Genomic DNA, 113381 nt, shown 5'->3' with positions numbered 1-113381 from the left:
TGTTCTGACCTCGGAGACAGTTCGAGATGCCACTTTCATTGCCTTTTACCTTAACCGTGCAATTTGCTGCAGAGATGTTCACTCCTGGACATGAGCCACATGGATAAAAAACTGAGTTGGAAACCTGTGTGGGAATCGACGAGAAGAGACTCAATAAATTTTGTGAAATTCCATGGTGCTTTTTAGAAATGCAGTTTCTGTTCACCTCAATATAAAAGCCAGTTTCTGAACATAGTAACAGAAGTCACAAGGTAATTACCTCACCGCACACCCCACTCCAGAAGAGGTGCTAACTGCCCTTGAGTGCTTTTTGTTCTCGATGTGAAGAACTCTCACGCCTGAGTCACCTTCACGTCTCTGGCTGCTGAGTGAATCACAAAGAAGGAATTTCACTAGAGCTGCAACTGCCTCACTTCTCCACTCGCCCTCCCCGTTTACATTTTCCTGCTCGTCAGTGATTTAAAGAAAACTAAATGGATGCGATGTCATTCTGTCGCCTCTCTGTCGATTCCTCCGTTTCAGTTCCAACATGACTTAGATCTCGGGGCGGACCTTAATACTAGCGACGCTATGAATGCGCAAGTCGAAAGGTTCCTCTGAGAGTGGAATTTCTTTCATTGCTGTTGCTGATTGAATGAGCCACTAACGTGCGAATTGCTCCAAAACATGATTCAGGACATCTGGTGCCAATTCCCGCACGTCGAATAACGATTGACAGCTTCCAAATGAGGTCTTTCTGAGACGACCTTGGGGTACATTTGACAGACAGACAAGTTCAGGAATTCGTGGTGCGCTGTGACACCAAAGCATCTGCTTCTTTCCTGTCTTTGAACCGAGCCGCCTGCGCAAGGAATGCAAATGCGGTACTGCTTTTCGTGGAAGGATCAGAAGGCGGTAACTACACTCTCAAACAGAATGGCATATGATTAGAACCAGGTTGGAGAAAAACTTAACAACGCTTTGCACTGTAATTAAATGGAATTGCATTACATTTCACTACGAGAGTAGATTTGTTCAAGCAAATTCTAAGGCAGGTTTGCAGATGCGAAACCAAGCAAGAAAGCTCAGCTCTTGTCCATGAAAAAGGCTGCAGTTGAAGAACAAAGCAGTTTCTGCCCAGTTTCGAACTGGGGAACCGTTCGCGTGTTAGGCGAAAGTGATGACCACTACACTACAGAAACAAGCCGCAGCCGCCTGTGCGGCGGCTCCGTGGCGTCCAGCACTGGAAGTTGAATCCGTTCTACGTTTCACCTTTCTGTTTCCAATATCTCGTTGTTGTCCAGCGCAATTGACATCTTGAAAACGTAAAAAAAAGACACTTTAAATTGATGACAAAATATAGACAAAGATGTCGTCGATGTTTGTACCGTAGGGCGAGGTGGAATAGGTTGGGACGACTTTCCCTGCAGCGTAACAGCTGCGACATGACCTTATGGAAGGCTGGTAAACTGAGTATTTACGTGTTTTACCCAAGTTGGTGTGAGTTGAAAACTCGACAGCATAGCTTTAAGGTGAGTGGGCTGAAAGTGAGAAAGGACCTGAGGCACATTTCCCACAAAGAAGGTTGTGCGTGTTTGGAATGATCTACCAGAGGAAGTGGAGCAGGCTATTACACTCATAAAATTGCAAAAGTAATCGGGTGAGTTTCTGGATAAGATGCGTTTAGAGGGATTGGGGCCAAATGCTGGGGAACGGGACTTGTTTAATTTTGGCTATGGGGTGAGCATGGACGAGGTCCACCGAAGTATCTTTTTCCACGGTGTACCCCAATAACGTCGTGTTGCTTCCACCGGCTTTAAAGGATTACTTTTTAGCGGAGTTTGCCATCGCAGTCTGTGGCACAATCATTTAGTCTGTTCGACTGCTCACGGGAAAGGTAGTATTGTGAAACACTGCAGACACGAACGACTTCCTTACTTTAGCTCCGACTGACCGTACTTGGTGAAATTTTCCCAGATCCTCAGCTGAGGATTTTTGCTGCTGGAAGTTACCTCAGAAACCCTGTTAAATCGAAATGTATTGAGCGAATCGCAAAGCAGAAAGCATTTAACACGGAACACAAACAAAACTGGCATACCTCATTCATTTTCAGACACAGAGATGCATGAGTGCTAAATGTGATACAGTCCGAGGGCATGAGTCATAAAGTAATCTCACAACTAACAACAGGGCATTTCCAAACTACTCTTTCAAACATACTGCAGCCTTAGTGCACCACCACTTTCCAGACAATGCTGAAAAGAGAGAAAGAAAGAACATAATAAGAATTGGCCGTAAAAAGTGAATTTCACCAATCACAGTCTCGATTAGATTACCTTTCCCTTCCGATGTTTCCAGGACGGAAATGAAGGAAATGGGAGAAATTCAATAAGGTATGACATCGAAATTCATTGGAACGATTTTCCCATAAGCTAGAAACCCAAATAACATCGAGTAGAGTCACCGTAGGACTTCGTTTCACAACAGCGATGAAATAACAGTCTCCATTCGGTTCCAGTAAAAGCACAACTGGCCTGGGACAGCAGAACTGTTTGCGATTTTCCGCGCGGGAGGCGAACACGACCATGACAGCAGAGACATTTTGAAATATTTGGCAGTATCCCACACCACAGTTAATTCCCTGGGAAGCAAACCCATTTTACTTTTGTTTTCAACATCAATATACAGTGGGCCCAAAACAGCATGTTAACAAGCTGCAGCGTTGGAGTTGATTAACAGAAATGGCAGTGGTGGGATTCGAACCCACGCCCCTTTCGAGACTGGAACCTGGATCCAGCGCCTTAGACCGCTCGGCCACACTACCAGCCGGCCCGGCCGCCTCATTTTCTTGTATTTCCAATTGTGCTCGTGCATGAGCACAGATGCAAAGTCACATCAAAAGAGTTCCATGATTCCTCTCGAACTCGCACAGCTGCTGGGATGTGACCCGCTACAATGAAAATTTCGCAGCAAATATTGATAGCCCATCAATCCAGACAAAAATCAATGGTAAGCTGAGTCACTCTTCTCAGACTCTTTTCAGGTACAAATGTATCTGTGAGTGCGTGAGAATATGGGTTCGCTTATGATTTCGTCAAATAACCATGAGCTGCTTGACATTACTGGAATTTCCATTCTTGCTTTGCTAAATAATTTCACACATTGCTCGAAACAGGACGACTTTCACGTTTACACGGAACACGAAACACACCGGACTACAGGGAAAATGCACAAACCTGAGCAGGCCGTGTTCCACATCATACCGTGCAGCATAGTTTCAGTCACTGTGTCTGTTTTTTTTTCAGAATAAGAGTCCCAAAGAATGTTCTCCACCCTAAAACCGGAGGTAGCATTACAATCCGAGAACGACAGATCACATTGTGAGGATGTTCTGACCTCGGAGACAGTTCGAGATGCCACTTTCATTGCCTTTTACCTTAACCGTGCAATTTGCTGCAGAGATGTTCACTCCTGGACATGAGCCACATGGATAAAAAACTGAGTTGGAAACCTGTGTGGGAATCGACGAGAAGAGACTCAATAAATTTTGTGAAATTCCATGGTGCTTTTTAGAAATGCAGTTTCTGTTCACCTCAATATAAAAGCCAGTTTCTGAACATAGTAACAGAAGTCACAAGGTAATTACCTCACCGCACACCCCACTCCAGAAGAGGTGCTAACTGCCCTTGAGTGCTTTTTGTTCTCGATGTGAAGAACTCTCACGCCTGAGTCACCTTCACGTCTCTGGCTGCTGAGTGAATCACAAAGAAGGAATTTCACTAGAGCTGCAACTGCCTCACTTCTCCACTCGCCCTCCCCGTTTACATTTTCCTGCTCGTCAGTGATTTAAAGAAAACTAAATGGATGCGATGTCATTCTGTCGCCTCTCTGTCGATTCCTCCGTTTCAGTTCCAACATGACTTAGATCTCGGGGCGGACCTTAATACTAGCGACGCTATGAATGCGCAAGTCGAAAGGTTCCTCTGAGAGTGGAATTTCTTTCATTGCTGTTGCTGATTGAATGAGCCACTAACGTGCGAATTGCTCCAAAACATGATTCAGGACATCTGGTGCCAATTCCCGCACGTCGAATAACGATTGACAGCTTCCAAATGAGGTCTTTCTGAGACGACCTTGGGGTACATTTGACAGACAGACAAGTTCAGGAATTCGTGGTGCGCTGTGACACCAAAGCATCTGCTTCTTTCCTGTCTTTGAACCGAGCCGCCTGCGCAAGGAATGCAAATGCGGTACTGCTTTTCGTGGAAGGATCAGAAGGCGGTAACTACACTCTCAAACAGAATGGCATATGATTAGAACCAGGTTGGAGAAAAACTTAACAACGCTTTGCACTGTAATTAAATGGAATTGCATTACATTTCACTACGAGAGTAGATTTGTTCAAGCAAATTCTAAGGCAGGTTTGCAGATGCGAAACCAAGCAAGAAAGCTCAGCTCTTGTCCATGAAAAAGGCTGCAGTTGAAGAACAAAGCAGTTTCTGCCCAGTTTCGAACTGGGGAACCGTTCGCGTGTTAGGCGAAAGTGATGACCACTACACTACAGAAACAAGCCGCAGCCGCCTGTGCGGCGGCTCCGTGGCGTCCAGCACTGGAAGTTGAATCCGTTCTACGTTTCACCTTTCTGTTTCCAATATCTCGTTGTTGTCCAGCGCAATTGACATCTTGAAAACGTAAAAAAAAGACACTTTAAATTGATGACAAAATATAGACAAAGATGTCGTCGATGTTTGTACCGTAGGGCGAGGTGGAATAGGTTGGGACGACTTTCCCTGCAGCGTAACAGCTGCGACATGACCTTATGGAAGGCTGGTAAACTGAGTATTTACGTGTTTTACCCAAGTTGGTGTGAGTTGAAAACTCGACAGCATAGCTTTAAGGTGAGTGGGCTGAAAGTGAGAAAGGACCTGAGGCACATTTCCCACAAAGAAGGTTGTGCGTGTTTGGAATGATCTACCAGAGGAAGTGGAGCAGGCTATTACACTCATAAAATTGCAAAAGTAATCGGGTGAGTTTCTGGATAAGATGCGTTTAGAGGGATTGGGGCCAAATGCTGGGGAACGGGACTTGTTTAATTTTGGCTATGGGGTGAGCATGGACGAGGTCCACCGAAGTATCTTTTTCCACGGTGTACCCCAATAACGTCGTGTTGCTTCCACCGGCTTTAAAGGATTACTTTTTAGCGGAGTTTGCCATCGCAGTCTGTGGCACAATCATTTAGTCTGTTCGACTGCTCACGGGAAAGGTAGTATTGTGAAACACTGCAGACACGAACGACTTCCTTACTTTAGCTCCGACTGACCGTACTTGGTGAAATTTTCCCAGATCCTCAGCTGAGGATTTTTGCTGCTGGAAGTTACCTCAGAAACCCTGTTAAATCGAAATGTATTGAGCGAATCGCAAAGCAGAAAGCATTTAACACGGAACACAAACAAAACTGGCATACCTCATTCATTTTCAGACACAGAGATGCATGAGTGCTAAATGTGATACAGTCCGAGGGCATGAGTCATAAAGTAATCTCACAACTAACAACAGGGCATTTCCAAACTACTCTTTCAAACATACTGCAGCCTTAGTGCACCACCACTTTCCAGACAATGCTGAAAAGAGAGAAAGAAAGAACATAATAAGAATTGGCCGTAAAAAGTGAATTTCACCAATCACAGTCTCGATTAGATTACCTTTCCCTTCCGATGTTTCCAGGACGGAAATGAAGGAAATGGGAGAAATTCAATAAGGTATGACATCGAAATTCATTGGAACGATTTTCCCATAAGCTAGAAACCCAAATAACATCGAGTAGAGTCACCGTAGGACTTCGTTTCACAACAGCGATGAAATAACAGTCTCCATTCGGTTCCAGTAAAAGCACAACTGGCCTGGGACAGCAGAACTGTTTGCGATTTTCCGCGCGGGAGGCGAACACGACCATGACAGCAGAGACATTTTGAAATATTTGGCAGTATCCCACACCACAGTTAATTCCCTGGGAAGCAAACCCATTTTACTTTTGTTTTCAACATCAATATACAGTGGGCCCAAAACAGCATGTTAACAAGCTGCAGCGTTGGAGTTGATTAACAGAAATGGCAGTGGTGGGATTCGAACCCACGCCCCTTTCGAGACTGGAACCTGGATCCAGCGCCTTAGACCGCTCGGCCACACTACCAGCCGGCCCGGCCGCCTCATTTTCTTGTATTTCCAATTGTGCTCGTGCATGAGCACAGATGCAAAGTCACATCAAAAGAGTTCCATGATTCCTCTCGAACTCGCACAGCTGCTGGGATGTGACCCGCTACAATGAAAATTTCGCAGCAAATATTGATAGCCCATCAATCCAGACAAAAATCAATGGTAAGCTGAGTCACTCTTCTCAGACTCTTTTCAGGTACAAATGTATCTGTGAGTGCGTGAGAATATGGGTTCGCTTATGATTTCGTCAAATAACCATGAGCTGCTTGACATTACTGGAATTTCCATTCTTGCTTTGCTAAATAATTTCACACATTGCTCGAAACAGGACGACTTTCACGTTTACACGGAACACGAAACACACCGGACTACAGGGAAAATGCACAAACCTGAGCAGGCCGTGTTCCACATCATACCGTGCAGCATAGTTTCAGTCACTGTGTCTGTTTTTTTTTCAGAATAAGAGTCCCAAAGAATGTTCTCCACCCTAAAACCGGAGGTAGCATTACAATCCGAGAACGACAGATCACATTGTGAGGATGTTCTGACCTCGGAGACAGTTCGAGATGCCACTTTCATTGCCTTTTACCTTAACCGTGCAATTTGCTGCAGAGATGTTCACTCCTGGACATGAGCCACATGGATAAAAAACTGAGTTGGAAACCTGTGTGGGAATCGACGAGAAGAGACTCAATAAATTTTGTGAAATTCCATGGTGCTTTTTAGAAATGCAGTTTCTGTTCACCTCAATATAAAAGCCAGTTTCTGAACATAGTAACAGAAGTCACAAGGTAATTACCTCACCGCACACCCCACTCCAGAAGAGGTGCTAACTGCCCTTGAGTGCTTTTTGTTCTCGATGTGAAGAACTCTCACGCCTGAGTCACCTTCACGTCTCTGGCTGCTGAGTGAATCACAAAGAAGGAATTTCACTAGAGCTGCAACTGCCTCACTTCTCCACTCGCCCTCCCCGTTTACATTTTCCTGCTCGTCAGTGATTTAAAGAAAACTAAATGGATGCGATGTCATTCTGTCGCCTCTCTGTCGATTCCTCCGTTTCAGTTCCAACATGACTTAGATCTCGGGGCGGACCTTAATACTAGCGACGCTATGAATGCGCAAGTCGAAAGGTTCCTCTGAGAGTGGAATTTCTTTCATTGCTGTTGCTGATTGAATGAGCCACTAACGTGCGAATTGCTCCAAAACATGATTCAGGACATCTGGTGCCAATTCCCGCACGTCGAATAACGATTGACAGCTTCCAAATGAGGTCTTTCTGAGACGACCTTGGGGTACATTTGACAGACAGACAAGTTCAGGAATTCGTGGTGCGCTGTGACACCAAAGCATCTGCTTCTTTCCTGTCTTTGAACCGAGCCGCCTGCGCAAGGAATGCAAATGCGGTACTGCTTTTCGTGGAAGGATCAGAAGGCGGTAACTACACTCTCAAACAGAATGGCATATGATTAGAACCAGGTTGGAGAAAAACTTAACAACGCTTTGCACTGTAATTAAATGGAATTGCATTACATTTCACTACGAGAGTAGATTTGTTCAAGCAAATTCTAAGGCAGGTTTGCAGATGCGAAACCAAGCAAGAAAGCTCAGCTCTTGTCCATGAAAAAGGCTGCAGTTGAAGAACAAAGCAGTTTCTGCCCAGTTTCGAACTGGGGAACCGTTCGCGTGTTAGGCGAAAGTGATGACCACTACACTACAGAAACAAGCCGCAGCCGCCTGTGCGGCGGCTCCGTGGCGTCCAGCACTGGAAGTTGAATCCGTTCTACGTTTCACCTTTCTGTTTCCAATATCTCGTTGTTGTCCAGCGCAATTGACATCTTGAAAACGTAAAAAAAAGACACTTTAAATTGATGACAAAATATAGACAAAGATGTCGTCGATGTTTGTACCGTAGGGCGAGGTGGAATAGGTTGGGACGACTTTCCCTGCAGCGTAACAGCTGCGACATGACCTTATGGAAGGCTGGTAAACTGAGTATTTACGTGTTTTACCCAAGTTGGTGTGAGTTGAAAACTCGACAGCATAGCTTTAAGGTGAGTGGGCTGAAAGTGAGAAAGGACCTGAGGCACATTTCCCACAAAGAAGGTTGTGCGTGTTTGGAATGATCTACCAGAGGAAGTGGAGCAGGCTATTACACTCATAAAATTGCAAAAGTAATCGGGTGAGTTTCTGGATAAGATGCGTTTAGAGGGATTGGGGCCAAATGCTGGGGAACGGGACTTGTTTAATTTTGGCTATGGGGTGAGCATGGACGAGGTCCACCGAAGTATCTTTTTCCACGGTGTACCCCAATAACGTCGTGTTGCTTCCACCGGCTTTAAAGGATTACTTTTTAGCGGAGTTTGCCATCGCAGTCTGTGGCACAATCATTTAGTCTGTTCGACTGCTCACGGGAAAGGTAGTATTGTGAAACACTGCAGACACGAACGACTTCCTTACTTTAGCTCCGACTGACCGTACTTGGTGAAATTTTCCCAGATCCTCAGCTGAGGATTTTTGCTGCTGGAAGTTACCTCAGAAACCCTGTTAAATCGAAATGTATTGAGCGAATCGCAAAGCAGAAAGCATTTAACACGGAACACAAACAAAACTGGCATACCTCATTCATTTTCAGACACAGAGATGCATGAGTGCTAAATGTGATACAGTCCGAGGGCATGAGTCATAAAGTAATCTCACAACTAACAACAGGGCATTTCCAAACTACTCTTTCAAACATACTGCAGCCTTAGTGCACCACCACTTTCCAGACAATGCTGAAAAGAGAGAAAGAAAGAACATAATAAGAATTGGCCGTAAAAAGTGAATTTCACCAATCACAGTCTCGATTAGATTACCTTTCCCTTCCGATGTTTCCAGGACGGAAATGAAGGAAATGGGAGAAATTCAATAAGGTATGACATCGAAATTCATTGGAACGATTTTCCCATAAGCTAGAAACCCAAATAACATCGAGTAGAGTCACCGTAGGACTTCGTTTCACAACAGCGATGAAATAACAGTCTCCATTCGGTTCCAGTAAAAGCACAACTGGCCTGGGACAGCAGAACTGTTTGCGATTTTCCGCGCGGGAGGCGAACACGACCATGACAGCAGAGACATTTTGAAATATTTGGCAGTATCCCACACCACAGTTAATTCCCTGGGAAGCAAACCCATTTTACTTTTGTTTTCAACATCAATATACAGTGGGCCCAAAACAGAATGTTAACAACCTGCAGCGTTGGAGTTGATCAGCAGAAATGGCAGTGGTGGGATTCGAACCCACGCCCCTTTCGAGACTGGAACCTGGATGCAGCGCCTTAGACCGCTCGGCCACACTACCAGCCGGCCCTGCTGCCTCATTTTCTTGTATTTCCAATTGTGCTCGTGCATAAGCACAGATGCAAAGTCACATCAAAAGAGTTCCATGATTCCTCTCGAACTCGCACAGCTGCTGGGATGTGACCCGCTACAATGAAAATTTCGCAGCAGATATTGATAGCCCATCAATCCAGACAAAAATCAATGGTAAGCTGAGTCACTCTTCTCAGACTCTTTTCAGGTACAAATGTATCTGTGAGTGCGTGAGAATATGGGTTCGCTTATGATTTCGTCAAATAACCATGAGCTGCTTGACATTACTGGAATTTCCATTCTTGCTTTGCTAAATGATTTCACACATTGCTCGAAACAGGACGACTTTCACGTTTACACGGAACACGAAACACACCGGACTACAGGGAAAATGCACAAACCTGAGCAGGCCGTGTTCCACATCATACCGTGCAGCATATTTTCAGTCACTGTGTCTGTTTTTTTTTTCAGAATAAGAGTCCCAAAGAATGTTCTCCACCCTAAAACCGGAGGTAGCATTACAATCCGAGAACGACAGATCACATTGTGAGGATGTTCTGACCTCGGAGACAGTTCGAGATGCCACTTTCATTGCCTTTTACCTTAACCGTGCAATTTGCTGCAGAGATGTTCACTCCTGGACATGAGCCACATGGATAAAAAACTGAGTTGGAAACCTGTGTGGGAATCGACGAGAAGAGACTCAATAAATTTTGTGAAATTCCATGGTGCTTTTTAGAAATGCAGTTTCTGTTCACCTCAATATAAAAGCCAGTTTCTGAACATAGTCACAGAAGTCACAAGGTAATTACCTCACCGCACACCCCACTCCAGAAGAGGTGCTAACTGCCCTTGAGTGCTTTTTGTTCTCGATGTGAAGAACTCTCACGCCTGAGTCACCTTCACGTCTCTGGCTGCTGAGTGAATCACAAAGAAGGAATTTCACTAGAGCTGCAACTGCCTCACTTCTCCACTCGCCCTCCCCGTTTACATTTTCCTGCTCGTCAGTGATTTAAAGAAAACCAAATGGATGCGATGTCATTCTGTCGCCTCTCTGTCGATTCCTCCGTTTCAGTTCCAACATGACTTAGATCTCGGGGCGGACCTTAATACTAGCGACGCTATGAATGCGCAAGTCGAAAGGTTCCTCTGAGAGTGGAATTTCTTTCATTGCTGTTGCTGATTGAATGAGCCACTAACGTGCGAATTGCTCCAAAACATGATTCAGGACATCTGGTGCCAATTCCCGCACGTCGAATAACGATTGACAGCTTCCAAATGAGGTCTTTCTGAGACGACCTTGGGGTACATTTGACAGACAGACAAGTTCAGGAATTCGTGGTGCGCTGTGACACCAAAGCATCTGCTTCTTTCCTGTCTTTGAACCGAGCCGCCTGCGCAAGGAATGCAAATGCGGTACTGCTTTTCGTGGAAGGATCAGAAGGCGGTAACTACACTCTCAAACAGAATGGCATATGATTAGAACCAGGTTGGAGAAAAACTTAACAACGCTTTGCACTGTAATTAAATGGAATTGCATTACATTTCACTACGAGAGTAGATTTGTTCAAGCAAATTCTAAGGCAGGTTTGCAGATGCGAAACCAAGCAAGAAAGCTCAGCTCTTGTCCATGAAAAAGGCTGCAGTTGAAGAACAAAGCAGTTTCTGCCCAGTTTCGAACTGGGGAACCGTTCGCGTGTTAGGCGAAAGTGATGACCACTACACTACAGAAACAAGCCGCAGCCGCCTGTGCGGCGGCTCCGTGGCGTCCAGCACTGGAAGTTGAATCCGTTCTACGTTTCACCTTTCTGTTTCCAATATCTCGTTGTTGTCCAGCGCAATTGACATCTTGAAAACGTAAAAAAAAGACACTTTAAATTGATGACAAAATATAGACAAAGATGTCGTCGATGTTTGTACCGTAGGGCGAGGTGGAATAGGTTGGGACGACTTTCCCTGCAGCGTAACAGCTGCGACATGACCTTATGGAAGGCTGGTAAACTGAGTATTTACGTGTTTTACCCAAGTTGGTGTGAGTTGAAAACTCGACAGCATAGCTTTAAGGTGAGTGGGCTGAAAGTGAGAAAGGACCTGAGGCACATTTCCCACAAAGAAGGTTGTGCGTGTTTGGAATGATCTACCAGAGGAAGTGGAGCAGGCTATTACACTCATAAAATTGCAAAAGTAATCGGGTGAGTTTCTGGATAAGATGCGTTTAGAGGGATTGGGGCCAAATGCTGGGGAACGGGACTTGTTTAATTTTGGCTATGGGGTGAGCATGGACGAGGTCCACCGAAGTATCTTTTTCCACGGTGTACCCCAATAACGTCGTGTTGCTTCCACCGGCTTTAAAGGATTACTTTTTAGCGGAGTTTGCCATCGCAGTCTGTGGCACAATCATTTAGTCTGTTCGACTGCTCACGGGAAAGGTAGTATTGTGAAACACTGCAGACACGAACGACTTCCTTACTTTAGCTCCGACTGACCGTACTTGGTGAAATTTTCCCAGATCCTCAGCTGAGGATTTTTGCTGCTGGAAGTTACCTCAGAAACCCTGTTAAATCGAAATGTATTGAGCGAATCGCAAAGCAGAAAGCATTTAACACGGAACACAAACAAAACTGGCATACCTCATTCATTTTCAGACACAGAGATGCATGAGTGCTAAATGTGATACAGTCCGAGGGCATGAGTCATAAAGTAATCTCACAACTAACAACAGGGCATTTCCAAACTACTCTTTCAAACATACTGCAGCCTTAGTGCACCACCACTTTCCAGACAATGCTGAAAAGAGAGAAAGAAAGAACATAATAAGAATTGGCCGTAAAAAGTGAATTTCACCAATCACAGTCTCGATTAGATTACCTTTCCCTTCCGATGTTTCCAGGACGGAAATGAAGGAAATGGGAGAAATTCAATAAGGTATGACATCGAAATTCATTGGAACGATTTTCCCATAAGCTAGAAACCCAAATAACATCGAGTAGAGTCACCGTAGGACTTCGTTTCACAACAGCGATGAAATAACAGTCTCCATTCGGTTCCAGTAAAAGCACAACTGGCCTGGGACAGCAGAACTGTTTGCGATTTTCCGCGCGGGAGGCGAACACGACCATGACAGCAGAGACATTTTGAAATATTTGGCAGTATCCCACACCACAGTTAATTCCCTGGGAAGCAAACCCATTTTACTTTTGTTTTCAACATCAATATACAGTGGGCCCAAAACAGAATGTTAACAACCTGCAGCGTTGGAGTTGATCAGCAGAAATGGCAGTGGTGGGATTCGAACCCACGCCCCTTTCGAGACTGGAACCTGGATGCAGCGCCTTAGACCGCTCGGCCACACTACCAGCCGGCCCTGCTGCCTCATTTTCTTGTATTTCCAATTGTGCTCGTGCATAAGCACAGATGCAAAGTCACATCAAAAGAGTTCCATGATTCCTCTCGAACTCGCACAGCTGCTGGGATGTGACCCGCTACAATGAAAATTTCGCAGCAGATATTGATAGCCCATCAATCCAGACAAAAATCAATGGTAAGCTGAGTCACTCTTCTCAGACTCTTTTCAGGTACAAATGTATCTGTGAGTGCGTGAGAATATGGGTTCGCTTATGATTTCGTCAAATAACCATGAGCTGCTTGACATTACTGGAATTTCCATTCTTGCTTTGCTAAATGATTTCACACATTGCTCGAAACAGGACGACTTTCACGTTTACACGGAACACGAAACACACCGGACTACAGGGAAAATGCACAAACCTGAGCAGGCCGTGTTCCACATCATACCGTGCAGCATATTTTCAGTCACTGTGTCTGTTTTTTTTTTCAGAATAAGAGTCCCAAAGAATGTTCTCCACCCTAAAACCGGAGGTAGCATTACAATCCGAGAACGACAGATCACATTGTGAGGATGTTCTGACCTCGGAGACAGTTCGAGATGCCACTTTCATTGCCTTTTACCTTAACCGTGCAATTTGCTGCAGAGATGTTCACTCCTGGACATGAGCCACATGGATAAAAAACTGAGTTGGAAACCTGTGTGGGAATCGACGAGAAGAGACTCAATAAATTTTGTGAAATTCCATGGTGCTTTTTAGAAATGCAGTTTCTGTTCACCTCAATATAAAAGCCAGTTTCTGAACATAGTCACAGAAGTCACAAGGTAATTACCTCACCGCACACCCCACTCCAGAAGAGGTGCTAACTGCCCTTGAGTGCTTTTTGTTCTCGATGTGAAGAACTCTCACGCCTGAGTCACCTTCACGTCTCTGGCTGCTGAGTGAATCACAAAGAAGGAATTTCACTAGAGCTGCAACTGCCTCACTTCTCCACTCGCCCTCCCCGTTTACATTTTCCTGCTCGTCAGTGATTTAAAGAAAACCAAATGGATGCGATGTCATTCTGTCGCCTCTCTGTCGATTCCTCCGTTTCAGTTCCAACATGACTTAGATCTCGGGGCGGACCTTAATACTAGCGACGCTATGAATGCGCAAGTCGAAAGGTTCCTCTGAGAGTGGAATTTCTTTCATTGCTGTTGCTGATTGAATGAGCCACTAACGTGCGAATTGCTCCAAAACATGATTCAGGACATCTGGTGCCAATTCCCGCACGTCGAATAACGATTGACAGCTTCCAAATGAGGTCTTTCTGAGACGACCTTGGGGTACATTTGACAGACAGACAAGTTCAGGAATTCGTGGTGCGCTGTGACACCAAAGCATCTGCTTCTTTCCTGTCTTTGAACCGATCCGCCTGCGCAAGGAATGCAAATGCGGTACTGCTTTTCGTGGAAGGATCAGAAGGCGGTAACTACACTCTCAAACAGAATGGCATATGATTAGAACCAGGTTGGAGAAAAACTTAACAACGCTTTGCACTGTAATTAAATGGAATTGCATTACATTTCACTACGAGAGTAGATTTGTTCAAGCAAAATCTAAGGCAGGTTTGCAGATGCGAAACTAAGCAAGAAAGCTCAGCTCTTGTCCATGAAAAAGGCTGCAGTTGAAGAACAAAGCAGTTTCTGCCCAGTTTCGAACTGGGGAACCTTTCGCGTGTTAGGCGAACGTGATGACCACTACACTACAGAAACAAGCCGCAGCCGCCTATGCGGCGGCTCCGTGGCGTCCAGCACTGGAAGTTGAATCCGTTCTACGTTTCACCTTTCTGTTTCCAATATCTCGTTGTTGTCCAGCGCAATTGACATCTTGAAAACGTAAAAAAAGGACACTTTAAATTGATGACAAAATATAGACAAAGATGTCGTCGATGTTTGTACCGTAGGGCGAGGAGGAATAGGTTGGGACGACTTTCCCTGCAGCGTAACAGCTGCGACATGACCTTATGGAAGGCTGGTAAACTGAGTATTTACGTGTTTTACCCAAGTTGGTGTGAGTTGAAAACTCGACAGCATAGCTTTAAGGTGAGTGGGCTGAAAGTGAGAAAGGACCTGAGGCACATTTCCCACAAAGAAGGTTGTGCGTGTTTGGAATGATCTACCAGAGGAAGTGGAGCAGGCTATTACACTCAGAAAATTGCAAAGGTAATCGGGTGAGTTTCTGGATAAGATGCGTTTAGAGGGATTGGGGCCAAATGCTGGGGAACGGGACTTGTTTAATTTTGGCTATGGGGTGAGCATGGACGAGGTCCACCGAAGTATCTTTTTCCACGGTGTACCCCAATAACGTCGTGTTGCTTCCACCGGCTTTAAAGGATTACTTTTTAGCGGAGTTTGCCATCGCAGTCTGTGGCACAATCATTTAGTCTGTTCGACTGCTCACGGGAAAGGTAGTATTGTGAAACACTGCAGACACGAACGACTTCCTTACTTTAGCTCCGACTGACCGTACTTCGTGAAATTTTCCCAGATCCTCAGCTGAGGATTTTTGCTGCTGGAAGTTACCTCAGAAACCCTGTTAAATCGAAATGTATTGAGCGAATCGCAAAGCAGAAAGCATTTAACACGGAACACAAACAAAACTTTTGAAATATTTGGCAGTATCCCACACCACAGTTAATTCCCTGGGAAGCAAACCCATTTTACTTTTGTTTTCAACATCAATATACAGTGGGCCCAAAACAGCATGTTAACAAGCTGCAGCGTTGGAGTTGATCAGCAGAAATGGCAGTGGTGGGATTCGAACCCACGCCCCTTTCGAGACTGGAACCTGGATCCAGCGCCTTAGACCGCTCGGCCACACTACCAGCCGTCCCGGCCGCCTCATTTTCTTGTATTTCCAATTGTGCTCGTGCATAAGCACAGATGCAAAGTCACATCAAAAGAGTTCCATGATTCCTCTCGAACTCGCACAGCTGCTGGGATGTGACCCGCTACAATGAAAATTTCGCAGCAGATATTGATAGCCCATCAATCCAGACAAAAATCAATGGTAAGCTGAGTCACTCTTCTCAGACTCTTTTCAGGTACAAATGTATCTGTGAGTGCGTGAGAATATGGGTTCGCTTATGATTTCGTCAAATAACCATGAGCTGCTTGGCATTACTGGAATTTCCATTCTTGCTTTGCTAAATAATTTCACACATTGCTCGAAACAGGACGACTTTCACGTTTACACGGAACACGAAACACACCGGACTACAGGGAAAATGCACAAACCTGAGCAGGCCGTGTTCCACATCATACCGTGCAGCATAGTTTCAGTCACTGTGCCTGTTTTTTTTTTCAGAATAAGAGTCCCAAAGAATGTTCTCCACCCTAAAACCTTAACCGTGCAATTTGCTGCAGAGATGTTCACTCCTGGACATGAGCCACATGGATAAAAAACTGAGTTGGAAACCTGTGTGGGAATCGACGAGAAGCGACTCAATAAATTTTGCGAAATTCCATGGTGCTTTTTAGAAATGCAGTTTCTGTTCACCTCAATATAAAAGCCAGTTTCTGAATATAGTAACAGAAGTCACAAGGTAATTACCTCACCGCACCCCCCACTCCAGAAGAGGTGCTAACTGCCCTTGAGTGCTTTTTGTTCTCGATGTGAAGAGCTCTCACGCCTGAGTCACCTTCACGTCGCTGGCTGCTGAGTGAATCACAAAGAAGGAATTTCACTAGAGCTGCAACTGCCTCACTTCCCCACTCGCCCAGCCCGTGTACATTTTCCTGCTCGTCAGTGATTTAAAGAAAACCAAATGGATGCGATGTCATTCTGTAGCCTCTCTGTCGATTCCTCCGTTTCAGTTCCAACATGACTTAGATCTCGGGGCGGACCTTAATACTAGCGACGCTATGAATGCGCAAGTCGAAAGGTTCCTCTGAGAGTGTAATTTCTTTCATTGCTGTTGCTGATTGAATGAGCCACTAACGTGCGAATTGCTCCAAAACATGATTCAGGACATCTGGTGCCAATTCTCGCACGTCGAATAACGATTGACAGCTTCCAAATGAGGTCTTTCTGAGACGACCTTGGGGTACATTTGACAGACAGACAAGTTCAGGAATTCGTGGTGCGCTGTGACACCAAAGCATCTGCTTCATTCCTGTCTTTGAACCGAGCCGCCTGCGCAAGGAATGCAAATGCGGTACTGCTTTTCGTGAAAGGATCAGAAGGCGGTAACTACACTCTCAAACAGAATGGCATATGATCAGAACCAGGTTGGAGAAAAACTGAACACCGCTTTGCACTGTAATTAAATGGAATTGCATTACATTTCACTAAGAGAGCAGATTTGGTCAAGCAAATTCTACGGCAGGTTTGCAGATGGGAAAGCAAGCAAGAAAGCTCAGCTCTCGTCCATGAAAATGGCTGCAGTAGAAGAACAAAGCCGTTTCTGCCCAGTTTCGAACTGAGTACATTTCGCGTGTTAGGCGAACGTGATGACCACCACACTACAGAAACAAGCCGCAGCCGCCTGTGCGGCGGCTCAGTGGCGTCCAGCACTGAAAGTTGAATCCGTTCTACGTTTCACCTTTCTGTTTCCAATATCTCGTTGTTGTCCAGCGCAATTGACATCTTGAAAACGTAAAAAAGAAGACACTTTAAATTGATGACAAAATATAGTCAAAGATGTCGTCGATGTTTGTACCGTAGGGCGAGGTGGAATAGGCTGGGACGACTTTCCCTGCACCGAAAAAGCTGCGACATGACCTTATGGAAGGGTGGTAAACTGAGTATTTACGTGTTTTACCCAAGTTGGCGTGAGTTGAAAACTCGACAGCATAGCTTTAAGGTGAGTGCGCTGAAAGTGACAAAGGACCTGAGGCACATTTCCCACAAAGAAGGTTATGGTTGGAATGATCTACCAGAGGAAGTGGAGCAGGCTATTACACTCAAAAAATTGCAAAGGTAATCGGGTGAGTTTCTGGATAGGATGCGTTTAGAGGGATTGGGGCCAAATGCTGGGGATCGGGACTTGTTTAATTTTGGCTATGGGGTGAGCATGGACGAGGTCCACCGAAGTATCTTTTTCCACGGTGTACCCCAATAACGTCGTGTTGCTTACACCGGCTTTAAAGGATTACGTTTTAGCCGAGTTGGCCATCGCAGTCTGTGGCACAATCATTTAGTCTGTTCGACTGCTCACGGGAAAGGTAGTATTGTGAAACACTGCAGAAACGAACGACTTCCTTACTTTAGCTCCGACTGACCATACTCTGTGAAATTTTCCCAGATCCTCAGCTGAGGATTTTTGCTGCTGGAAGTTACCTCAGAAACCCTGTTAAATCGAAATGTATTGAGCGAATCGCAAAGCAGAAAGCATTTAACACGGAACACAAACAAAACTGGCATACCTCATTCATTTTCAGACACAGAGATGCATGAATGCTAAATGTGATACAGTCCGAGGGCATGAGTCATAAAGTAATCTCACAACTAACAACAGGGCATTTCCAAACTACTCTTTCAAGCATACTGCAGCCTTAGTGCACCACCACTTTCCAGACAATGCTGAAAAGAGAGAAAGAAAGAACATAATAAGAATTGGCCGTAAAAAGTGATTTTCACCAATCACAGTCTCGATTAGATGACCTTTCCCTTCCGATGTTTCCAGGACGGAAATGAAGGAAATGGGAGAAATTCCATAAGGTATGACATCGAAATTCATTGGAACGATTTTCCCATTAGCTAGAAACCCAAATAACATCGAGTAGAGTCACCGTAGGACTTCGTTTCACAACAGCGATGAAATAACAGTCTCCATTCGGTTCCAGTAAAAGAACAACTGGCCTGGGACGGCAGGACTGTTTGCGATTTTCCGCGCGGGAGGCGAACACGATCATGACAGCAGAGATATTTTGAAATATTTGGCAGTATCCCACACCACAGTTAATTCCCTGGGAAGCAAACCCATTTTACTTTTGTTTTCAACATCATGCTGTTTTGGGCCCAAAAAGCTGTTAAAAAGCCGCAGCGTTGGAGTTGATCAGCAGAAATGGCAGTGGTGGGATTCGAACCCACGCCCCTTTCGAGACTGGAACCTGGGTCGAGCGCCTTAGACCGCTCGCCCACACTACCAGCCGGCCGGGCCGTCTCATTTCCTTGTATTTCCAATTGTGCTCGTGCATAACCACAGATGCAAAGTCACATCAAAAGAGTTCCATGATTCCTCTCGAACTCGCACAGCTGCTGGGATGTGACCCGCTACAATGACAATTTCGCAGCAGATATTGATAGCCCATCAATCCAGATAAAAATCAATGGTAAGCTGAGTCACTCTTCTCAGACTCTTTTCAGGTACAAATATATCTGTGAGTGCGTGAGAATATGGGTTCGCTTATGATTTGGTCAAATAACCATGAGCTGCTTGACTTTACTGGAATTTCCATTCTTGCTTTGCTAAATGATTTCACACATTGCTCGAAACAGGACGACTTTCACGTTTACACGGAACACTAAACACACCGGACTACAGGGAAAATGCACAAACCTGAGCAGGCCGTGTTCCACATCATACCGTGCAGCATAGTTTCAGTCACTGTGTGTGTTTTTTTTTCAGAATATGAGTCCCAAAGAATGTTCTCCACCCTAAAACCGGAGGTAGCATTACAATCCGAGAACGACAGATCACATTGTGAGGATGCTCTGACCTCGGAGACAGTTCGAGATGCAACTTTCATTGCCTTTTACCTTAACCGTGCAATTTGCTGCAGAGATGTTCACTCCTGGACATGAGCCACATGGATAAAAAACTGAGTTGGAAACCTGTGTGGGAATCGACGAGAAGCGACTCAATAAATTTTGCGAAATTCCATGGTGCTTTTTAGAAATGCAGTTTCTGTTCACCTCAATATAAAAGCCAGTTTCTGAATATAGTAACAGAAGTCACAAGGTAATTACCTCACCGCACCCCCCACTCCAGAAGAGGTGCTAACTGCCCTTGAGTGCTTTTTGTTCTCGATGTGAAGAGCTCTCACGCCTGAGTCACCTTCACGTCGCTGGCTGCTGAGTGAATCACAAAGAAGGAATTTCACTAGAGCTGCAACTGCCTCACTTCCCCACTCGCCCAGCCCGTGTACATTTTCCTGCTCGTCAGTGATTGAAAGAAAACCAAATGGATGCGATGTCATTCTGTAGCCTCTCTGTCGATTCCTCCGTTTCAGTTCCAACATGACTTAGATCTCGGGGCGGACCTTAATACTAGCGACGCTATGAATGCGCAAGTCGAAAGGTTCCTCTGAGAGTGTAATTTCTTTCATTGCTGTTGCTGATTGAATGAGCCACTAACGTGCGAATTGCTCCAAAACATGATTCAGGACATCTGGTGCCAATTCTCGCACGTCGAATAACGATTGACAGCTTCCAAATGAGGTCTTTCTGAGACGACCTTGGGGTACATTTGACAGACAGACAAGTTCAGGAATTCGTGGTGCGCTGTGACACCAAAGCATCTGCTTCTTTCCTGTCTTTGAACCGAGCCGCCTGCGCAAGGAATGCAAATGCGGTACTGCTTTTCGTGAAAGGATCAGAAGGCGGTAACTACACTCTCAAACAGAATGGCATATGATCAGAACCAGGTTGGAGAAAAACTGAACAACGCTTTGCACTGTAATTAAATGGAATTGCATTACATTTCACTAAGAGAGCAGATTTGGTCAAGCAAATTCTACGGCAGGTTTGCAGATGGGAAAGCAAGCAAGAAAGCTCAGCTCTCGTCCATGAAAATGGCTGCAGTAGAAGAACAAAGCCGTTTCTGCCCAGTTTCGAACTGAGTACATTTCGCGTGTTAGGCGAACGTGATGACCACCACACTACAGAAACAAGCCGCAGCCGCCTGTGCGGCGGCTCAGTGGCGTCCAGCACTGAAAGTTGAATCCGTTCTACGTTTCACCTTTCTGTTTCCAATATCTCGTTGTTGTCCAGCGCAATTGACATCTTGAAAACGTAAAAAAGAAGACACTTTAAATTGATGACAAAATATAGACAAAGATGTCGTCGATGTTTGTACCGTAGGGCGAGGTGGAATAGGCGGGGACGACTTTCCCTGCACCGAAAAAGCTGCGACATGACCTTATGGAAGGGTGGTAAACTGAGTATTTACGTGTTTTACCCAAGTTGGCGTGAGTTGAAAACTCGACAGCATAGCTTTAAGGTGAGTGCGCTGAAAGTGACAAAGGACCTGAGGCACATTTCCCACAAAGAAGGTTATGGTTGGAATGATCTACCAGAGGAAGTGGAGCAGGCTATTACACTCAAAAAATTGCAAAGGTAATCGGGTGAGTTTCTGGATAGGATGCGTTTAGAGGGATTGGGGCCAAATGCTGGGGAACGGGACGTGTTTAATTTTGGCTATGGGGTGAGCATGGACGAGGTCCACCGAAGTATCATTATCCACGGTGTACCCCAATAACGTCGTGTTGCTTACACCGGCTTTAAAGGATTACTTTTAGCGGAGTTGGCCATCGCAGTCTGTGGCACAATCATTTAGTCTGTTCGACTGCTCACGGGAAAGGTAGTATTGTGAAACACTGCAGAAACGACTTCCTTACTTTAGCTCCGACTGACCATACTCTGTGAAATTTTCCCAGATCCTCAGCTGAGGATTATTGCTGCTGCAAGTTACCTCAGAAACCCTGTTAAATCGAAAAATATTGAGAGAATCGCAAAGCAGAAAGCATTTAACACGGAACACAAACAAAACTGGCATACCTCATTCATTTTCAGACACAGAGATGCATGAATGCTAAATGTGATACAGTCCGAGGGCATGAGCCATAAAGTAATCTCTCAACTAACAACAGGGCATTTCCAAAATACTCTTTCATGCATACTGCAGCCTTAGTGCACCACCACTTTCCAGACAATGCTGAAAAGAGAGAAAGAAAGAACATAATAAGAATTGGCCATAAAAAGTGAATTTCACCAATCACAGTCTCGATTAGATTACCTTTCCCTTCCGATGTTTCCAGGACGGAAATGAAGGAAATGGGAGAAATTCAATAAGGTATGACATCTAAATTCATTGGAACGATTTTCCCATTAGCTAGAAACCCAAATAACAACGAGTAGAGTCACCGTAGGACTTTGTTTCACAACAACGATGAAATAACAGTCTCCATTCGGTTTCGGGAAAATCTCAACTGGCCTGGGACTGCAGAACTGTTTGCGATTTTCCGCGCGGGAGGCGAACACGATTATGACAGTAGAGTCATTTTGAAATATTTGGCAGTATCCCACACCACAGTTAATTCCCTAGGAAGCAAACCCATTTTACTTTTGTTTTCAACATCAATATACAGTGAGCACCGAAACAGCATTTTACCAAGCAACAGCGTTGGATTTGATCAGCAGAAATGGCAGTGGTGGGATTCGAACCCTCGCCCCTTTCGAGACGGGAACCTGGACCCAGCGCCTTAGATCGCTCGGCCAAACTACCAGCCGGCCGTGCCGCCTCGTTTTCTTATATTTCCAATTGTGCTCCTGCATAACAGCAGATGCAAAGTCACATGAAAAGGGTTCCATGATTTCTCTCGGACTCGCACAGCTGCTGGGATGTGCCCGGCTACAATGTCAATTTCGCAGCAGATAATGATAGCCCATCAATCCAGACATAAATCAATGGTAAGCTGAGTCTATCTTCTCAGACTCTTTTCAGCTACAAATGTATCTGTGAGTGCGTGAGAATATGGGTTCGCTTATGATTTGGTCAAATAACCATGAGCTGCTTGACATTACTGGTATTTCCATTCTTGCTTTGCTTAGTGATTTCACCCATTGCTCGAAACAGGACGACTTTCACGTTTACACGGAACACGAAACACACCGGACTACAGTGAAAATGCACAAACCTGAGCAGGCCGTGTTCCACATCATACCGTGCAGCATAGTTTCAGTCACTGTGTCTGTTTGTTTTTTCTGAATAAGAGTCCCAAAGAATGTTCTCCACCCGAAAACCGGAGGTAGCAATACAATCCGAGAACGACAGATCACATTGTGAGAATGCTCTGACCTCGGAGCCAGTTCGAGATGCCACTTTCCTTGCCTTTTACCTTAACCGTGCAATTTGCTGCTGAGATGTTCACTCCTGGACATGAGCCACATGGATACCAACTGAGTTGGAAACCTGTGTGGGAATCGAGGAGAAGCGACTCAATAAATTTTGCTAAATTCTGTGGTGCTTTTTAGAAATGCAGTTTCTGCTCACCTCAATCTAAAAGCCAGTTTCTGAACATAGTAACAGAAGTCAAAAGGTAATTACCTCACCGCACCCCCCACTCCAGAAGAGGTGCTAACTGCCCTTGAGTGCTTTTTGTTCTCGATGTGAAGAGCTCTCACGCCTGAGTCACCTTCACGTCTCTGGCTGCTGAGTGAATCACAAAGAAGGAATTTCACTAGAGCTGCAACTGCCTCACTTCCCCACTCGCCCAGCCCGTGTACATTTTCCTGCTCGTCAGTGATTTAAAGAAAACCAAATGGATGCGATGTCATTCTGTAGCCTCTCTGTCGATTCCTCCGTTTCAGTTCCAACATGACTTAGATCTCGGGGCGGACCTTAATACTAGCGACGCTATGAATGCGCAAGTCGAAAGGTTCCTCTGAGAGTGTAATTTCTTTCATTGCTGTTGCTGATTGAATGAGCCACTAACGTGCGAATTGCTCCAAAATATGATTCAGGACATCTGGTGCCAATTCTCGCACGTCGAATAACGATTGACAGCTTCCAAATGATGTCTTTCTGAGACGACCTTGGGGTACATTTGACAGACAGACAAGTTCAGGAATTCGTGGTGCGCTGTGACACCAAAGCATCTGCTTCTTTCCTGTCTTTGAACCGAGCCGCCTGCGCAAGGAATGCAAATGCGGTACTGCTTTTCGTGGAAGGATCAGAAGGCAGTAACTACACTCGCAAACAGAATGGCATATGATCAGAACCAGGTTGGAGAAAAACTGAACAACGCTTTGCACTGTAATTAAATGGAATTGCATTACATTTCACTACGAGAGCAGATTTGGTCAAGCAAATTCTAAGGCAGGTTTGCAGATGGGAAAGCAAGCAAGAAAGCTCAGCTCTCGTCCATGAAAATGGCTGCAGTAGAAGAACAAAGCAGTTTCTGCCCAGTTTCGAACTGGGGACATTTCGCATGTTAGGCGAACGTGATGACCACCACACTACAGAAACAAGCCGCAGCCGCCTGTGCGGCGGCTCAGTGGCGTCCAGCACTGAAAGTTGAATCCGTTCTACGTTTCACCTTTCTGTTTCCAATATCTCGTTGTTGTCCAGCGCAATTGACATCTTGAAAACGTAAAAAAGAAGACACTTTAAATTGATGACAAAATATAGACAAAGATGTCGTCGATGTTTGTACCGTAGGGCGAGGTGGAATAGGCTGGGAGGATTATCCCTGCAGCGAAAAAGCTGCGACATGACCTTATGGAAGGGTGGTAAACTGAGTATTTACGTGTTTTACCCAAGTTGGCGTGAGTTGAAAATGGCTATTCCACTGGGGGCCTTTCGCGTGTGAGGCGAACGTGATGACCACTACACTACAGAAACAAGCCGCCTGCGCCCATGAAGTTCCGCTAAAAAGTAATCCTTTAAAGCCGGGTTAAGCAACACGACGTTATTGGGGCACACCGCGTGGAAACTGATACTTCGGTGTATCTCGTCCATGCTCACCCCATAGCCAAAATTAAACAAGTCCCGTTCCCCATCATTTGGCCCCAATCCCTCTAAACCCATCCTATCCAGAAATCATCCAATTACCTTTGCAATTTTCTGAGTGTAATAGCCTCCTCCACTTCCTCTGGTAACTCATTCCATACACGCACAACCTTCTGTGTGGGAAATGTGCCTCAGGTCCTTTGTCAATTTCAGCCCACTCAACTTAAACCTATGCTCTCGAGTTTTCAACTCACCCCAACTTGGGTAAAACACGTAAATACTCAGTTTACAACCCTTCCATAAGATCATGTCGCAGCCGTTACGCTGCAGGGAAAGTCGTCCCAGCCTATTCCACCTCGCCCTACGGTCCAAACATTGACGACATCCTTGTCTATATTTTGGCAACAATTTCACGTGTCTTTTTTTACCTTTTCAAGATGTCAATTACGCTGGACAACAACGAGCTTTTGGAAACAGAAAGGTCAAACGTGGAATGGCTTCATCTTTCAGTGCTGGATGCCACTGAGCAGCAGCATAGCCAGTTCCGGCTTGTTTCTGTAGTGTAGTGGTCATTGCGTTCGCCTAACTCGCATGAGGTCCCCAGTTCGAAGCTGGGCAGAAATTGGTTTGTTCTTCAACTGCAGCCTTTTACATGGACAAGAACGGAGCTTTCTTGCAACTTTCCCATCTGCAAACCTGCCTTCGAATTTACTTGAACAAATCTGCTCTCGTAGTGAAATGTAATGCCCTTCCATTTAATTACTGTGCAAAGCATTGTAAAGTTTTTCTCCAACCTGGTTCTGATCATATGCCATTCTGTTTGAGAGTGTAATTACCGCTTTCTGATCCTTCCATGAAAAGCAGTACCGCATTTGCATTCCTTGCAAATAATGGATTAAATCTAAACGTGAATCTCACTATACTTGTTCAAAATTCTTTTTTTATAAATAATTGTGCCAGTATTATAATGGCAGTGACTAGATAATTAATGCTATCTTTTGAAGAATTAAAATGATTCAATATTTCATAAGCACTCTGCTGTGATGTTGATTGGATATTTATTACGATCAGTAAACTGAGGAATAAAACATAGTACCTAGCTTTATGGATTGCTGAAAAATGATCCATTCAGTGATTATTGAGCTAAATTCTTCTTTTTTTAAGTTAAAAATGCATGTAGTACAAGAATTGTGAATTTCCATCCACCGGATTTCTTGTAGAGATATGTTACATCAATTTATATAATTAATATTATGATCAATGTTTAAAGATTTGTGTCAGAATTAGGAAGAGAATTAGTAGGTCATGAAAGTGAGCTTGAAACCGAACAAACAATGTAGTCAATGACATGTTGCACATAAGCCATTTTATTAATATTGTCATTATTGTACAATGATGAATAATGTTGGAATAGAAATGACAAAAAAAATCAACATGGTCAAAGCAGTTCTTTTCTTACAATGAAATGAAAACAATAATCATTTTGTAGCACGCATGATTTGAAATAGCATTTTTAAAATGTGACATATACAGTGAAGACTAACCCTTTTGCAAAAATGTAGGAATTTCACAAATTTAAAATGCAGTAATTGTTCAATTTGTAATAATAATGGTTACAATTTGAATTGTCTCTTGTATACACACAACAAAAAAGGATCTTAAATATTGTTTTTTGACAAAAATTTGCTTCCCAACATTATTGTAGTATAGTCAATATCTGTAATAAAGTACAATTATTGTTTTAAACAATATAAATTAACATTAACGACTGAACTGAAATATAGCACATCAATTGTATTAACTGCATAGAATAGTAAATAAATGCTTACTGTTGTCATTTGTCCCAGGAACAATAAGATACTTACTCAGGTTATTCCACTGAATAGTAATCAGCTGATGATGAATATCTTTGTGTCGCTTTATGTGCACTGTTTTGTGTGAACATTGATTTCAATAAATTTAGATATTTACATGAATTAGGAACAGACTGATAACTGGATGTGAAAGATCTTATTTAAGATTAGACAATTTTTAGTATTCACTGGGTTTGCTGAACAAAACACAGTTAAATCATTATGCAATAAGTGAGATTAGAGAGAAATATGCAAATTCAATTTTAAATGAATGCACTTGGATATTTTCACAGCATTTCAATCTTACATTCAATATAAATAGATGAGTGGAAAACTAAAAACAAATTTCAGACAACTCATAAACAGATCAATAACTAAAAATTGATATATAGTAGGAAGTGCATTTGTTTATTTAACTGAAGAAGAACTTGATTTTTTTCTCATATTTATACTTTTGAAGCATCAAGTTCTACGTGCAGTCTGAACTCAGCTCTTCAGAACGAAAGAAAATCAAGGAATATCTTTACTTTGCATATTTTCATCTTTGTGAGTGCAACATTATCAAATATTTTGCAAAGAATATTGATTGAGTGGAATTAAATACATTCTGTTATTAGCGGACTGAAGAAAATATATAGCAGATACTGTGTTTATTGGAATGAACAACAAATGAAAAAATATCTAATGTTGAATTGAAAGACAATTCATTCGATTCTTAGATATTTTCTTATCAATATTCAGAGCTGCACTGGCACAGCTCTGTGCAAGGTGGGAATTGAAATTGTACCCTCTGGTCTGGTAACAGAGACACGACCAGAATTGCACAAGATTCCTTCATAACATTCCCAACCAGGCTGGGCAGGGCTGAAAACTAATCAGATGTTTATTGTGATAATTGGATTGGATTTAAATGGTTGGATACTGTGTGTAATCTACTGAAAATTCAGTAGTAATTTACAATAATGATGGGAGTTAACAAATGTCTTAATTAAACATGATTTTTATGATCACTTGGGGAATGGCAACTTGACAGAATTGTGTGATTACTGTGCATTATAAATAAAAAATGAATTTAATTATTCTATATGTTCATAAGTTTCTCAATTTCTGAAATGCCAAATTAAAATGTTTTTGATCTACACATAAATTGGAACAGAATGATGGATTGGTCAATCAATGTGCCTATTCAGCTGAAGACAACTTTCATTCTTTCTGAAAATGTATGATTTCTAAGAAGTCACCATTTCCTTTGATTGTTTAATGAAATAAGATAGATGCCAACCCTTTTTTGTGTGTTCAAAAAATTCATGGGGATTTAAATGATTTTGCACAAAAATATTCCAGTACAAAAATATTCAATTGTTATTGTGATTAAAAACACAATAAATGTTAACATTGAAGTGATTTCCAATCAAATCAATTCCAAAGTATTTCCAAGTTTAAAATGAAAAGCAATATTCGGAATGATTGAGTGATTGTACATTGCAATGTCCTTGCATGAGTTATTATATGAAAACATAGTTCCACATGTACACCCCGTACCGAATTGAACATTTATTAGGTATTGGCAACAAATCGATTTGAAAACTTTTATTAATGAATTTAAGAATAATGAGGTATCTCCTCTTCCTATTCCACTGAGTAATGTTCAGAAATGAAGAGAAATATTGCAGTGCAAAGTAACTGATGTTCTCTGAATTTCAATGGCTGAGAAGACTGTGATGTTTCAAATGAGCAAAAGTCAGATATTTACAAATGATGGTGCAATGGCAATTATTGATCTTTTGTGGGTGTATTGGCCTTATCAAACAGGTTTTAATATTGTAGCACTCACACTAAGAAATATGGAAGATATCAAAAGCACATTGTGCTTGTTATAAAGCCTAAGTTAAAGTATTGCATAATTATTGTAGTTGATAATTGTTTCTAAAATCCTGATAGATAAATTGAATTAATATTTTGAATGCACTTTGCTGTGATGTCGATTGTATTAAGATTAATAAACTGAAAATTAAAATATAAGACGTGGCTTTCATAATTAAAAAAATCTTAGCAACAATTGAAGATAGTTCAAATTTTTTTGGTCGGTTCATGTCTATTTTATTAATGTAACTTTAATCATGATAAATGTTTAGAAAACTGTCAGAACTAGGAAGAAAATAATTAGGCCGGGAAAGTGAGTATTATTATGAACTAAATATCGAGTTAATGACATTTGGTACACGAAGTCATTTTGTAGCAAATGACTAATAATTGTGTGATTATTGTTCATTGACAACTAATGTTGGATGAAAATAAAACGATCTCAAAATGAAATTAAAATAAATATCATTTTGGAGGTCTCATGATTTGAAAAACGGAAATCGTCACTTAATGTGACATTGGAGCTGAAGAAACGTTCTTCCCCCCGCCACCCCCACGTGTAGTCTTTTCAATATTTTAAAATTTAGTATAAGTTGAACTAAATAACAAATGGATGTACCTACGTTGTTTTCTTGCACATAAAAAAAGTTTTAAAAAATTAACATGAAAATGATATCGCTCTGCAAGTAATAATTTCACAGATAATAAGTGTTCGTATTGAATTTAAATGTCACAATAGCCGTCGGAGTGATTTCCCCGGACAGGGAATGAAGATTGAGGAGATAGGCAGAGCTCAGACAAGTGGAAGATGTTTACTCATGCTGCAATCACTTAATGCAGGGATCATCCCCCGAGGCCAATCTAGGAAGGGAGGTCCATGACAGACTGTAACGTGTACAGAAAACAGCAGTATTTTTACACACTTTCTGTATTACAATGTCCACATGCAATGTGGTTACAGTCCTTCCCTCCTTATTCAGACACCCGTTCCTGTAGAACATCTAATTTTGGATGAACATCGCAATGGATAGCCCGAGTTCCTATTGATTCATTGTGTTTTACAGGTGCTATAATCTCCAGGCCTTGGGATCTCTCTGTGCAGTTTATTTCCTCAGATTACAAAATTAATTGCTGCAGTCCTTTGGGCCTCTCTCTCTGCCTTATTTACGATTCTCAAGAATATGTAATTTGAAACTTTTTAAATGTTCTGAGCAACTTTAAAATAGTAACTATTTCTGACAATCAAACCCTGTCTGATTCCCTGATAGCAGCTGTGGAAGTTAGCTCGGCTCTATCCTGCAGTTGGTGTTTATTCATTCATGGTACAATTATTCTTTCATTAATGAAAGTCGGGGTTGGTCATTTTTCTGTATGCTGGCATTCTCTTATCACTATCTGGAATAGCATGGCTTTGAGGTATGTAGAGAAGAGGTGTTGGAAATCCTGGAAAAGGTGAAAATAGATAAGTCCCCTGGGCCTGATGGCATTTATCCTAGGATTCTCTGGGAAGCAAGGGAGGAGATTGCAGAGCCATTGGACTTGATTTTTATGTCCTCTTTGTCTACAGGAGTAGTGCCAGAAGACTGGAGGATAGCAAATGTGGTTCCCTTGTTCAAAAAGGGGAGTAGGGATAACCCTAGTAACTATAGGCCGGTGAGTCTCACTTCTGTTGTGGGCAAAGTCTTAGAGAAAATTGTAAGGGATAGGATTTATGCACATCTGGATAGGAATAATGTGATCAAGGATAGTCAGCATGGTTTTGTGAAGGGCAGGTCGTGCCTCACAAACCTTATTGAATTCTTTGAAAAGGTGACGAAGGAGGTTGATGAGGGGAAAGCGGTAGATGTGGTATATATGGATTTTAGTAAGGCGTTTGATAAGGTTCCCCATGGTAGGCTACTGCAGAAAATACGGAGATATGGCATTGAAGGTGAGTTGGAGGTTTGGATTAGGAATTGGCTGGATGGAAGAAGACAGAGGGTAGTAGTTGATGGCAAAGATTCTTCATGGAGTGCCGTCACTAGCGGTGTTCCGCAAGGATCTGTTTTGGGACCATTGCTGTTTGTCATTTTTGTAAATGACTTGGAAGAGGGGTTAGAAGGTTGGGTGAGCAAGTTTGCAGATGATACGAAAGTCGGAGGAGTTGTTGACAGTGAGGAAGGATGTGGCAGGTTACAGCAGGATATAGAGAAGCTGCAGAGCTGGGCAGAAAGGTGGCAAATGGAATTCAATGTAGATAAGTGTGAGGTGATTCACTTTGGGAAGAATAACAAAAAGATGGGGTACTGGGCTAATGGTCGGATACTTGGTAGTGTGGATGAGCAGAGGGATCTTGGTGTCCATGTACACAGATCTCTGAAAGTTGCCACCCAGATAAATAGTGCGGTGAGGAAGGCATATGGCGTACTGGCTTTTATTGGTAGAGGAATTGAGTTCCGGAGTCCTGAGGTCATGATGCAGTTGTATAAGACTCTGGTGCGGCCGCATCTGGAATATTGTGTGCAGTTTTGGTCGCCATACAATAGGAAGGACGTGGAGGCACTGGAACGAGTGCAGAGGAGGTTTACCAGGATGTTGCCTGGTATGGAAGGAAGATCGTATGAGGAAAGACTGAGACACTTGGGGCTGTTTTCATTAGAGAAAAGACGGTTTAGGGGTGACTTGATTGAGGTGTACAAGATGATTAGGGTGTTAGATAGGGTTGACAGTGTGAACCTTTTCCCGCGTATGGAGTCGGGTATTACAAGGGGGCATAGCTTTAAATTAAGTGGGGGTAGATATAGGACTGAAGTTAGGGGTAGGTTCTTCACTCAGCGAGTCGTAAGTTCATGGAATGCCCTGCCAGTAGCAGTGGTGGACTCTCCCTCTTTATGGGCATTTAAGCGGGCATTGGATAGGTATATGGAGGATAGTGGGTTAGTATAGGTTAGGTGGGCTTGGATCGGCGCAACATCGAGGGCCAAAGGGCCTGTACTGCGCTGTATTCTTCTATGTTCTATGTTCTATCACTGTCTGGAATGGCATACTTATGGACTTGGAGTAGGATTGTAAAAAATGTTCTTTTTTTAACTTAAGACTGAAACAGACTGTTAGTCTTATTTATCTCCTTTCCACCATTTTGTGTTTTAATTTCAAGGCAGGCTGCTCGGGGCATCCCTACAGCAGCAAATCAACAAGGATTTCAGCACTAAAATAAAAATCAGCATTCGCTACCATGAGGAAACAATACCATGCAATATGCTTACGTCACTGAGACTTAATTCCACACTTAAAGCCGACTATACTGATTTGATCAATGATTAAATATGAGATATAAGTAACAATTAGTGTTAAAACTAGTCACTGTAAACTTAAAATGATTAGAAATGTCATATTACTATCCGTAACATGTAGAATTGAACATTAATTTTTGGAGTCTAAAACAATCAGACGTACCTTCATTTGTAAGGCCGAATATTAATCCAATGAATTCTGTGAACATTTAAATGAGAAGATATCAGATATTTCCTGTCAGTGTTGGATGAGGAATCATTGCTTGGTTTGTGGTTGTGTTGACCTGGAATAAAAGGTCTTTGTTTCTTTATAAAATTGGCACTAAGAAATAATGATTTAAATTGAAATGTGAATCTCACGATATTTGTTACAAAACCTAAATTGAATTACTGTGTGATTGTTGGACTAACAATGAATTGCTAATCTATTTTAGAACACTGACACATTAAGTGATTCAATATTTCCAAACGGGTTTGCTGTGATATTGATTACATAATAATTAGTATCAGTGAACTGAGAATTCGAATGCTGGCATGATGTTTTAGAAAATAATGATATGGAGTCATTATTGATCATTCAACATTCTCAGATACTCCTGCAATCTGTACTTGCTGTCTCAGCTTTTCTTCTGTAGAAATACAATATATAATCCATGCAACTTTTGATGTCATCAATATTCAGACATTTGTGTCAGCATTACAAAGAAAATAAATCGACAACGAACATGGGTACCATAGCAAAAAACAGTCAACAGCATTTATAGAGGAAATTTTTAAACATTGTCTCTGAGTGAATACATGAAAAAGTTAAATGGGTATCTGTTACAATGTATTGATCCGCATTTACATTTTTATCATGATGACTGGGGGGAACCTATCAGAAAACTCGCCTATATTTAGGAATTCCTTTATCTCAAAACATGTTACTATCAGCATCCTTAGTCGTAAATAATGAAGTCTATTTAATGGTGTGAGAAAGATGTGTGTAAATTATAAGAAGGCATCTCTTGCATATATTTGGGATGGTATGAAAGCGTGATGTTTGCTGTGGTTACTCATCTTGAGAACAATACAATACTGACAAAAGGTTTTGCACTAAACAGTAATTAGGTGTCCTTGAATACCATCGTGTGGCTTTATGTGCAGTGACTAATTTATTTCAAGAGCTTTGAGGTATTTTCCATGATTTGTAAAATGATTAATAATTGTTTGACAAACATCCACATGTGGTCATGAGCTGGGTTTAAAACCCTTCATTATTGACATTTCCAAGAGAGGTATATAATGCTCAGGCACTGGCTGGAAGTCAAGGTGTAAGAAAATCTTATTCATCCTGGAGCTGATTGATTCTAGCTGCTGTTTGATTGAGTTTGATTGATTTTGTATTTGTCCCGATTTCTCTGCCTGTAGGTGAATTTAGAACATCCAATTTCTGTCCAAGGGTCACTTCACATCACTGGAGAGTTAAAATATAATTCACATATTGTGATAACAATGAATGTTTAATTAAAGTTTGTGTTTTAACAAACAAAACGATTTGATGTTTTCCAGGAATTTACACTGACATTGATTAGATATTTATTAAGATAGATAAACTGAGAATTATAATCTAGTTGCAGGATTGTTGAATTGTTAAACCACAGACTTAAGAGTTTTATTTTTGGAATGGTTTGGAGGTGCCAGTGTTGGACTGGGCTGTACAAAGTTAAAAATCAAACACCAGCAGGTTATTAACCAACATGTTTATTTTGAAGAACTAGCTTTCAGAGCGCTGCTCGTTCATCAGGTGGTTGAAGGAGCAGCGCTCCGAAAGGCAGTGCTTCCAAATAAATATGTTGGTGTTGTGTGATTTTTAACTTTGTTTTTTGGAAGGAATGTTTTCTTTATTCAAATATTCAGGTTGTTCAAGAATTCTATCTCGCCTTTCATGATTTTCTTTTAGAGACCACTCATGTATAATTCATACAATTTTCACTGTAATCAGTATTTCAAATTTCCATCAGATCTAAGATGAAAATGAGGACCAATTAATGAGTACTTCCATGAATGGAAAGCACAATAAATTCACTTTACAGAGGCAAGATTCAAATTTGATCTGAATAAGCAAATAAACATTTTGAATGGAAAGATCTGAAAATGTTTATATTTAATTTTGAACGAAGTCAAATTACTTCTTTTTGAAATACATGGCCTGAAAACCTGTTTGAAAACATGAACAAGTCAGGACTATCAACATGTCTTGCTGTCAGTGTCCTCGGCCAATTGTCATAAAGAGTCAGTACCACTTTCAGCAACAAGTATCATGAGTCATTACTGAACTGAAAAGTAAGAGGATAGCTCTTGTATTTATTGGCAAGAATGATAACCAGATGGTTACTGTGGTTATTGCACTCAGTAACAATAAGATCAAGACCAATGGCTGTTAGAATCATTGGCCACTCGTAACGAAGAATAAACACTGCTTTGAGCAATAAGTATCATGGATAATTACTGAACAGAAATTTCAGAGGACACCCATTCTACTTATTGGAGGGAATGATGACCAGATGCTTAATGTGGTGATTAATCTCAGGAACAATAAGACAATTACTCAGATTATTTCCTGAACAGTAATTAGACGGTCATGAAGACCATTGTGTGGCTTTATGTGTTGTGCTTTGTGTGAGCATTGATTTCAATAACATTGTGATAGTATACAAGTGTGCAGCTGAGGTGAGTTGGCCATGCTAAATTGCCCATGATGCATGGATGTTTCAGGTTAGGTGCATTAGATTTTGTTCGAGTGGTGCTGGAAAAGCACAGCAGTTCAGGCAGCATCCGAGGAGCAGTGAAATCGACGTTTCGGGCAAAAGCCCTTCATTAAGAATACAGCCTGTATTACTGATGAAGGGCTTTTGCCCGAAACGTTGATTTTACTGCTCCTCGGATGCTGCCTGAACTGCTGTGCTTTTCCAGCACCATTCTAATCTAAACTCTGGTTTCCAGTATCTGCAGTCATTGTTTTTACCGAGGATAGGTGCATAAGTCAGGGGAATGTCGAGTAATAGAGCAAGGGAGTGTCTGGGTGGGTTACTCTTTGGATGGTCAGTGTGGACTGTTGGGCCAAATGGCCTGTTTCAACACTGTAGGTATTCTATGATAATATGATTTTGGATTAAATTGATAAGTGAGTGTTAAAGATACTACAAAAAAGTCAACAAAATCTTTTAAGTTTAGCAAGGTACATTGAAGCCATCATGCATGAAGTGAGATAAGTGAGAGAGAGAGAGAGAGAGTGAGAGAAATTAACGTTCAAATGAAAACACGCCAATAGTTTCACAGCATATCAATCTTACATTCAATATGAATAGGTGAATGGAAAATAAAAATAAATTCCTGACAATTCATGAATAAGTAATAATTAGAAGATAAATTTGATCAAAGCACATACCAGTATTTAGATGAATTGCAATATTTAGTTATAAATGTAGGTGATCAGCTGACCAATGAATAACATGAAGTTGCATTTGGTTATTTTGCTGAAGAGAAATTTCGACTGTTAATATTTTCATCTTTATAATACTGGAGAATAAGGATTTATGTGCTTGAAACGTTTGAACGAGGTTCCTTTAAACAGTAAAACAAATCATGATTACCATGTCTTAGACTCTCCCAACTTTAAGGTTGCAACATCGTCAACTATTTTACCAACGAATGTAGAACCAGCAGAATTAGATGCATCATTTTATTTGTGAACTGAAGAAAATAAATGGGAAATATGTTGATGATTGAAATGCAGAACGGATTGAAGAATATTTAATGATATTTTGAAAAGCAGTTCAATCTATACTCAGATATTTTCTAATGAAATTTCCGAGCTGCTTTGACACATCTCCGCTGAAGGTGGAAATTGAAATCATTCCTCCTGATCTTGTCGTAAATACACTGCCAGAGCTCCACAAGGAGCCGACATAATGTTACCATCCGGAAAGGGCAGGTGTACAGTCACATGCTCACGGCGGCAACTCAAATGAAAATTAATCAGATGTTTCTTGTAATTATTTGAATGGGAATTAATTGCGTATTTCCTGTGTGTAATGAACTGACAAAACGAATTAGTAATTTACATCAATAATGTAACAAAGCAATAATGACTTTAATTAAATATGTATCTCGTGATTATTCATGATAAGAAAAATCCTAATCATTTGATCAGTGTACACTGATGAACGAAACTCAATCAATCAAATAGTTCCATATGTCCAATGCTGTTTGTCACAGAATGAAAAGAAAATTAATATGCATTTGCAACATAAATGATTAGGAAAATAAATGAATTAGTCACTCAATGCGGCTATTCATCTGAAGACAACTTCCCTTCTTTCCAGAAATGTTCAACTTCCCAAAGTTTAAAATGTACTGTGACTATTTCATGAAACAATAAAGATGTTAGTTCTTTTTGATGTACTTCAAACAGTCATAAAAAATTAAATGATTTTATTCCATGAAAAGTGATTAACTTGTATAGTTTTTATAAATACAGTAAATGTTAACATTGAAGTTAAACATAATTAAGTCAATTCAACTGTTTCCACGGTTAAAATAAAAATTGATATTCACAATGCCCACTGCAAAATCTTTACATTATTTAATTTATAAGCCATAATTTCGTAGTCATACCCGGAACTATACTGAGCAATGATTAGATAATAGCAACAATTGAATAGTCAAAATTATATAATTTCATTTAAGAATACTGAGAAATCTCAGTTAATTGTTTCACTGAGCAATGTGGAGAAACGACCAGGAATTATTCTAATGAAAAGAAATTACAGTTCTCTGAATGCTTCAGGCTGAGATTACCGCGATCATTCAAATGAGCAATCATCAAATACTTGCAATGAGGCATCGAATGGGAAGTCATTGGTTCCATTATGGGATCGTTCACCTGAACAGTAAATTGATTTTTATATTGTAGTGTTCGTACTAATAAACAATTGATGCAATTAAAATGCGAATAGCACTATATTTGTTAGAAAGACTAACTCCAATAATTGTGCAATTATTGTCATGGCAGTGACTGGAAAATTACGTTGTAATGTAAAAAAATCTATATTTTAAAAGCACTTTATTGTGATGATGATTGGATATTCATTAAGATCGGTAAACTGAGATATATAATATGGTAGCTAGCTTTATGATTCACAAAAATGAGTCATTCAGTGATTATTCAGCAGAATTGCTTTTGGTTCAAAAATGCAGGATTACAAGAATTACATGTTTCCATCCATTGGTTTGCTTATTGAGATGTAGCTTTAATTTACAACTCTCTTTGTTCATGACCAATGTTTAGACATTCATGTCAGACGTTGGAAGTAAATAAGTAGATAGTGAAAGTGCATATTGCGGTGAACATAAGATACAGGGATCTTCCATAATTTTGTGATTATTGCACAAAGACAAATAACTCGGGAGTAAAAAATAATTAGAAATCAACATGCAAAGCAGGTTTTTTTTCTTATAGCAAATTGAAAGAAATCCTTATGTGTTGCACATGGTTTGAAAACACATCAGTCACAAAAACACCAGTCAGAAATAAAATCAAGGTCTTTAAAAGCATCTGTTTAAGACAATAAGACCCTTATGAAGAGTATTATGCTCAACAGTAATTAGAGGACCTTGAACATCTTCATGTCGTTCTTGCAAAGAAAACTCTTTAATTATTCATAAAGAGTTAATATCGTAAATATGTTGACATGTGTATCAGAACTAGGAAGAAAATGAGAAGCAATTCACATGATTGTTTTCGTGAAAGAAAGTCAAAATAAATTAAATTTACAGTGCCACCTTTCAGTATTTTCTCTGAATAAGCAGATAAAGGTTTTTAATGTGCAAAATTTTAGTTTGCGGATGATACAAACGTCGGTGGAGTTGTTGACAGTGAGGAAGGATGTGTCAGGTTACAGCGGGATATAGATAAGTTGCAGAGCTGGGCAGAAAGGTGGCAAATAGAGTTCAATGTAGGTAAGTGTGAGGTGATTCACTTTGGTAAGAGTAACAAAAAGATAGGGTACTGGGGTAATGGTTGGATACTTGGTAGTGTGGATGAGCAGAGGGATCTTGGTGCCCATGTACACAGATCTCTGAAAGTTGCCACCCAGGTAAATAGTGCGGTGAAGAAGGGCATATGGCGTACTGGCTTTTATTGGTAAGGAATTGAGTTCCGGAATCCTGAGGTCATGTTGCAGTTGTATAAGACTCTGGTGCGGCCGCAACTGGAGTATTGTGTGCAGTTTTGGTCGCCATATTACAGGAAGGATGTGGAGGCACTGGAACGGGTGCAGAGGAGGTTTACCAGGATGTTGCCTGGTAAGGTAGGAAGATCGTATGAGGAAAGGCTGAGGGACTTGGGGCTGTTTTCATTGGAGAAAAGTAGGTTTAGGGTTGACTTGATAGAGGTGTACAAGATGATTAGGGGTTTAGATAGGATTGACCATGAGAACCTTTTTCCACATATGGAGTCAGCTATTACGAGGGGGCATAGCTTTAAATTAAGGGGTGGTAGGTATAGGACAGATGTTAGGGCTAGATTCTTTACTCAGCGAGTCGTGAGTTCATGGAATGCCCTGCCAGTAGCAGTGGTGGACTCTCCCTCGTTATGGGCATTTAAACGGACATTGGATAGCCATATGGAGGATAGTGGGCTAGTGTAGGTTAGGTGGGCTTGGATCGGCGCAACATCGAGGGCCAAAATACTGCGCTGTATTTTTCTATGTTCTATGTTCTATGTTCTAAAATGAACATGTTTTCACCTACAGGTGTACTAAGCCGAAATTAAATTATTTTATTTTGCAATACTTCAACTGGAACCTTGATTGGCAAGCGACTACTTATGTTGATGTTAGCATCCTCGGTCATTTGTAATAAAGCATGGTTCTTGGTTTTAGCTAAATATTTTGTGTGCAGTTACTGAATTAAAATGTAAGAAATCAAATGCATTTATTGGATGGAACTGGTCACCAAATGTTTATTGTGGCTCTTGTTCTCAGGAACGATAAGATACTTCCTCCGGTTTTTCTCCTGAGCAGTAATTAGATGACCAGGAAGACATTTGTGTGGCTGTAAGTGCCCTATTGTGTGAGCATTGATTTCATTGACATTGAGATATTTTGCTTATGCAGGAAGGGATTAATAACCGCGTTAAAGTTCTTAATTAAAGTCATATTTACTTTTTAAAAATTATGAGAATTCCTTTGTGAAACAATGATTTAGAGATGCCGGAGTTGGAGTGGGGTGAGCAAAGTTAAAAATCACATGACACTAGGTTATAGTCCAACTGGTTTATTGGGAAGCACTAACTTTCAAGGTGCTGCTTCTTCATCAGGCGATCTTCATCTCTTCATCTGCTCGGCCAAGAGAATAAGGATTGGTGTACGTGAGGTGTTGAAATGCACAATAATGATGCGTTAAATGTTTATTGAAACTCTTCTGCAGAATTAAGTTCACAGAATAAACAATATTTGAACATTCTTGAGCTGACTGGAAGTAAAATCCTGTTGCCCACCATATGGATAACACTTGGATGTATTTTGATTAAATAAAAAGATTTCATTACTCAGATACTATTTCTGACACCAGTGGCTAAATATTGATTAGATTAAATGTCATATGAGTTATACATTAGTTTTCTCTCAAAGACCCATGCAGCACAGGAATTGGCCATTTGGCCCATAACGTTGTGCTGAACGTAATGCAAAAGAAACTCATCACGTCTGCCTACCCTTGGTCCATATCCTTCCAAATTATCAAAATGAACATTAAAGAGCCTTAATGTATCTGCTTCCACCACCAACCCTGGAAGTTCATTCCAGACACCTACCACTCCCTGTGTACACAACAAATTGCCCCTTACATGCCCCTTGAACTTACCCCCCTAACCTTAAACGCATGTCACATAGTTTTTGATACTTCAACTCTGGGAAAAACTTTATGACCATCAACCCCATCTATGTATCTCATGATTGTACAGACCTCCATCAAGTCTTTCCCCAGTCTCCGCCACTCCACAAAAAAGCAATCTGAGTTTTTCTCGCCTCTCCAAATCCAGGCAGCATACTGGTAAACGCCCTCTGTACCCTCTCCAAAGCCTCCATACCCTTCCTGGAACATGGTGAACAGAAGTGAATACAATACTTTAAGTATGCCTTTACCAAAGTCTTGTAAAGTTACAACATGACTTCCTGACTCTTGTAATCAGTTCCCTGACGAATAAAGGCAAGCATGCCATTTGCCTTCCTAACCACCTAATTACTTGCATGGTCACTTTCAGGGAGCCATGGTCTTGAACGCCAAGATCCCTTTGAATAATAAAGCTGTTAGGGTCCTGCCATTAACTATCTACCTTTCCTTAACAGTTGAGCTTCCAAAGTGAAACACTTCACACTTGTATGGATTAAAATTTCCCTTAATTACTCTGCCCATAGCTGCAATTTACCTTTTTCCTGCTGATTTATTTGACAACCCTCTACATTGTCCCCAACTGCACTGAACGTTATATCATCTGCAAATTTATTAACTCACCCAATTAGATTTTAATCTATGTCACTTCTATATAATTGTTTCCCAAACAGAAGGGTTCCAGTACAGATCCCTGTGGAAAAAAGACAGAAAATTAGGGAAATGCAGAATTCTTGAAGAAATGAGGTTTTTTCAATGACAGAACAATTCTGATGAATAATCTTCTAAAGTGTGATTTTTAAAAAATTAACCCAATATTTTAATTCTGAGTTTACTTATCTTAATGAATATCCAGTACAAACTGCTTTGAAAATATTGAATTATTTTAAGTGTTGCGTTCTCACATTAAGTATTATTTAATTGTTATTTCAATTATCACACCATCATGAGATTTACATTTTAGTTCAATCCATTATTTATTAGAGCCAGTATCATAATGAAATATTAACATTCTTTTCAGGTCAACACCTGCAATCAACCAAAGTTCTCTCACCCAACAATCATTCTAACTTTCTCATTTTCTTTCATTTGAATTCTTGTATTAATGGAAGGATCATTAATCAGTCTTATCGATTAAGAGATGGATAACTATTTTTCACATCAATATTTCAGCTTTTTCCAACATGATGTACAATTACATTACAATAAGAGTTTTCTCATCATTCTTAAATTTGTTATCAGCCATTTTAAAACTAATTATTACCAAAATCTAACCGGTAATCATTATTGAAATCCAATACCTCCAGCTGTAGATGTGGAACTATGTCTCAGTACATCAACTAATACAAACAATATTGCACTCTACAATCTCTTAATCTTAGCAAAAATAATTTTAAGTGTGGAATCTTAGCTGGATTGAATTGGTTGTGAGAAAAAGTGCAGTCTGAAGAAAGGTCACTGGGCCCAAGTATTAACACTGATTTCTCTCCAGAGAGGCTGCCAGACCTGCTGAGTTATTTTCCAGCAATTACTGATTTTGTTTGTGATTTCCAGCATCCACAGTTTTGTTTACATTCTTGTATTGATTGTATTTCACTTCAATTTTAACATTTCTACATTTCTAATTATTACAATAAGAGCTAAGTATTTTCCATGTTAAGCATTATTTAAATTTCACGTGTTCCTTGTGTAAATACACCAGAATTAACAAATGTTTGTTCCATGCTTTTACAATAGATATTGAATTCTTAGAAATGACAATATTTGAAAATGAGGGAAGTTGTCTTTCGCCGAGTAGTCACATTGAATCTCTAATGCTTTATTTCCAAATCATGTGCATTACAAAGCAGGTTAATTTTAATTTATGCAGATGAATAACTGCTTCAAACAAATTGACTTATTTGATTATCATGAGATTTATATTTATTTCAGACCATTGTTGCTTCGTTCCATCATTATTAGAAATTACTAATTCCTTTTATTGGTTCATTACACACTGGAACTGACTAATACAATCCTAGTCCAATTATAACAATAAATATCTGAGCAGTTTTCCCTGTGAATAAACACAGTAAGTATGTGATTATAGTCCTGCCCTTCCTGCATGGGAATATTATGGAGGCTCTGGTAATGAGTGTACTAGTAGACCAGGAGCCATGGGTTCAATTCCCACCTTCAAAAGAGATGTGTCAAAACACCTCAGAGTTGATTAGAAAATATCTAAGTGTCTATTGAATTGCTTTTCAACCAACATTGTCTCAACTTGTAACAGTTGTTCATTATAATGATCACAACATCTTGAATTTATTTGCTTCACATCACTGATTAAAGTATGAATGTTATTACGCTGCTTATAAATACCTCTCAACTTTTAATAACTTTGCAGTATTAAAGATTCTACGGTATAAATACTATTTAAGGTGAGGGGGAAAGATTTAATAGGGGTCTGAGGGGCAACTTTTCCACACTGTGTGTTTCACATATTGGGATGAGCTGTGAGATGAAGGGCTGTGGCTGGTACAATTACAAAATCTAAAAGACTTTTGGACAGTTTATTGGATAGAAAACGTCCAAAGGCGTATGGGACAAACACAGGGAAATGGGACTAGTTTAGTTTAGGAAACCTGGCCGGAATGCCAAGTTAGGCTGAATGGCTTGTTTCTGTGCTGTATCAGTCAAGCATTCTACAATTCAAACTTCACTGTGATTGATAAAGAAAAGAACAAACGGGTGTTAATTCTATTTTGTGTCCATAAAAAAGTGACATGAATTTTTAATAATTTTGTCACATGAAGTAGTTCGCTCTTATTGTGATTAGAAATACAATGAATGTGAGCATTGAAGTGAAACATAATGAAATCAATTCAATTATGTTTCCATAGTTAAAATAAAAATTGATATTCACAATCATTGTGAGTTTGTACATTGTAATATCTTCACATTACTTCATGTACTAAGCCATTATTACACATTTATACCCCCTACTGAACTGAACAATAATTAGATATTAGCAACACTTAGATTTTCGAAAATCTATCAGTACACTTAGAAGAAGGAGAAATTTAATTTTGCTACATGACTGTGCAATGCGCAGACATGAACAGGAATTGTTGCAGTGAAAAGTAGTTGTAGTTCTCTGAATTCATAAGGCTGAGATTACTGTGATCATTCAAATGAGCAAAAGTCAGTTTGCAAAGCGTGTTGGATGCAAAATGATTGGTTCCATTGTGGGATAGTTGACCTGAAAACAATAGCATTGCTGCAATGGATTAAATTAAAATATGGATTAAAATAATATATGGATCTGACGATATACGTTAGAAAGACAAACAAATTATTCTGCAATTATTATAAGGATAAGGAATTCCTAATAAATGTTGTATTCTGACCAAATAAATTGACTCAATATTTTAAAAAAACACTTTGCTCTGATGTTGATTAGACGTACATTAAGATCGGTAAACTGAAGACTGAAATATAATACTTAGATTGATGGATTGAGGGCAATAAATGAGCCATTCAAGTTATTGAAATTTTTTTTTTTTGTCAAAATGCAGACAATACAGAAGTAATGTATTTCAATTAATTAGTTTACTTGTAGAAACATGTGTTTTTAATTTATGTAATTTTATTCTGATCGATGTTCAAACATTTGTGTCTGAATTAGGAAGAAAATAAAAAGATAGTGAAAGTGAATATGAGAGTGACCACAAGATACAGTCCATGACATTTGATAGAAAAAGGAATTTGCATAATCTTATGACTATTTAATGTTAATAAATAATTAACTCCTCAGGTACTGAAGCAGTCCAAGTCCAAGTACAACAAGATCTGGGCAATATCCAGGCTTGGGCTTACAGGAGGCAAGTAACATACATGCCACACAAATGCAGGCTATCACGTATAAGAAATAACCTAACCAGCATCCCTTGACATTCGATGGTGTTACCATGACTGATCACCTACTATCAACATTATCCTGTGGATAATCATTGATCAGGAACTGAATTGGTCTCACCACATAAACACAGTGGCTACAAGAGTAATTCAACTCCTGGCTCCTGAAATCCTGTCCAAACGCTACCAGGCACAAGTCAGGAGTGTGATGGAATACTCCCCACTTGCCTGGATGAGTGCAGCCCTAACAACACTCAAGAAACTTGATACCATCTAGAATAAAGCAGCCCGCTTGATTGGCACTGATGCTACTGAGCATCAGTGGTGGTGAGGGTGGATGCCTGTGGATGTCCTAGCTGCAATCTCTGCCTCTTCTTATTAACAAAGATAAACGAATCTTACATTGCTCAACTTTCTCATCAAAACTGAGTACAGTATTCACCCCAGCCCTCTGTTATACCAACCAGCAGCATTTCCACCACCAATAGCATCTCCTCTTAAAATATTTTGTCAGTAACTTGTAATTAACTGGTTACTACAATTACAACTGAAAATGTGTTGCTAGAAAAGCGGAGCAGGTCAGGCAGCATCAAAGGAGCAGGAGAATCGACGTTTCGGGCATGAGCCCTTCTTCACGAAGGTCCTGAAGAAGCAGTGAACCAAATTTTGAAATGATATAGGTGTCTTACACAACTTGCTGCAAGGACACAGACAGTAGAATCTGAGGTGATCATGAGTATGTGGAAGTGAATGTGGGAGACAAGCTGGGACTTATTTGGATTAGTCATGGTGAGAGGGAACAAATGTTGGATGCAGTGTTTCAGCAGCTGGTGGACTGACGCTCAGGTGAGCCATCGGAAATTGAGCAAGTGACCACCATCTAATAGGGCAGAGAAACTGATCCATCAGCCTGAAACTGACTGACCACGTGGCTGTCAGTGACTCCAACACAAGTGAATGGAAACATTGCTCAGAAACTGTTTCTGTAACATTCAACACAACCAGGAAATGGAAAGTGAATAATTAGCTGAAAATAAGGCAACTGCTCTGTTAGAGTCAAAACCATTCAATGTTCAGTTATTGAACATTATTGACTCTCAGAATATTCTAACCTGCAGAATCACAGTAAAAGGGGAAAGTAAACAACATTCTTGGCAAAGACATAATGAACCAACTGCTTGTATAAAAACAGCTCAGCACAAAGGGGCTGAATCCTCCACAAACTGACAAACACAGATACCATCAGATTTATAGATAGAGATTGGAATTCTTCAGAAAAAAACTTTCCTGCGTATGGTGTGTGGTAGAAACCATTCTCAGAGTGAACTGCCACTTATTTCATTTGAAAAAAGTCTCTGTTTCCCCTCAGAAAAGCAGGTGTGTCGCGCACTTACAGACTGACTTACAGACAAAAGAAACCTGATCAGGGACTCGCAGGTTAATTAAGCTATTAGTGAAAGTCCATTGCACACAACAAGAGCTTAGATCACAACAGATTCTAGTGAAACCAACAGTGCAATAGAAAAGGTGAATTAGTCTTTATAATCATGCAGCCTCTCTCAATCAAATAATCCCAGCCAACTTCCAAACATTTAAAACTATTAATACCAATGTATACATATTTATTTCCTTTCCTAATTTCCTCTGATTATTCTCTTCCAAATATATTTTAAATGGTCAATTCATAATCACAATTCATTTCCAATTATTCTTAGTACAAAACAACTTGCAAACTAAAATAGTTTTCATGTTAATAATGACACTGGAAACTTTGTTATGTAGTTTAACCATATTTCCAAATATTGTTTTGGTTCATTATTGCAGTGAAGCTAAAATTAAAGTCTATTTATTTTCTCTGATATCCTTCCATTACTTTATTCCCTAATAACAACGCCCATGGTGTAATGGGTGACAAGCTTTAAATAAAATTGAATTTTCATTGCAAGAACTTGGACAAATAATCACATATTATTCAGTTCATTCATTGTCGTTGATTATCAGTTATTTTCACTGTATGATCATGTTAAATTCACTTAAATAATCACAGTAGAATTTTCACCTCTATAGATATGTAAAGTGAATGTCAAATTATTAATGTTTCAAGTCAAACCAAATTCACATTTTGCTCTGTTTTATTCCAGGAATGACAGGATGTGTTACATTATTATGGGAAATTAACCCACAGAGCGTGGGAAGGTAGGGAGAGATATACCTGGGACATCACATCAGGGAAATCAAATCAGCAAAGGAGGGGGACAATCCCAGTGGAACGAAAGACCATGATTTCAAAACTATCCACCCGCAAACCGTGAACGGGATAAGGCAAACTTTAGGATTGTTGAATTATTGGAGGACTTTTGTGGAGAATTACCCAGAAATGGCAGAACCATCACGAGCCCTGACAGAAGCACGGACATTAGCCAGGGGTCAGGGAGTCAGCATAGACACAGACAGACAGCATGTCTTTGGAAAAGTTCATGACCAAGTGATGGCCTGGGCTCGGTGAGGGTACATCACCTTGTCTGGGGGCCACATAGAGCATGAAGAACAGATCAGAGAGTTTGTGGAAGCAGCTAACTTTCCCAGTGAAGCAGCAATAATGAAGATTATAGCTCACAGGAAAGAAGAAACCTCACACCAGCAGGGCAGTGAGTATGTGGGTAAGGCAGGTGAATAGACAATAGGCGCAGGAGTAGGCCCTTCTGCCCTTCGAGCCAGTACTACCATTCATTATGATCATGGCTGATCATTCTCAATCAGTATCCTGCTCCTGCCTTATCCCCATAACCCTTGATCCCACTATCCTTAATAGCTCTATCCAACTCTTTCTTGAAAGTATCCAGAGACCTGGCCTCCACAGCCTTCTGGGGCAGTGCATTCCATGCACCCACCACTCTCTGGGGGAAGGAGTTTCTCCTCAACTCTGTTCTAAGTGGCCTCACCCATCAGCGGAAACATGCTTCCTGTCTCCAAAGTGTCCAATCCTTCAATAATATTATAAGTGAAATACTGACTGAAACAGTGCAGACATTTGAGGAGATGGCAATGGGCATAGCTACAGAAGTGAGAGAGGAGGTTTAAAGATATTCCCAGAAACAGTCCCACAACAGGAGAAACAGGAATGGGAAAAGGATGGGGCAGTAATAAGACACGACAGAGTCTGGATGATCCAGCAACATTATACAAGACTACATTATACAAGACAAACATTATTAAAAACATATCATGGACTGGCCCATATTGGGGAGGATAAAATGCAATATCAGATGATCCACTCCAATCCTTGCCTGGAACAGGGAGAAATACAGCAAGGTTTTGTCGAAGGTGTGTAGTCTGTTCACAGTGTGAGCCAGGGAAAGCAATCAGGATAAAATGGAGGCAGCAGCAGGGACCCAGGGGCCCATGGGAACAGTTACAGGTGGATTTTACACACACACCCATCCCAATCCCAGGGAAGGAAGCCCTACTGGGTTTTAATAAATAGGTTTACTCAGTGGGTGGAAGCATTCCCCTGCAGATTCTGACCAAGGGACAAATGTTACAGGGAACATAGCTAAAGAGCTATGTACCCTGTTTGGTACTGAACAGAAATCCCATCCCCAATACCACCCCCAGAACTCTGGGACAGTAGAAAGAATGACGCAGGCACTGAAAGCTAGTCTGACTAAGGCTCTCTCAGAGACAGGACAGCGATGGGTTAGGGTACTCCCCACCAGCTTAATGAAACTGAGGACAACCCCAGCAAAGGGGACGGGGCTGTCCCCCTTTGAATTAGTGACTGGATGGACTATGCAGATGCCACATGGTATGGTAGTGGGGGGGGGGGGGGGGGGGGGGGCAGAGACATGTGGTAGTGGCTGGCTGGAGATGTGCAATGACAAGGATAGGGTTAAACCATTTGTGAAAGAACTGGCAAAGCAGCTGCAAGAGCTGAGAGAATCCGAGAAAGGGAACACGGAAATATCCGAGCTGACATTCCAAACCCTGGAGTTCAGGTCAGGGGGAAAATATTACTGGAACATATGAAGTAAACACATCAAAATGCTGGACTTATCTGGGGGAGCCAGAGAGGGACCTCTCCCATCATGTATTAGTAAGGAGCTCTGAATAAACGTTGGCCATGCTGCTCAACACAGAACTCAAGGCTCCTCTTTGATATTTCTCCCAGCAACAGTTGTGCAGGGGCATGTTGCTGGCTGGAGGTCTATGGCTAATGCTGTTCCACAAGGATCAGAACTGGGACATCCGTTGTTTGTAATGTATATAAATGAAAAGTTTGAAAATGTAAACGATTTAATTAGCAAGTTTGTAGATGGCACAAACTGTTGGAGTTGTGAATCGTGAAGAATGATGACAAAGGATACAGCAAGAAAGAGATGAGTCAGAAAGTTTTGTGGAGAAATTGCAGATATATTTTAACTCAGACAAGTGTGAGGTGATGGGTTTTGGAAGACACATAGCAAGAGGAATGTATACAATAAACGGAAGGGCCCTGAGCAGCACTGATATACAGAGGGATCTTCAGTTGCAAGCTGAAAGGTCCCTGAAAGTGGTGAAGGAGGTGAATGGCAGGCTTGCCTTCTTCTGTCAGGGGAGTGAATATAAAACTATAATCACGCCACCTTTGGGGTATTGTGTGCCGTTTTGATCACCACATTATAGGTAGAATGTGAAGGCTTTTGGGAAGGTGGAAACAGGTTTGCCAGGATGTTGCCTGGATTGGGAGAGATTGGAAAATCTTGGATTGTTGTCTTTGGAAAGTCAATGGCTGTGGGGTGACCCAACTGGCACAGACAGAGTTTGTAAACCATGGTTTACTGCAGAAATTGCATCTCTTGTTAAGAAGAAGAAAGAGGCTTATGTGTTGATGAGGCAAAATGGTACAGCTGAAGCAATAGAGAGTTACAGATCAGCGAGGAAGGATTTAAAGAGAGTGTCAAGAAGAGCAAAGGGAGGACACGAGCAGCCTTTAGCAAACAGAATAAAGGATAAGCCTGAAATTTTCTATAGGTTTATGAAGAATAAAACGATGATTAGGGTAGGAATAGGGCTAATCAAAGACGCAAGTGGGAAGTTGAGTGTGGACCATGCAGAGATCGGAGAAGTGCTAAATGAACATTTCTCATCGGTGTTTACACAGGAAAAGGAGAATATTGTAGAGGACAAAAATGTGGTACGAGATATTAGACAAGAAAGGATTGAGGTTAGTTACGCACAGGTGTTGTCAATTCTAGAAGGAGTGAAAGTAGACATGTACCCAGGCCAGATGGGGTTCATCCGTGGATTCTCTGGGAAGCTAAGGAGGAGATAGCAGAGCCTTTGGCTTTGATATTTGAGTCATCATTGTCTATGGGTTTAGTACCCGAGGACTGGAGGATTGCAAATGTTCTGCCCTTGTTCAAGAAGGGCAGCAGAGATGACCCAGGTAATTATAGACCAGTGAGCCTTACTTCCATTGTAGGAAAGGTTTTCGAAAGGATTATAAGAGAAAATAGTTATAATCATCTAACAAGCAACAATTTGATTTCAGATAGTCAACATGGTTTCGTCAAGGGCAGGTCGTGTCTCACAAACCTCATTGAGTTTTTTGAGAAGGTGACCAAGCATTTAGATGAGACTAGGGCAGTTGATGTGGTATACATGGACTTCAGTAAAGCCTTTGATAAGGTTCCACATGGTAGGTTGATGGAGAAAATGCATGAGGCATGGAGTTGAGGGTGATTTAGCAGTTTGGATTAGGAACTGGCTTTCTGAGAGAAGGCAGCGAGTGGTGGTTGATGGAAAATATTCAGTCTGGAGCCCAATTACTTGTGGTGTTCTACAAAGATCTGTTTTGGGACCACTGCTGTTTGTCATTTTTATAAGTGACTAAGATGCAGGCATAAGTGGATGGATTAGTAAATTTGCAGATGACACTAAAGTCTGTGGAGTAGTAGACAGTTTGGAAGAATGTTACAGGTTGCAGCGGGATTTAGATAAACTGCAGAATTGGGCTGAGAGGTGCAAGTGGAGTTCAATGCAGCTAAATGTGAGGTGATGCACTTTGGGAAGAATAACAGGAAGGCAGAGTACTGGGTCAATGGAAAGATTCTTGGTAGTATGGATGTGCAGAGGGATGTCGGAATCCATGTACATAGATCCCTGAAAGTTGCCACCCAGGTGGATAGTGCTGTTAAGGCGGCATACGGCGTGTTAGGTTTCATTGTAGAGGGATTGAGTTCTGGAACCGCAATATCATGCTGCAACTATGCAAAATGCTGGTGCGGCCACAGTTTTAATATTGTGTACAGTTCTGGTCGCCCCATTACAAAAAGGATGCGGAAGCATTGGAAAAGGTGTAGAGGAGATTTATCAGGATGGTGCCTGGTCTGGAGGGAAGATCTTATGAGGAAAGGCTGAGAGACTTGGATCTGTTCTCATTGGAAAGAAGGCGGCTAAGGGGGGATTTGATAGAGACATACACGATGATTAGAGGATTAGATATGGTAGACAGTGAAAGTCTTTTTCTTAGGATGATGACGACAGCTTGTACGAGAGGGCACAACTTCAAATTGAGGGGTGATAGATTTAAGACAGATGTCAGAGGCAAATTCTTTACACAGAGAGAGTGGAAAGTGTGTGGAATGCTCTACCAGCTAAGCTAGTAAACTCAAGCACATTAGGGAGTTTTAAACAATCCTTAGATAAGCTCATGGATGATTTATGGGATAGTGTCGGGGGACGAGTTGAGAAAATTCCACAGGTTGGCGCAACATTGAGGGCCGAAGGGCCTGTTGTGCACTGTATTGTTATATGTTCTATGTTCTATAATCTGAATCTTTTTCCAAGGTAGAAATGACAAATTTTAGAGGCCATAGATTTCAGGCGACGGGGGGAAATTAAAGAAACTAAAAACCGAGAGAACAGCAGATGCTGTAAATCAGAAACAAAAACAGAAGCTTCTGGAAATGGTCAACAAGTCTGAAAGCATCTGTAAAGAGAAATCAGAGTTCACGTTTCTGAGGAAGGACCCGAAACATTAACGGATTTTTATTTTCACAGATGCTGCAAGACCTGCTGAGCATTTCCAACAACATGTGAAAGTTTAAAGGGAGTTATGTCAGGCAAGTTTCTTACGCAAAAGGTGGTAGATGACTGGAATGTACTCTCCTGGGAGGTGGTAAAAGCAGAAACAATCACAATGCTTAAGATGCATTTGGGCAGGCGCATACACTGGCAGGGTTTGGCAGGTATATGGATCATGACCAGGCAGGTGGAATTAGTTTGGGATGGCATCATGGTCCGCACAGACATGTTGGGCCAATTATTCAGGTGCTGCACTGTTCTGTTTTCCAGGGTGTAGAATTGTGGAGCGAGAGATAATATTTTGAGTGGAATATGTCTCTTTTTTAGAATACACAGTAAGTTGATGCATTTTGAGAGAGGCAACGTTGAAACGGAATATGTATTTGAATGTCACAGACACAGAGAGCAGGACAGCAAGAATGGGGGACAATGTGTACCAATCATTAAAAGAGAGAAGTGTTTTGAGTGTTTTGAGTAAAACATGAAGTGTTTTGAGTAAAACAAATGGGATGTTGGGCTTCATTAATGGGGGAATGATGACAAACTCACGGAAAAGATGCTGACCCTTGACAAAGCTCTAGTTAGGTCACAGTCAATCATTGCATTCAATTCTGGTCAACAGATTCCTGTTCAGAATGAGGAAGTTAAAATACCATAGAGGGACCAGTTCCATACCTTTTACTTCTCTTTCAGGACACCGTGGGGTCTCAAGGGTTAAACAGTCCCTTGCCAAAGGCCTTATTTCATCAACTGAAGGTCTGTACTCTTAGACTAGAGACAAAACACCTCAAAAGTGGGGAGGCTGACAGTATCCCAAAATAGAACCTCTTGCAGCCACACATGTGGATTGCCCGGTAACCCCAGACAGAGGAATTTGCCCTTTCCAGACAAGACTGAGTGCCCTGGGAAAAACCGTGTTAAACTGCCTCCCGCTCCGATTGTCTTACCTCCCCTCCATATGAGCATAGGTAAGTGAATCCCCCATTTACTGAAGGAAGAACCCTTCTGCCTTAATCTCTTCCCATCAATACATAAACATGAACATTACGATAATCAGTTAATGTAATCCATCACACGTTATCACAGGACAGCGCCATTCATCAAGCTTTGTAAGGTCATAATTACCTACTTTAAACTATGTAATGACAATCGCCCATGTGACTGATATGCCTTTGTCTAATTCCTATTAAATATACTGTCTCTGTGGGTAAGGCAGAGATTCATGAAGAAGAGTCTCTGCAAGTAGACACTCGGCTACTTTAGAGACGCTTTGAAACTCTCGCCGGCTGTCCAATAATAAAGCTACTGCTGTTGTGCAGAAAACTTGCATCGTCTGGATTTGTGGAACAAAATAGTCATCAACAATGAAGGATATGAGTGATCTTCAGAGTGTGGAGTACAGACTTACTGGAGTGGTTCACTGATGAAGAAAATGCAGTCACTGAATTGATCTGAAGAAATTGCGATTTTCTTTGAAGTGAAGAAGTTGGAAATATTTTTGATAGAGCTGTATAAGATTATAACACCTAGATATAGCAGACAAAAAATATCTGCATTTGATAGTTGATGGTACAAGAGTTAAGGTCAGATGTAAGGTTTTGAGACAGTGGGAGATGAGCAAGTGTTTTTGCTGACTGTATTGGCTGGAAATATGCAGAACATGTTGCCTATTATGGTGGTGCAAGTTGAGAAGATCAATGATTGAGAAAAACAATTAGATCAGTTCTGAGGGAAATAAACTTGCAGAGTTTGGGGTACGTAGAGGGAATGAGAATATTGGATTCTGCTGCAGTGATCCAGCTTGGATTTTATGGGCCTCGTTCTGTGCTATAGTGCATTTTATTTGGACTTGCTTAACTTGCTGTGGCCACCGATGAAGTTGTCATTTAGGTAAATCTGCTCAGTGTTCCTACTCAGACCAATACAGGCTGTCTCTCCACAGCAGGAGATAATGTTTACTGCTTTATACTGGGTTCTTGGGGGGATGGTGGAGAGGGGGGGGGGGGGGGGGGGGTGGGGGCGGACTAACGGTGTGTGTAACAGTCTGCTACCATTTATCTGAAATGGCAAAACACCAGTGCATCCAGACTAGGGACCGACTCTGGAAATGTAGAGAATGCCAGAAGAGAATTCTTTACCCATCACACCTGGAAACTGGCCAAACCAGTCAGACTGGGGAGAAGCTGTTCACCTGCTGTATGTGTGAATGTGTGGAGGGGGTGGGTGGGGGGGTGGGAAGGGACTCACTCAGGCATCCAACCTGCTGAGATACCAGTCAATTTACTGATAGCCACAGTTGAAGGATTTATTTTCTCTTTTTCACGCCCAAGTAATGAACAATGGTTTTGGCAGCTCATAAAGTTGTGCACACAGAGATCTTAGCTTTGGAAATGTTCACAACATTGTAGAACATGCACAGATTCACACTGGGTACAGACTTTTATTTTCCTTTATTCATTCACAGGATGAGGGTGACGCTGGCCCGGCAGCATTTACTGCCCATCCCTAATTGCCCAGAGGGCAGGTAAGAGTCAACCACATTGCTGTGGGTCTGATGTCACAATGTTGGCCAGACCAGGTAAGGATGGCAGCTTCTTTCCCGAAAGGGCATTAGTGAACCAGATGGGTTTTCTGACAATCGATTAATGGTCATCATTAGACTCTAAATTCACAAGTTTTTTTTAATGAATTCAAATTCCCCCATCTGCTGCAGCAGTCTTTGAACCCAGGTCTCGCGAACACTATCTGGGGTTTTAAATTAACTGTCTCGCGACAATACCACTCGGCCGATACTTCCCCACATCGCTGTCCATCTGCACAGAGTGAACAGTGATTTTCTGGTTCATCAGAACTGGGTAATCACACATACCTTTGCTCAATGATTGTAGGAGTTGGATGTTGATTGGCTATTGACATCCATCTCCGAACCATGTATTCTGGGCTTTGTTTCTGGTGATGATTGGAAGCACCATCAGTCTTGTTATCTTTTGGGGATAACAACAGTTTCAATTAGCTTTCTGTTAAATGCATGGCAATCAATTCTATCTCACAACTCTCAGGCAGATTAGTTTCTTTTGAAAGTCAGCAGAATGGGATCATTGTGATTTATTTGACATTTTTCCAGAATATTAAAGTCAAGTCCAATTTGCGAATTTATGAACATCATCCGACCTGAATTCCAAATGTCAGAATAAATTTATCAGAAAGTTACAGCACAGATTGAGGCCTCATGGCCCATCCTGCATGTGTTGGTTGTGATAGAACTACCCAGGCTTTACAGCGTTCTGTACTCACCGAGTGCAACAATTTCAGACTGTGAACTCTGCCCTCTATGTTGTTATAATCTGTTTTTATAACGTATTTCTTTTACAGCTGCACACCTTGTTACCTGGTTTCTTTCCCAGCCCTAACTCCATTCCCTGTGGCCTTGAGGGATTACCATTTCTGCTGTTTAATCTCTCCTGCCTTCCCTCGTGCGACAGACTGTCTTTTTGTCCTTGTCCCACCCCCACCTTGCTCACAACCTGTTACATTTCTGATTCCCAGACCTCTGTGACTGCACTGCGCCCCTTGGGTCAGTGGCACGAGTTTTGAATTCTCTTCCTCATGAGATAATCGGAAATCTTTCTGTCTGCAGCTTCCCATAGATTTTATTTTGAAAATAAAGAGGATTTGCGTCAGAGTCAAGTATTTTGAGCCTTCATCCACAATCCTGAGCACTTAGACATAATTTGAGACCCTCCCACAGATGTGCAGGTTTGATGGATTGGCGGTGCTAACTTGGCCTGTAGTTTGTAGGTTAGGTGGGTTGGGTTAGCCATGGTAAATGTGGGGTTACGGGGTAGGGTGGGATAGCAGGTCATTGCAGACTCGATGGACCGAATAGCCTGTTTGTGTGCCTAAGGGATGCTGTGATTCTAACTAATTGTGATTGTTGTCACATTTTCCTCATGCCAGTTTCATTCAGCTCAGGTACACATGCTGCGTTTTGTGTTTCTCTTGCTGCTCACTCAATCCTTTCCTTCAGTTTTACATCAATTTCACACTGTATGTGAGGGTGGGAATGAATTTGTAAATATAAATACTCCAACCGAAACCCCTCACAAGTCAGAAACTGTTTCTACTACTAGCATCACTCACAAGGAAGAGGAAAATAAAGGTTCCGTCACAAATCTGACAGAAAAGACATAATCACCAGGAAAGGCTTAACAGCTTAAAACTCTTTTCTTAAGAAAAGAGGAGGCTGAGAGACAACCTGGTACAAGTAGGATGCTTTGTGTCTGTGTTTTCAGAGATTTGAGGTTGAAATCATTGGGTTTGAAGCATGTTTCATTGCTCCAGGTTATCAAAGGTGCTATCGAAATGTGCATCTTTCTTTCTGCCTATCTGTCTGAGTTAACAATCAGATGGATAGGTCATTGTCTCAGTGTTTTCCCAAATCCCTGATTGAATCTGCCTCCCTCTACAATCTCAGGTGCCTCACCACTCACTGGGTCACGGAGAAACTCTGCTGTTATCATGAGAGCTTTCTTTGCTGTCACCTCTCTTAGTGTTTCTGCCTAATCCCCACTTCCCTTCATTAAATCCCAGCTGCCTACAGTCCACCCACATGGGCATGTTGAAGAGCATGACAGGAGAATGGATTGAAACTGACAGTTCAATAGCCAGAATGAAAGAGGAAGGAGGAAATAAACGGGGTTTGTGGATTCCGGGGATACAGACTCCAGGATTAGTCCTTGTGGGCATTCCCGCAGTGATACAAGACAGCATTCCATGATGAGAGTTAAACGCAGGTGGCTGGAGAGGGAGCCACTGAACATGAACAGGTTTAGTTCAAACACAGGAGGTTTGTTCAGTCAGTAACAGTGTGTTAGACATGGAGGTGAAGTGAACCATGAGGGGAAATGTTGCCACAATCTGCCGATGGATAACTTTCATTGGAACAGGAGGAGACCATTCAGCCCTTCAACCCTGCTCTGCCATTCAATAGATCATGGCTAATTTGTGGCCTAACTTGCAATTTTCAAAACTCTCCAAACTCATCAATAAACTCCTCTGCAACACACAAGATGAATATTGAAAAACTAACCAACTGCAAATGCTGGGAAATCAGAAACAAAACCAAACATTGCTGGAAATTTTCAGGAGGTCTGGCAGCCTCTGTGGAGAGTGAACCTTTGGGTCCAGTGACCGGTCAGGTGACCAGCTGCAGCTGACCATTCTGCCTTTTGTGTAACACGCTCTGACCAGGTTCAGGTGCGAGAGGAATGAGACTATCAATAGCAACTGAGAAAACAGGAGGATGTGCTCAATCAGAATAGAACCCATTTTGGTCTTTCACTTTTAATTCAACTGCAAACATTATTCATTATTATTTCAGAAATAGGATAATAGGCCAGAAAACAACTCTTTATGTCACTGGGCCTGGGAAACTGTGTTAATTCTGACCTGGTCCAGCCGACATGTGAATCCAGACCCTGAATAATGTGGTTGACTCTGAACCATCTCCTGGGCAGTTAGAATGGATGACAAATGCTGCCCCAGCAAGTGATACCGTGATCCCATGAACAAACAAATCCAATCCAATCACTGTGGTTAGTTGTGAACTCGCCGGTGTTATTGGAAGGGGACGAATGGGAAGGTTTATGGGGTAAAGGCAGAAGAATAGCATTCGGTGAGGTGATCCTTTGGAGAGCTGATCAGACAATCAGCCTCCTTTTGCGCAGTAAGAATTCTGTGAATATTTCATTCTAAGCCATCTAAGGAAATATCAGAGCAGGGTTTATAAAGAGGTCAGATTGAATGAGTGTCTCGGTGAACACAAGTGAGACACAGGTACAGAGAGGCTTTGGGATGGATTAAATTAAATTTTATACTTTTGAACAGTCATCAACATCACAGCAGTTTAAAATGGGAGTGATCAAGAGAGTGGAATTAGAGCAGCAAATAAATCTTAGAAACATTTATGCAGCTGAAGGGATTGCTGGATAAAGATACTGTAGTTCGATTAGACTAGATTACTTACAGTGTGGAAACAGGCCCTTCGGGCCAACAAGTCCACACCAACCCACCAAAGAGCAACCCACCCAGGCCCATTCCCCTACATTTACCCTTTTACCTAACACTATGGGCAATGTAGCCTGGCTAGTTCATCTAACCTGCACATCTTTGGACTGTGGGAGGAAACCAGAGCACCCGGAGGAAACCCACGCAGAACGGGGAGAATGTGCAAACTCCACAGAGACAGTTGCCCGAGGCGGGAATTGAACCCGGCTCTCTGGCGCTGTGAGGCAGCAGTGCTAACCACGGTGGCATACTGGTAGGGGCGTGCAACATTTGTAGACTCGCCAACTTTAAAGGCATTTACATAGTCATTGGATCGACATATGGATGGTAATGGAGTTGTGTGGGTTAGATGGGCTTCAGGTTGATTCCACAGGTTGGTGCAACATTGAGTTAGTGCTGATTTTATTCCAGGCCCACCAGCCTCGGAGCATATCCTTCCTGTACGTATCCTATTGAGCTCTTGAAGATTTTTGTTCATTTGAAGTATTTCATGTTTAGATACTCCAGAGAAGACAGCTTCAAGCTCCTCAATCTCTCCTGCCAGGACAATGCTGCTGTTAGAATTCAATTCACTGGTGCATGTTACTGGCTGCTTCACGGACTGGAACTGGCAATTGAGACTGAAAGGTTACTGTATAAAATATCTTCAATGGTATTGGCAGACGTGAGTGGTTTTAGGGAAATGACCTTGACTTACGGGCATTGAGTGTCAGAGCACTTCCTGTTGTGGGGCATCCTGTTTAGATACAATCTATTGCTAACTATTAGAACTGACTTGCACTGGCTCCGTCAAAGTGGTCAGAGCATTATGGCTGTCATTGAAGCTGGTAACAAACTTCCCATGGGTTAAAAATCGTAAATGATAGAGTAGGTACGAGGTCTGATGGCACTGTTGGAGTATTGATATTGTTGTTAATCACATTAACTCGACAGGAGTTGACTGAATTCATATTGTCTCTTTCTGAATCTCAGGATGTCTCTCTGGGCAATAAGTCTCCACAAACAGCAATGAGCAGGGGTCATCTGTTTTGATTTAAATTGTTCTATAGCACTGCTGCTTCACAGCACCAGGTACAAGGTTGGAGTCCAGCCTTGGTCAACAGCCTGTGTGGAGTTTGTACATTCTCCCCAGAACAGTGTGGGTCCACTCCAGGTGCTCTGGTTTCCGCCCACAGTCCAAAGATTTGCGGGTTAGGTGGATCAGTCATGCTAAATTGTCCACAGTGTCCAGGATTGTGCAGACTCGATGGATCAGCCATGGGAAATGCAGTGTTACAGGGATGGAGTTCTCCAGATGGGATGCTCTTTGGATAGTTGGTGGGGTTTGATGAGCCAATGCTCTCCTTCCACACGGTCGGAATTCTATTCTATGATTGAGGATAAAGGCGAAACAGTGTGTCCTTGGAGAAGGAGCATGTAGTCTGTATCAATTCTCCCGATGCCTTAAGATAGAGGTGGGCACCGTAGGGGATATAGTGCTTTATCTCCACCGCTGGCCCTTCCGCACAACTCCAATTTGATTTAGTCCCTTCCCACTTTGTCATTTGTAATGGTTTGCCTTGCCTGTAAGGGGCGTTGTTTATAAATATTCAATTGGTTACATGGGTGGTTTACTGCTGGTGACTATATGTGAACCAAAATGGTGTAATGATGAATTTGATGGTGGGAAGGCTGCTCAGCTGTGTGCGATAACATTTCTGGGTAGGAGAAATGGGGAATAAAGAACTCTTCACAGCTCACAGAATGAGAACTGAAAATCAGTTAAATCAAACCAAAGGTTCAGACAGGCAGGGAATATTTCCCTGGAGCTTGGGTAACTGGAAAGTGATGGTGTCCAGGGGTAGACAGGATTTGTTTTACAGGGCGTTTAAAATTTGAAAAACTGTTATATTCAGATAGTTTCATTTCTTTTCTTTTAGTTTTATTTATTGTGGAATAAATAGCTACAATAATTTAAAACTAAATTCACAAACCATGTGTTAAAGACAAATGTTAAATAAAATCCATCAAACCATCTCTCACTGAAAACTGATGAGGAGGTGCAATCTCCTGGAGAGTCCCTGCCTACTTCTTCCTAGCCGGCCTTCATGGCTATATCCATACCTGGGAGATTAGCAGCAGGAGGCCATTCAGCCTTTCGATCCTGCTCCACCATTCAATGGGAAAAAGCTGACCATCCAGCTCAGTCTCCTGTCCCTGTGTTCCAATCCCTTTTTATTACTTTATCTTGAAGAACTATATCTAAGTCCTCCTTTGGCTTCACTGCCTTTTGTTCCACTGGTGTTGCTGTGTTACTGTATAGGTGCAGGCACGGGTAATGTGATGGTTCTGCCTCCTGGAGGACGCACTCAGCGTCCCTCATCATCCTGCAGTAACATCAACCGGGGTTCAGCAACTAGAGATAGAAACCGTTTCCAGGATATGGGCATCACTGGCTCAGCCAGCATTTATTCCCCATCTCTCGTTACCCTTGAGAAGATGGTAGGGAGCTGCTGTCTTGAACCATTCACAGTCCATTTGGCGCAGATAGACCGACAATACTGTGAGGGAGAGTGTTGCAGGATTTTGGGCAAGTTATTCTCTATCTCTGGTTCTTCAAATGCTGGTTAACATAATCACGATGTGCACGAGTTTGAGATTTCAGTCTGCAAATCTTCACCATCGAGCACCCTGTATAAACGAATATGTACAAATTAGAAATTCAGAGCAGACAATTCTCGCTTCTCTGGAATATCTTTTTCCCTTTCTTATGCCAAAGCTGTAACGCTCCAGTCTCTCCCACCACTCTGCCTCTACTGTCCCTAATGTACCCGCCCCCATTCTCATGGAGTTACTGATAAACAGATCCATGCCACCCCTTCCTGTCCTGGTTAGACTCTGCACCCTTTCTGGGTTCACTTCCATTTCCCTTCAGTTGCTGCAAGTCAATAATGTTACAAAAGGAAACAGATAGGGAGGTAGCAGATTCTGGACAGAAGAGGAACCTTCAGTCTGGGAGAATGAGTGAGATCCTTCCTTGTTTCCCATAGGTCGATTCCCAGCATTATGACAAGTTGGGGATGGAACTTGGGCCCATGTGGGTGTGGTGACACTTTGACCCCCCCAACCCGTCAATAGTACAAGCTGATACGTTCCTCCTCCAACCAATCACAATATCAAATGCTTTCCGCTAATTACCCCAAAGCACATGCTCCAAAATCCGCCCATATTCTGTACCTGTGCATTGCCGGGCTTCCCCGCACACGCGTGGTCCCTGCCTCAGGGTTTGTGGGAGTTATAGCCCCCATGAAGCCACTGGAAACATGTTTCTGGATAGTGAATGAAAAGTGAAGGCTGGAGGGTGTTGTGTATAGGATCCCCATTCAGACACGGGCAGTTACTGGATTTTCCTGAGACATCGGCTTCCACAACCTGATTTCTGACGTAAGGAACATAGATTCAGCCAATTGCCGGGTTGGGAGGTTAATAAGGGGTAGCAGATTTTTAGCAGATGTCACTCAGTGGCTAGCACTGCTGCCTCACAGCGTCAGGGACTCGGGTTTTATTTCAGCCAGAGGCGACTGTGTGGAGTTTACACGTTTTCAGCATGTCTGCGTGGGTTTCCTAGGGTGCTTGACCTTCCTCCCACAGTCCAAAGATGTGTAGGTTAGGTGGATTGCCTATGCTAAATTGCCCACAGTGTCCATGTATGTGCCGGTTAGGCCATTAGCCATGGGAAATGCAGGGTTACAGGGATAGGGTGGGTCTGAATGGGATGCTCATCATAGGTTGTGAGGAAGCATATAGGAGATAATGATTTTGCAATTATAAACTGAGGGGAGACAGTGATTTATGGTTTTAGACTGTGCAGTACATTCACATCGTCCAGAATACTCTGTTGTGAAAATCTATCCTATACATTACTACAAAGCCAAGGTCTTTGATAATGAAACACAAAACGCCCAGGAAACATCGCCTCACCTCGTAATCTGTGGACTCGTTGGATGAATACCCTGTTTCCGCACTCTAGGAACTCTATTATATTCTCATGAAGAAGAATGAACTTGTCTCAATGTGTTGTGAATCTGTGGAATTCCCTATTCAAAATGCGGTGGTTGCCAGGACAATGAGCAGATTTAATGAAGAGATGCAGATGTTTATTTTGCAATGAGATGAAGGGTGAGAGAAAACAGGTCGGAAAATCCAGCTGAGACCGAGGTGAGCTCAATCATCATGGTATTAAATGGTGGAGCTGGTTCGAAGGGCTGCATTGCTTCTCCTGTGCTCAGTGCTTATCTTCTTATGGTAATAACTGGAAAGCTGAATCCAAAACTCACCACCTTCACCAAAGGAGATTTTGGAAAATGCAGGATAGTCAGGTGGATTAGCGTTCCAAACTTAGGTTGTGAGGAAGCATATAGGAGATAATGATTTTGCAATTATAAACTGAGGGGAGACAGTGATTTATGGTTTTAGACTGTGCAGTACATTCACATCGTCCAGAATACTCTGTTGTGAAAATCTATCCTATACATTACTACAAAGCCAAGGTCTTTGATAATGAAACACAAAACGCCCAGGAAACATCGCCTCACCTCGTAATCTGATAAAAGACTTCTGATAAATCTGGTTGAACTTAGAACACAGCTGGAAAGCTGGAAGACTAGATCCAATCCCAAGATCCTGTGCTTAGACAAAGGAGACTACAATAGGATGAGGCAGGAGTTGGCTAATGTAAACTGGAAGCAAAGACTTTATCTTGGGAAAGTTGACGGACAGTGGGGGAATATCAAAGCAATTTTTCGAAGTGCTCAGCAAAAGTATATATCAGTGAAAAGGGAGGACTGTAGGAAAAGGAGTAATCTGCCATGAATGGCTCAGGAAATAAGGGAGTCTATCAAATTGAAATAGAAGGCATACAAATTGGCAAAGACCATGGAGAAACTAGGAGAATAGAAAATCTTTAAAGATCAACAGAAAGCTAGATGGGATTGGGGGAGAAAAGCGATGAGTAGCTATCCCAGGCCAGAATAGCAGTTTACACTACTGGAGGGGAACCTGTTGTGTGGGGAACATATGGCCTCTGTAATTGTTGAAGCACTTAACTGTTACCATAGAGATAATCCTGATCAAGTTACAAATCACAGCACACCCCAAAAGCTTGTTCTTCCAAATAAACCTGTTGGACTATAACCTGGTGTGTGGTTTGTTCACCGCACCCCAACACTGGCTCCTCCACATCAGACTCCTGATAGACAGCCCCACTGAAACTGAAGCATCTTCAGATACTTGAGGAAGCCACAGGGGTCTGGGGGGGGAGGGGTGTGTGTTTTAACCACAAAGTGCTAAACTGAACTAGACTTTCTAACTGCCGTTGCCATGGAGATTATACTGAGAGACAGCCTCTATTCAAAGTCCCAAACCACAAAGGTATAAGAATGGGAGCTTTACATCGGACAGGCGGGGAGTTACCTGATGCTGCCTGGAGGTGTTCTGCATGTACACTATCCAGGTAACTGCCATGTCTCATCAATAAAGAATCAATGAAGACCTCTCAGAGTTCTGTGCCTAGTTATTCCTATCCAGCAGGGTTCAGGAATATGAGGACACAACAGTCAGTCTTCACAGTGGAGGATACGAAGAACATGCCAGTAATTGATAAGGAGACTGAGGAAGGTGAGGACCTAGTAATAATCATTATCGTGAAAGAGTTAGAGCTGGGCAAGCTAATGGAGCTAAAGGTAGACAAGTCTCATTGCCCTGATGGAACACATCCCAGGATACCAACAGAGTTAGTGGGAGAAATAGCAGATGCACTTAGAGTTATAGAATCCGACAGCAGAGAGGGGCCCTTTGGCCCAAACTGGCCCATGCCGACCAGAATGTCCATCCACACTAACCCCATTTCCCTGCACTTGGCCCATTTGCTTCTGAACCTTTCCTATCCATGTATTTGTCCAAATGTCTTTTACCTGTTGTGAGTGTACCCACCTCAACCACTTCCACTGGCAGCTCATTCCATATACATACCACCCTCTGTGTAAAACAGTTGCCCCTCAGCTTCCCTTTTATTCGTTCCCCTCTAACCTTCAACTGATGCCGTCCAGTCCTTGATTCCCTTGGAAAAAGACTGAGTGCATTCATCTTATCCATGCCCCTCATGCTCTTATACACTTCTAGAAACTGAGGGGGTACTTTTCCTCTGCTCTAAACAAAAATATCCTCACTTGTCCAACCTCTCTTTATAACTCAGACCCCTGGCAACATCCTTGTAAATTGTTCTGCACTTTTTACAGTTTAATAACTGAAACCTACATTGCATTCTTCATATTTCCAGTATTTCCCATTGGTGCTGGAACCGACGTGACAACGCCAATGGATTACAATCCATGATCGAGAATGAACTCTTTTACAACAATCCCGTTTTCACAGTGTTTCCCATGGTGCAGGTATCCTTGTGTCTTTCTGGTTGCATGGTTAATTAAAGACTTGTCCTTCTACAAAGCAAAGCTGTGGCTTAATTGTTCCTGGGAAACGTGCCATGATTTTCAGACTTTCAAAACAAATGAACTCTTCCTCCACACTCTCCACACTAATATGGACTTGGCTGTACCTCAGTAATTTTTCCAGTCACACTGACATTTGAAATATTCGCCCACGGACAGAATACACACCTTTCCTTCCACATGAAAAATCCAATGATATTCAGATCGGCACGGATCAAGTAACTATCAGATCTGAACATGAAGTTCAACTTGAATTTCTCATCCACAAATCCACCCTTTCAGTACCCTTCAACTGAGAAAACAACACACCACATTAATACAGGATGGATCTTTATAAGACAATTATAGTATTAAATTGTAGTTTCTTGTTCCCCAAAGTTTTAACTCTCAGTCAAACAATTTCTTTCTTCTGTGAACTGAAATCCAAACCAATCTCCTCACTCCTTTCCTCCACGTCCAGTTCTCACACTCTCTCTCCTCTCTTTGAATTCAGTTTCCTAGCTCTTGTTCGTGGACTAAGAACCAAATCAATGAGTCTGACTCTGAGTCCACCAGGGTGGGGGGTGGGGGAGTTGTTGGTGAATCCTCTGATGACAACCATCCTGCATACACTGCATCCTGCACACTCTGGCCAAAACCCGTCTTACTAAAATGAGCCAAATTAGAATTCTAATTGCAGGCCCGTCCTTGTCGCTTTCCATAAAAACCCCGAATCTTCACAAAAGAGTTCTGATAACTGTCTGCAAAATGCTGCACCACTGATAGTCTGATCACATGTCAGGGGGCCAGGAAACGGCCCATTCCACTGGGTCCTGCTCCCAGAGGGAGGAAGATGCCCATGACAGATTAATCCCTCACAATCACAGCCTCCTTCCCAGGCACTGTGCATACTCCTACAATTGTCTAGCACTGTGCCCATACACTGGTCTCCTCTCCTACAGCACGTGCTCCCGATCAAACAGGAGCCTGGTGATTGACAGCAGCTGATGCCCAATATATCAAAATCCCTCCAGTATGGAAACTGGCCCTTCGGCCAAACAAGTCCATAATGACCCTCCAAACAGTAACTTACACAGACCCATTCCCCGACCCTATATTTACCCCTGACTAATGTAACTAATACTATGGGCAATTTAGAATGGCCAATTCACCTGCCCATCTTTGGTTGGGGGAGGAAACCGGAGCACCCGGAGAAAACCCGCTCAGACACGGGGAGAATGCACAAACTCTGGGTTTGGCTGGAATCGAAACCGGGGACCTGGTGCTGTGAGGCAGCAGTGCTAACCACTGAGCCGTCTCGATCGCCGGGAAGGGGCGGGGCTGGAGAACTGGGGTAATGAGATTGTAAACAATGAATGAATGTGGAGGACCCTGGGGGATGGACAGGTCAGTGAGGGATAGGAGCAGTGCAGCAGCAGGAGGGGATCCTGGTCAAACTGAGCAATTGGAGTGTCTGACAGGAGAGAAACTACAGGAAGGTTCTGTTTGGAGGCTCAGGCAGGGACAGCTGGGAGACAGCATGGCCTGGTGGCTTGGGCAGGTTTACTAATCAGCCTCTTCAAAGATGCTGTTACTCAACTCTGAGCCTGATCCACCTAGTCCAGAGGTAAGGACACTTACACTACTTCCTGGTGGGCAAGGGATACAGGGTCTTTATTGGTCAGAGCATTGAGTATAGGGGTTGGGAGGTCATATTGCGGCTGGACAGGACATTGCAAAAGTTGCTGAATCAATATTCCATATAATTGTTCTCCTTCCTATCAGATGGATGTTCTTAAACTTTAAAGAGATCAGAAAAGAATTATAGCATGTTGCGAGGGTTGAATAGGCTGTTTTCCCTGGAGTGTCAGAGGCTGAATGGTGACCTGAAAGAGATTTTTAAAATCAGGCTGGGCATGGATACGGTAAATAGAGAAGATATTTGCCCTGCAGTGGGGGAGTACAGAACTAGGGGACTGGGAGGGAGGGTAGGCAGACAGGGGGTGTGTGGATCGAGATGGGTGGGGAAAGAGGGGGGAGGACAGAAAGGGGTGGCACAGAGACGGGTGGGAACAGAAAGTGGGATTAGAGGGGGGGAACAGACAGGGGGAACGGGGGGTGCGGCTGACAGAAAGGGGGAACAGACCGGGGGGGCGGGGGTGGAAAGAGTGGCGGTGGGGTGGGGACAGGCCGACGTGGGGGGGGGGGGACAGGCCGACAGAGGGGGGGGGATGGACAGAGTGGGGGAGACGGGGGCTGGGGAGCAGACAGTGCGGGGGGCAGACGGGGGGAACAGAGAGGGATGATGGAGAGTTATTTTATAGATCTAAAACTCAATCCTGTTCCTGTTTTCTCCTCCTCACCTTAATTCCCTCTGAAGGGCTCAGAGCAACTGTATAGTTCTTGGAAAGTAGAGTTTCAGGGAGATCAGGTGCTGAACATGGCATTTGGTACACTAACATTGAATGGAATGTGCTGATCAAAAAATGGACTCTGGTTCGATTCCACTGTCTGTGTGGTGTTTGCACATTCTCCCTGTGTGTCTGCGTGGGCTTCCTCTGGGTGCTCTTAATTTCCTCCCACAATTCCAAAGACATGCAGTTTAGCTGGATTAGCTTTGGGTAATGGCAGGTTACAGAGTTAGGGTGGAATACAGTTCCGATGTTTGGTATGGTCTCATGGGCTGAAAGGCCTGCTTCCACACTGTGGGGATTCTGTCACTGAGTATAGGGATTAGGAGGTCACGTTGTGGCTGAGTAGGGCATTGGTGAGGCCAGTTTTAGAATACTGCTTCCAATTGTGGTCTCCCTGATTTCAGAAAGATGTTACCAGAATAGGACTCAACCTCCTAATGACAAGTTCTTGGGAAGTGTTGACAAACAAACAGACCATGCAGTGTGGGTTGATAGTTCCTTGAAAGTGTGGTTGTAGGTAGACAGGTCGGTGAAGGTGGTGTTTGGTATGCTAGCTGTTATTCGGCAGTGCATTGAGTATAGAAGTTGGGAGATCATGTTTCGGTTGTACAGTTTATTGGCTCGGCCACTTTTGGAATCCCCAGACTGTTTTCAATTCTAGTCTCCCTGCTATAGGAAAGACGTTGGGAAACTTGCAAGAGTTCAGAAAAGCTTTTGCCAGTATTGGAACATTTGAACCGTAGGGAGATGCTGAATAGGCTGAGGCTATTTCCCTGCAGCACTGGACACTTTAGGTGGCTTTATCGAACTTTATAAAATTATGAGGAGCAATGATAGGGTGACTCGCCATGGTTTCTTTTTTCCCAGGGTAGGGGAGACCAAACAAATTTGAATCTTTTTTCCAAGGTGGAAATGACAAATTCTAGAGGAGAGATGGCAAGTTTAAAGGATATGAAAACCGAAACAACTGAAGATGCTGTCAACCAGGAAGAGAAACAGAAGTTTCTGGAAAAGCTCAGCGGGTCTAGCAGCATCTGTGAAAAGAAATTAGAGTTAACGTATCTGAGGAAGGGTGACCAGATCCGAAACTTTAACTGATTTTTCTTCACAGATGTTGCATGACCTGCTGAGCATTTCCAACAACATCTGTGCAAGTTTAAAGGGAGTTGTTTGGAGTATATACCTGAGAGTAACTTTATAAAGTGCGAGTCAGACCACATCTGCAGTAATGACAGAGATTTTGGTCCCTTTATTTAAGGAAATACATCATTTCATCAGAGGCATTTCACAGAAAATTGACTGGGATGAACCCTGGTTTGCAGGGATTATCTTTTAAGAAAAGGCAGAAGAAGCTGGGACTCTACTCACTGGATTTGGGAAGAATGAGAGGTGATCTCATTGTAACATGTAGGATTCTTAAGGAATTTGACAGGGTAAATACTGAGCGGATGTTTCCCATCATGAGGGCGTCTGGAACCAGATGCTGGGATAGTTGCGGAATCACGGGTTCTGCTTTGGATTCGTCAAGTTTAAGGCAACAGCGACACGGGTCAGGGGTTTCAGTAGCAATGGACCTGGGGTGAGGTGGAGACAAGCAACATTTTAAGAGATTGGAATTCCTGGTGTTTGGGATTATGTAGATGTCTGATCAGGTGGTCACCTTGGGGTCAGATATGAGAGCAATATTGTGAAGAGTGTGGTTCTGCCTCAGACAGTTCCCAGGGAGAGGGAGGGGCTTAGCAGTAAGGGAAAGTAATTTGTAATAGCAACTGAAGGCAATGGGTTTAACCATTGCAACGTTCCGTTGCAGGAAATTGCAGCCAATCGCGCAGTGGGAGCGTGATGAACAGTTTGATAACTGAGCAATGGAGAGGGATGATGGGGAGGGAGAGCTGGGCATTGTCAGTGTACATATGAAACCTAACACGGTGCTGTTTGGCGATGTCACCTCATGGCAGTATGTAGGTGAGAAACAGGAGGGACCAAGGATAGATCCTTGAGAGACAGCAAATACAAGGAATTCAGAAAGGAAAGGGAGAGTCGGGATGGAGTAGGTTTTTCCAACAACGGTGGAGTCAAATATTAGTTTGTAGCAGAATGGGAGAGAAGGACATAACCAGAAAAGACAGACAAATAGAACAAGGAACAATAGCTGTGAATTGGGGAGGGGGAATGATGAGGATGAAGAGCAGCCCAACTCCAAAAGCACTACTCCTACATTAGTGACATCATCCAACTCCACCCTAGTCTCAGCTCATTGACCGAAATACTCGTCCATCCCTGTGTTATCTCCAGACTTCGTTATCCAAACACTCCTGGCCAGCCTCCCACATTCAACTTGCATGTAATCTCAAGAGAGTCTAAAACCCGACTGCCCAAGTGCTCAATTGTACCAAAACTTGTTGATCCATCAAAAGGCTCCTATTAACAAGCAACAATTTAAAATTCTCACCCTTGACGTAATTCCTGGCTGTGAACATCCCTGTCTCCCTGCACCACACAACCTGTGAGACCCCGACAACTCATTTGCTTTCAGACTCCCAACGATGAGTTTATTCATTGCTTCAACTGTCTGGCTGTTTCTACTGTTGCCAAGGCAACACGGTCTGGAATTCCCACCCGAACGCCGTCAGACCTGCTTTCCTCCTTTCAGGTATTCCTGAAAACCTGCTTATTTGGCAATTCTTTTGATCACCTGACCTAATATCCCCATCTGTGGCCTTATGTCAGAAGTTCTCAATAGTATTTCTGTGGATTTATAAACATGTTCAAAAAAACTGTTGTTGATTTGCACAGACATTGTCAACTCTTCAATGTTGCTGAGTGAATAATCTATAACAGCTCGAACCCAACCACATTGTGGGAGCACCTTCACCACACGAATTGCAGCTGTACAAGGAATTCAAACATCACCTTCTCCCCAGGCAATGGGGCTTTGGCACTGATCAATGGTATCTGTGGAGGGAGAAACACACAGTTGATATTTCAGGAAGTGCAAAATGCATTATAGGGAGGGAAAATGGTGCAGAATTTGGATTTTGAAATTTGTGTTTTACAATGTGCACTAAGTTCTATAAAACCTCTCATCCCATACCATGAAAATTTCCTCCTCTTCCTGGTCAATATGTCTTTCCTTTCCCCTGCCCTTCACCTTCACACATTTCCAATGCCTTGGCCACAACAACACTGTGCTGTCAGTGAAGTTTATCACGTGGTTGAGTATTGTCCCGCCCCTCATTCACTCCTATTGGTTGAAGGACCAACTAGCACCTCTAGCCCCCGTTCCCCCACTCTTATTGGTCCTGCGCTGACATCAATAATCCGAGGCCCACTGTGGGCTGGAGCATGCTCAGTGCTTCCTGCTTTTGCTGCTGTTCATTCGGTATGAGAGAGAGAGGGCTCATCCCTGTTTCTCCTGATGTCAGACAATAACAACAACTACCTGCATTGTATGGAGCCTTTCACATTGACAAATCTCCTAAAATGGAGAAAGTGAGGTCTGCTGATGCTAGAGATCAGAGCTGGAAATGTGTTGCTGGAAAAGCGCAGCAGGTCAGGCAGCATCCAGGGAAGAGGAGAATCGACGTTTCGGGCATAAGCCCTTCTTCAGGAATGGGGAAAGTTTGTCCAGTAGGCTAAGATAAAAGGTAGGGAGGAGGGGCGTCGGAAATGTGATAGGTGGAAAGAGGTCAAGGTGAGGGTAATAGGTCAGACTGGGGTGGGGGCGCAGAGGTCGGGAAGAAGATCTCAGGTTAGGAAGGCGGTGCTGAATTTGATGGATTTGACTGAGACAGGGTGGGGGGAGGGGAAATGAGGAAACTGGTGAAATCCGAGTTTATCCCTTGTGGTTGGAGGGTTCCTAGCCGGAAGATGAGGCGTTCTTCCTCCAACCGTCGTTTTGTTGTGGTCTGACGATGGAGGAGTCCAAAGACCTGCATATCCTTGGTGGAGTGGGAGGGGGAATTGAAATGTTGAGCTACAAGGTGGTTGGGTTCGTTGGTCCGGGTGTCCCAGAGGTGTTCTCTGAAACGCTCCACAAGTAGCCAGCCTGTCTCCCCAATATAGAGGAGGCCACATCGGGTGCAGAGGATGCAATAGATGATATGTGTGGAGGTGCAGGTGAATCTGTGGCGGATATGGAAGTTTCATTTGGGGCCTTGGAGGGAGGTGATGGGGGAGGTGTGGGCGCAAGTCTTGCACCTCCTGCGGTTGCAGGGGAAGGTGCCGGGAGTGGAGGTTGGGTTGGTGGGGGGGTGTGGATCTGACGAGGGAGTCACGGAGGGAATGGTCTTTACTGATAGGGGAGGGGAGGGAAATATATCTTTGGTGGTGGGGTCCGTTTGGAGGTAGCGGAAATGACGGCGGATGATGCGCTGTACATGGAGATTGGTGGGGTGGTAGGTGAGGACCAGTGGGGTTCTCTCCTGGTGGCGGTTGGAGGAGCGGGGTTCAAGGGCGGAGGAGCGGGAAGTGGAAGAGATGCGGTGGAGGGCATCGTCGACCAAGTCGGGTGGGAAATTGCGGTCCTTGAAGAAGGGGGCCATCTGGATTGTGCGTTTTTGGAACTGGTCCTCCTGGGAGCAGATGCGGCGGAGTCGAAGGAATTGGGAGAATGGGATGGCGTTTTAGATTAGATTACTTTACAGTGTGGAAACAGGCCCTTCGGCCCAACAAGTCCACACCGACCCGCCGAAGCGTAACCCACCCATACCCCTACATTTACCCCTTACCTAACACTACGGGCAATTTAGCATGGCCAATTCACCTGACCTGCACATCTTTGGACTGTGGGAGGAAACCGGAGCACCCGGAGGAAACCCACGCAGACACGGGGAGAACGTGCAAACTCCACACAGTCAGTCGCCTGAGGCGGGAATTGAACCCGGGTCTCTGGCGCTGCGAGGCAGCAGTGCTAACCACTGTGCCACCGTGCCGCCGAGGGAGGTGATGTTTTTACAGGGGGCAGGATGGGAGGAGGTGTAGTCCAGGTAGCTGTGGAAGTTGAACAGTTCATCCACTTCACCAACACCTTCCACCCCGACCTCAAATTCACCTGGACAGTCTCAGATTCCTCCCTCCCCTTCCTCGACCTTTCTATTTCTATCTCAGGCGACCGAATCAACACGGACATCTACTACAAACCAACCGACTCCCACAGCTACCTGGACTACACCCCCTCCCATCCTGCCCCCTGTAAAAACGCCATCCCATTCTCCCAATTCCTTCGACTCCGCCGCATCTGCTCCCAGGAGGACCAGTTCCAAAAACGCACAACCCAGATGGCCCCCTTCTTCAAGGACCGCAATTTCCCCCCCGACGTGGTCGACGATGCCCTCCACCGCATCTCTTCCACTTCCCGCTCCTCCGCCCTTGGACTCCGCCCCTCCAACCGCCACCAGGACAGAACCCCACTGGTCCTCACCTACCACCCCACCAATCTCCATGTACAGCGCATCATCCGCCGTCATTTCCGCTACCTCCAAACGGACCCCACCACCAAAGATATATTTCCCTCCCCTCCCCTATCAGTAAAGACCACTCCCTCCGTGACTCCCTCGTCAGATCCACACCCCCCACCAACCCAACCTCCACTCCCGGCACCTTCCCCTGCAACCGCAGGAGGTGCAAGACTTGCGCCCACACCTCCCCCCTCACCTCCCTCCAAGGCCCCAAAGGAAACTTCCATATCCGCCACAGATTCACCTGCACCTCCACACATATCATCTATTGCATCCTCTGCACCCGATGTGGCCTCCTCTATATTGGGGAGACAGGCCGGCTACTTGCGGAGCGTTTCAGAGAACACCTCTGGGACACCCGGACCAACCAACCCAACCACCCTGTAGCTCAACATTTCAATTTCCCCTCCCACTCCACCAAGGATATGCAGGTCTTTGGACTCCTCCATCGTCAGACCACAACAAAACGACGGTTGGAGGAAGAATGCCTCATCTTCCGGCTAGGAACCCTCCAACCACAAGGGATAAACTCGGATTTCACCAGTTTCCTCATTTCCCCTCCCCCCACCCTGTCTCAGTCAAATCCATCAAATTCAGCACCGCCTTCCTAACCTGAGATCTTCTTCCCGACCTCTCCGCCCCCACCCCAGTCTGACCTATCACCCTCACTTTGACCTCTTTCCACCTATCACATTTCCGACGCCCCTCCCCCAAGTCCCTCCTCCCTACCTTTTATCTTAGCCTCCTGGACAAACTTTCCCCATTCCTGAAGAAGGGCTTATGCCCGAAACATCGATTTTCCTCTTCCCTGGATGCTGCCTGACCTGCTGCGCTTTTCCAGCAACACATTTCCAAATCTCCTAAAATGCTTCACGAATGATGGAAACGTTGATTAAAGAGAACGATGTTTAGATACATCTTTAATGTGGACAGAGGGGGTTCGGGAGGATATTCCAAAGGTTTGTGTCCTCGGCAGCTCCAATCGTGGAGTGATATAGGTGGGCAACAGCTTACAATGGAGACAGTTAGTGGCGAACCATAGGTTAACAACCTCATGTCGTAGTCCCCGACCCCACACACCAGTCCTTGTTCTCACAGCCTGCCACTACACACTACCTATGGTTAGCCATTAACAGTCTCCATTAACAGCTAGTCACCCTCCCCCAGCCAGTTCGTTATCCTTTATCCAACTGTTCTTCTCGCTCTATCCCCACCTGTCCTTTACTCCTTTTATCCTCCCCCCACACTATCTTCTGCACATAAACTGACTTTTTTTTTTCTCAGTAACATCTGTTCTGTGGAAGGGACACCGGATCTTAAACTTTAACTCTAATTTCTCTTCACAGATACTGCCAGACCTGCTGAGCTTTTCCAGAACCTCCTGGTTGTTGTTTCTGATTTACACCATCCGCAGTTCTTTTGGGTTTAATTTACCGGGAGTTTGTAATTCAGGTCCAACAGCATCTGTCCCCGTCTCTGCTGTCTCTCCCAACCCCAAACAGTGACACTGCACCCGCACAGCTCATGGACAGGTGTTGTCTTGCTGGCCACACCCCTCATTCAATTCCATTGGCTGCAGGACCACACAGACTCTCCTCCCATTGGTCTGGAGCTGCCGTCAATCAGCCGGACACCATTGTGATGAGAGTGGAGGGCTAATCCCTCTCTGTGCCCTGGGATGAGCTTCATCATTCACAGTGAATTGGGCAGTATCACAGAGCACAGGGGCTGGGGACTATTCAGCCCATTGGGGCTGTACTCTCTCCCTCTGGAGATGCTGCAAATCTGTCCCAAGTCCCCTCTCATGTGCCCACAGCCCCCCAAATCTTTCCTTAAAAAGTAAAATTCCAAGTCTGTTTCAGAATACCTGCTGAATCTGTGTTGTTCAGACTGTTCCAGATGCTCAGAACTTTCTGAGTAAAATACTGTTCACATTTTCACCTTGTATTATTTGCCAATTACTTGAATGTAGTTACTAAAGATTGTGAAAGTGTTAACAATTCCTCTCTCTCTCTGCAAATTCAAGACCTTGGAACCAAATCTGCACCAGATCGAAATCACTGCTCCAGCTTCTCAGCTCCAAGGATAATTATCTGTGCTTCAGCTAGCTCTCCACACAATAGAGGAATACATCTTAATTTATTAAGATCAAAGAAACAGACCTTCGGTCCAATTCGTCCGTGCCAACAAGGAACCCTAAACTAATGGATTCCCATTTACCATCTATTGGCCTGTATCCATCGAAACCCTTCTTACTCATGTACCCAATTGGAAGCCTTTTAAATGTTGTGATTTTATCAGCCTCCACTACTTCATCTGATAGCCCCTCCCATACACACACCACACTCAGCTTGAAAACGTTGCCACTTAGATCCCTTTTAAATCTTTGCCCTCTCAACTTCAACCCATGTGCTCTAGTTTTGGACCCACCTAACCTGAGGAAATAGGACTCCGGCTGCTCACCTTATCCACGCCCCTCGTGATTTTATAAATCTCCATGAAGTCCCCTCTCAGTCTTTGACTCTCCAGAGAAAATAGCCCCAGCCTATTCAGCCTCTCCCTGTAGCCCAAATCCTCCAATCCTGGCAACGTTTTTGTAAATCTCGTCCAAACCTTTTCAAGTTTCACAACATCCTTCCCAGAACAGGGAAATTCAAACTGAAAACAGAATTCCAGATGTGGCTTAATCAACGTCCTGTCCAGCCACAGTATGACGTCCCAGTTTCTGTATTCAATGCATTGACCAATAACGGAGAACGTTAATGGAGTCCCATTTGCCAGCGGTTCACCCTTATCCCTCTAAAACCTTCCTCTTCATGTACCCAATCAGAGGCCTTTTAAATGCTGTAATTGTACTAGCCTCCACCCCTTCCTCTGGCAGCTCATTCCATACTTGCAATGCCCTCAACATGAATAAGATGCCCCTCAGATCCCTTTTAAATCTTTTCCCTCTCACCTTAATCCTGTACCCTCTAGTTCTGGACCCACCGAACTTGGGAAAAAGTCCCTGACTGCTCACCTTATCCATGCCCTTCATGATTTTATAAGATCACCTCTCAGCCTCCAAGTCTCCAGGGAAAATAGTCCCAGCCTATTCAGCCTTTCCCAATAGCTCAAACCATCCAACCCTGGCAAAATCCTTGCAAATATTTTCTGAACCCTTTCAAGTTTCTCAACATTATTCCAAGAACGGGGAGATTGAAAACAGAATTCCAGACAGGCTTTAATCAGAGCCCTGTCTTGCCACAATATGACGTCACAACAGCTGCATTCAATGCATTCACCAATAACGGGGGGGTGGGTGCGTACCAAATGCTGCATTCACTACCCCGCCTACCTGTGACTATACTCTCAAGGAACTATAAACCTGCACTCCAAGGTCTCTTTGTTCAGCAATGTTCCCCAGGACTTCACCATTAAGTGTATAAATCCTGCCCTGATTTGCCTTTCCAAAATACAACAGCTCACATTTATCTAAATTGAACTCCGTCTGCCATTCCTCGCCCCAGTGGCCTATCTGATCAAGATCCTGTTGTATTCTGAACTAACCTTCTTCACTACCTCCAATTTTGGGGTCTTCTGTAAACCTACTGACCATACCTCATATAGTCACATTCAAGTCATTTATTTAAGGGCCCAATATCCATCCTTGTAGCACATTGCTCCTCACAGGCCTCCAGTCCGCAAAGCAACCCTCCATCATCATCCTCTGTCTCCTACCTTCAAGGCAGTTTTGTAATGGCTTGCTCTCCCTGCATGCCATGCTATCTAACCCTGCTAACCAGTCTGCTTTGTGGAACCTTGTTGAATGTCCATATAAACAACGTTCACCGCCTGGATTAATCAATTTTCTTTGTCACTTCAAAACATTCAGTCAAGTTAGTGAGACACAATTGTGCACGTACAAAGCCACATTGACTCTCCCCGTCATTCCTTACCTTTCCAAAATAGATGGATATCCTGCCCCTCAGAATCCCTTCCAACAACTTGCCTGCCATTGACTTCAGGCTCATTGTTCTCTTGTCCCATGGCCTCTCCTTACCAGTGTTTTAAAATAATGGCACCTCACCTGTCGCTATCAACGATACAAATACCTCAGGAGAGGCCCAACAATCACTTCACTAAATTTCCAGAAAGTTTAAGAATACACCTGATCATTTTCCAGAGCTTTATCCACCTAGATGCGATTTAAGACATCTAGTACCACCTCCTCTGTAACATGGATACTTTTCAAGTTATCACTGTTTATTTCTCCAAACTCTCGAGCTTCCATATACTTCTCCAGTAAAAATGACGTGAAATATTTGCATATCTTTCGCACCCCCTGTAGTTCCATAGACAGCCTTGTTGACCTTTAAGGGGTCCTATTCTCTGGTCCAGTTAATCTTTTGTCTGTATATTTGTTTAATCTCTTTGAATTCTACTCCAGGACATCCCAGAAAGGCCTACTTCATGGACTGTAATTTTCCTCTGACTTGATCAACAATGCCCTCCAACACATACCCTCCACTTCCCGCACCTCCGCCTTTACCCCACCCCTCCAGCCACAATAAAGAATATAACCCTGCAGTCTTCACCTTCCACCCAATAATCTCCAGATCCAGCACATTAACCTCTGTTATTTCTGCTACCTAAAGTCAGACCCCACCACCAGAGACATATTTCCCTCCCCACCCCTATCTGCGTTCCGCAGAGACCATTCCCGCTGCGCCTTCCTTGTTCGGTCCACTCCCTCCCACCAACCCACGCTCCACACCCTTGACCCTCCCTTGCCGCCATGGGAAATGTAAAACGTGCGGCCACACCTCCCTCTGACATCTGTCCAAGTTCCCAAAAGAATCTTTTCACATCAGGCAGAGATTTGCCTGCACATCCCAAAACCTCATATACTTCATCTCGACACTATTGGAAGAAGGGCTTATGCCCGAAACGTTGATTCTCCTGTTCCTTGGATGCTGCCTGACCTGCTGCGCTTTTCCAGCAACACATTTTCAGCACTGGGGAGAATGTGCCAACTCCAACAAAGACAGTTGCCCGAGGCTGGAATCAAACCCAGGTCCCTGGTGCTGAGGAAGCAGTGCTAACCACTGAGCCACAATACTCTGGGATCTTTGGTGCTGATGCGCTGCCCCACTGATACCTCAGTCACTCACCCTGCCTCATTTCCTAAGTGGCAGTGATGACGGAGTGAAATTATCGCTAGACAGTTAATCCAGAGACCCAGATAAGGTTCTGGGGACCCGGGTTTGAATCCCATCACGGCAGATTTTGGAACGTGAATTCAATAAATATCTGGAAAAAATAATCTAGTGACGACAAGGATTCCACTGTCAATTGTTGGAAAACCCATCTGGTTCACTAATGACCTTTAGGGAAGGAAAATGCCATCCTTACCTGGTCTGGTCTGCATGGGACTCCAGACCTATAGCAACGTGGTTGACTCTTAACTGCCCTCTGGGTAAACGCAGTAATAAATGCTGGCCGAGCCAGTGACAGCCTTATCCTGTGATTGAATAAAGAAAACAGATCAGGTTTTGTTCCTTCTCTAGTAGGTACATCCTACAAACTGATTCTGAAATGTTCTCGTACACACTGAACAAATACCTTTCCATCCAAGCCCTTAACACTACAGCACTCCGAGGCTATGTTGGTAAAGTTAAAACCCCTTATCATTGCATCCATAATATTCTTACAGATACGGAGGTCGCCTGGTAAAATTTGTCTCAATTCCCCGCTGACTATTGGGAGAGAGTCTATAATACAATCCCATTAAGATGGTCATCCCTTTCTTATTTCTCAGTACCAACCAAATAACTTGCCTGGATGTACTCCCAGGAATATCCTCCCGAAGCCCAGCTGTAATGTTATCCCTAATCAAAAACACCTCTCCCCCTGCTCTGTTGCCCCCTTTCTATCCTTGCTATAGCATCTATACCCTGGAACATTAAGCTGCCAGTCCTATCCATCCCTGAGTGATGCCTCTGTAATTGCTGTAATATCCCAGTGCCATGTTCAAAACCATACCCTGAGCCTGCCTCCCTGACTTGTAAGGCCTCTTGCACTGAAATAAATGCAGTGCAACTGGTCCGTCGCATCTCATTCTATGACTTGCTCTTGCATGCCTTGACAGTCTGACTGGTGAACAGCACCAGCCTCAGACTCACCTCTTTTCTCACTATCTCTTTAGGATTACCCCGACTCCCTCACTGGTTTAATGCCTTCCGAGTGGCAGAAGCAAATCTCCCTCCTCGTCGGGACCCCATGCTTTCCCTTCCTATGCCATTGCTACCAATGTACAATGACCTCCCACTGGTTATTTTCCCTTTTGAAAATACTCTGCTCCCTCTGTGAGACATCCTTGACACTGGCACCAGGGAGGCACCACCCCATCCTGATGTCTCACTGTCAGCTGCTGAAACAGCAGACTGTGCCCCTGACTAGAGAGTCCCCTATCACCATCGATCGTGTGGAACTGGATATACCTCATATTATGTTAAAAGCCAGTCTCAGTACCAATAACTTGACTGTCAGTGCTACATTCCCCTGAAAGTCTATGACCACCTACATTTTCCAAAACAGTATACTTGTCTGAGATGGGGATAGCCACAGGAGGCTCCTGCAGTACCGACCTACCCCTCCTAGCTTTCCTGGCCGTAACCCATCTCCCTGACTGTATCTGCAGTATCCTGCATTCCTGACAGTGCCACCTATAACACCCCCCGGCTCCTGTCAATTCCTCACTGCCTTTAATCACTCCTCCACCAATCCATGCGATCCAAAAGGATATGCAATCACACTTGCTACAGACATAATCATCAGGATCATTGAAACTCTCCCTAATCTCCCACATCGAACAGGAAAAGCACGCCACTCTACAAAGGCCATCTCTCCGCCTTAACAATCTACAGACCAAAACAAAGGCACAGTCTTACTGCTCTAAAAATACTGCCCGAGAATAACTTAATGCTTATGTTTCATATCTTAAACATTTAATCAAGAGACCCTAAGACATTAAAAAGAAATCCTCACCTTACTCACGATTGTAGATTGAATAAAATAAAACCGACTAAGATTGATATTTAAAGAGACTGAAACTCACTGAGCCGATCGCCGGCTCTGAGTACTTCCAAGGGTGAGGTCTCTCTGAGGGCAGCTGTGAAATGTCACTGTTTCTCTTCTCTGCCCACTCCATTTCCAGAGAGGTTTTTAACTTCACAGCAAGTCAGCTCAGAGGGGTCACTGCTTGGTTTTATTCACTGGGGGTTGCCTTTGCTGCCCAGACCAGTATTTATTGGCCACCTTTACTTGTCTTGGAGAAAGTGGTGGTTAACCGCCTCCCTGAAATGCTGCAGTCCATGTACACCACAGTGATGTTTGGACAACCATCCCCCTCTGGGCCCACAACCCTCCCTGTCTCTGTAATCCCCCTCCGGCTTCAGAAATTACATGTCTGTGGCATAAGATTTTTATTTGGATTCATTTTTGTTTAATAAACCCCCCAAAAAAAGTGAAATATTTGGCCCCAAACAAATTTCTGTTGATTGACCTTTCGGAGAGGCTGACACATGGACGTTGCAGTATTTTATCTCACATTGTACACCGAGAATGATGGAACTTTCTTTTAAACATTGCTAAGAGGGAGGCAATGGCTTAATAGTATTCCTGCCAGATGAGTGATCTGTACAGTGTTCCGAGGATTAGGGATAGAATCCCAACATGGCTGATGGTGGCATCGGAATTGAATACAATCTAGAATGAAAAGGTGAATGATGACCATGAAACTATTGTCGATTGTTAGAAACCCACCTGGTTCACTAATGTCCTGTCGGGAAGGAAACGGTCATCCTCACCTGGTCTGGCCAACATGTGACTCCAGACCCACAGCAATGTGGTTAACTCTCAACTGCCCTCAGGCAAAATACTTTAAAAACTGTTAACAAATATTCCGCAGGTATCACTTATGAACTGGCTGTTCACATTGGGATCATGTAAATATCTGAACAGCCTGAACTAAAACTGAGTTTCAGCTTCACCTTCTCCCTGTCTCACATCAGTCTGTTTACACCCAACTCCAGAACACTCTCATTGAGCCAAGCAGCCCTCACAGTTGCAGCCCTGTCATCTTCATTGTCTGCTCATACCTACATTGCCCTCAGCCTCCTGTACTGTTCCAATGCATCTCAATGGGAGCTCAGGAACAGCACCTCATCTTTCAATTCAGCCCTTTGTAACCCCAGAGTCAACATGGACGTCAGCAGTTTCTGAATGAACAGACAGTTGTCAGAAGCTGGAACATTCCACCTGAAAAGGTACTGGAATTTGAGTCCAAAAGGATTTTTAATGGGAAGTTTGCAGGTAATTGAAAACATGAAGTTTACATGTTAGCATCATGAAGTGGGTGGTTGGGTCTAAATCTGAGAGTTCTTACAAAGAGACGAGGTATAAATTGGATAAATCTGTGCTCCCTCTCAGGCCAATATCTCCTTCCTCAGCTGCAGCGCACAGAACAGAGCACACACCCATAGGGTGATCCAACCACGAATTTGTACATCTTTCTGCTTAACAAAAATATTGGAGATATCTTCCCACAAACAGAACAGACAAACCTTTCTCCTTCCACAGTTAAATGCCAATGATATTCAGATCCTGATGACTCTATTGACTGTAAAAACTTGCTTTTGAGATCCCAGCCTCAAATATTCTGATTTAATATCCTATGAAATGAATTCACAAAACAAAACTCACAGTCAGTACAGGAAGAATTAAAGACATACTTTTTTTCTTGGTATGTGCTTGATGTGTAAATGTCTCTCTTCAAGTTGCACGCCCCACCCCCTCCATCCTAGGCACATGCGCCTCACTGTACCTTACCCCCAATAAAAATGGCGGCCATATCCCAGGACCTTTCACCGCCTGAGGGCCGCAGCCATTTTCCCATCTGCTGCAAACGCGGGATTAAGAGTTTCTAATTCAGACTTACAAACCGCATAGAGTGTAATTAAAACTTCCCATTCTAAAGTGACTCATTATCTCCCTGTCTCCAAGGCCACTCTCCCCTTCCCTGTTTGCGACTCCCACATTCACCAATGGCCGAGTCACGTGGCACTGCATCGGCTGAGTTACTGGTGACGTGTCATCCCACTGGCCACGCCCCTCATTCACTCCCATTGTTTGGATGACCAGCTGGTTCCACTTGGTCCACCAGTCCCACCACCTTTTCCTATTGGCTCGAAGCTGCCATCAATCAGCTGGACCCCATTGTGAGGTCAGTGGTGGGATCCTCCCCCTGTCTGAATCACACCCAGAAGGTGTATGGATGATGTCAATCAGGAACAACAAGCAGAAGGTGCTGGGAAAGCTCAGCAGGTCTGGCAGCATCTGGGAACAGAAATCTGTCCAGTGGCCCTTCCTCGGATCCGATGGGAGCAGGGAAAATTAGAATCTTGACAGCATGGAAACAGGTATTCGGCCCAAAATGTCCATAGAGTCCCTCCAAAGGGTATCCCACCCAGACCCATTCCCCTACCCTACTACTGTATATTTCTCCTAACTAATGAACCGAACCTACACATCCCTGAATATTATGGGAAATTTAGCTTGGCCAATTCAACTAACCTTCAGATCTTTGTATTGCAGGAGATAGGGGTTAAAGTGTAAATAACAGGGAGGGACAGAACCCTAAGAGAGACTGGAACATTTGGAAAGAAAAATGAGTGGATTACGATCTGGCTGGGAGGGAGCATAGCTGTTAATGGAGGGGACAGGAACCTGTGTCTGGCAGCATCTCAGTGGAGGTGGCCGAAATGACAACTGATGATCTACGTTCTGCTGCAAAAACAGACCCCGAGCTTCCGGCTGCCTGCCACTTTAAACACACGAGCCTGTTCCCTGGCCAACATCTCTATCTCATGCTTAGTGCTGTGTCCCAGTGAAGCCAGAACATACCAAATGGCCCCATATTTCGAGGACTGCAATTATCCCTCCCATGTGGTCAATACCATCCAATATATCTCCTCCACTTCCTGCACCTCTGCCTTTGAAACCCACATCTCCAACTGCAACAAGGAGAGAACCCCTCCCCCCCACCTCCACCAAGTCCTTACCTTCCACCCAGATACAACACATCATCTTCTATCATTTCCACCAGCTACAATCAGACTGCACCACCAGATTCTTCAGGGGTTTGACCGAATAAATACTGATGTGTCTGAGGGTAAATACTGAGAGGGGGTGGGGGGGTGGGGGGCTGAAACCAGATTCTGAGCCAGTCACAGAATCAAGGGTTCTGCTTTGGGTTCGTCAAGTTTAAGGCAACACAGACACGGGTAAGGGGTTTCAGTAGCAATGGAGCCGGGATGAGGAGGAGATAAGCAACGGTTTAGAGATTGGAATTCCTGGTGTTTGGGATTGTGTACATGTCTAATCAGAAGGTCAGCTTCACGTCAGATATAACAGCAGTATTGTGAAGAGTCTAGTTCTGCTGCATAGTTCCCAGTGAGAGGGAGGCGCTCAGCAGTAAGGGAAAGGAACTTGTTAGGCAACGGGTTTAACCATTACAATGTTTTATTGGAGGAAACTGCACCTAATTGAGTAGTGGGAGTGTGGTAAGCAGTTTGATAACTGAGTAACAGTGGAGTAATGGAGAGGGATGATGGGGAGGGAGAGCTGGGCATCGTCAGTGTACATGTCAAACCCAACATGGTACTTTTGCACAATGTCACCTCATGGCAGTATGTAGGTGAGATACAGGAGGGGCCAAGGATAGATCCACTAGGGACACCAAATGCAAGGAATTCAGAAAGGAAAGGGAAAGTGGAGATGGAGCAGCATTTTCCAACAACCGTGAGGTCAAATGTCAATTTTTCACAGAATGGGTGAGAAGGACCATAACCAGAAAAGATAGAACAAGAAACAATGTCTGTGAATCGGTGAGGGGGACTGATGAGGAGGAGGAGAAAAGAGAGTTGGAAAGTCTATGGTTTAGTGAGATTAGGGTAAAGGGTCAAGATGAGCTCTGATAAGGCTTGACATGAGATGAGATTGGAGAAAAATGTAGGTTTGGACAAAAACCGGGAACACCACATGAAGCAGTTTGACTCAGTGGGCTAGTGGGAGGGAGGGAAGCAGCAGATCGGATTATCTCAGTCTGAGTGACAGAGAAACTCTATGTGCTCCAAACTCTTGTTGTTAGAGGGGAGAGTGGAGGAGACAGGAGGATGGACAGTGTTTACAAAGAAACAAAACCTGGGTAAATGATATTTAAAGTGAGTGAACAAACCTAATGTATTTAAATTTTATCCAAAATATTAAAACAAACGACTGAAGTCCTGGTTCGAATCCCATCTTGGCAGATGGTGGAATCTGAATTCAAGAAAAAATAACTGGAATTAGGAATCTCCTGAACTCCATGAAATCATTGTCAATGGCGAAAAACATCCTGCCAACCTGACAGTGACCCAGCAAGCTACTCACTGAAATAATCACTGCAAAGTTTCAACAAAGGAATGAAACTGGATGGACCACTCGGCATCTAACAAGGCACCAAAAAATACAACCACAGAATCAGCCCTCTCGATGGTGCAATGTCTTCCAGACGAACATCTGAATTTTGGTACCAAAATGTGCAGAGCTGTCTCACAGACCAATCAAGGAACAGCCTAACATACTCATACTCATGAAATCAACCCTTACAGACAATGACCAGACACCACCATTACCATCCCAAGATATTGAAATTGTGGTGATGGAAAAGGTCAGGCAGCATCAGGAGAAGGAGAATCGATGTTTCGAGCCTAAGCCCTTCATCAGCCTGACCTGCTGTGCTTTTCCAGCACCAGACTCTTGACTCTGATCTCCAGCATCTGCAGTCTTCACTTTCTCCTGAAATCTCTGGATATGTCCTGTCCACCGGCAGGACAGACCAGGCAGAGGTGGTGGCACAGTGGTGTACAGACAGGGAGGATTTGCCCTGGGAGTACACAGCATTGACTCCGGAGACCAGGAAATCTCATGGCTCCTGCGGATTGCCACGTACCGTCCTCCCTTGGCTGATGGATCAGTTCTACTTCATGTTGAACAACATTTGAAGGAAGCACTGAGGAAGTAAAATGGTGTCAAACGTACTCTGGGTACAGGATTTCAATGTCCACAATCGAGACTAGCTCTGCAACAGAATTACTGACTGAACTGGTCAGGTCCTAAAGGACATAGCTGTTCATCTAAGTCTGCAGCGGGTGGTGAGGGAACCAACAATAGAGAAAAACATACTTGATCTCATTGATATGAATTGACCAGCTACAGATACATCTGGCCATGACAGTTTCAGTAAGAGTGACCATCACACATTCCTTTTGGAGACACAAGTATTGGCTTAAAGTTGAGTAAAACCTCCATTGTGTTGAGTAACACTATCACCGTTCTAATTGGGACAGACTTTGAAGAGATGTAGGATCTCAAACTGGGTATCTCTGAGGCACTGTGGGACATCAACAGTAGCAGAACTGTACTCCAGCACAATCTGTAATCTCATGGGTTTGCAAATCCCGGTCTCACCCATCACAATGGACAGTAAAGGAGGGCATGCCATGAGCAGCACCAGGCAGACCTAAAAATGAAGTGCCAACCTGGTGAAGCTACCAAACAGGACCATCTGCATTTCAAACAGCATCAGCAGCAAGCAACAGAGCTAAGTGATCCCACAACCAATGGAACAGATCGGAGCTCTGCAGTTCTGCCACACCCAGTTGTGAACGGTGATGGACAATTAAACAACTCACTGGAGAAAGCATCACAGAAATCCCCACCTTTACTGATGGAGGAGCCTCACATACCCATGCACCAGATAAGATGACAGCATTTGCAGGAATCTGCAGCCAGAAGTGCAAAGTGGGATGATTCATCTCGGCCTTCTCCAGTGGTTTCCAACATCACAGATGTGAGTTTTATGCCAGTTCAGTTGAGTTTGAATAACATCAAGAAATGGTTAAATAGTGCAAAGGCTACGGGCCCTGTCAATATTCTGGCAATAATACTGATGGCTTGTGCTCCAGAACTTGCCACCAACCGAGCCAAGTACCACTCCAGCACTGGCATCTACCGACAATGTAGAACATTGCCCAGGCATGTTCAACACAGGGCAATCCAACCCAGCCAATTTCCCTCTATCAGTCCACATTCGATCAGCAGTAAAGTGATGGAAGATGTCATCAACAGGGCTATCAAGCAGCAGCTGCTCAGCAACAGCCAACTGAGTGACACTCACTTTAGGCTCCACCAGGGCCACTCAGCTCCCGATTGTATTACCGCCCTGATTCACAACCTGGCAACCAACTGAATTCCAGAGGTAAGGTGAGAGTGACAGCCCAGTCCCACTCTAAGATCACTATTTCTAGCTGATTCTACCCTTGTCTCAGCTCATGTACTCTCATCCACCTTGTGTTATCTCCAGAATTCATTATCCAAACACACTCCCTCCAGCTTCCCACATTCAACCTCCCTGTAATCTCAAGAAAAACTAAATCTCTGCTGCCCAAGTACTCCCTTGTACCAAAACATGTTGATCCATCAAAAGGCTCCCATTCATAATCAACAACATAGAGCCACAGAGATATACAGCATGGAAACAGACCCTTCAGTCCAACCCGTCCATGCCGACCAGATATTCCAACCCAATGTAGTCTCATCTGCCAGCATCTGGCCCACATTCCTCAATTTAATATTCTCATTCTTGATTTAATTCCTGGTTGTGATCATCCCTAGCTCGCCGCATCACACATCCTTGAAGACCTCGACAACCCATTGTGTTCGAAACACCCAATGATCTGTTCATTCATTATTTCACCTGTGTGGCTGCTTTTACAGTTGCCAAAGCAACATTTTCTGAAATTCGCAGCCAAAACCTCACAGGTCTGTTTTCCTCCTTTAAGACATTCCTCAAAGTCTGCTTATTTGGCAATGCTTTTGGTCACCTGACCTAACATCATCAGTCTCTGACCTTATGCCTAAAGTTCCCACTAAATTTTTGTGAAATTATAAGCAGGATAATAAAACTACAAACTGTTCTTGATTTGGACATTACCTTCAAATCATCACTGTTGCTGTAATGAATACTCTGTAATGTCTCTTACCCAACCACATTGTCGGAGCACCTTCACCACACAAACTGCAGCTGTACAAGAAAGTCAAACATCACCCTCTCCCCAGGCAACAGGGCTTTGGCATTAATCACTGGAAGGAGAAACACAGTCGATGTTTCAGGGAGTGCAAAACGGATTACAGGGAATGAAAATGGTGCAGAATTTGATAGTCAGAAATGGAAGGAAAATGCATTTGCTTATTGGAAAAAAAGAATTCTCGATTGTCAAAGATTTTCCAGAAAAATATTAATAAGCAGCACATGGTCAGGGGCTGGGCGGCAGTGAAAAATTAACTTACAAAAATGTCTGTAAAAGTAATAGTAAAATACTAAACAGACCAAATATACACCCATTGTTTGAGACTGAGGAAGCTGGATATTGATAAAGTGGTCATGAGGGAGCCCAGAGATGAAGCAGAGCAGTATAAGCTGTTATGATCCCACATAGAGATGTATAGCACCGACACAGACCCTTCGGTCTAACTCATCCACGCCAACCAGGTATCCAAACCTAATCTATTCCCATTTGCCAGCACTTGGCCCATATCCCTGTAAATGCTTCCTAATCATATCATGTGTCTATTTAGATGCCTTTAACATGTTTTAATTGTACTAGCCTCCACCACTTCCTCTGGCATTCATTCCACCCACTGCATGAAAGAGTTGTCCTTTAGGTCCCTTTGAAATTTTATCCGTTCACCCTAAAGCAATGCCCTCTACTTCTAGACACTCCTACTCCAGGGAAAACACCTTGTTCATTTACTCTATTCATGCCCCTCATGATTGTATAAACCTCCATAACATCACCACTCAGCCTATGGCACTCCAGGGAAAACAGCCCCAGCCTTTTATGCCTCACCCTACAGCTCAAATCCTCCAACCCGAACAACATCCTTGTAAGTCTTTTTTGAAACCTTTCATGTTTCACAGCACACTTCTGATAGGAGGCAGGCCAGAACTGCACACAATATTCCAAAAGTGGCCTAACGAATGTCCTGTACAGCAACATGACTTCCCACATCCTATACTCAATGCTCGAACCAATAAAGGAAAATACACTGAACACCTTCTTCAGCATCCTATCTACCTGCAACTGGACTTGCAAGGACTATGAACCTGCAATCCAAGGTCTCTTTGTTCCGCAAACGTCTCCAGGGCCTTGCCATTCAGTGTACAAGTCCTGCCCTGATTTGCTTTTCCAAACTGCAGCACCTCATATTTATCTAAATTAAACCCCATCTGATCAATATCTCATTGTAATCTGAGGTAACCTTCTTCATTATCCACAATACCTCCAATTTTGTATGACCTGCAAACTCATTTACGATACCAAATCATTTAAATGAACGGCGAAACAAATCCAGAAACAAACATCCATTTCTCTGAGTTTGAATGTGCTCTGTGTAGATCCTGCCCAATGACTCTGTACCAGAGAAAGGCTGCACATGCACCTGGCTGCACCTTGCCCCCTACAAAGCTGGCGGCTCCGCACGTGTCCAGTGAATTCTTGCCCCAAATAAAGATGGCGGCGGTCACTCATGCCTGCAGCCACACTGAGGCAATTCCCCGTTTACTGAAAACACGAGACTGGGACGTTCAAATTTGTGTTTTCTGACGTGCACATTTTGTTTTTAAAACCTCTCCGCTCATACAGAATCGCTCTCACCTCCTGCGGTTCCACAGACAGCCTTGATGATTTTTGTGGGTACCTATTCTCTGCCTGGTTACTCGTTTGTCCTTAGTGTATTTGTACAATCACCTTCGATTCTCCTTAAACCTATTTCCTAAAGCTATCTCATGTCCCCTTTTTGCCCTCTTGGTTTACCTCGAGTATACTCCTACTGCGCCTACACTCCTCTAGGGATTCACACAAACACAGCTGTCTGTACCTGCCATATCCCTCCTTCATTTTCTCGACCAGGCCCTCAATTTCTTTCGTCAGGCAGCACTCTTTCCACCGACCAGCCTTGGCCTTAACAGGAACTTACTGTCTATATACTCTCATTGTCGCAGACCTATGGAGGCAATGGCAGATGAGGATACAGAAGCAATCATTCTCAGTAAAGATGTAATGTTGGGAAAAGTAACAGCCGAAAGATACATGGGTCTCCTGGCTCTGATGGAATGCATCCCAGGGATAAAAGAGATGGTGGGATATGTGAGGTCATCCATTTTGGTCGGACTAACAGCAAACTGGATGATGAAATGGTGAAAACGTGCACCATGCTGCTGTACAGAGGGAGCTGGGTGTCCTTGTGCATGAATCACAGGAAGTTGGTTTGCAGGTGCAGCAGGTAATTAAGGCAGTGAAGGGAATATTGTCCTTCCTTACCAGAGGGATGGTTATGCTGCAGCTGTACAGGGTGCTGGGGAGGCCACACCTGGAGTACTGTGTACAGGTTTGGTCTCCTTACTTCAGGAAGATGTACTGGCACTGGAGGGAGTACAGAGGAGTTTCAGTAGTTTGAGTCAGGAGTTGAGGGTAGGTGTATGTGGAGAGATTGAGAAAACTGGTTCTATAGTCATTGTACTTTAGAAAAATGGGAGGTTGGATAGGAAACAATAAAATTAGGAAGGGAGTAGACAAGACAGAAGCAGGGAGGCTATTTCCACAGGGGGCGGGTCAAACTACAGAGCATTACCTCAAATAAGGGGGAGCAGATTTATGACTGAGTTCAGGAGGAGCTTCTTCAGCTGAAGGGTTGTGAATCTGTGGAATTCCCTGCCGAGTGCAGCATTTGACGTTATCAACTTGAATGCCTTTAGGCAAAAGGTAGATTTGTGAAAGGAAAAGAATTAAGGGTTATGGTGAGAGATCAGGAAAGTGGAGCGGAGGCCATGAGAAGCTCAGCCCTGATCTTATTGAATGGTAGAGCAGGCTTGAGGGTCCAGATGAAAGTTCTTGCCTTGTGCCATCAAAATTGGCCTTTGTCCAATTCAGAACCTTAACTTTTAGATCTGGTATATTATTTTCTGTAACTATTTTAAAATTATTAGAATTATCAGAGACCCCCAACAGTGTGGAAGCAGGTCATTCAGCCCATCACATTGATACTGACCTGGAGAGCCTCCTAACCTCCCCCTGTAACATTGCATTTCCCAGGGCCAGCCAACCTACACATCCCTGAACATTATGGGCAAATCAGCCTGGACAATCCACCCAACCTGCACATCTTTGGACTGTGGGAGGAAACCAGAGCACCCGGACGAAATCCATGCAGAAAACCCCAATAAGGTGATTATCCCTTTCTTATTTCCCAGTTCCACCTAAATAACTTCACTGGGCGTACTCCCAGGAATATCCTCCCTAAGCAAAAACATAATGCTATCCCGAATCAAAAATGCCTCTCCCCCTCCTCTCTTGTCTCCCTTCCTATTCTTCCTATAGCATCTATACCCTGGAACATTAAGCTGCCAGTCCTATCCATCCCTGAGTGATGCCTCTGTAATTGCTATAATATCCCAGTGCCATGTTCAAAACCATACCCTGAGCTCCTCTGCCTTCCCTGTCAGGCCTCTTCTATTGAAGTAAATGCAGTGCAACTGCTCAGTCCGACTTCATTCTGTGCCTTGCCCTTGCCTGCCTTGACTATTTGACTTCTGAACTGTACCAGCCTCAGACATATCTCTTTCCTCACTATCTTCTTGGGTTTACACCCACTCCCTCACTGGTTTAATGCCTCCTGAGTATCACCAGCAAGTCTCCCTGCCTAGACATTAGACACCTTCCAATTCAGGTACAATCCATCCTTCTTATGCAGGTCAACTCTACTCCAGAGGAGATCACAGTGATCCAAAAAACGTGAATCCTTTTCCCCTGCACCAGCTCCTTAGCCACTCAATGAGCACCTCCTCCTCCTCTGTAATATGGACAATTTCCAAGATGTCACCATTTATTTCCCCACATTCTATATCTCCCATGTACTTCTTCACAGTAAACACTGATGCAAAATACTTGTTTCCCTATCTCGCCCATTGCCTGCAGCTCCACACAATGGCTGCCTTGCTGATCTTTGAGGGTCTCTATTTTCTCCCTAGTTAGCCTTTTGTTCCTCATTTATTTACAAAAGCCCTTCGGATTATCCTTAACCCTATTCGCCAAAGCTATCTCATGTCCCTTTTTTGCCTCCTGATTTCCCTCTTAATTATACTCCTACTGCCTTTATACTCAAAAATTTTTTGGATTGGAATAAATGCAAAATATAACATCCTGACAAAACAAACGAGGGTAGGACTTACACTCAATAAAAGTAGGGCCTTGAGTAGTGATATGGGAACAAAGAAACCGAGGACTTCACGTCTTTGACGTTTGTGTCACATGTAGACACATAACCACATAGGTGGTTATGATGCTTAGCACACTTACCTTCATTGTTCAGACCTTTGAGTACAGGAGTTGGGACGTTATGTTGAGGATGTACAGGACGTTGGAAAGGCCTCTTCTGGAATACTCTGTCCAGTTCTGGTTGTGCTGTTATAGGAAGGATATTATTAAATTGGAGCAGGTTCAGGAGAGATTTACCTGCATGTTGCCATGAATGGAGGGATTGTGTTCTCAGGAGAGGCTGGATAGGCTGGGAATTTTTTCACTGGAGTGCAGGAAGTTGAGGGGTGACCTTATTAGAGGTTTATAAAATCAGAAAGAGTGTAGATAAGGTGAATGGACGAGGGAGAGGGGGATTCAAATCTCGGGTGCATTCATTTTGAGAAGAAACGAGAAAGATTTGAGAAAAGACATTAGGGTTTTAAAAAAAAATTTATATGTGTGAAATGAACTTCCAGAGGAAGGAGTAGCTGTGAATACAATTACAATATTTAAAAGACATTCAGATAAGTACATAAATAGGAAATATTTGGATGGATGTGGACCAAGCGGAGGCACGTACAATTAATTCAGTTTGGAATTATGGTTGGCATAGACTGGTTGGACCACAGGGCCTGTTTCCTTGCTGTATAACATTATGACTCTAATCCTCACTAACTCTAAATTCCTCCATCCTCAACTCTCCTGATCACTGTCACCTCATCCAGCCTCACAACTCTTCCTTATTTATATAATTCCTCACCAGCCACAGAACGCTCCCTATCTCATGTCCTCCAGTTTCTCAAATCTCTGCGATATGTGCCTTTCTTTAGTTCCAGCCTTGAGGATGCCCTCATTCACTCTGATTGGTTGGAAGACAAACTGGTACGGCCTGGTCCTCCAGTACTGCCCTCTGCCTCCTATTGGCCTGCGCTGACATCAATCATCGGGGCCCATTGTGAGGTGAGTGGTGGGATTCTGCCTCTCTCTGCCCTGGGATGAGCGACATCATTCACAGTCAATGGGGCAGTATCACAGAGCACAGGGGCTGGGGCTATTCAGCCCATTTGGGATGTACCCTCTCCCTCTGGAGATGCTGCAAATCTGTCCCAATTCCCTTCCCATTTGCCCATAGCCTCCCAAATCTTCCCTTAAAAAGTAAAATTCCAGATACTCAGAACTTACTGAATAAAATAATGTTCACATTATTTGCCAATTACCTGAAAATAGTTACTAAAATTGTGACATTGTTAACATTTCCACTCTCTCTGCAGATTAGCTATCCTAGAAACAAATTTGCACCTGGTCAAAAATCACTGCTTAACCTTCTCAGCTCCAAGGACAATTATCTGTGCTTCTGCTAGCTCTCCACAAAAGAGGAACACATCTTATTTTCATTTATTAGTGTCATAGAGATGTACAGCACAGAATCAGACCTTTGGTCCAATTTGTCCATGCCAAATAGGAATCCTCAACAAATGGAGCCCCATTTGCCAGCTATTGGTCCGTATCATTGGAAACTCTTCCTCTTCATGTACCCAATCGGATGCCTTTCAAATGTTGTAACTGTATCAGCTTCCACTATTTCATCTGGTAGCTCATTCCACACATACACCACACACAGCTTGAAAACTTTGCCCCTTAGATCCGTTTTTAATCTTTGCCCTCTCAACCTAATCCCATGTGATCTTATTTTGATCCCACCTAACTGGGGGGAAAGGACCCTGGCTGTTCACCTTATCCATGCGCTTCATGATTTTATAAATCTCCATGAAGTCACCTCCCAGTCTTTGACTCTCCAGGGAAATTAACTCTGGCCTATTCAGCCTCTCCCTGTAGTCCAAATCCTCCAACCCTGGCAAAGTCTTTGTAAATCTTGTCTGAACTCTTTCAAGATTCACAACATCCTTTCCAGAACAGGGAATTTCGAACTTAAAACAGAATTCCTGAAATGGCTTAATCAATGTCCTGTCCAACCACAATTTGACGTCTCAGCTTCTGTACTCAATGCATTGACCAATAAATATAAGCATACCAAACACCACCTTCACTAGTCTGCCTACCTGCGACTCTACTTTCAAGGAACAATGAACCTGCACTCCATGGTCTCTATGTTCAGCAACATTCCCAAGGACTTTACCATTAAGTGTACAAGTCCTGCTCTGATTTGCCTTTCCAAAATCCATCAGTCATCTTTGTCACATCTTCAAAAAAACTCAATCAAGTTAGAGAGAGAGAATTTCCCACACACAAAGCCACGTTAACTATCCCTAATCAATCCTTGTCTTTCCAAATACATGTAAATCCTATCCCTCAGAATCCCTTCCAACAACTTACCTACCACTGACGTTAGGTTGACTGTTCTCTTGTTCCCTGGCCTTTCCTTACCACCTTTTTAAAATAATGGCACCCATCTTCCAGCACCTGACCTGTCACAAACAATGATATAAATACCTCAGGGAGGGGCACTGCCATCACCTTCCTAGCTTTCCACAAATTTCTGGGATACACCTGATCAGGTCCCAGGGATTTATCCACCTTGCTACTGTTTAAGACATCCACTACTTCCTCCTCTGTAATCTAGACACTTTTCAAGTTATCACTATTTATTTCTCCAAACTCTCTAGAATAGAATAGCATAGTATTTCTCCCACCTCCTGTTGTTCCATAGATGGCCTTGTTGATCTTTAAGAATTCCTATTCTCCGTCTGGTTATTATTTTATCCTTAATGTATTTGTAGAATCTCTTTGGATTCTCCTTAAAAACTATTTCCTAGAGATATTTCAAGTCCCCTTTTTGCTCTCCTGATTACCCTCGAGTATATTCCTGTAAAAACGTGATCCTGTACTCCCAATTCCTCAGCCTCTGCCATATCTGCGCCCAGCAGAAGCAATTCCACTCCAGGACATCCAAGAAAGGTTTCCTCTTTCAAGGACCGGATTTCCCTCCCACTTGATCAACAATGCACTCCAACGCATATCCTCCACTTCCTGTACCTCCGCCTTCCCCCCACTCCTCCAACCACAAGAAGAATATAATCCCCCGGTCCTCACCTGCCACCCACCAATTGCCATTAATCTCTGCTATGTCCGCTACCTACAGTCAGACTCCACCACCAGGGATATATCTCCCTCCCCAGCCCTTTCTATCTTCCGCAGAGACCATGGGATCTTTGGTGCTCATGTGCTGCCCTACAGATACCTCAGTCACTCACCCTGCCAAATGGCCTCGTGAGATTATCACTAGATGGATAATCCAGACACCCAGATAACGTTCTGGGGCCCAGGGTTTGGATCCTGTCACGGCAGAGAGTGGAATGTGAATTCAATAAAAATTTGGAATTAAGAATCTATTAAAGACCATGAATCCATTGTTGATTACTGCGAAAAAAAACCTCATCAGATTCGCTAATATCCTTCAGGGAAGGAATCTGCCATCCTTACCTGGTTTGGCCTACATGTGACTCCAGACCCACAGCAATGTAGTTGACTCTTTACTGCCCTTTGGGCCCAGCCAGTGACACCCTCATCCTGTGAATGAATAACAAAGAAGGTCAAGTCTTGTACACAACCATACTATTCTTACAGAGAAGTCATCTCTTAGTAAATTTGCTTCTCAACTCCCTGCTGACTATTGGGGAAGTGGGGGGGGGGGGGGTTAATAGTACCATCCCAATAAGGAGATCATCCCTTTCTTATTTCTCAGTTCCACTTGTATAACCTGCCTGGATGTACTCCCAGGAATACTCTCTTGAAGCCCAGCTGTAATGTTATCCCTAATCAAAAATACCACTCCCCCTGCTCTGTTGCCCCCTTTCTATCTTTGCTATAGCATCTAAACACTGGAACATTAAGCTGCTGGTCCTCTCCATCATGAACTCTTCCCTCATTCTCTCTCTGGGTTTACCCACATTCCTTCACTGGTTTAATGCCTCCTGAATAACACTGGCAACTGTTCCCTTCCAGTACCAGTACAATCCATCCTTCTGATGGAGGTCAATTCTACCCCACAAGAGATTCCAATGATCCAACAATGCAAACTCTTCTATTCCTATGTCATTGATACCAATAAACAACAGCCTCCCCTCAAAATGGTTATTCTCCCCTTTAAGAATATTCTGCTCCCTCTCCGAGACATCATTATACAAAAATTACACATTCGAATAATAAACCTTACACTCATCAGGTCATTATAAAAGGATTACATGAAACATTGAAGGTTTGGGGAGACCTTTTGCGAGAATGCGATGATTCAAAGGAGAATTTTTAAGCAGCAAATTGGATTGATCTGGAACACAATACTCACACACACAGGTCCTGATATACTGAGTAATTCAATCAGAGTTTAGCAGAACATTTACTGAGATTACCATCTGAATGTCCACCTGTAATATCCTGTAATACAAGTTTATAAAATCTGTCACTCTTAGTTCAAGTTAGAAACCCACACCATCCCCTCCTTGTGGCCCAGGATGACTGTACATATTACCCTTGAGGACATCAGCAGTCAACTCAGGGGGAAATCTGTGGGTTTCTGGGAAATTGCAACTTGAGATCTCATGTGACTGAACACAGCAGTTCTTTGACACATTGGAGAAAATGATCCAAGCGTCAGTGAGATATGGGGAACAAGAATTACTTTCTTTTCTTTCATTCCGTGCTGTCGCTCTGCCTCATCAATAAGACATGGGTGTGAAAGGCTAATGCCTAACGATGGGCAAGTTGTCTCCATTCCTGACCAATGGGGAGGAAGATCCTCTCAATAACTCCAAAGCGTATCCCTATAAAGATAGCAACTCTGTCTGCTTCCCACTGCCCAGTGCTCCCAGTAAATGTTTAGAAGAATGGGAAGGGGGGGGGATATCTCCTAGAAAAGGCATAACTGTAAAGGTCTAAGAGGATTATGAAAAGAAAGATGCATAGGAGAAGGGGGCAACAAGTTGCCAGACGGGGTGTAACTTGGGAAAATGGGAAGTTGGTCATTTTGGAGAAGATAATAAAAGAACAAAGTATTATTTAAATGGTGGAAACTATAGAAAGCTGCACAACAAAGGGACCAGGGTAAATTGTTCAGGAAACACAGAAAGCTACCACACAGTTACAACAGGGAATCAGGAAGGGGAATCGAATGTTTTGTTTCAAAGGTTTTCAGTATAAGAGTTTGGAGTATATACCCGAGAGTAACGTGTGGAACTGCTGGTGAGACCACCATATCTGCAGTAATGAGAGCAGTTGTGGTCCCTTTAGATAAGGAAATGTGTCACTTTATTGGAGGAATTTCAGGGAAGATTCAATGAGATGATCCCTGGTTTGGAGGGATTATCTTTTAAATAAAGGCTGAAAAGATTGGGACTCTACTCACTGGATTTTGGAGAAAGAGAGGTGGTCTCATTGAGACAGATGGGATTCTTCAGGGGTTTGACAGGATAAATACTGAGAGGATGTGTCTGAGGGTAAATACTGAGAGGGGAGTCTGAAACCAGATTCTGAGTCACGGAATCAAGGGTTCTGTTTTGGATTCAGGCTTAAGGTGACACAGATGCGGGTAAGGGGTTTCAGTAGCAATGGAGCTGGGGTGAGGTGGAGAAAAGCAACGTTTAAGAGATTGGAATTCCTGGTGTTGTGATTGTGTGGATGTCTGATCAGAAGGTCACCTTGGGGTCAGATATAACAGCAATATTGTGAAGAGTGTTGTTCTGCCTCAGAGAGTTCCCAGTGGGAGGGAGGGGCTCAGCAGAAAAGTAAAGGTAAGGCAATGGGTTTAACCGTGACAATGTTTCATTGGAGGAAATTGCAGCTAATCGAGTAGTGGCAATGTGGTAAGCAGTTTGGTAACTGAGTAACAGTGGAGTAATGGAGAGGGATGATGGGGAGGGAGAGCTGGGCATCATCAGTGTACATGTCAAACCTAACAGTGTTTTTGGACGACATCACCTCCTGGCAGTATGTACGTGAGATACAGGAGAGACCAAGGATAGATCGTTGAGGGACACCAAATGCAAGGAATTCAGAAAGGAAAGGGAGAGTGGAGATGGAGCAGGATTTTCCAACAACGGTGAGGTCAAATATTAGTTTTTCACAGAATGGGAGAGAAGGACATAACCAGAAAAGACCAACAGACAGAACAAGGAACAATATCTATGAATTGGCGAGGGGGGGTGATGAGGTGGCAGCGGAGGAAAGAGAGTTGGAAAATGAATTTAGCGAGATTAGGGTAAAGGGTCAAAGTGAGCTCTGATAAGGCTTGACAAGAGACTGGAGAAAGATGTAGGTTTAGGACAAAAACCAGGAACACCACGTGAGGCAGTTTGGCTCTGTGGGCTCGTGGGACGGAGAGAAGCAGCAGATCGGATTATCTCAGTCTTAGTGACAGAGAAACTCCATGTGCTCCTCACTCGTTGTTGGAGGGGAGGATGGAGGAGACAGGATGACGGACAGTGTTTTACAAAGAAATAAAACCAGGGTTAGTGATATTTAAAATGAGTGAACAAACCTGATGTAGCTTTTATCCAGATTATTAAAACAAATGACTGAAGTCCTGGTTCGAATCCCATCTTGGCAGATGGTGGAATCTGAATTCAAGAAAAAAAAACGTATTAAGAGTCTCCTGATCTCCACGAAACCATTATCAATGGCGAAAAAAATCCTGCCAACCTGACAGCGGCCCAGCCAGCTATTCACTGTATTAATCATTGCAAAGTCTCAACACAGGAATGAAACTGGATGGACCACTCGGCATCTAACAAGGCACCATTTAATACAACCACAGATTTAGCCCTCTCAGTGGTGCAACGTCCTCCTCACTAACATATGGTTTTTGATGCCATAATGTGCAGAGCTGTCTCACAGACTAGTCAAGGAACAGCCTGACATAGTCATACTTACGGAATCATCCCTTACAAACATTGACCGGACACCACCATCACCATATCTAGATATCGAGAGTGTGGTGCTGGAAAAACACAACAGTCAGGCAGCATCCGAGGAGCAGGAGAATCGACGTTTGGAGCCTAAGCCCTTCATCAGCCTGACCTGCTCTGCTTTTCCAGCACCAGACTCTTGACTCTGATCTCCAGCATCTGCAGTCTTCACTTTCTCCTGAAATCTCTGGATATGTCCTGTCACACCGGCAGGGCAGAGCAGGCAGAGGTGGTGGCACAGTGGCGTACAGACAGGGAGGATTTGCCCTAGGAGTACACAGCATTGGCTCCGGAGACCAGGATGCCTCATGGCTCCTGCTGATTACCATGTACTGTACTGGCTGATGACTCACTTCTCCTTCACGTTGAACAACATTGGGAGGAAGCATTCAGGCAATAAAATGGTGTCAAACGTACTCTGGGTACAGGATTTCAATGTCCACAATCGAGACTAGCTCTGCAACAGAATTACTGACTGAGCTGGCCAGGTCCTAAAGGACATAGCTGCTCAACTGAGTCTGCAGCGGGTGGTGAGGGAACCAACAAGAGGGAAAAACATACTTGATCTCATTGTTATGAATTGACCAGCTGCAGATACATCTGTCCATGACAGTATCAGTACGAGCGACCATCACACATTTCCTTTGGAGACAAAGTCTTGCTTTAAAGTTGAGAAAAACCTCCATTGTGTTGAGTGACACTATCACCGTTCTAATGGGGACAGACTTTGAACAGATATAGGATCTCAAACTGGGAATCTCTGAGGCACTGTGGGACATCAACAGCAGCAGAACTGTACTCCAGAACAATCAGTAATCGCATGGGTTTGTAAATCCCGGTCTCACCCATCACAATGGACAGGAAAGGAGGGCATGCCATGAGCAGCATCAGGCAGACTTAAAACTGAAGTGCCAACCTGGTGAAGCTATCAAACAGCATCAGCAGCAAGCAACAGAGCTAAGTGATTCTACATCCAATGGATCAGATCGGAACTCTGCAGTTCTGCCACACCCAGTTGTGAACAGTGATGGACAATTAAACAACTCACTGGAGGAAACATCACAGATATCCCCACCTTTACTGATGAAGGGGTCTCACACACTCATGCATCAGATAAGAAGACAGCATTTGCAGCAATCTTCAGCCAGAAGTGCAAAGTGGGATGATCCATCTCAGCCTTCTCCAGTGGTTTCCAACATCACAGATGTGAGTTTTAAGCCAGTTCGATTCAGTTTGAATAACATCAAGAAATGGTTAAGTAGTGTAAAGGCTACGGGCCCTGCCAACATTCTGGCAATAATACTGATAGCTTGTGCTCCAGGACTTGCCACCCACCAAGCCACGTACCACTCCAGCACTGGCATCTACCAACAATGTGGAACATTGCCCAGGGATGTTCAACACAAAAACACTGGGGAATCCAACCCAGCCAATTTCCCTCTATCAGTCCACACTCGATCAGCTATAAAGTGATGGAAGATGTCATCAACAGGGCTACCAAGCAGCAGCTGCTCCGCAACAGCCTGCTGAGTGACACTCATTTTAGGCACTACCAGGGCCACTCAGCTCCCGATTGTGTTACCGCCCTGATTCACAATCTGGCAACCAGCTGTATCCCAGAGGTGAGGTGAGTGTGACAGCTCAGTCCCACTCCAAGACCACTAATTCTAGCTGATTCCACCCTCCTCTCAGCTCATATACTGAAACTCTCATCCATCGTGTGTTATCTCCAGACTTCGTTTTCCAAACACACTCAGGGCCAGCTTCCCACATTCAACCTCCCTGTAATCTCAAGAAAGTCTTAATCAGTGCTTGTTGATTCATCAAAAGACTCCTAATTATAATCAACAGCATGCAGCTATAGAAATGTACACCAAGGAAACAGACCCTTCGGTTCAACCTGTCCATGCCGACCAGATACCCCAACCCAATCTCGTCTCACCTGCCAGCAGCTGGCCAATGTCTCTCAATTTAAAATTCTCACACTTGATTTAATTCCTGGCTGTGATAATCCCTAGATCCCTGACCCACACACACTTTGAGACCTTGACAACCCATTTTCTTCGAGACTCCTAACCATTTGTTAACTCATTACTTCACCTGTGTGGCTATTTCTACAGTTGCTGAAGCAGCATGATCTGAAATTCGCAGCCAAAACCTCACAGGTCTGCTTTCCACCTTTAAGACATTCCTCAAAACCTGCCTTTTGTCAATGCTTTTGGTCACCTGACCTAATATCTCCATCTCTGGCCTTATGTCTAAAGTTCTCAATAGTATTTTTGTGAAATTATAAGCATGATAATAAAAATACAAACTGTTGTTGATTTGGACATTATTCATTCAGCAACAGTGATGATCTGAAAATAACCTATAATGCCACATACCCAACCACACTGTGAGAGCACCTTCACCACACAAACTGCAGCAGTACAAGTAAGTCAAACATCACCCTCTCCCCAGGCAACAGGGCTTTGGCATGAATCACTGCTGTCTGTGGAAGGAGAAACACAGTTGATGTTTCAGGGAATGCAAAATGCATTACAGGGAATGAAAATGGGGCAGAATTTGATAGTCAGAAATGGAAGGAAAATACACTTGCTTGTTGGAAAAAAGAATTCTTGACTATCAAAAATATTCAAGAAAATAATCTGATAACAGAGCAGTACATGGTCAGGGGCGGGGCCGCAATGAAAAACTAATTTACAAAGGGTCTATAAAAGTAATAATACAGTCGTAAACAGACCAAAAATACACCCATGGTTCGAGACTGAGGAAGCTAGATATTGACAAAGTGGTCATGAGGGAGCCCAGAGGTGAATCAGAGCAGTATTGGCTGCTATGATCACAATGACTCTATACTGAGAAAGGCTGCACATGCGCCTGGCTGCACCTTGCCCCCTACAAAGATGGCGGCGGTGCACGTGTCCAGTGAATCATTGTCCCGAATAAAGATGGCGGCGCTCACTCAGGCCTGCAGCCGCGCTGAGGCCATTCCTCATTTACTGCAAACACGGGATTGGGACGTTCAAATTTGTGTTTTCCGACGCAGACAATTTGTTTGTAAAATAGCAACACAGTTTTTCTCCCGTTTCCCTGTTTATTTCTTTCCTTACCGTTTCCTTTCTCTCCATAACTTGCCGAGCATTCATGACAGCGACTGCGCGCCGCGCGCGAGGGTGATCACATGGTTTAGTTTAGCTCCGCCCTACATTCACTTTGATTGGTTGGAGGACCAACCGCCCGCTAGGTCCTCCAACTCCGCCCACCGTCCTTCCATTGGCGCGGTGCTGACATCAATCACCCGGGGTTCCTTCGTAGGCGAGAGCATGTGAAGTGTGTCCTGCTTCAGCTGATATGTTGGGTAATGTGATGGGAGAGATTACTGAGGTTAAGAATTCCCTTTGTGTGAGCTCTGTAGTAGATTTCCTTTCTTCATGGAGGGAATTGCCTTCCTAGTCATGACTGTATAGCTGTGATTGATGAATCAATGCTACCTGAATCAGTACATAAACACCCCATTTTCACTCCTTTTCACAACATCTGAGATCTTTAGCACATTGTATTCTTTGGAAACAAAAAAAGCATGAAATGGAGCCTCAAGGAATCGGAGCAGGAGTAGGGCATTCATCACCTTCAGCTTGTTCCCCCATTCTATCAGATCATGGCTGGGCCAACCCAGACCTCAACACCTCTTTTATGCTTGATCTGCAAGCCCTCAACTGCTCAATATTTCAAAAATCTATCTGCCCTCTTTTAAAATAATTTGTGATTGAATCATAGATTCCCTACTGTGTGGAAACAAACAGGCCTTCAGCCCAACAAGCCAGAACAACCCTCCGAAGAGTAACCCAACCATTCCCCTCCCACATTTAACTTTCTCAATTGTTTGGGTGAGAAAATTCGAGCCATTCACTGAGAGAAAAAAATATTTACTTTTTCTAAAATGAATGTTCCCTTATGTAATGTCCCCTGGTTTGAGACTTCACTGGTGCTAGAAGATCTAGTCAACATCTCCTCTGTCAAGCTCCTCAGAATCTTGTTTCCAGAAGATCACCCCTGCTTATCTATTCTTGATAGGTCAACACTTTCGTCCTCAAAGCACCTAAGTGAATCTTTTTTGAATGGTCTCCAATGTTGGTTTATCCTTTATTAAATATGGGAGCTAACATTGTATACAGTACTCCAAGTGAGGACTCAGCAACAGCCAGTGTGGTTTACCAATCCTCAGTCCATGCTAATACAATACGCCGATACCATGAGCTCCTAAATTGTGCAATTAACTTTTATGTAGCACCTTATCATTTGGATTTTTAAAATCCAAATACAGAACATCATTGGATTGCCCTTTATCAGCCCTGCTTGTTATCTCCTCAATGAACTATCGCAAATTTGTCAAATATAGTTTCTCTTTCACAAAACCCAGTCTACCATGTTTAATGATCAGCTTTTCTAACGTCCTGCACTTTCTTACTTTAATATTCGACTCTGTAGATTCTTTCAGTAGATTTGCTAAGTATGATTCCCGTCTCTTAAATCCATGCGGACTCTGTCTAAACCTGTCAGTAAGAAACTTGACTGTACTCCAATGTAGTTAGTAAATGTATCTGTATTTATTTTTAAAAATCGATTACTTATCAATGCTGGACCCATGTAATATCAATGAATTAGTGACTCTGAATTTGGGTTATAATGTTTTTCTGTTAATTCCTTTTCATACTGTGTTATGCAGACAGCACCAAGTGATCACTCTTAATTGTGAGTAACTTTGAAAATAATATATTTTAAAAATGACATCCCAAAATGCTGTCTCATTATTGTGCAAGGAGGATTTTGCATTCAATAGTTTGCAGATAAAATTGAACAGATTTTTGCTGCAATTTGGCCAGACTGCAGGTTACCTCAAAGTGGCAACTCTGTTGTCAAATTCTTACTTGACACTGCCCAAGGCAATACTGATGGGACTTCACTTTGCCATCTTGTTCACCAGCTTTATTTCCAGATTTAATTCTATCATCATTCTAGAGCTTGTAATTACAAACAACTTCTCTTTTAGGTACATATGTAAATATCATACTGAAATGTTGCACTGAATGGTACCAAATCTGAAATTAGTCTCTAATCTGATAGTAACGTGCTTTGACCCTTCTACATATGTATTGGCATAAGTCTATGCCAGTTATTTTTCTGAAGCCTGTGATTCTTGATGAAGGGCTTATGCCCGAACCATCAACTCTCCTGCTTCTCGGATGCTGCCTGACTTGCTGTGCTTTTCCAGCATGACACTTTTCGACTCTGATGTCCAGCTTCTTTGGTCGTCACTTTCTCCTTTGAGTAGATTAAACCAAGAATAATTTTTGTTGATCAAAGTGCAATAGGAACCAATTCATGAAATTCAGCTACCTCACATTTACCTTAACTATGTGAAGGCTAAGACATTACTAAATTATTGTCAGTAATTGAAACCGTGCTGACAAATTTGTGCAGTATCAGTGCCTCAGCTTTAGAGTGTTCCCAGATATCGCGCAGCTGTAGTATTTTGTTTGGCACTCAGCTATATGTTGTTCTCACTTGTTTCTTTGTGAAAGATTACAAAATTAACTTAGATAAATGAACTTATGATTCCTTTAACCAATATTGGGAGAAAACAAATGTCAGTATTTGAGGTGCTGATAAAGTAAAATAAACTGATAATCAGTAGAAAGGGTTTAAGATGGATATGGAATAAATGCTGGCAAATGGGACTAGATTGATTTTGGATATCTGGTCAGCATGGACTGAAGGGTCTGATTTTGTGTTGTACAACTATGATTTCATTCTCTCAATTATTCAAGAAGTTGAATACTTCGAGGAGGAAAAGGAGGATTTATGCAGAGAATGCACTTGAAATGATGATTGAGGTATATCAGACTCACATTGTTTCATGACCTTTTCCTCTGGGTTCTTCAATGACCAAACTTGTTTTATTATCTGAATAACTATGTATCATGTGATTTGTTTCGCATAAAATATTTCGTTAGGTTATAGTGAACTATTAAGAAGTGTTCATGTTTAAAATTTAGGCAGCTTGATTGTTAAGCAAGAAAATGTTGGCATTTTACTCCCACTGAATCATTGCTCTATAAAAGGTAACAAGCTTTTTATCTTTTCTGGGCACTGAATATATGGAAGTCAATTCTGAAGGAAAACATCCTCGTCGGTAATGTTCCCACATATGTGGACTAATTGCTTCTGGTCACTCTTCAGGTTATAGAGGCTCGGAAAGAAATGAGTTGGCCAAAGTTAGCCACATCATTTGGATTGACTGTGCTCATTGGGGAAACTTGCAAGATCTATTGAAGAAACACGTGTTTCAGAGTGTATGCAATAAACCTGAACATTGTTAATTTATTCACAGAGCTTGGGACCCGACTGGAGCAGCAATGAAGCTCGTATTGTTTTGTTAAATTTCCGAGCTTGCCAAATTAATGTTGGTAAATGCAGGTGACTTTATCAAAGCACATTTCACATGCCCCCGCCAGGAATTTGGTCCCAATTCTGTCAGTCCATCCATTCCTATGGATAAGAGGTATTTTAAATGTGAGCACTCCATTTAACTATTTGAATTGAATACTTCAGTGGTTAAGTCCTCTTGGATTCTTAATTTCAAATTACTCAATGTGATTTTTTTGTCCCCACTGAATTTTCCAAGCACTGGGCAGTTCTGGAATATTCCAAATATTTACAATAGATGCATTCACACTCTTGAAGGTAACCTGGCAGATTTGAATACCATTCAGGTAGTCAACAATAATACATAAGTAACTTTATGAATTGCTTACTGTACACCAACAACGCAAGCCAAGTATTAGTGAAACCACAGATTGTTTCACATGGATTCCCAAATCTAAACAGTGCATTCCAGATGTGCTCACTATCACCATCTGGGAGCAGTCTCCCAAAGTGCTCCCAGAATTTAGAAAGCGCATTCACTGCCCTCCAAAGCTAAATCTGCTGTCACAGGCTTCACTCTTATTGCATACAATGACATTTATTATCCAATTCTTTAACGTGACAATGATTTTACAAACAATTTGTAGAAGTGAATGGAAAGTGTGATGTTTGCTTGACCTTTGGCTCTATGTATCAGACTGAACTGAACCTTTAGCAAGATGTGGGATGTTTCCCACACACGTTGTTTAAAAAAGCAAAGATTATGCTCTGAGGTTTAAATGTTCAATCAGGTTTAATAAAAATCCTTCCAAAAATTGAGAGTTTGATTTCAGCTCCTTTCAAGAGACATGTTCTCGGCCTTCAATTTTGTGAAATGTGATCATTCTTTGGTAAAGGTGGCTGTGTGCAACACTGCAGGATGTTGTGCTGAAGTACCTCATTGGGTGGAGGAGCTTTATGACTGGTGTAACTTGGCTAATTTTGAGATGGAATGTCACTTTGAGTTAAATCTTGTTTTTAAACTGAGGCGTGCTTGTGTAACTCAAGTGTGGAAACTATGCTCGTGTTTGCATTGAACCTTTCACTTTTGGAGATCAGTATTTTTCCGATGTGTTTTGTAAATAAAGCTCAATATAGAAAGTACAGTGTTGGAGAACCGCAGGTCCACAGCATCTCTGAGGGGAATAAAACATTGTAAGTTCAAAGTCTCATGACCTTTTGTCTGTTCGGACGAAGAGTCAGTGAAGTTGAAATGTAACATGTTTTTCTCTTCACCGTTGCCCTCAGAACTGCTGAGATTCTCCAGCACTTTGTTTCTGGGGTTCAGATCTCCAGCACCTGCAGTTTATTGTTTTGTTATTGATCCTATGATTTGACTTGGGGAGCGAGAGGCAGCAACTGTGATCAACAAGGATAAAACTCCCCAACCACGGAAAACAAACCGGTTCTTTATACTTTGCAAAACACAACTGTAAATAAGAAATGCAATTAAGCTAAGTGCAAGATGGCATATGACCGGCCTTGTGTCAAACCTGCTACTCATCTTTGAGGATTAATCTGTCAGAATTGTGTTTGCTCGCTTCCTTTGAGATCACAGTCCACAAATGTCCCAGTTCCAGTTCCTGGGCCGGGCCCAGTTACCACATTGCAGTTGGGTGGGGAGCTTTGTGTCAGCCTGAAGTTTTTGTTAAGAGCTACATTGCAGGTTGAAGGTGACGGTTTTGACGAATATTGCGTCACAAACTTGGAGGAATCCTTTCGAATGTATTGATTAACTGCACTGAGCCTGTTTACATGCAGCCCTGTTAGTAGTGCTGTCATATTCTCAGTTAAGAATCACACAACACCAGGTTATAGTCCAACAGGTTTAATTGGAAGCACACTAGCTTTCAGAGCGCCGTTCCTTCATCAGGTGATTGTGGAGGGCACAATTCTAAGGCACAGAATTTATAGCAAAAATTTACAGTGTGATGTAACTGAAATTATCCATTGAAATATCCATTGATTGTCTGTTGAGTCTTTCACCTTTCATGTTCGAATACCATGATAGTTTCACTTCTTTCATGTGTAAATCACAAAATCCTTTTTAAAAAGTTGCATTCCTGACAGTGGCTCACCCAATCACTCACTGTATTTATCACTGCACAGTCTCAACAAAGGAATGAAACTTGATGAACCACATTACATCTACCGATGCACCAGAAAATACAAGAACACAATCAGCCCTCTTGTCCCTGCAACTTCTGCCTCACTGTGGGCCAACAACAGCAGCAGAACTGCTGTTTATGGAGTTCAACCTGGATAAATGCAAGGTGATGCATTTTGGAAGGTTGAATTTAAAAGCTGAGTACAGGATTAAGGATAGGATTCTTGGCAGTGTGGAGGAACAAAGGGATCTTGGTGTGCAGGTACATAGATCCCTTAAAATGGCCACCCAGGTGGACAGGATTGTTAAGAAAGCATATGGTGTTTTGGCTTTCATTAACAGGGGTATTGAGTTTAAGAGTCATGAGACCTTGTTGCAGCTCTATAAAACTTTGGTTAGACCGCACTTGGAATTCTGCGTCCAGTTCTGGTCGCCCTATTATAAGAAAGATATGGATGCTTTGGAGAGGGTTCAGAGGAGGTTTACCAGAATGCTGTCTGGACTGGACGGCGTATCTTATGAGGAGAGGTTGACTGAGCTCGGACTTTTTTCATTGGAGAAAAGGAAGAGAAGAGGGGACCTAATTGAGGTATACAAGGTAATGAGAGGCATAGATAGAGTCAACAGCCAGAGTCTATTTCCCAGGGCAGAAATGGCTAACACGAGGGTCATAGTTTAAGCTGGTTGGAGGAAAGTATAGAGGGGATGTCAGAGGCGGCTTCTTTACACAGAGAGTTGTGAGAGCATGGAATGCATTGCCAGCAGCAGTTGTGGAGGCAGGGTCATTGGGGACATTTAAGAGACTCCTGGATATGCATATGGTCACAGAAATTTAAGTGTGCATACATGAGGATCAGTGGTCGGCACAACATCGTGGGCTGAATGGCCTGTTCTGTGCTGTACTGTTCTATGTTCTATGTTCTAACTGTACTCCAGCCCAATCTGAAATCTCATGGCTTGGTATATCCCCCATCCAACCATTAACATCAAGCCAGGGGATCAACCCTAGTTCAATGGAGAGTTCCACAGCGCATGCCAGGAGCAATACCAGGCATACCTAAAAATGTGGTGCCAACCTGGTGAAGCTACAGTGCAAGCAACACCAAATAGAACTATGTGATCCAACAACCAGTGGATCAGGTCGGAGCTCTGCAGTTCTGCCACACCTAGTCAGGAATGGTGATGGGCAATTAAACAACTCACTGCAGGAAGCATCACAGATCTCCCCACCCTTACTGATGGAGGGGCCTCACACATTCATGCAACAGACAAGACAACAGCATTAGCAGCAATCTTCAGCCAGCAGTGCCAAGTGGATGAGCCTTCTCCATTGGTCCCTCACATCACAGATGTGAATAGAATTCGTTGAAAACTTATTTCAAATCAGATCAAGAAATGGAGAAGTAGTGTAAAGGCTGTCAGCCCTACCAACATTGTGGCAATAATACTGATGGCTGTGCTCCAGAACTTGCTGCCCAACAAGACAAGTACCGCTCCAGCTCTGTCACCTACTGACATTGTGGAACATTTCCCAGGGATGTTCAACACAAAAATGCAGGACAGAGCCAACCCAGCCAATTTCCCTCCATCAGTCGACACTCGCTCAGCAGTGAAGTGATGGAAGGTGTCATCAACAGTGCTGTCACGCAGCTGCTCAGCAATAACCTTCTGTGACACAAAGTTTGGGGTCAGTCAGGGCCACTCAGTTCCTGAGCTTGTTACAGACTTGATTCACAAACTGACAAACAGCTGAATCCCAGAGCTGAGGGTGATAGCCCAGTCCCACTCCAAGACCATTATTTCGACTTCAGTGATATCACCTGACCTCACCACAGCCTCAGCTCATTTACTGAAACTCTCATTCATTCATTTTGTTAACTCTAGATTTCATTTCTAAACCCATCCTGGCCAGAATCCCACATTCGCCCTCCCTATAATCTCCAGAATTATTGAAAACTCTACCGCCCAAGTGCTCACTTGTACCAGAACTTGCTGATCCGTCAAAAGGCTTCCATTTATAAGCAACAACAATTTACTTTCACACCCCTTGACTTAATTCCTGGCTGTAATCATTCCTATCTCCATGCACCAGATAACCCTTTCACATCTCAATAACTCATTTTAGTTTAGACTCCCAATGATATGTTTATTTTTGAGTTCAGCTATGTGACTGTTTCTATAGATTCCAAGGCAACACAGTCTGGAATTCCCACCCTCTAAGATCTGCATTCTTCCTTTAAGTCATTCCTGAAAAATTGCTTATTTCGCAAAGGTTTGGTCACCGGACATAATATTCTCCATCTGTGGCCTTACGTCAAAAGTTCTCAATATTTTTGTGAAATTAAAACATGTTGATTTGTACAGATATCTTCTACTCTTCACTATCTCTGAGTGAATAATCTGTAATGTGTCTTACCCAACCACGTTGTGGGAGCACCTTCACCATACAACTGCAGCAGTACAAGGAAGTCAAACATCACCTTCTCAACAGGCAGCAGAGCTTTGGCCTTGATCACTTGTATCTGTGGAAGGAGAAATACACATGTTTCAGAGAGTGCAGTATGAATTATAGGGAATGAAAATGGTGCAGAATTTGACTGTCAGAAATGGAAGGAAAATCCACTCAATTACTGGAAAAAAGAACTCTTGGCTGTCAAAGATATTGTGGAAAAAATAACTTGATAATGGAGCATATGGTCAGGACCTGGGCAGCAGTGAAGACTTCATTTACAAAAAGATCTGTGAATATAATAGTAAAATACTATACAGAACAAAAATACACACGAGAGACTGAGGAAGCTGGATAACAAACAAGTGGACATCAAGGAGCCCAGAGGTGAATCAGAGCAATGTTCACTTTTATGATCCCACAGTCAGAGATGTCTAGCACAGAAACAGATCTTCGGTCCAACCCATCTATGCCAACCAGATATTCTAACCTAATCTATTCCCATTTGCCAGTACATGGCCAACATCCCTCTGAACCCTTCCTATTCAAATGCTTTTAAATGTTACAATTTTAGTTGCCCTTTAGGCACCTTTTGAATTTCCCGCCCCCCCCCCCCCCCCCTAAACCTATATCCTCTAGTTCTGGGCTCCACCAACCCTTGTTTATTTACGCCATCCATGTCCCTCACGATTTTATAAACCTCTATAACATCACACCTTAGCCTATGACACTCCAGGGAAAATGACCTCAGCCTATTATGCCTCTCCCTGCAACTCAAGTCCTGCAACCCCTTGAAAATCAATTCTCAAACCTTTCAAGTTTCTGTGCCTCCCTCTGATAGGAGGGAGACCAGAACTGCACACAATATTCCAAAAGTGACCTAACCAATGTCCTGTCCAGCTCCTTTACCCAATGCTCTGAACAATAAAGGGAAGCATACCAAATGCCTTCTTCACTGTCCTATCTACCAGCGACTGATTTTGCTGGAGTGCTGTGGGTTTGAAGCAGTGGATGTGCGCTTCTCGGCCTTTTGGCTCGGAATATGTGTAGTTCCTGAGGACCGGAGGAAGAGATTCTGCTCGGGTGCTGTCGGTTCGACGCAGCGGACGTGTGCTGGCGGGGGACAAACCACGGGGATCGTGTTGCGAGTCGTCGGAGCTGCTGGAGACCATTGCTGGATCGTGATTGGACGTTGGAGGATCGTTTGGTTGTGCTGACCTGCTCTTGGTGGATCTTTATGCTGGCTTCGGCCTAACGCCAATTCAGGTACCAGCCAACCTCCGAGCTATGGCCTCAGCAGCCGCTCGCAGCCCTGGCCAGGGCATTCGCAACACAGCCAGGGTAACTGTGAAGAAGGTGGAGGAGCACACACCGGTCGATCGGACGGTGCTTGTGAAGAAGAATTTGCTGGAGTGCTGCGGGTTCGAAGCAGCGGACGTGTACTGCCTGCAGGATTTCCCTGCGGCAGGCTATTTCGATGTGACCTTCAGGAGCGTGAAGAACTGCGAGCAGCTCCTGAAGGTCTTCAAGGAGAAGGAAGGGGAGCCTCTGTTCTCCATCTTGTCGGCGGTCCCGTTGTGTGTGCTTCCTGTGCAGAGGAGTTGGGTTGTAACAATCCAGATGTACAACCCTCACGTCCCAGCAGCAGATGTCCTGACCTTCTTGAGAAGATACGTCCAGGTCGAGGGAGAGAGTACCGATGTGGTCGATCCTTTCGGGATCTGGACCAGCAAACGACAGGTCAGGGTAACCCTGAGGGTCGATGCCAGTGGGAACATCCTCCACCCACCCTCCAGCTTTGCCATCGGAGGAAGCAGAGGTTACCTGACATACGCAGGGCAGCCAAAAGTGTGCCGAACCTGCGGGAGGTCAGGCCACATGGCGGCGGATTGCAAGGCGACCGTCTGCCGAAACTGCAAGCAGGAAGGCCACCCGACCAAGGAATGGAAGGAGGCCAAGAACTGTAATCTGTGCGGAGAGGCGGGCCACATGTACAAGGCCAGCCCAAGACGAGGGGCCGCCACCTACGCACAGATGGCCGGAGGTGGCAACACAAGCCGTGGACCGCCTAAGACCAGCAAGGTACCAAAAAACAGCACGGGAACGGTGTCTGGAGGCACCCAGAAGGAAGGGCAGGCTGTAGCAGAGCAGACGGCAGACGGCGGGGAGGTGCAGCAGCCGATCCAAGCTCCTTCAGGACAGACAGAGGAAATGGAAGAGAAGGGATCAAAGGAGGCAGAGGATTGGATTACTGTGAAAAGCAGGAAGAGGAAACCTCCCAAAGCCACCCAGCGAGGGGGGAAGTGACACCTACACGGCGAGAATACAGGCAGCTCTTCCGATGGTGAGGACGGGCGCAAGGAGGGTCGTCACCAGAGGAAGAGACAGTGCGCCATGGGGAAAAAGGAGGGCAGCACCACCCAAGCAGGAAAAGACGATCCCTCTGAGGAGACGGGTAAAGCCCTCCCCCCACCCGGTGAGAACCAAGAGGTACCCACCGGCCCACAGCTCCGGGTAACTGGGAGCAGCGGTCCTGTGACAGCCCTGCTGTCAGATGGAGAACTGAACTATACGGACCCTGGGCCCGACCCGAAGACACCAGAGCGGGGAAATGGCTCCAGCGTGGAGCCGGACAGCTACCTCAGCCCTGGGAGGGTCCAGCAGTTTGCCGTCACCATGGGGATGCACACAGCTACCCCAGAGGGGCAAGACCAGCAGCAAATGGACACTGTCAACCTTGTAAACTGTTAAAATGTGGTTAAAAATTGCCAGCATCAATGTGCGTAGCATCAAATCGGCTACGCGATGTGTTTCTAAGATGCCCTTCCTGGCCAATGTTAAAGCCGACGTCCTGTTTCTGCAGGAGTGTGGGATACCGCACCTCAGCAGCTACAGGAGATGGTCGAGCTTGTGGGCCCATGGGCCGTCAGTTTGGTCGGGGGGCAACGATAGCCGCGCCTCCGGCCTGGGTATCCTGTTGAGAGGAGGCAACTTCACCATCTCTGAGGTTAAGGAGGTGGTGGGCGGGCGCCTCCTCATCACCGACATCATGTACAGGAATGCTCCCCTGAGACTGATTAATGTGTACGCCCCAGTGGGTAAGAGTGAACGGCTGGCCGTCCTGCAGCAGCTTCCACTGTTGCTGGCTACGTCCAGGCCGGTCATTCTGGCCGGAGACTTCAACTGTATCATTGATGCAGATGGACAATCCGGTGGGGGGGACAGTAAACTGGACGCCACGTCCAGAGCCCTAATGGACACGGTAAAAGATGCCAAGCTGCACGACGTCTTCAGCGCCCCTGCAGACGGAACGCAGCGTAGATACACCTGGTCACGGGCAGACGGGTCTATCCGCTCAAGGATAGATTACCTGTTTGTGTCCCGAACGCTCTCGGTCAGATCCACCGACGTCAAGCCGGTGTTCTTCTCTGACCACTGCCTCCTGCTGGCCGACTATCACCTACAGGACGAGCAGCGGGCTGGTAAGGGAGTGTGGAAGCTGAACACCAAGCTGTTGACCCCGGGAAACATTGAGGAGCTCAAGAGGGACTACGCAGGTTGGAGAACCGTGAAGCCCCTCTTTGAGTCCCCAGCGGACCGGTGGGAAACAGTAAAAGGGAACATCAAGAGGTTCTTCATCCTCAAAGGTGTTCAGGAGGCGAGAGAGACGCGGAGAAAACTGTCCCAGCTCCAGGAAAGTATGCAGAACCTGCTCCTGTTGCAGACGTTGGGGGTCGATGTCACGGAGGACCTCAAGGAGGTGAAGGCCCAGCAAGCCTCGCTCTTTGCTTCGGAGGCCTCCAAGATAATCTTCCGGTCCAGGGTCCGCTCGGTGGAGCAGGACGAGACGTGCTCACGTTTCTTCTTCCAGAAGGTGCACAAAGAGAGCTCCGTGCTCAGCAGCCTGAAGGAAGAAGAGGGCTCGGTAACGTCATCTCAGGCTGACATCATGAGGATCAGTAAATCCTTCTATGCCAGTCTGTATGACGCGAAGCCGACCGACAGCACGGCCTCCCAGTCGTTCCTGTACTCTATCACGGAGGTCTTAGACGACAGAACACGGGAGAGGCTGGACCAGCCACTATATCTGGACGAGCTGACCAAGGCCCTCGAGTCCTTCGAAAAGAATAAAACTCCCGGAAGCGACGGCTTACCGGTTGAGCTCTATTCCACTCTGTGGGACTTGATTGGCCGGAACCTGCTGGAGGTGTATGTCAGTATGCTTCGGGCAGGTACCATGAGTGAATCCATGAGGAAAGACATCATCACCCTCGTCTACAAGCGGAAGGGGGAGAGGGAGGAACTCAAAAATTGGAGACCAAACTCACTGTTGAATGCGGATTAAAAAATTCTGTCAAAGGTAATCGTCAACCGGGTCAGGTCTGCTCTGGGGTTGGTGATTCACCCTGACCAAACCTGTGCTGTGCCGGGCAGGAAGATCGCTGAGAGTCTCTCACTCCTCAGGGATACAATCGCCTACGTGCAGGACAGAGGGTTGGACACCTGCCTGTTCAGCCTGGACCAGGAGAAAGCCTTTGACAGGATATCACACAGGTATATGAGAGATGTTCTCTCCAAAATGGGCTTTGGGGAGGGAATCTGCAATTGGATCAGACTGCTCGACACCAACATTGTCAGTGCAGTCTCAATCAATGAGTGGGAATCAGATAGCTTCCCAGTCAGATCTGGAGTCAGGCAAGGCTGTCCTCTCTGTCCTGCCTTGTTTGTGTGCTGCATAGAGCCATTTGCCGAGTCCATCAGGAGGAATGCGAGCCTGAGAGGGGTGATTATTCCTGGCAGCGGGGGCCTGCAGGTTAAGGCCTCCGTGTACATGGATGCGTCGCCGTTTTCTGCTCGGATCCGCTGTCCGTGCGCAGACTCATGCGCATATGTGACCAGTTCGAACGGGCCTCGGCGGCCAAGGTAAACCGAGGCAAGAGCGAGGCCATGCTCTTCGGGAACTGGGCCGACCAATCCTCGATCCCCTTCACCGTCAGGAACGACCACCTGAAGGTGCTGGGTATTTGGTTCGGGGGGGCTGGGGCATGCGCCAAGTCCTGGGAGGAGCGTATCAGCAAAATGATGCAGAAACTGGGCAGATGGACGCTACGGTCGCTCTCCATCGCGGGAAAAAGCCTGGTCATCAGGTGTGAGGCACTGTCATTGCTGTTATATGTGGTACAGGTCTGGCCTATTCCCAGAACCTGTGCCGCTGCAGTCACCCTGGCCATCTTCCAGTTTATATGGAGGTCAAAGATGGACCGGGTCCAAAGGGACTCACTGTATAAAGATCTGGGTAACGGGGAAAAAATACACCCAATGCCACTCTCACCCTGATGGCCACCTTTGTGTGTGGCTGCATCAAGCTGTGCGTGGATCCCCAGTACGCAAACACCAAGTGTCACTAAGTACTGAGGTTCTACCTGTCCCCGGTTTTGCGAAGGATGGGCCTGGCCTCGCTGCCGCGGAACGCTCCGAGTAGTTGGACCGTTCCATATCACCTGTCCTTCCTGGAGAAGTTTATGAAGAAAAACACCTTTGACCACAAGTCCATCAGGAAGTGGTCAGCACGTAGTGTCCTTGAGACCCTTCGGGAAAAGGAGAGGGCGGATCCTATCGAGCGGTTCCCTGAGCAGACTGTCAAAGCCATTTGGCAGAATGCCTCATCGCCATAACTTTCCAACAAGCACCAAGACATGGCTTGGCTGGTGGTGAGAAGGGCTCTGCCTGTTAGATCCTTAATGCACGCCCGGACTCTCAGCCGCACCACACGCTGCCCTCGAAGCGGCTGCGGGGGGGACGAGACTGTCACACACCTCCTTCTGGAATGTGCCTATGCAGCGGAAGTCTGGAGAGGAATGCAGTGGTGTTTGTCGAGGTTCGTCCCGAGCAGCGCCGTAACGCGGGACTCCATGCTCTACGGTCTGTTCCCCGGGACGCACACCGAGACGAACATCAACTGTGCCTGGAGGATCATCAACTCGGTGAAGGACGCTCTCTGGGTGGTCCGAAACCTGTTGATCTTCCAGCTGAAGGAGTTGACCCCGACTGAGTGTTGCAGACTGGCACATTCCAAGGTCCAGGATGATGTGTTGAGGGATGC

The 113381-nt window shown here is 43.8% G+C and overlaps 1 long non-coding RNA gene and 3 other non-coding genes across 5 annotated transcripts; all 4 read right to left on the bottom strand.

The window, feature by feature from the left end:
• Positions 1-2721: 2721 nt before the first annotated feature.
• Positions 2722-2803, bottom strand: trnal-cag (transfer RNA leucine (anticodon CAG)). Its single transcript has one exon. It is a non-coding gene; the product is annotated as a tRNA-Leu (tRNA).
• Positions 2804-6087: 3284 nt separating this feature from the next.
• Positions 6088-6169, bottom strand: trnal-cag (transfer RNA leucine (anticodon CAG)). Its single transcript has one exon. It is a non-coding gene; the product is annotated as a tRNA-Leu (tRNA).
• Positions 6170-15677: 9508 nt separating this feature from the next.
• On the bottom strand, positions 15678-15759 carry trnal-cag (transfer RNA leucine (anticodon CAG)). The gene has a single exon. It is a non-coding gene; the product is annotated as a tRNA-Leu (tRNA).
• Positions 15760-39999: 24240 nt separating this feature from the next.
• On the bottom strand, positions 40000-95909 carry LOC148139457 (uncharacterized). 2 transcript variants are annotated; one of them, XR_015753621.1, is made up of 8 exons: positions 95828-95907; positions 93641-93729; positions 92779-92865; positions 89398-89502; positions 76292-76400; positions 68287-68393; positions 53364-53478; positions 40000-40226 (listed from the first exon to the last, which is right to left on the bottom strand). It is a non-coding gene; the product is annotated as an uncharacterized LOC148139457 (long non-coding RNA). The 2 variants fall into 2 exon arrangements; XR_015753620.1 differs by lacking the exons at positions 40000-40226; positions 53364-53478; positions 93641-93729 and adding an exon at positions 58476-59230 and having other exon boundaries at positions 95828-95909.
• Positions 95910-113381: the final 17472 nt, after the last annotated feature.

The sequence above is a fragment of the Chiloscyllium plagiosum genome, unplaced genomic scaffold (genome assembly GCF_037043375.1).
Source record: "Chiloscyllium plagiosum isolate Xiang-an unplaced genomic scaffold, Cpla_swu_hap1 HiC_scaffold_38, whole genome shotgun sequence".
Taxonomy (NCBI): Eukaryota; Metazoa; Chordata; class Chondrichthyes; order Orectolobiformes; family Hemiscylliidae; genus Chiloscyllium; species Chiloscyllium plagiosum.
The sequence above is the reverse complement of the archived record's forward strand: the minus strand, read 5'-3'. Positions and strand labels throughout refer to the sequence as shown.